General features: G+C 42.8%; 1 protein-coding gene and 3 long non-coding RNA genes across 4 annotated transcripts; 2 read left to right on the forward strand and 2 right to left on the reverse strand.

Moving 5' to 3' along the window:
* Positions 1 to 26,205: 26,205 nt before the first annotated feature.
* STMN2 (stathmin 2) lies at positions 26,206 to 85,096 on the reverse strand. The gene is made up of 5 exons (XM_073550613.1): positions 84,888 to 85,096; positions 45,671 to 45,766; positions 35,027 to 35,199; positions 33,670 to 33,861; positions 26,206 to 27,459 (listed from the first exon to the last, which is right to left on the reverse strand). The coding sequence occupies exons 1-5, from the start codon at positions 84,904 to 84,906 to the stop codon at positions 27,400 to 27,402; spliced, it is 540 nt and encodes a 179-aa protein (XP_073406714.1). The 5' UTR covers positions 84,907 to 85,096; the 3' UTR covers positions 26,206 to 27,399.
* A 26,816-nt stretch (positions 85,097 to 111,912) lies between these two features.
* On the reverse strand, positions 111,913 to 115,096 carry LOC141053071 (uncharacterized). Its single transcript, XR_012220957.1, has 3 exons — positions 114,449 to 115,096; positions 114,196 to 114,261; positions 111,913 to 112,005 (listed from the first exon to the last, which is right to left on the reverse strand). It is a non-coding gene; the product is annotated as an uncharacterized lncRNA (long non-coding RNA).
* A 2,196-nt stretch (positions 115,097 to 117,292) lies between these two features.
* Positions 117,293 to 120,016, forward strand: LOC141053072 (uncharacterized). The gene is made up of 3 exons (XR_012220958.1): positions 117,293 to 117,480; positions 117,668 to 117,733; positions 119,924 to 120,016. It is a non-coding gene; the product is annotated as an uncharacterized lncRNA (long non-coding RNA).
* Positions 120,017 to 121,410: 1,394 nt separating this feature from the next.
* LOC141053074 (uncharacterized) lies at positions 121,411 to 124,461 on the forward strand. Its single transcript, XR_012220959.1, has 3 exons — positions 121,411 to 121,925; positions 122,113 to 122,178; positions 124,369 to 124,461. It is a non-coding gene; the product is annotated as an uncharacterized lncRNA (long non-coding RNA).
* Positions 124,462 to 144,179: the final 19,718 nt, after the last annotated feature.

Here is a 144,179-nt window from a genome sequence, read left to right on the forward strand (position 1 = left end):
TAAACAAATTTATTTTGTGAACTGTACCAGGCCAAGCAGTTTTTAAAACATTTAAACCACTGTAATATTTCACAAAGCACGTTACACTGTATGGATGACAAATTGAATCCAGTAAATATTTTGGAACTTTTTTTGGTGTTTCATATTCCATCGTAATGTAACAATAACCACGTTAAACTGTATGGATGACTAATTAAATCCAGAAAAAACTTTGGAACTTTTTTGGAGTGTTATATACCACCGAAATGTAATACTCTATGGATGACAGATTCAATCCAGTACTTGATGGATGACTAATTGAATCCCCCCAAAAATGTTAACTCTTTTTTTTTTGTACCACTGAAATGTAACAGAAAGCACGTAATACTTTACGGGTGAGTAGTTGAATCGAAAAATATTTTTCAATGCTTTTTTGAGGTGTTATATGCCACTAAAATGTAACAAAAAGCACTTAACATTCTATGGATGAGTAATTAAATCCAGAACAATTTTTCAACTCTTTTTAGGAGTGCTATAAAACACCTCACCACAAAGCACATAATAACCTAGGAATGACAATATAGTCAATTTTTTCACACCCCAAAAAAGAATGCAGTTAACTGCCATAGACATATATTTTGCCATGAACTGCAAAGCCCTACCTAGACACTGCATTTAGCCACTCACCCTGCTCCTGCACCTGTCCCTATTTAGGCTAAATGCAGAATGTATCTGATACAAACAGCAAAGCACAAGATTAGCCCTTAGAAGTACTGTTAATATGATGCTTCAGCACCAGCACCAGAATCAACACTAGAGGACTCTGATTTATTGAACTGTGCACACACAGGCCTGGACAAGCACTCTCTCCCTCCAATAAGAACTGTCCCTGATCTGTGCAATGGCATCAGTGAGTGAGCTGAGCATGGCATCGCCGGTTCCTTTGTCCCGGCGGTGTCATGTCACTACCAAAATGGCTACAGCATTAGAGTGACTCACAGGCAATCCCTGCATGCTTATTGGCTGTGTAACAGGCCCCAAACACGTGGGAAGGGGATTCGAGATTCAAATTCGAGCACCGGCTAATGTTCGCAGAGTGCCGAGCACATCCGAGTACACAGAAACTCGAGTGATATTCGAGAAGAATCACAGAGCAGGTTCGCTCATCCCTAGGTACTACCACTTTTCCAGGAGCATAGAGAGAATTCATGGGCTTCCGTAGCAAAATCAGGAATGGGTTCCTCAATTTGTTAAATGAAATGTAGTAAACAGTAGCGGACTCAGACAGGAGGCCCCTGGGCAAGCACAACATATTGGCCCCTTGCAGTCTAATAGCTAATCATACTGCACAGTTCCACCTACACATGTTGCACCAATGAGATGTCCACCCCTAATAGTAATGGTGTCAGTAATGTAACTCCTTGTATTCGAACAGCAAGTATAAAATGATAGTATTATTACCAGATCTTTTGCGTTTCTATATTTCTTGGTGTCTTTAAAATGCAAGATTCTATGGACCATGATATCATTCTTTCTTTAAGTGTTCGCTTACATCTGCGTTTTAAAAATCACTCCACTGTTGACCCAAAAAGTTGGACGAGTGTCATGCATATCTGCGATTATTTTCTTGCCTAGCAGCAGTATGATATGTATATGCAATCCGTAAATTTTCCCAAATTTGAAGAGCCTGTTAGTGAAGGACCTTTTTGATTGCTAACCCTATAAAAAGACCCTACTAAAGGTCAGACACTGAACTCATCCCCCACCTCATTTTAGATTGTAAGCTCTCACAAGCAGGGTCATCTTATTTTGCTTTAATTATTGTATTGTTAACGTTGTTACCTATGACTTGTGTTTTAGAACTGTTAAACTGTAAAGCACTGCAGAATATCTTGACGCTACATAAATAAAGATTATTATCATTATTATCACTGTTTGGGATATCCACATATCATAATTTTTTCTTCAACATCACCAAACTGGTCCTGTATAACTGGGTGCTACCCTGGGAGTTTGGGACAAGGTATCCATCCCTTGCAGTTCCTAGGATCCGGTGTAGATTCTGAGTCCATCCTCTACTCAGCCAATGTGGTACAAAAGGCTATTTTTCCCATTTGTTCATGCAGCTATGCAGACACCAGGAGAAATTTTATGTTTACTGCTGAATGTCTATCACCACCAACTTTGGAAAGAGCTTCGCTCAGCCATCACTTTCCTGAACAGTCATTTAAGGCAACGACGGCTCCTGGTTTTTCTGGGTCTTGTGGCACCACACACAGTAGTCCTCCATACAGTACAATAGGCACCATAGTTATCCATACAGTATTATGGGCAGGCCCGGATTGGTAATATAACCAACAGGGCATTTTCCCATTAGGCCGCTGTCATGTGGGCCGCGGGAGGTAGCGCGCGATCATCTGGCCGCTTGGCCAGCTGATGCGGCCACTGGCCTGGCTGTTGCTCCTGCCGCCGGCCCTCTGCGGGCATGGCGGTTATAATTTCCAGCCCCTCCGCGCTGCAGGGAGATAAGCTGCCACGCCCCTCCCATGCACCCCATCCTCGCCATAGCATGAGACCTCCCCCCCGCAGCCACTCACAGCGTCGCTTGCCTGCTCTCTTCTCTGTTCAAAGGACCTGTGATGAGGTCACAGGAGGGGAGGAGTCAGGGGTCACATGATCAGGAGCCTTTGTCGAGACCCCTGATCATGTGACCCCTGACTCCGCCCCTCCTGTGACCTCATCACAGGTCCTGTGCGCTCAGCCTTGCCTCTTGGTGTCTGCAAGACTCTGCTGTGCTGTTGTCATGGTGCTGGATGAGGTAAGTATGTGTAGGGTCAGGAGGGGTTTACAGGGTAGATGTAGCAGAGCTGTGTGTGTATGAGGTGTACGGAGTGGAGCCGTGTGTGTATGAGGTGTACGGAGCGGAGCCGTGTGTACGAGGTGTACGGAGCGGAGCCGCGTGTGTACGAGGTGTATGGAGCAGAGCCGTGTGTGTATGGAGCGGAGCTGCGTGTGTACGATGTGTACGGAGCGGAGCCGTGTGTGTACGAGGTGTACGGAGCAGAGCCGTGTGTGTACGGAGCGGAGCCGTGTGTGTACGAGGTGTGCGGAACGGAGCCGTGTGTGTACGAGGTGTACGGAGCGGAGCCGTGTGTATGAGGTGTGCGGAGACGCGTGAGAACGAGGTGTACGGAGCGGAGCCGCGTGAGTACGAGGTGTTCGGAGCGGTGCCACGTGTGTGCGAGGTGTACGGAGAGGAGCCGCACGTGTACGAGGTGTACAGAGAGGAGCCGCATGTGTACGACGTGTACGGAGTGGAGCCGTGTGTGTACTCGGTGTACGGAGCGGAGCCGCATGTGTATGGGGTATACGGAGCAGAGCCGTGTGTGTACGGAGTGAAGCCATATGTGTACTGGATGTACGAAGCGGAGCCAAGTGTGTACGAAGCATACAAAGCGGGCTTTTCCCACGGATACAGGAGTACATGGCGGAGCCCCGAGGAGCATTTTAAAACACACACATGACGTTCCACCTGAAGTGATGTGCTGGAAGCTGACCGGAAATGAGGTAATTTCATGAGGAGATTGTGATGGAACCAGGAATGCTTCAGATCCATCACCATGTCCTCCGACAGCGCAGACAGCAGGATCGCCTTGGAATCGGGGTTGCCGGCCATTTGAGCGGATCATGATATGTCCTGCACCGGGAGGCTCAGGTGGGCATTACAATGAAGCCGGGCTGCTGTAGTATCTTTATAGAATCTTTCTTTATTTCTTTCTCTCTTTTTCTTTCTTTCTCTGTTCTTTCTTTCTCATTCTCTGTTCTGTCTTTCCCTCATTTTCTTTCTCTCTCTCTGTTCTTTCTTTCTCTCTCTAATCTTTCTTTCTCTCTCTCTCTCTGTTCTTTCTTTCCTCTCTTTCTTTCACTCTGTTCTTTCTTTTCTTTACTTCTTTCTTTCTTTCTCTGTTCTTTCTATGTCTCTCTCTGTTCTTTCTTTCTTTCCCCTCTTTCTTTCTCTCTCTGTTCTTTCTTCTTTCTCTCTCTGTTCTTTCTTTCTCTCTCGCTCTCCTTTCTTTCTCTCTCTTTTTTCTTTTTTCTCTCTGTTTTGTCTCTTCCTTAGTGCCAGTCAGTGTGCCCATAATGCCAACCACTGTGCCCTCAGTACCAGTCAGTGTGATCAGCAGTGCTAAATGGGTGCGATTAGGCGTGGACATGGGTGTGACTAGTTGTGAAATGGGTGTGGCTGTGCGTGGCCTAAAATTTACAGGTTTGTCCCTCTTTCCCTTTTCAAAAGTTGGGAGGTATGATAGGGGCAGCTATGACCAGGGAGTCTGGTTGCCCAATGGATAGCAGTTCTGCCAGGAATTCTGTCACCGTGCGTACAAAAGGGGACAGAGCTTTGGGAGGAGTACTGTACCTAAAAGCAATAAATAGGGCTGAGCTGAAATACTGGGCACAGTTCTGACTACATGTTATATAGTCGTGTTAATCTCCTCTCACTTCTTGTAACCTACAAGTGTACAAAGATATTATATAGTCACCATGTGACTAGTGGGCCTGTGTAACTTCAAATGCCAGGGCTGAATTTTAGTCCCAGTCTGGCCCTGATTATGGGCACCACATAGTCCTCCATATTTTATTATGGGCACAACATAGTCCTCCATACAGTATGATGGGCCCCATATATTGCTCCATACAGTATTATGGGAACCATATATTGCTTCATTCAATATTATGGACACCATATATTGCTCCATACAGTACTATGGGAACCATATATTGCTCCATTCACTATTATGGCCACCATATATTGCTCCATACAGTATTATGAACCTTATATATTGCTCCATACAGTACAAATGGCCATGTCTATTGCTCTATACAGTATAATGGATCCCATATATTGTTCCATACAGTATTATAGGACCTATATATTGCTCCATATAGTATTATAGGTACCATATATTGCTCCATACAGAATAATGGGCCCCATCTATTGCTCCACATGGTATAATAGGTCCCTTATAATGCTCCATATAGTATAATGGCCCGATATATTGCTCCATGCAGAAAAAAGGACCCCATATATTGCTCCATACAGTATAATGGGTCCCATATAGTCCACCATAAAGTATTATGGGCACCACTTAGTCCTCCATATAATATTATGGGCACCACATAGTGCTCCATACATTATTATGGGCACCACATAGTTCTGCATGGAGGACTATGTATTATGGGCCCCACATATTGCTCCATATAGTAAAATGGCCCAATATATTTCTCTGTACAGTATATCATGGCTCCATATATTGCTCCATACAGTATATAATGGCCCAAAATATAGCTCCATTCAGTATACATATAACAGTATATATTGGCCCCATATTATACTCCATACATAAAAAAATCATCAAGTACCTCTCCCCATTCCTGCTGCTCCGGTCTCTTCAGCTTCTTCTGACTCTCTGCACTGCTCAGCACAGAGGGTGCATTGTAGTGACATAATCGCGCCCTGTGCCCTGAGACGTCACAAAGAGTCACAAGATGCTGAACAGACCGAAGTAGCGGGGAAGGGGAGAGGTGAGTATTTTAGGGGGTGGGGGTGATGTCAGCGATGGAACCAAGCTCCCCCCGGCTCACGAGCCCCATAGTGTGTCGGGGTCCCCAATGGCAAGTGCCCCACCCTTTTCGTCCAGGGCCACGGCACTTGGACGAGACTTAATGATGAGCCATCAATATAAAAGTTCCAGGCACCCACTTTAAGCAAATCCAGTAATAAATGTGAGCCTATTGACTCAAACTAGCAACATCACAGATCCTTCTCATACTGTTAGTTCTTCTAACACTGTAAGTTCAGGTCAAAAAGCCTACGATCTGGTGGGGTTTTTTGGATGTAATACCAAACTAAAATGAACCTGCATTAATGTGGACTCCGACAGTTCTGTAAATAAGAGCATACAGTATGTATACTTTATGTCATAAAACTTCTCAGAATATGACAAAATTTGGGACATTTTGCTAACAAAGTCTAAATTTTGGAAGTGATGTCTAATTAAATGTAGCTCTCCGTGTGTGCATTGTCTAAATAATAAAAAAGGTAAATGGTTTGTTATTTTCTAGTGTTATAAATTGCACAGCAGAGCCCCACTGTGGGTCAGGGAGAGCTGGTTCACAGTTTCCTTTTTTCCGAGATGGAAAGAAGCTGCCTGATCATCCAAATAATAACCAGCTGACTGTTATTTAACTGCCAGTGTGACTCAAAATAACACACTTTACTGCCTGCTTTGTATCCAGACAAAACTGAAGCAGAAAATCTCCATGTGAAGTCAACTGGGCAAAAAAGGTCATTTCAAAAGAAAAGCTGTTGGGAAAAGTACAGTAAATGTAAGGATCGATCTTTTCATTCCAGTTAATGTTAGGCTGTGTGCACATGTCCAGAATTCCCGCATATTTTATGCATTTTTGCCACGTTTTTTCACTGCGAAAATGCGGCGTAAACGCATAAAATAAGCAACCCATTGTATTCAATGGCATTCTGCACATGCTGTGCTAATGCTGCGTATTTTTCCGCGGCAAAATCGCATAGCGGAAAAATACGCAGCATGCCCATTCTTTGTGCGGAATCGCGGGAATTACACACACATAGGAATGCATTGTTCCGCTTACTTTCCGCATCTGGCTATGGCCACCATGCGCAAAGTAAGCGGAAAATGTGCGGATGGTACCCAGGGCCTGGAGGAGAGGAGACTATCCTCCAGGCCCTGGGTACCATATCCCTGTGAAAAAAGAATTAAAATAAAAAATCGTAATATTCTCAACTTCCGGTGTCCCCCGCAGCGTTCCCTGCCTCAGCGATGCTCCCGGCGAGTCCCATTCCCAGCGATGCCTTGTGACAATGACCTTTGATGTCGTAGCGGTCTCGCGAGACGGTATCGCAAGACCGCTACTTCATCAAAGGCTATTGTCGCAAGGCATCGCTGGGAACGGGACTTGCCGGGAGCATCGCGAGGATCGGGAACGCAGCATGGGACGCCAGAAGGTGAGAAAAACACAATTTTTAATTTTTTTAACTATTTTAAACTTTATATCTTTTTACTACTGATGCTGCATAGGCGGCCTCAATAGTAAAACGTTGGTCACACTCGTCAAACACTATGTTTGACGAGTGTGACCAACCTGTCAATCAGTTTTACAAGCGATGCTACAGAACGCTTGCAAAACGCTAGTTTATTGCGGGAAATACACGGGAATTACGCATACGGAATTCTATCGTATTTCGCGCAGCAGGGAGTTGCGGAATTCCCGCGGAAATTTCCGCGGCAACTCCGCAACGTGGGCACATAGCCTTAGGCTAAATTCACATGACCAGTGATCATCCTTTAGACCTGATCCAGCAGTAATAATAATAATAATATAATAATAATAAATTTTATTTCTATAGCGCCGACATATTCCGCAGCACTTTACATTTCAGAGGGGACTTGTACAGACAATACACATTACAGCATAACAATAATCACATAGATTATAACAAATACCAAGAGGAATGAGGGCCCTGCTAGCAAGCTTACAATCTATGAGGAAAAAAGGGGAGACACGAAAGGTGGGTGGTAACAGTTGCCCTGATTGTATGGACCAGCCATAATGTTAAGTGTGTAACAGTACAGACACAGAGGGCTAATGGATGCATAAAGCATGTGGGAACATGATGCGGGGAACCTGGTTATGGTAAAACTTTTGGCTGTGCCACACAGGGATAGATTAGGTTAATGTGTTGAGGTGATAGGCCAGTCTGAATAAATGCATTTTCAGGGCACGCTTAAAATTGTGGGGATTGGGGACTACTTGTATTGACCTGGGAAGTGCATTCCAAAGAATTGGCGCAGCACGTGTATAGTCTTGGAGACGGGAGTGGGAGGTTCTGATTATTGAGGATGCTATCCTCTCGTCACCAGCAGAATGGAGGGCATGGGTAGGATGGTATACTGAAGCAAGAGAGGAGATGTAGGGTGGTGCTGAGCCATGAAGAGCTTTGTGGGTGAGGGTAATAAGTTTGTACTGGATTCTGGAGTGGATGGGTAGCCAGTGTAATGACTGGCACAAGGTAGAGGCATCGGTGTAACAATTGGCGAGGAATATGATCCTGGCAGCAGCATTCAAGACAGACTGGAGGGGGGAGAGTTTGGTAAGAGGGAGACCGATTAGAAGGGAGTTACAATAGTTGAGACGAGAATGAATAAGAGAAACAGTCAGAGTTTTTGCGGAGTCAAAAGTAAGAAAAGGTCGAATTCTAGAAATGTTTTTGAGGTGCAGATAACAAGAGCGAGCCAGTGATCGTATGTGGGGGACAAAGTAAAGCTCGGAGTCAAGTATGACCCCCAAGACAGCGGGCATGTTGCTGGGGAGTAATATTGGAACCACACACGGAAATGGCAATATCTGGTATGGGTACATTAGTAGCGGGAGGAAACACAAGGAGTTCAGTCTTTGACAGGTTCAGTTTCAGATATAGTGAGGACATGATGTTAGACACAGCGTTTAGACAATCGCTGGTGTTTTCTAGAAAGGCTGGCATGATGTCAGGAGAAGAAGCCTATAATTGGGTGTCGTCAGCATAGAGATGGTACTGCAAACCAAATCTACTGATTGTTTGACCAATAGGGGCAGTATACAAAGAGAAGAGGAGGGGGCCTAGGACTGATCCTTGAGGAACCCCAACAGTAAGGGGAAGGTGAGAGGAGGAGGAGCCAGCAAAAGATACACTAAAGGAGCAGTCAGAGAGATAGGAGGAGAACCAGGAGAGAACGGTGTCCTTGAGGCCAATGGAATGGAGCATAGTGAGGAGGAGCTGATGATCCACAGTGTCGAATGCTACAGAGAGATCCAAGAGAATTAGCATGGAATAATGACCATTTGATTTAGCTGTTAGTAGATCATTAGAGACTTTAGTGAGGGCAGTGTCAGTAGAGTGTAAAGAGCGGAAAACGGATTGGAGAGGGTCGAGAAGAGAGTTATCAAAGAGATAGCGGATAAGACGGGAGTGGACCAGGCGTTCCAGGAGTTTAGAGATGAAGGGAAGATTAGAGACAGGTCTATAGTTAGTGGCACAGTTTTGGTCGAGGGATGTTTTTTTTAAGTAGTGGATGTATGATGGCATGCTTAAATGAGGAGGGAAAGATACCAGAAGAGAGAGAGAGGTTAAATATTTTAGTTAGGTGAGGGGTGACAGCAGGGGAAAGGGGCTGGAGTAGATGTGACGGAAATGGGTAACTGGTGCAAGTGGTTGGGCGAGAAGATGCAAAGAGCCTGCTTACTTCTTCTTCTGTGACTGGTTCAAAATCAGAGAGTGAGCTAGATGCAGTGGGGAGGGAGGACAGTGCAGGGTATGAGGGGATTGGGAGATAATTTCCTGTCGGATCTGGTCAATTTTTTCTTTGAAGTAATTGGCCAGATCTTCAGCTCGAAGCTCCGTGGTTGGGGCCTGTACTCTTGGGTTGAGTAGAGAATGAAAAGTGTCAAAGAGACGTTTAGGGTTATTGCACAGTGAAGTGATGAGGGTGTTGAAATAGGTTTGTTTTGAGAGGTGAAGGGCAGTGTTGTATGTTCGAAGCATAAACTTATAATGGATGAAATCTTCGGGTAGGTTGGAATTTCTCCACAGACATTCGGCGCACCTGGAGGAAATGTGTTTGCAGGGTGTGCCAGGGTTGTCGCCGTCTGTGTTGTGGTGTTCTATGTATAGGAGGAGCAAATTCATCCAGGACACTTTGAAGTGTTTCATTGTAATGCTTCAATGCAGAATCAGGACATGAGAGGGAGGAGATAGGGGCCAATGAAGACTGCAAGTTCTTCATAAGTTTCTGGGTGTTAATGGCCTGTATGTTTCTATAAATATGGACAGTGGGGGTGACCTGAGCAGCCTGGCAGTTCTTGATAGAGAATGAAAGAAGGTTGTGGTCTGAGAGCGGGAGAGGGGAGTTTGCAAAATCATCCACTGCACAAAGCCGAGAGAAGACCAAGTCGAGGGAGTTTCCGTCTTCATGCGTTGGAGAATTAGTAAGCTGCAAAAGGCCAAATGAGGAGGTTAGAGATAAAAGGTGAGTAGCAGATGGGGAGAGGGGAAGAGCAATGGGGATGTTGAAATCACCCATGATGAGGGTAGGGATGTCACAGGAGAGAAAATGTGGAAGCCAAGTGGCAAAATGATCCAGGAACTGATGGGAGGGGACGGGAGGACAATACACCACCGCCACTTGCATGGAGAAGGGGGTGTAGAGTCTGACGGCATGGACCTCAAAAGAAGGGAAGACAAGTGAGAGGGTACTTGTGGGATAACCTGAAAGGTACATTTTGATGATAGGAGCAGACCAACGCCTCTACCTGCTCTATTGTCTAATCTTGGGGTATGAGAGTAGTGTAGTCCACCAAATGAAAGAGCAGCAGCAGCGGTAGTGTCTGACTGCTGGATCCAGGTTTCAGTAAGAGCCAGAAGGTTAAGAGAATTAGAAAGGAAAAAGTCATGAATGAAGGAGAGTTTGTCACACACTGAGCGAGAATTCCAAAGGGCACAATTAAGAGAGACAGATGGCAGGCAGGGAATATTGATAAGATTAGAGGGGTTTCTGAGTGTAGCAGTCGGGGGGTTTGACTTTCTATAACATGGGGGACCAGGGTTGAGAGCAATGTCTCCTGCGACTAGGAGAAGGAGGATAGAAAGAGTGAGCAGATGGTTAAGTGATTTGTGAGAGCGTCTCTGATGTTGAATGGTGGGACTGAATGGATCTGTGCTGTGTAGCAATGTGAAAAGAGCATGAGTGCTATACATGGGAGAGGAAAGGAGTGAGGGGCCAATATGGACGGAGTGTAGAGAGTTAATACCAGGGCGGTGGGTGTGTGTAAATGCAGCGGCCAGGATATAAATTAGACAAATGCTTATGGTAAATATTTGGGGTTGCCCAAATGTACAGGGAATAGATTTATTTATTTGTCTTACCTGTCTCCTGCCCTGTCTAACTGCCATGTTATAACTGCCAGCATACTTTGATACATGTACTTAGATTACATGTACATAAATGCCCCCCTGCATAAATGCCTTCCCCAGGCTAGCTCTGAATTTATAGAAGGCCACTTCTAAGATCTTCCTTTTTTTTTCTCTCCTTACTTGTTAGCAATCAATCAAACTAAGTTAGGACAGCAGGACACAATAAATGTATTTAGCAGATAAACAAGTGTCCAGGCCTACATGGATCATAAACCACTTTGAAAAGTTACTTGACCTCAATAGCATAAGGGGACAAGCAGAGTGAGTTGAAATAGCTATATACCATTATATATGCTGGAAAGATGAATGATAGAGGTTGTACACATGCAGGATTCAGTGAAGTTGCTGGAAATAGTTAAATGCCATTAAATATGCTGCAAAGATGAATGATAGAGGTTGGACACATGCAGGATTCAGTGAAGTTGCTAGAAATAGTTAAATACCTGTATAAAGAGAATAGAGATGCGTGTTAGATTCAGCCATGTTATAACTGCCAGCGTACTTTGATACATGTACTTAGATTACATGTACATAAATGCCCCCCCTTTGTCTAAAAAGTTGTGCCAACAAAACATTTTTGTCCGCCTGAACAGAAACTGATTTCAACTGGATCCATTTTTGTAAAATTGAAGCTTATGGAAAAAGGATCAGTTATATAGCGATCCGTTTTGGTCCCATTTGAAATGTAAATATTTAATATATACCACTGGACATGTGCACTTTCAAGTAATTATCTAGGTAACACAGTAGAGAAGAGAAAAGCCAGGGTTCGTCCGCGCTAGACCACAAGGAACCAACCGAAGATGCAAGCAAACCTTTATTCACATTCAAACCAACGCGTTTCATGTCCTCCTGGCCACTTCATCAGGGCAGCAACCGGCTTTTTTCTTCTCTACTGTGGTATCTGCATCCCGGGATCTGCAGCGGCCAAAACTTCCTTAGGTGGTTGTGACCCTTCACAATCACATCAGGTGAGTGGATTACCTTTGTTAAACACGCTGGTGTCCCTCATTTACCGCCTTAGTGCGCTCCCCCTCTTATTTTTTGAAGTAATTACCTACAGTGACATGTAAAAGTTTGGGCAATTGCTGATAGAATCAGCTGATATATGATGGAAAAGTTGTGGGATCATTGCCGGAGCCCGCTTAAAACTGGAGAGTTGGGGGAGGGGCAACCTTGGATGTCCAAGGTCGCAAAGGGATTGATGACCTTGGCTGTAAGTTTTAGGTCCTTGCCCTACTGAAGAATAAATTTGGATGCAATCAGACCCCTCTCTGATGGTATTGCATTATGGATTATAGGACACCATTAATTCAAACCTAATCCCAAACACCATTTGCTGAAATGGAGCCCCAACCTTTCAAGTAACCTCCACCATGCTTCACTGTCGCCTGAAGGCACTCATTATCATACCTTTCTCCTGCTCTTCGCAAACAAACTGTCTTCTGTTACATCCATATATTTCACATTTTGACTCATTAGTCCAGAGCACCTTCCTTCATTTTTCTGCACCCAGCTCTTATGTTATCTTGCATAGTTGAGTCACTTGGCCTTGTTTCCATGTTGAAGTTATTACTTTTTAGTCATAATTATTACATAAAAAACACTTATGGTGAGGGCTTTCTGAGCACTCAATAGAAGTCCTAATGGTAGTTGTCAATTCTGAGCTGATGTCACTGCTGGACATCTTCCAATTTCGAAGAGATGCATTTTGAGTCTTTCATTTGCCATTTCCTTGTTTGATGACTGCGTCGACAGTATTTAGTGTTGCCCATTACTTAGTTTTTCTTACTCTTCAAGGCAGTATGAGTCTCTAAATCCTTAGCCATCAATCCCTTAGATAACTGTATGATGGTTGTACTCGCATGCGATGCATCCCCAGATAGAGTTCCAACTCAGCCACACTGACATGTAATAAGAGTCCAGGAGAAACAGAGTTGATTTTCTCTGAAATCTTGTATTTAAGTACAATGCAGCAGGTGGAAAGAGAAATCCCAAACAGAGAGGTACACATGTACATCCAAAATGACTACAGCAAACTGATAATGAGAAAGAAGGGAGGAGCAAGGGCTAACATCATCAACTACAGGAGAGAAGAAGGGACAAACTTCAAAGGGCAGGGCTTTTGCCTAGCAAAACAGAATGCAATGCATAACATAGAGAATACATAACAAGCTGTTCCCATTCATGGGACACAACATTGGTGCTTCTTCAAAACTTGAACAGCACATATTGAAAACCCAGTCTGCTTTGAAATCTTTTCCTGGATGACACATTGCTGATGCAGTATAACAACCTGACATGAAACTGTCTTTCACAACCTCATGTTTGCAGTAGAGTTTTACTGGTCTTCACCAAGTTTTAACCCTCCTACGCAGCTGTTTCTGATTAATTAATGACTGTGTTTCAATTTGCATATGAAAATGATGATCATTATCACTAGTTTGAAATAATTGATTACTCATACACCTGACTATAATTCTACAAAATCCCTTTGTGCAAGGGTACCCAGAAGAAGTGAAGGCCAAGGGTGATCGCACTAAATATTGATGCTGATTTAGATTTCTCTTTTGTTCATTTATTTTGCATTGTTTACTAAAAACCTATACAAAGTATATACAGTTAGGTCCAGAAATATTTGGACAATGACTGATTCTTTGTGATTTGTGCTCTGCTTGTCACTATTTTTTATTTAAACTGAGAAAAATTGAGATGCAATTGAAGTGCAGACTTTCAGGTTTAATCAAGAGAGACGTCTGTTTCCACTCAGGATCCTGACTCATGGGATCACTTATGGACCTGTCTCCCTTTGGGTAATATGCGCATATTTTATGCCACTATTAGGACTCCTATCGGAGGTTTCCCAATTCTGTGGGCTCCTCTTGAGGTTTTTCCATGATTACCTGTCATTGGACTGGGTTTTAGGCTATTATCGGGGGCTCCCTTTTTTGGGGGGTCTCGTTACTTACTTTCTTCCTATCAAATATCCCTGTTCATTGATTGAGGAGAGGAGATATATATATACATATATATATATATATATATATATATATATATATATATATATATATAAAACATCTTTTTTTGACTCATGAGCCATTAGGAGAGGGTATTTTGGACAATTACGGATGTATTACTGTTATGTATTGGGGTTACTATTGTGTTATCTCCTCTGAGTGGACACAGTTTCATGGTTTTTATAATTGTGCTTTAATTGTTTTTGTGTATCAATAAAATTGTTGTTATTTTTTGTATATTGTTGTAGTGTGCATAATTCCAGTAGTGCTTTTTCTCTTTGGCTGTCTGTACCTATCACTTGGGGCACATACAGCCCTGGGGGGATATACAGCTCTTGGGGAGGGGGATAAACAGCAATGAGGGCACAGGCATCTCAAAGGAAGCACATAGATCACAAGATGGGGCTCATAGATCACCGAGGGGACACAGAGATCACCGGGGGGGGTGGCACAAAGATCACAGGGAGGCACAAAGATCACAGGGAGGACAAAGATCACAGTGGGGGCACAAAGATCACAGGGGGGCACAAAGATCACAGGGAGGACAAAGATCACAGTGGGGGCACAAAGATCACAGGGGGCACAGAGATCACAGGGGGGCACAAAGATCACAGGGGGGCACATAGCTGGGGGGCACAGAGATCACCAGGGGGTGGCACGAAGATCACAGGGGGGCACAAATCACAGGAGGGCACATAGCAGGGGGACACTTAGCTGGAGGGGTCAGAGATCACATGGGAGCACAAATATCACAGGGAGGTACATAGAAGGGTGGCACAGAAATCACAGGGATGCACATAGATCACAGGGGGCACAAAGCTGGGAGCCACAGATCACAGGGGTGCACATTGCTGGGGGGCACAGAGATCACAGGGGGGCATATATCTGGGGGGCAGAGAGATCACAGGGGAAACAGAGATCACAGGGGGCACAGAAACAGCAGGGGGAACATAGTTGGGGCACAGAGATTACAGGGAGGCACATAGCTGGGGCAACAAAGACCACATGGGGCACATAACTGGGAGGCACAGAGATCACAGGGGGCATATAGTTGGGGGGCATATAGTTGGGGGGGCACATAGATCACAGGGGGGTCACATAGCTGAGGGGCTCAGATCACCAGCAGAAAGGCACAGAACTGCTGGCACAGAAATCACCAGCAGACAGGCACAGAGCTGCTGGTGCGCAGAGAGATCGCTCTGCACTCTATGGTAGCAGCTCCTCTTCCAGGACAGGAGGATGGGAGCGCATTGGGCGCTAACCCCGCCCACCCAGCCGCTAACCCAGCCCACTCTGATGACATCATCATTCATGTGCAGGCAGGCAGCGTTCTGTAATGAACGCTGCGTACCATGCACTTGGGAGTTAAAGGGCCGGCAGCTGACAGAATACGGCTGCCGCCCGAGGATTGCGGACTCCTGGGACCTGCTCACGGGCCGCATGCATTCCGTAGGCTGGAGGTTCCCCAGCCCTGTTTTAGATCATTGTCCATCTGTACTGTAAATGGCCTTCCAATCCACCATGTTGCTCTTAGCTTCATATGTATCCAAAGAATTCTTTTTCCAAAACTGGGTGGCTTCTTTAGATGTTTTTTGGCAAAGTAAAATCCGGCCTGTGATTAATGGCTTGCACCTTGTGGTGAACCCTCTGTATTTGCTCTCATAAAGTCTTCTCTTTATGGTAGACTTAGATACTGACACAATTACTTCATGAAGAGTGTTCTTCATTTGGGTGCATGTTACAAAAAGGTTTTTTCTTTAGGCCAGGTTCACATAGCGTTATGGCAGTCTGTTTAACAGATGTGTTAAACGGACTGCGTTAACGCTAGTCTTCTTTTGATCGCGTTTATGTGATCCCGCTAGAGCAGTTGCTCCATCTGCGCTAGCAGTGACGGAGCCTCAAACGCTGCAGACCGCGTCCGAGGTTCCGTCACAGCATGACGGCACATCGTTAAAGCATGCCGATTATGATATGCGTTAGTGATGCGCTCGGTTATGGCAGTCTATGGGTGCGTTAACGGCTGCGTTACATCGCGTTAATGCCACTTTGTAACGCAATTCGTTAAACGGACTGCCATAACGCTATATGAACCTAGCCTTAAAATGGAAAGGATTTTGCAACCATCCACCACAGTTGTCTTCCATGGGCATCCAGGCCTTTTTGAGTTCCCAAATTCACCAGTGTGCTCTTTTTTTGCAGAATGTGTCAAACTCCTGATTTGGTCACTCCTAACATTTATGCTATCTCTCTTATGGGTTTCTTTTTTTTTTTTTTTAGCATCAAAAAGAGAGAATGTTCTCCAGCAGTAGCCAAAAATATAAAAAATATATAGTTTATTAATCACATTAAAAACTGTAGTAGCAGGTCACCAAAAGAGACCCATAGACATAGGAGAAGCAGACCAACTAAAGTAGTTTCAGCTTGACGCCTTAATCATGGTATAGTTGCTAGGAAAAGAAATTCACATATAAAGGTGCTGACTCGAAAGCCAGCAAGCAGAGCATGTTAATTAGAGGTATTAACCCTGTGATGGAAAAGCAAGGTTAAACAGCAAAAGCCCCATAGAGTAAATGGAAAACAGTAGCATCTGATATTATAAAAAAGAAAACAAAGCAATGCAAAAAACAAACAAAAAGAATATTACATTATGTGAACAACATTAACAATATTGGAGGATCAAGTCCTGCTATTCCATTTAATTGGGCTAAACCTCTATGCCTTTAATGTCTCCTCCACCTCCCCCAATACATTCTACATTATAATTAGTTGTTTTCCTTCATGTAGAATTAACCTACAAGGAAAGTAAGGGTTTATTTTCATTCCGATATTTCTGTCCCATTGACTTGCATTGGTTTCCGGTATCGGAATCGGCGATATTCGATATTTTTGGGGTATCGGTCCGATCCAATCCAATCTGATATTTCCCGATATCGGAAGGTATCGCTCATTACTAATAGCTACCTATCTCTATATCTATTTATCCATTATCTATCTATCTATCTATCTATCTATCTATCTATCTATCTATCTATCTACAGTTGTGGCCAAAAGTATTGACACCCCTGCAATTCTGTCAGATAATACTCAGTTTCTTCCTGAAAATGATTGCAAACACAAATTCTTTGGTATTATTATCTTCATTTAATTTGTCTTAAATGAAAAAACACAAAAAGAATTGTCCTAAAGCCAAATTGGATATAATTCCACACCAAACATAAAAAGAGGGTGGACAAAAGTATTGGCACTGTTCAAAAAATCATGTGATGCTTCTCTAATTTGTGTAATTAACAGCACCTGTAACTTACCTGTGGCACCTAACAGGTGTCGGCAATAACTAAATCACACTTGCAGCCAGTTGACATGGATTAAAGTTGACTCAACCTCTGTCCTGTGTCCTTGTGTGTACCACATTGAGCATGGAGAAAAGAAAGAAGACCAAAGAACTGTCTGAGAACTTGAGAAACCAAATTGTGAGGAAGCATGAGCAATCTCAAGGCTACAAGTCCATCTCCAAAGACCTGAATGTTCCTGTGTCTACCGTGCGCAGTGTCATCAAGAAGTTTAAAGCCCATGGCACTGTGGCTAACCTCCCTAGATGTGGACAGAAAAGAAAAATTGACAAGAGATTTCAACGCAAGATTGTGCGGATGTTGGATAAACAACCTCGACTAACATCCAAACAAGTTCAAGCTGCCCTGCAGTCCGAGGGTTCAACAGTGTCAACCCGTACTATCAGTCGGCGTCTGAATGAAAAAGGACTGTATGGTAGGAGACCCAGGAAGACCCCACTTCTTACCCCGAAACATAAAAAAGCCAGGCTGGAGTTTGCCAAAACTTATCTGAAAAAGCCTAAAACGTTTTGGAAGAATGTTCTCTGGTCAGATGAGACAAAAGTAGAGCTTTTTGGGCAAAGGCATCAACATAGAGTTTACAGGAGAAAAAAAGAGGCATTCAAAGAAAAAAACACGGTCCCTACAGTCAAACATGGCGGAGGTTCCCTGATGTTTTGGGGTTGCTTTGCTGCCTCTGGCACTGGACTGCTTGACCGTGTGCATGGCATTATGAAGTCTGCAGACTACCAACAAATTTTGTAGCATAATGTAGGGCCCAGTGTGAGAAAGCTGGGTCTCCCTCAGAGGTCATGGGTCTTCCAGCAGGACAATGACCCAAAACACACTTCAAAAAGCACTAGAAAATGGTTTGAGAGTAAGCACTGGAGACTTCTAAGGTGGCCAGCAATGAGTCCAGACCTGAATCCCATAGAACACCTGTGGAGAGATCTAAAAATGGCAGTTTGGAGAAGGCACCCTTCAAATATCAGGGACCTGAAGCAGTTTGCCAAAGAAGAATGGTTTAAAATTCCAGCAGAGCATTGTAAGAAACTGGTTACCGGAAGCGGTTGGTCGCAGTTATTTTGGTTAAAGGTTGTGCAACCAAGTATTAGGCTGAGGGTGCCAATACTCTTGTCTGGCCCATTTTTGGAGCTTTGTGTGAAATGATCAATGTTTTGCTTCATTCTCTTTTGTGTTTTTTCATTTAAGACAAATTAAATGAAGATAATAATACCAAAGAATTTGTGTTTGCAATCATTTTCAGGAAGAAGCTGAGTATTATCTGACAGAATTGCAGGGGTGTCAATACTTTTGGCCACAACTGTATCTATCTATCTATCCATAGATCTATTTATCCCATATCTATCTATCTCAATATAAAAGCATTACACCCTTTGAGGGGGGCAGCATTATACCCTATGAGGGGGGGCAGCATTATACCTTATGGGGGGGCAGCATTATACCCTATGAGTGGGGGCAGAATTATACCCTATGAGGAGGCAGCATTATACCCTATGAGGGGTGGCAGCATTATACCCTATGAGTGGGGGCAGCATTATACCCTATGAGGGGGTGCATTATACCCTGTGATGAGGGCAGCATTATATTCTATGAGGAGGCAGCATTATACCTTATGAGGGGGGGCAGCATTATACCCTATGAGGGGGTGCATTATACCCTGTGATGAGGGCAGCATTATATTCTATGAGGAGGCAGCATTATACCTTATGAGGGGGGGCAGCATTATACCCTATGAGGAGGCAGCATTATACCCTATGAGAGGGGGCAGCATTATACCCTATGAGGGGGGTGCATTATACCCTATGAGGGGGGCAGCATTATACCCTATGAGGGGGGCAGCATTATACCCTGAGGGGGCAGCATTATACCCTATGAAGGGGGGCAGCATTATATTCTATGAGATGGCTGCATTCTATCTCTCTCTCTCTCTCTCTATCTATCTATCTATCTATCTATCTATCTATCTATCTATCTATATATCTCTATCTATCTATCTATCTATCTATTTCTATATCTATATATCTCTATCTATCTATGTATCCATTATCTATCTATCTATCTATCTATCTATCTATCTATCTATCTATTTCTATATCTATATATCTCTATCTATCTATCTATCTATCCATAGATCTATTTATCCCATATCTATCTATCTCAATATAAAAGCATTACACCCTTTGAGGGGGGCAGCATTATACCCTATGAGGGGGGGCAGCATTATACCTTATGGGGGGGCAGCATTATACCCTATGAGGAGGCAGCATTATACCCTATGAGTGGGGGCAGAATTATACCCTATGAGGAGGCAGCATTATACCCTATGAGGGGTGGCAGCATTATACCCTATGAGTGGGGGCAGCATTATACCCTATGAGGGGGTGCATTATACCCTGTGATGAGGGCAGCATTATATTCTATGAGGAGGCAGCATTATACCCTATGAGTGGGGGCAGCATTATACCCTATGAGGGGGTGCATTATACCCTGTGATGAGGGCAGCATTATATTCTATGAGGAGGCAGCATTATACCTTATGAGGGGGGGCAGCATTATACCCTATGAGGAGGCAGCATTATACCCTATGAGGGGGGTGCATTATACCCTATGAGGGGGGTGCATTATACCCTATGAAGGGGGGCAGCATTATATTCTATGAGATGGCTGCATTCTATCTCTCTCTCTCTCTCTTTCTCTCTATCTATCTCTATCTATCCCTATCTATCTATCTATCTATCTATCTATCTATTTCTATATCTCTCTATCTATCTATCTATCTATCTATCTATCCATAGATCTATCTATTTAGCCCATATCTATCTATCTCTATATCTCTCTATCTAACTCTATGTAAAAGCATTACACCCTATGAGGGGGGCAGCATTATACCCTATGAGGGGGGGAAGCATTATACATTTTGAGGGGGGCAGCATTATACCCTATGAGGGGGGGCAGCATTATACCCTATGAGGGGGGGCATTATACCCTATGAGTGGGGGCAGCATTATACCATATGAGGAGGCAGCATTATACCCTATGAGGGGGGCAGCATTATACCCTATGGGGGGGGCAGCATTATACCCTATGAGGGGGGCATTATACCCTATGAGTGGGGGCAACATTATACCCTATGAGGAGGCAGCATTATACCCTATGAGGGGGGCAGCATTATACCCTATGAGGGGTGGAAGCATTATACATTTTGAGGGGGGCAGCATTATACCCTATGAGGGGGGGAAGCATTATACCCTATGAGGGGGGGCATTATACCCTATGAGTGGGGGCAGCATTATACCCTATGAGGATGCAGCATTATACCCTATGAGGGGGCAGCATTATACCCTATGAGGGGGGGAAGCATGATACCCTATGACTGGGGGCAGCATTATACCCTATGAGGGGGTGCATTATACCCTATGAGGAGGGAAGCATTATATTCTATGAGGGGGTGCATTATACCCTATGATGGGGGCAGCATTATACCCTATGAGGGGGGGCAGCATTATACCCTATGAGGGGGGGAGCATTATACCCTCTGACTGGAGGCAGCATTATACCCTATGAGGGGGTGCATTATACCCTATGAGGGGGTGCATTATACCCTGTGAGGAGGGCAGCATTATATTCTATGAGGGGGGTGCATTATACCCTATGAGGGGGGCAGCATTATACCCTATGAGGAGGCAGCATTATACCCTATGAGGGGGGGCAGCATTATACCCTATGAGGGGGGCAGCATTATACCCTATGAGGGGGGCCACATTATACCCTATGAGGGGGTGCATTATACCCTGTGAGGAGGGCAGCATTATATTCTATGAGGGGGTGAATTATACCCTATGAAGGGGGCAGCATTATACCCTATGAGGGGGTTCATTATACCCTTTGAGGGGGCAGCATTATACCCTATGGGGGGCAGCATTATGCCCTATGGGGGGGCAACATTATATTCTATGATGGGGCAACATTATACCCTATGAGGGAGCAGCATTATACCCTATGAGGGGGCAGCGTTATACTCTATGAGGGGGCAGCGTTATACCCTATGAGGAGGTGCATTATACCCTATGAGGGGGTGCATTATACCCTCTGAGGGGTGCAGCATTATACCCTATGAGGGGGCAGCATTATACCCTGAGGGGGCAGCATTATGCCCTATGAGGTGGGCAGCATTATATTCTATGAGATGGCTGCATTATACTCTATGAGGAGGCTGCATTATACTATTTGAGGGGGCTGCTTTATATTTTATGAGGGAGGCTACCCCAACTCCTGCTACATAATTAAGATTTGTACTACCTTATATTATACCCAGATATTAGCGCGTTTTACCGCACAATTGGTGGTCTTGTATTTATCTCTATGTTACTACATAGTGGGCCCCAAGAATGATTTTCTCTGGTGGGCCCAAGGTGTTCCAGTCCGACGCTGAGTCCTGATGAGTATTTAAGCTATTGGGACCGTGTGTATGTAGTTTGAATATCCATAATGTTTCACGGTTCCACACCTTGCGGGTCTGTAGGCCTTCTCAATAGCTGAAAATTTTAGCGAACTAATTAATATTCCCCGTATGAACTTGTTGAAAATGCCTACACATGGCAGAGATATAAACAGGTGTAAAATTAACTGTATCTGAGAGGTGGCGAAGAATGTGCTTTTTGAGTGATCCCACTGTGCATCTGACATAATGTACCATGTAAGGAGGTGGCGAGGACCCTAAAACACTCTCTCCTAAATCACTGTTCACCTCTGTCACATTCAGTACCCTGACACTTTATTAATGTTTTGCTATTGTGTGCACTGTAATGCATTTGTCATATACTGTAATTTTATGTATTGTGCTTTAACTTAGGGATTGAATAGTAAGTAGTGCAGGACCATAGAAGGATTAAGGGCCTGTCACACTAAGCGATATCGCTAGCAATATCGCTATAACGTCACTGGTTTTTGTGATGTTATAGCGATATTGCTAGTGATATCGCTGTGTGTGATACTTACCTCCGACCGCTCCCCCGCTGCTTATCGCTGATCGCACGAGAACGTCCTGGACCGTTTCTCGTCGGGCGCTTCCTGCTGGGCTTCCTGTGGAGAGACGAGCGACGAGCGTGGACGCGGTCGGGAGGACGTCAGGATCGCCTAGTGTGACAGGTAAGTAGCGACCCCTGACCCCTGCGATGTCGCTGGTGAGATCTGCCTGTGTGGCAGCTCACTAGTGACCACTTAGCGATGTACCAGCGATCCTGACCGCGTCATATCGCTGGTCGTGAGCGCTGGTGCATCACTAAGTGTGACAGTACCCTTAGAATAGAGGGGGCACAGTATAGATAGAGCATAGAATAGATAGAAGTGTTAGATAGATACAGGCAGCATAGGGGTTAAGCAGATAGGAGTCACAGAGCAGAGCAGCACAGAGCAGAGGCATATAGGAAAAGCACTTCCTGTATAGGGAGCAGAGCCCGGGCAGCCCTGCTTAGGGTGAGATGTGAGGAGCAGTGAAGCAGACAGCTGTGGGGATAGAGCTGCTATGGCAGGAAGGGGCCTCAGGCTGGGAGTCGTGCAGTCGGTCACCAGCAAGAATAGAAGCATATCCCAAGTGGATGTGGGGTCTAAGACTGGGGCAAGATAAGCTGAGACGGCGATCCTGGCACCTTTCCCAATTGGAACCGGACCTGGGACTGGTAGGAAGCTGGTGGGCCTGGAGCATGAGTGGGACAGAGATTGTCCAGAAGTGGGTCAGAGATTGACCAAGAGTGAGACAGAGGCTGCAAGGATATAGACAGAGTTGACAGGAAGAGTCGAGTCTGCACGGAATGCAGGGAAAGATAAGAAGATGTCTCTGTATTTAACTTGTGCAGCCTGTGAGAAGAATATGCTGCTGTTTAGTAAAGCTCAACTGTTGGAAAAAGATCCCGTATCTGAAGTGATTTGCGGAGCTCATGCATGCGGAGCCAACATAATAGTAGCCAAGAGGCCTCTGACAATAACCATGAGTGTGTTGCTGCATATGCAGCACGGAGAACTTTATCTTTTAATGTTCAAATTGCTGGGGTGCTTACTGACTGTTGCTTAGTGAACTCGCCCATGAATATCACCCTGTGCCACCTTGTTACATGCCATACAACTGGTGCTCTCCACAAGGTAGATAATGCCAATAATATTACAATTAATAAAACTTTTGAAAGGAAAATGTTCCTGTGTGACCAAAGAGGTAAATTGTGTTTTTTTTATTATCAGCACAAAGACATGCCTTACATGGGACATGACCACTTCTGTAGAATCCCTTGACAGAGAGCCAGGCAGATTTACTAGTCATTTTATATGAGTGAAAATTTAGGACTAAACTGGGTAATAAAATTCTCATATTACCCAGTTTGGTCGCAATTTTCTGATATCACTAATATTATTAAGAAATACTTACCAATTGTTAATGAAGATTCCATGCTGAAATTTCCATCTCCAAAAAGCTTGTCTGCTGAGGGAAGCATGAAGTGCTGTAAAATTTCTTGGTAGATGGCTGCGCTGACTTTGGTCTTGATAAAACACAGTGGACTTACACCAGCAGATGACATGGCTCCCCAAACCATCACTGATTGTAGATTGTAAGCTCTCACGAGCAGGGTCATGTCATCTGCTGGTGTAGGTCCACTGTGTTTCATCAAGGCCAAAATCAACGCACCCATCTACCAGGAAATTTTAGAGAACTTCATGCTTCCCTCTGCTGAAAAGCTTCTTGGAGATGGAAATTTCATTCTCCAGCAGGACTTGGCACCTGTCCACACTGCCAAAAGTACCAATACCTGGTTTCAAAACAGCAGTATCACTGAGCTTGATTGGCCAGCAAACTCGCCTGACCTTAACCCCATAGAGAATCTATGGGGTATTGTCAAGAAGAAGATAAGAGACACCAGATCCAACAATGCAGACAAGCTGAAGGCTGCTATCAAAGCAACCTGGGCTTCCATAATAAATCAGCAGTGCCACAGGCTGGTCGCCTCCCTGCCACGCCGCATTGATGCAGTAATTGATGCCAAAGGAGCCCCGACCAAGTATTGAGTGCATTTACTGAATACACTTTTCAGTAAGCCAACATATCGGATTTTAAAATCATTTTTTTCAAGCTGGTGTTATAAAGTATTCTAATTTACTGAGATAATGACTTTTGGGTTTTCATTGGCTGTAAGCCATAATCATCAACATTAACAGAAATAATCACTTGAAGTACATCACTCTGTGTGTAATGACTATCTAATATATAAGTTTCACGTTTTGTATTGAAGAGCTGAAATAAATTAACTTTTTGATGATATTCTAATTTTGTGAGATGCACCTGTATGTCTATTGATCCCTTTTGGCAACCTGCTACTACAGTTTTTAATGTGATTAATAAACTATATATTTTTTATATTTTTGGCTACCACTGGATGATATTCTCTCTTTTTTTCTGCCATTTATCTCCACGTCCGAGACTGGGATGGCTCCGTGAGCTGAAGATGAGCTTATCAAAGTTTGGTGAGCTGTCTATTCTTGTACCCAATTTTTCCTTCTGTTTTCAAAGTATCTTTTTTTTCAGCCTTATAATTTCTGTTTCTCCTCCATTGAGAGCTCCGTTGACAGCATGTTGTGGGTTCACAGCAACAGCCCTCAAATGGAAATGCTAGACCTGAAATCAGCTCCAGACCTTTTACTCGCTTAATCAATGATGGATTAATCTAGGAATAGCCCATGAAGACCTTTTAAGATCCAATTGTCTTTGGTCCCTTTAAAAAGAGGCAACTACATATTAAATAGCTTAATCTTCTTAAAATCTTACTCCAATTAGGATGTGAATACCATCAAATTAAAGCTTAGAGTCTGCACTTTAAGCCCCATATTGATTATATAAATGTATCTTGAATATGTTTTGGTAAAACAGCTAAAATACCAAAACCTGTGTCACAAGTCTAAATATTTCTGGATCTATCTGTGAAACGCACACACAGCTAATGCTATGGTAACCTTGAAAGAGCACACAGCACCGGATTCATTAAGGAGTGCACAACACTTAATTAATTCAATGCCTGTAATGAGTGGTGTGTGCCTCCCTGTGCTCACCAGAAATGCTACTCCAGTCAGATATTGAGTCACAGATAAATAGTTATTCTCTGTACAGATGTCAAGAAATATAATAATTCACCATAAAAATTGCTGTATTTCCTAAATATAATCTTTATTTAAAGTCTTAACCTAACGGGAACATAATAATAAAAGAGACCACTATCACCATTAAAAGAGTAAGGAAAGATAGGACCCAGATGGTGCCTGAACAGGGATAGAAGGGAAAGCCGTCAAGGAGCAGAGGCGCCAGTGTGCAGGTTTTAGGGTGTCATCCTCCGCTGGTAGGTAGGAGCAGTCCAGCAATCTGATAGGTTCACATTCACATATAATAAAGATTATATTTAGTAAGTACAGCATTTTTTCCAGTCAGATAATGGTGTTGCATTTTTGATGTAGAAAGTATATTCAGGCTTGATTAATTCAATGGCTGGGGGGGAGGGGGCGTAACCACTCTCTGTCCTGGCTCCCCTTTAGTTCCGCCAATTTCGGTTGAGCGGATCCAAACTGGCGTGAAAATGCCAAAAGTTACAAAATTCTTGCGCAACGCTGTGTTGCGAACAATTTTTGCAACTTTTCAAAACCTTTAAAATCTGCAATGAATCGGCCCCAGAGTACTCAGAAATGTTGTTCCACCATTGTTATTATATGAGCCGTATGAGCATACATTAAAACAGATATTTCCAAAGTTTTTTTTCCCGTAAATGAAGACAGCCATATATAAGTTCTCAGAACCCCAGTTCTTTATTAACCACAGCTTGCTCACAATAACATACAGGAAATAGCACTAATGAAGAGTAGAATATGCAGGCAGCAACTTCCATGGGGCAGGAACAATTTCAAAATCGCAAGTATATTCGACACTTGGCGGCTGTTAGGCAACTCCACACTTGGCACGTGCACCCTGTCTAATGGTCCCTGTAGATTTGCTGATAGCATTCAAGAATTTGCTAATGAAGGAACCTCTCCTAATGCTGAACAAAGGGAAAGTTCTCCAAATTCAACAAAAATAATAACCTTACAGGGTTAATACAGAATTATGTTGTATAAAATAGTCCACGTTGACCATTGCGGTATAACAGAGAGAGTACAGGGAGCTATTGCTGGGGGAACTAGGGCCAGATTTGCTCATTATAGGTCTTCGTGCAAATCGGTTGCTAAATTGTGTTACACTATCGCTACAAGTGTTTGTTATCAGATTCTATGTGCCTGTTATATGTAGTGTAATTCACCAAAAAACAGTGACATCTATTCCCCAGGTGTTATGAACTATCAAACTAATGGAATAGCAGTTTAGCCTACACCGGAAATCACTGTAAACGTCTTACCATGACACACAAGGAGGGAGCATTTCCATTTTCTGACAATAAGAATCTCTCTGGACACTGACATGTAATAACATCATTCTACTTGGGTTATAAAGACTGAATAAACAAAGTGGAAAGCTTTCAAAATATCCAATATGGCTGAATGATGGCGATCCTCACCACCACCACCGGCCTAGTGATTATTGTATGTAGTGCACCAAAAGAAAGTCGGCAAAGAATGAAGTTAGACATGGGTATTTTGGAAAGATTCTGCAAATTCATTTTTAGAAGAAACAGACGACACCTAAAGCCTGTTACAGGACATGTAAGATTATGAAATAACTTGCATAATGCAATACTTGTAATTTTTTAACAAAAATGTAAGTATTTACAAAATAAGACCCACATTTTTTTTTTTTTAACATGAAGCAAATCATTCTGCAAAGAGACATTTTTTTTTTAGTTTTTCTTTGATTTTTTTTTTGTTCATCATGAGTTCTTGTCATTTTTCTTGTTTTGCTTTGATTTCGTGATGTCATACATTTTTCCATATTGTTATCGCATGATCCGTAAATATAGGCAATTAAGTGACTAATGGTGGTATATTTTCAGCCTGACAGTTCTTCCTGGAGTTCCTTGTTCCTACGGACCTCAGCAGCATGCCTCTCCTGTGAAAAAACCCAAAAGAACCTTTATTACGTGTTTGGTCATGAAAGGCAACTTTTTACACTCCTTTACAAGTAGGAACTTCTGAAAATAACTTTTAGGTAGTCATGACCCAAGTAGGTTAGCTAACTCTAAATAACATAATAAGAGTATGTGCACACGCTGCGGATTCTGCTGCGGATCCGCAGCGGTTTTGGCTCTGCGGGTCCGCAGCAGATTTTGCTGCGTTGTACAGTACCTTTATTTCCTATGTAAAAAAAAAACGCAGTGCACATGCTGCTGATTTTTCCGCGTGGTTTTGCTGCGGTTTACATTCCGCAGCATGTCAATTCTTTAGTGCAGAACCGCTGCGGTTTCACACCTCATCCATAATGAGGTGTAAAACCGCAGGGCAAAACCGCAGGCTAATCCGCAGATAGACCACAGGACTTTAGTCCTGCGGATTTATCTGTGGATTTTACCTCAAAATCCGCAGATCCTAAAAACTCCATGTGCACATACCCTTAGCGTTTATGGAGAGACTTATAGATATAGATAACATAGCAAATTCCCACACGGCTGGTCAAGGCCCCTTGGAGAGAGGCAGCCTACAGACTGCCATATATACTACATTAAAGTCATCCAAATCTCCACAATTTTGGTAAAATGGGCAAATTATCTGATGTGTGTTGGAGCACCCCCCAACAGAAGGGCTGACATTTCCACTGAAAACAAGAGTTTGGGTCACTGAAATTGCAAATAAGCCACTGCCAGGAATGTCTGTCGACAATTTTGTCTGCTCTCCACGTTGAAAGCACATGAACACTTGCCCAAAAGTTCATGTGCATGGGTGGGTCGGGAGAGAAAGCTGTCCACGTTGAAAGCACATGAACACTTGCCCAAAAGTTCATGTGCATGGATGGATCGGGAGAGATAGCTGTCCACTTAGCAGAAGATATCTTATGTGTATGGCCAGCTGATATCAGGTTGGTTGTGATCCTTTTTTACAGAGATTTATTGATGACTTGTTCGAATGTTTCTTGGGCAAACAGCTCTTTTTTATGACTCCAGTATACACATGAACTCTCAATGATGTTTGTGGCTTATCCCCCTGGAGAACAAAACGATTGGTCAATGAACTTCAACAAGCAGCCATCATTGGGAAAGTGCCAAGACCCCGAATAAACATTAGATGGTCAGGCATTTAATCTCTTAATGACTGCCGATACGCCTTTTCACTGCTGCTAAGGGGCCCTATTCATCAGCAACGGTACTGGAGAATAAATGTATAACGTCCCTCAACTGGCAAAAATCCTGCAGGTGACTGCTGTATATGACAACTGACAACCTCAGGCATTGACCCTGACTGGTTTTGGAACAGATTGGAGTCGATTAACCCTTAAATGCCGCTGTGAAATGTGAAAGCAGCATTTAAGTAGTTGAAATGTAGTTAAAACTCCCACTATAACACTATTGTCCCACCGTGATCATCATCTTAGATGTCAATAATTGCCATCGCACCCCAAAATCATCTGATAACCTCTGGTTATGGTGGCCTGTTAGACCCAGCTGTAAGCAGGGTCTCACAGGCTGTGTCATTGAATAACTGACATGTCTTAGGCACTGCAGTACACAAGTGGGACTAAGTGAAAAAGTAAAAAAAAGTTAAGATATGTTAAAAAAATACACAAGAAGCACAAAAAAAATGTCTTGACACTAAAAATGCAGTTTTTGCGTTAAAACAAAAGTAAAATGAATGCATTTTTTCATAATGACACAGAAATGTTATAAAGTTCTGTTGATCACAACTGGGATATTGCCATGTTCAGGAGAAATTGTGTAATACATTTTAGGGTCAATTTTCTCCTATTACCCCTTAAACTTTGCAGCTAAAGCAATATTTTAGTTGAATAAAAAGGTAATTTTTCATGTTTTCAATACACTTTGCCTTCATTTCTGTGTAGTACCTGAAGGATTAAAGAATTTCCTAACAGCAGTTCTGAATAATTTTAGGGATGCAGTCTTTAAAATGGTATCACTTCTGGGGAAATTCTGATACATAGACCTCTCAAAGTCCCTTCAAGACTGAATAAGTTCGTAAAAAATTGGATTTGTATATTTCCTTGAAGAAAATGGAAAATTGCTGCTTAATTTTAAACCCTTCTAATATTGTAACAAAATTAAAGTACGGCATATTTGAAAAATAATGCTGACATAAAGTAGACATGTAGGGAAGGTGACCTGAGGGACGGACAGACTTGACAGAATAGAGAAAGGAAGGTTTGCACAGTTTAGATAGGTGTCAGTTACTACAGTGGGGAAACAGCTGAGAAAGTGTAGTGGACATGCAGTACCTTGGATTGACCATTAGAGGGCAGGGAGGAGTGTGAGCAAAGGACTTGACATCAGCTTAGGGCTTAGGAAACCGTTGGTCATGGGGGGCAGAGTTACAGGGAACCGGGAATGATTTAAATACTGAGGGAGGGTTCCAGAAAGTTCCAGTCCCCAGGGGGAGCTCAAGTGACAGGACTACGACAGTCTGTGCACTCTGAGGAAAACCAAACCAGGGGGACTGAGGAGAGAGAACGTCAGGGGGGTGGTCCTGACAGGAAAATACCGCAGTATAGACGAGGCACCGAGGTAAAGCCTACTGTATTGAGAGAGAGACGACTGTTCAGTAAAAGTACTGTTGGTTTACGGGCCTAAGGAGGCCACAGTGATGGATCTGACAGGAGCGTCAACAAGTGAAGAGGGGACGGTACGTATATGTACGTCCCCGGTGTAAAGTACGGTGTGCGGGAAACGGCCCTGGAAATGGAGGGCCGATAAGTGAAGTGAAGTAAAGTGAAGTGAATTGAAGTGCGGTGTACTGCAGAGGCCGTCAGGTGGACGGCAAGAGAATAAAACTTGGACCTGTTGTACCCGACATTTGCCTCCATCGTGTCTCTGTTACATCTCTGCGTGGCAAGAGAGGGACCACCCCCCAGCTCGGCCCACGAACCCTACAGACATATGGGAAATGTTGTTTATTAACTGTTTTATGTTGTATGACTATCTGGTTTAGGCTCGTCCGTGTTTCCAGTACATGTGGCGTCTGTTTTCACAGGTACTGGAGACATGTACGCCCGTCGAATCACGCAGAGCGCAGCTTGACCTGGAATGTCTCAAGAGTGGTAATTTTACTGACGTCATCACTCAACAGAATCGCCGCCTCTCGCACAGAGCAGAGGGATCCAAAAATGGTTATAGGCATGGAGCGTCAGAATAAGGCTCCATAGCCTTTGTTTGTCGGAATCACTGGAGTATGTAAGACCTATGTGGGTTTTTAAATTTTTTAATAAAGTAGGGAAAGTTATATGTCATCTCTGGGGCGGCTGCAGACTGGTATTTTTAGGTTGGGAAGGGCTCAATATCCATGGACCTTCCCAACCTGATAATATCAGCTCTCAAATGTCTGCTTTACCTTTGCTGGTTTAAAAAAATAGGGGGGAACACCATGCAATTTTCTTCATTTGATTATTTATTCATTTGGCTTAACAGCTGGACAAGCTATACACTGTAACTATCTATATTTTATCTATCTAGTATCTATTATCTTTGCACATCTTTAATACTTAAAAATCAGTAATTTATTGAATGCCTTGTATTGCGGTATGTGTCACGTGGATGGCACAGGGATGCCACACAAATCCTGCACATGCACCACAAATGACACACGGACTGAAAAAATTTACACACGGATACTGATAAAAAACGCATGGATGTTCAAAACGAAATGTCCCACACAAATGTGTTTTTTTATGCGCTCATGTGAAAGGGTCTTAAAACCTTAACCCCCCCGGAGGTATTTTCATTTTCGCGTTTTTGTTTTTTGCTCCCCTTCTTCCCAGAGCCATAACATTTTTTGTCAATACGGCCATGTGAGGGCTTGTTTTCTGTGGCGCGAGTTGTACTTTTGAACGACACCATTGGTTTTATCGTGTACTGGAAAATGGGAAAATAATTCCAAGTGCGGTGAAATTACAAAAAAGTGTAATCCCACAGTTGTTTTTTTCCATGTTCACTAAATGCTAACACTGACCTGCTATTATGATTCTCGAGGTCATTACGAGTGCATAGACACCAAACATGTCTAGGTTCTTTTTTATCTAAGTGATGAAAAAAATTCCAAAGTTTGTTAAAGAAAAAAAAAATTGAACCTTTTTCCGATACCTGTAGCGTCTCCATTTTTTGTGATCTTGGGGTGGGTGAGTGCTTATTTTTTACGTGCCGAGTAAACATTTTTAATGATACCATTTTAGTGTAGATACGATCTTTTGATCACCTGTTACTGCATTTTAATGCAATGTTGCGGCGACCAAAAAAACATAATTCTGGCGTTTTTACTTTTTCTCTTGTTATGCCGTTTACGTCTTTTTTTTATACTGAGCGATCTGGCGATTCTGAATGCGGCGATACCAAATATGTGTATGTTTGATTTATTTTTTATTGTTTTATTTTGAATGGGGCGAATGGAAGGTAATTTGAACTTTCCCATTTTTAATTTTTTTAATATTTTTAGAACACATTTTTTTTTACTCTTAGCATGCTTCAATAGTCTCCATGGGAAACTAGAAGCCGCCATAATCCGATCGGCTCTGCTACATGCAGGCGATGAAAAGCTGACGTGCCGGATAACATAAAAAACCTACAAAAGACAAAATGAAAAAAACCTTGCTATAATTAAATAAGTAAAAAGCAAAAGTGCATTTAAATCATACAGAGTTCTTAGAAATACTGTATTTGATCAAACATAGCATAAAAGCCGTCCCACCATCGACAAGGTGACACTGTGATCGGGGCGGTCCTACACTGTCTAGTATTTATAACCTTATCATGTGTCAAAGTTGACGTCTGTGTGAATAAGGGCAGACAAGGACCGGGTCCCAACCACTGGACACCAGTCAGGGGAAGCCTTTAAATACAATTTCCAGCTCAGGAGAGGGAGGCCACACCCCAGCTTGCACAGAATGCAAAAATACAAAGAAAAAACACAAAAATTGAGCTTGGTTTGAGTTGGTACACATGCAGCATATAAATGCATGGCCAAAAAGCATACAAAACCTACAAAAGACAAAATGAACAAAACCCTGCTATAATTAAATAAGTAAAAATAAGTGCATTTAAATCATACAGAGTTCTTAGTAATTCTGTATTTGATCAAACATGTTGGCTCAACGCAGGAGAACACATCAAAGGGAGGGAGTCCTACATCAGCATACTGTTACGCCATATGTCGGAAAGGGGTTAAAGACATAAGCATTTAAAGTTTGAAAATCACTAATCTTTTGAAATAGTCAACAAATTTCAGATATTTTCGCAAAAAAACCTAAAAACTTAACAGCCTAAATTTACTGCTGACATAAAGTACAATGTCTCACGAACAAACAGTCTCAGAATTACCTGGATATATAGAAGTATTCCAGAGTTATTACCACATAAGATGACACTGGTCAGATTTGAAAAATGGGACTTGGTCATCAAGCTCAAACGAGGAGGTGGGATCAATTTTCTCAAAATACTGATTTAATTCGTTTATGATTTAATTTTTTAGCCACTGTTTAGTAGTTTTAATTGGCAAGCATCGGGGTCCCGAGCCCACAACAAGTGTTTAAAGGAAGAGGAACATGCGCTCAGCTTATTCGTGACCATGAGCAGAAAGTCTATGAATCCATGGGTAAGACACGTAGGAGAGCTCTCTGCTGAATGCTTGTTCAGCACTCAGCTCTCTCCCGACAGCATCATACACATGAGTACTGGCACAAATGGAGTGACTTATCTCCCCTAAAACTAGGAGAGAGAAGGATTGGGCATTTGGAATTTCAATGCCCGATCCTTCTCTCTCCTAGAATAATCTGAGTGGAAAAAATTTGAAGGCCTCCATACACATCAGATGGTCGGCCAATCCATAAGAAATCAGCAGATTTAGCAGAGTTTAATTTAATATGTATGGGAGCCTTTGCACTCCCATGATTAGCTGAGTGTCTAACTGATCCTTTGAGTGTTTCACTAACCGAACTTCCACCGATCAAAACTACTGAACAATGGCTACAATGTTTAGTTCCTCTTTCAAAAGTATATAGTAGATGAGTAAGTTTTACTGTTTTAGCAAAAGGGTCCAGGAACTTCAAGCTACACCTCTGCTTTCCTAGTATACCTTCCTTCAACAAGCTTTACAACCATGTGTAGCTTACCTTCTCCTGAAGGCGCTCCAAAAGGGAAGCTAAATATGCTTCACGGTTTTCTTTAATCTGTTCCATTTTAAATATCAGCTTTTCCTCTGCCATTCGGCTGAAGTTATTGTTTTCCTCCAGAGCCTTTTGGAGTACTTCCCTTTCATGCTCTCGTTTCTCTGCCAATTGCATCAGGATTTGGGCTTCCTGAGTCTGTAGAACAAAGTAGGATTTGGCACAGAATAAACAAGACCCTTCCGCCATATATGTGGCCATCAAAAATAATGATATTTTTCAGTGTTGTCTCTTTACAAAACATTCTATAATTCTCACTTAAAAGATTTTGTTTGTGAACTCAACAGTAAAATTCCATTAATCCAGACACCATCCTCATGCATTATTTTGGATCGTCTATACCGCTATATCATTAACATCTAAACATAGTGCAGGCAAATATTTCTTGTGGCTTAACTGGAGATGAGCCAATTTGTTCGGATTTAGTCTCCGAATCTGATTTTGACATATTTCGCCATATTCGAACAATATTCATGCCAAATGTTTGTCTTATGATCAGTTCCGAACATATTCGGTAACTTCTGCTCCCATTGACTCTAATGACGTTCGGCTGTGTTAGATGAATACTGCAAAAACAAAATTTGATTCCGATTGTGTTTGGAACCGAATCCAAACAAATTCGCTCATCTCTAGGCTTAACCCAGTCAATGGCTGAATAAAAGGCAGTTAAAAAGGGCTGTCTAGGGTTAGAAAATCATGGCTGCCTTTTTTTAATAACGGCAATTGTCCCTGTTCCCTACATAAAAATGCATGCTCAGTTTAGCCAAGCATGCTTGTGTTTTCAAAGGGGAGAGCGAAGCAGGCTAATGCTGGGCATCTCTGATGGAGGCTTATCTTCTAGGTCAGTGTTCCCCAACTCCAGTCCTCAAGAGCCGCTAACAGGTCATGTTTTCAGGATTTCATTAGTATTGCCCAGGTGATGGAATTATTGACTGTGCAGGTACTGCAATTATCACCTGGGCCATACTAAGGGAATCCTGAAAACATGAACCATTGGTGGCTCTTGAGGACTAGCGTTGGGGAACACTGTTCTAGGTGTACAAAAGAATTGGGTGATGAAAGTCATCATGCTCATTCATTCTCTTCCCCAACATTATCTGTCAGGACTTGAGCCCTCCATATGCAATAAATAATTGTTCATTTCATTTCACTTTTTATGATGTTGGGGCCATTCCTGACTTTGCAATGGGGTCCTATACAATCTAATACCAACCATGCACAAGGACTGTTTGTAGTGTAGGCAGATCTGTTTCCCCAATTGTACATTCAGCGTTTTAAAGCCCATTTACATTTCCAGACTCACCTTTCTTCTCTCTTCCGCAGCTTCCAGTTTTGCCTGTATTTCTTCTAGAGACAGATCCTTTTTCTTTGGAGAGGCCAATGTTCGTGGAGCCTCGGAAACAGGAGATGGAGGCTTTAGTATCAGCTCGAAGGCCTGGCCAGACTTGCGCTTATTAATCTGTTTCACTTCCATATCTATTTAGCAAAAAGAATTTTGCACCAAGTTAAACACTAAAAGCCGTAGATGTCTGATACTTTAAAAACGGCAAATGCTTTACAGAACTGTTTGTCAGAAGACGATGCTTTGTCAGACCGGTTTACAAAATTATCTCACAGCGATATTAAAAATGTAATATATCATAGAAATAATATTTAAGTGAGGAACAACACGTATGACATCGTTTTTGAGTTGTTTCTTTCCTGAAATTTCTAAATTTCCACTACAGTTAGTGATGAGCGAACGTTCTCGGATAAGGTGTTATCAGAGCATGCTCGAGTGTTATCCGAGGGTCTTCAGCATGCTCGAATAATGTGTTCTAGTCCCTGCAGCTGTATGACTCATGGCTGCTAGACAGCTGCAACACAGGTGAGGATTGTCTAACAAACAGGTAAACCCTGCATGTGGTGCCGCTGTCTAACAGCCGTGAGACATGCAGCCGCGGGGACTCGAACATATTAATCGAGCACGCCCAAGACACTCAGATAACACTCGAGCATGGTCACATAACACGATATTCGAGCACGCTCGCTCATCACTAACTACAATGTGAACCATGATTTCGCAATACTGCTATAATACTGCAGGGACGGTCACAGGCAGAAGCGGCCCCTGAGCAAGAACTGTACGTGGGACAGTTACAGTCCAATCACCATTGCACTCCTTTATCGGCCTGTGACAGAAGCTGTTTGTAGCTTTGTAGGTGGAAGTGGCCCTCTTACTACCTGGGCCCCTGTGAAGTTGCACCAATGTTATGTCCATCCATGTAAAACTGGGATACGAGCTATAATAAATAAGACAATAGAAGTGTGATGAGCAGAGGACTATGTGCATGGCCTGTACATTAGCTGGCAGAATGGTCTGTCTCACAGATCAGCATGCAGCATTTAGGACCAATGAGAAGTTACACCATAAGCATATAGTCTTACAATAAAGCATATGTCATCTAGGTTTTACACTTTGCATCCCTTCACTTAAAAACAAATGCTATCTTGAAAGTGAATAGGTTAGCAGGTTTTTGGTACTTTATCCGAGAGCAGCACAATGTAGAGGTTGAGAGCCTGATTCCAGTGATGTGTCACTTACTGGGCTGTGTTTTGCTGTTTCAATAAAATCAGTGTTTTATTAGAAGATTATCACTACAGGACTAGGTTTCCCATGCCTCCTAGTCAGCTGCTAAGTGTAACCCGGCCCCAACCACTGACTTTCTGCCTATATATACAGTACAGTATACACAGAAAGCTTCCAATCAGTGGTGTGGGCAGGGTTATACAGATCTCAGCATTCAGAGCACTGCTAAATCCGCAGCAGAGAAAATAGTGATCAAAACTACACAAGGCAACCAAGTAAGTGACACATCGCTGGAATCAGGTGTTCTGCCCCTACATCGTACTGCTCTCATATTAAATAATAAAACCAGTTGACATACTCCCTTTAATGTGTACTGGTCATTTGAGGTAACTTTTTAGAACTAGTTTCATATGTTTGTACATGAGAAGTAACAGTATTTCTGTTCATTACATGAACATTTCTGTTCATTACATTAGATTGCGTATCTTTCACCAGTGCAGGTTCTATCTCTTATGTTCAGTTGTCTCTGACCTAGACTGGCTGCTATGATATCTCCCATACTCAACAGACATTGATAGATGGATTTCTGTTTTTATTTTCACAGATCACAGACAGCAGCACGGTCAATAAATAGCAGAAGTGTGAAGGGACTTATGCTGCAGCACTGAGCAGTGTGGCTGTAAATCCAGCACTGAAGTGAAATACATGTGCTCTAACCCAGTGGTCCCCAACCTTTTTTGCACCAGGGACCGGTTTCAAGCAAGACCATTCTTCCATGGCCCGGCAGGGCGGGGATGGAGGTGTGGCAGGGGCGGGGCTTTGGTCATAAGGGGGCGGGGCTATGGACGCGGTTGTAGTGTAGCAGTGCATACTTATAATTAAATAACATTTATAATGTGACTCAACTCACCATAGGTTTTGAATGAGTGCTCCATCACCCCCATCCTTGCCTGCTCCATCACCCCATCACTCCCTTCTCCCCATCACTGCCGTCTCTCCATCATTGCCTTCACCCCATCATTGCCGTCTCTCCATCATTGCCTTCACCCCATCACTCCCTTCTCCCCATCATTGCCTTCACCCCATCACTGACGTCTCTCCATCACTCCCATCAATGCCTTCTCTCCATCACCCCCATCATGGCCTTCTCCCATTACCCCCTCATGGCCTTCTCCCATCACCCCAGGCATCATGGCCTTCTCTCCCCATCACGGTCTTCTCCTCATGTCCCCATCTCCTCCAGGGCCAGGCTCCACCTACACAAACACACACACACAGACATACATGTACACACACAGACAGACATACATACACACACCACCTCTCTCCTCTCACCTGTCCGCAGCATCGCCCGCGCTTCCTCGCTCTGACACAGCAGCGGCGCGCTCCTCTCTGTCAGTCAGAGACAGGAAGCGCGGGCGGCGGGCAGGAAACTGGATGGGTCCTTGCAGCTCCGCTCATCCTATTCCCTCTTGCAGGCAGCGGAGCTGCTTGGATCGCTCCCTGGCCGCCGCTACACATGAGGGCAGTTTAAGAATTGCTGCGCACTGCCCCAGCCCCCACTACGCCACTGACCGCCCCTGGCTCCCCTTGTGTCCGCGGACCAGCAAGGGCACTGCAGCGGCCCGGTGCTGGGCCGTGGACGGGCGGTTGGGGACCCCTGCTCTAACCTAACAGCTTACTATGATGTTACTCCATCTTGGTTTCAGCAAGATGGATTTGAGCAGTTGTTTTTCAGATTGGATGGTGGATTCAGAACGTAGAGGGCAGATGAAAAAGTAACTTATAAGTGGAGAAAGAGTCAAATTTCTCTGATAAGACATACTGTAAAAATTTGTTATATTCATCTGTATAATTGATTAATGCAAAGTTTGTTGAAATAACAGGAAACCATTTAATTATAAATATGACATATTTAAAAATCTATATACCCCTGTCACCTGCTCTAATAAATGCACTGTACCAAAGATTGATGAAGTATTAGGGCAATTATAGGTTGATGAGACTTACAGTCATTTAATCATTTAGAGATTGGCTAAAAGGAAACCTGCCTGAATCTTTACTCCACTAAATCACCATTGCTTCATAGTGCATGGGGATATGATTCTAAACTTCTCACTATACCAACCCCTGCAATATCTAAAAATAAGGTAAACGTGGCACACAGTTAAACTTTTTCATTTTAGATAATGCAGGAATACAAAATTGGTAAAGTGACACGTTCAGAGATTGTCAGAAGGAGGTTTTTGCAAATATCACCAACTGTCATGGTGATGTAAGAGGGTCAAGGGTCTAGCCCTTTAAATGTTGATACTTCTGTTTACTTGCACATAATTGCCATATTTGAATGTGTCGTATTCACGTATCTAGGCATTATGTGTAAGCTGTATATATGTGTTTATTGCCATATTGCTATATGTAGGTTAGGGACAGTGCAGTTAGGGAAAAGGCCACTAGATGGGGGCACTGAGTACACTGCATAGGAAAGCATAGTTGTAGGACACTTTAGAGGTTAATTGTAGGAGTGGTAGCTGGGGAATAAGGTAGAGAGATTTTCTGGTTATAGTCAGAAGGGGCTAGAACCCTGGGGTGGTCAGGTGGCCCTGGGGCCTGAGCTGCTTGGCTATCACACAATGTTCCCAAGTAGAGAAACCCAGCCATCCATAGAAAGGAGTGGAAGTACTCAGGAAGAAGCAAAGTGCACATTGCATGGTTTCCGGAGCAGTGCAGTGAAGGAGCCAGAGAAGAAGTCACTGATGAAGTTACTGACGAAGTTTGGGTGCTGAAGTAGAAGAGTGGGCCACCAGTGAGTGCGGGGGCAGGATAGCCAAAAGGGGGTGGACGACCTAGTAAATGATTATTTCCGTGTCTGGGATGAAGTCGGTTCCAGGAGATAGGTTGAGTGCCATTTTCACCAGGCTCCTCATTCCCATTATATCTTTGTGGCCTATTCCTGTGTAGTAGAAGACATCAGGGAAAGATGAAGAATAATGCATTGCTGGCACTGTGACAAGTGTGCTGAAAATGTTATGGATGTGCTGTGTCCTGAAGAGAATAAAACCGTTATGTTTAAAGTTGCTTTGGACTCTGCCTCCGGTCCTTTAAGTGAATGGAAGAGCGGGGAACACAGCAGGAAAGAAGCAGCAGACAGCACAGTGAGTATGGATTGTGCTGACTGGTCGACCACTCGGCCGTGGTTTTACAGTGGCATCAGGATCTGTGCAATCCACGGATTCTTGCACTCTTCCTTCTAACTCCATTGATCGCTGAGATCAACGCATGGCTACTCGGGTGTCGACTCTTAGAGCTCCTATGCAGGATAGCAAGAGTTAAATCTTTGCTGAGCTAAGCTTCTTAATCCCTTTAGTCAAATGCTGTGGTACAACCAGTCATGTCTGCTCTCCTTCCTATACATACTGGCTTTACTATGCAGGTAATGCCAGACATAGTTAGTCTATCCTGGTCTGGAGAGGGGGACACTTTCTGAATAAATGGTGGTTATCCAAAGATGTTGCGAGGATTCTTTGGTGAGACCTTTCCTTTTCCCTTCGTGTATCTTGTTGCTTTGTCGCCTCACAGGCTTTACACTTTTATACCTTAGTGTTTTTCCCTGTGATAAGTGTTGTGTGACTGCGCATCTGTTTTGCCCTGTCTGTCTTGTTTATGCTCTCCCTATACACTTAATTGACAAGTGCTACTCAGGAGCATAGTGAGGAATGAGACCCAGGCATCCCAACCATCCGGGGAAATCCTGGGACAGAGATAATTAGGAACTCCTAGACTGAGGGACAATATAGGAGCACATTTGATATCCAACGGTCACACTGTGACAGTTATTTTCCTCAATAAAGAAGTGAATGTGCGTAATAGGGTAAAAAGTCTTAACAGAGTCCCTTTAAAGTTTTAGATTGTTCTTACAAAATAAAAAAAAAATATATACATATGTATATATATATATTGCTTGGCCCCCTTTCTGCTCTTGATCTGATTGTTATGATGATTTTAATGCCTGCAGTCCAAGATCAGTCTCAATCAATCCTTGCACTTTACAGAACTGCATTTGTTATCAAGCTATTGGGGATCAATGTAGAATATACTCACACTTTAGTGTCATGGCCAAAAATGTTGGCACCCTTGAAATTGTTCCAGAAAATGAAGTATTGCTCCCAAAATATTATTGCAATTATCCATGTTTTGTTACACACATCTTCATTTTCTTTGTGTGTATCAAACATCACTTCATGCACCACCCCAAAAATGGGCTTTGCAATATTGTTGGCACATTTTCAAAATTGTGGATGAACAACTTTGTTTCAAGTATGTGATACTCATTCAAACTCACATGTGGTAAGTAATAGGTGTGGGCAATATGAAAATCCCACCTGAAAGCAGATAAAAAGGGGAGAAGTTGACTCAATCTTTGCATTGTGTGTGTGCCACACTAAGCACGGAGAACAGAACGAGAAAAAGAGAACTGTCTGAGGACGTGAGAGACAAAATTGATGAACAATATCAAGAGTAATCTCAAGTCCATCTCCAGAGATCTCGATGTTCCTTTGTTCATGGTGCGCAACATAATGAAGTTTACAACTCATGGCACTATAGCTAATCTCCCTGGATGTGAATGTAAAAAATTAAATTGATGAAAGGTTGCAACCAAGGATAGTCATGATGGTGGATAGGCAGCCCAAATCAAGTTCCAAAGAACTTCCAGCTGTCTTGCAGGCTCAAGGTGCATCAGTGTCAACTCAAACTATCAGTCGACATTTGAAAGAAATAAAAGACTATGGCAAAAGACCGAAGGACCCCAATGCTGACACATAAAAGCTAGACTACAGTTTATAAAAATGTATGTGTAACCCTCCTGGGAAAGCTTCATGTGGACAGATGAGACCAAGAGAGCTTTTTGGCAAAGCACATAATTTTACTGTTTGCCGAAAATCGAATGAGGCCTACAAAGAAAGAACACAGTATCTACAGTCAAATATGGTGGAGATTCACAGATCTTTTGGGGGTGTCGTGCTGCCTCTCGCACTGGGAGTCTTGACTGTGTGCAAGGCACCTAGAAATGTGAAGATTACCAAAGGATTTTAAATCACAATGTAGTGCCCAGTGTCAGAAGGTTGGGTTTGGGTCCTAGGTTATGGGTTTCCAGCAGGATAATAACCTCAAGAAGCTCCCAGAAATGGATGGAAACCAAGCTTTGGAGAGTTCTAAAGAGTCCAGCAATGATTCCGAATGTATATCACATTGAACACTATGGAGAGATCTTAAAATTGCTGTTAAGAGAAGGCACCTTCAAATATGAGAGACCTGAATTAGTTTGCAAAAGAAGAGTGGTCCAAAATTCCAGTTGAGAGTTGTAAGAAGCTTGTTGCTGGTTATAAGATGCAATTGATTGCAGTTATTAATTCCAAAATGTGTGAAGCTAAAATATATTAATATATACAGTGCCTTGCGAAAGTATTCGGCCCCCTGGAACTTTTCAACCTTTTCCCACATATCATGCTTCAAACATAAAGATACCAAAAGTAAATCTTTGGTGAAGAATCAACAACAAGTGGAACACAATTGTGAAGTTGAACGAAATTTATTGGTTATTTTAAATTTTTGTGGAAAATCAAAAACGGAAAAGTGTGGCGTGCAATATTATTCAGCCCCTTTAACTTAATACTTTGTTGCGCCACCTTTTGCTGCGATTACAGCTGCAAGTCGCTTGGGGTATGTCTCTATCAGTTTTGTACAGTGAGAGACTGAAATTCTTGCCCATTCTTCCTTGGCAAACAGCTCGAGCTCAGTGAGGTTTGATGGAGATTGTTTGTGAACAGCAGTTTTCAGCTCTTTCCACAGATTCTCTATTGGATTCAGATCTGGACTTTGACTTGGCCATTCTAACACCTGGATATGTTTATTTGTGAACCATTCCACTGTAGATTTTGTTTTATGTTTGGGATCATTGTCTTGTTGGAAGACAAATCTCCGTCCCAGTCTCAGGTCTTTTGAGACTCCAACAGGTTTTCTTCAAGAATGGTCCTGTATTTGGCTCCATCCATCTTCCCATCAATTTTAACCATCTTCCCTGTCCCGGCTGAAGAAAAGCAGGCCCAAACCATGATGCTGCCACCACCATGTTTGACAGTGGGGATGGTGTGTTCAGGGTGATGAGCTGTGTTGCCTTTACGCTAAACATATAATTTGGAATTGTTGCCAAAAAGTTCGATTTTGGTTTCATCTGACCAGAGCACCTTCTTCCACATGTTTGGTGTGTCTCCCAGGTGGCTTGTTGCAAACTTTAAACAACACTTTTTATGGATATCTTTGAGAAATGGCTTTCTTGCCACTCTTCCATAAAGACCAGATTTGTGCAGTGTACGACTGATTGTTATCCTGTGGACAGACTGTCCTACCTCTGCTGTAGATCTCTGCAGTTCATCCAGAGTGATGATGGGCCTCTTGGCTGCATTTCTGATCAGTCTTCTCCTTGCTTGAGATGAAAGTTTAGAGGGACGGCCGGGTTTTGGTAGATTTGCAGTGGTATGATACTCCTTCCATTTCAATATGATCGCTTGCACAGTGCTCCTTGGGATGTTTAAAGTTTTGGAAATCATTTTGTATCCAAATCCAGCTTTAAATTTCTCCACAACAGTATCACGGACCTGCCTGTTGTGTTCCTTGGTCTTCATGATGCTCCCTGTGCTTCAAACAGAACCCTGAGACTATCACAGAGCAGGGGCATTTATACGGAGACTTGATTACACACAGGTGGATTATATTTATCATCATTAGTCATTTAGGACAACATTGGATCATTCAGAGATCCACAATGAACTTCTGGAGTGAGTTTGCTGCACTGAAAGTATAGGGGCCGAATAATATTGCACGCCCTACTTTTCAGTTTTTGACTTTCCACAAAAATTTAAAATAACCAATAAATTTCGTTCAACTTCACAATTGTCTTCCACTTGTTGTTGATTCTTCACCAAAAATTTACATTTGGTATCTTTATGTTTGAAACATGATATGTGGGAAAAGATTGAAAAGTTCCAGGGGGCCGAATACTTTCGCAAGGCACTGTATCTTATATTTTAATATATTAATATCTTGTCCATGTCCATTTTGGGGGTTTGTGTAAAATGATGTCCAATTTGCCTTTTTTCTCTGTTTTTTTGTTGTTAATGACAAACACCCATTGTTCAGGGGGGCCGAACTTGAACAGTAACACAGACTTCCTGGTGAACTATACTGTTCGGGTGTGCCCGTCACTACTCACAACAGACTATACCCATAATAGGGCTGGCTACATACCTACTGAGTGATGACCACTTAAAAGCTCTTTAAAGGGGTTGTATCCTTTAAGAAAATTCCTGGATACAATTTCTTGTAAAAAAAGAAACAAGCATATTAAGCCTTACTCACCCTTCACAGGTCCTTCACTGCTTCCGGGGTTTGATATTAGCTGCCATGCTGATATCACATCAATAGCATGGCAGCCAATGTGTGAGCTCAGCAGCTCTGTCAGTGTAGACAGAATACCCTGCTAAGCTTGATGTGACGTCAGTCACGGGTTACTCATATGTGAAGGGTTAGTCCATATGTGACACTGTCCAATTAGTGCTACTGTGTATGGACACACACCCCTTTTACAAGAGGAACGAGTAGTCAATCTATCGATAAATGTTCAGAAGGAATAACAGAGGAACGGCACAACAGACAGCCCTGAAAACGTGTTCCAGGAATGTTATTTCCTGGGGAATACAATTATTTAGTAAAGCAGATGAGAAAAATCTTCTTTAAGGTGAACCTCTCATGTCCCCAAATGTCATTAACCTGTAGATATGGGGTAAACTGAAAGTTAATAGATTTCTAAAGCTGTGCAGCTGCTGGGAGAAAATTAACTTTCTTCCTTCTGACAGCCTCTGGCTTTCAGTCAGAGAGACGCATCCGGAATCAGTGCTCAGCACACAGAGAGCAGCGGGTGTATCTGCACCCTGCCACTGACTAACAGCCGGCTCTGTACTGATGCACTGTGGAGCCAGCTGTCAGAGAGGGCTGGGGCGCTTGTTACAGCCATTGCTCAAAATGTATTGAAGGTTGGCTGAAACCGTGCCGGCCACACCTCTATGACTGAAAGCTGGAGGCTTCTGGAAAGAATAAAGTTAAATTCCTCTCAGTAGTTGTACATCTTTAGAATGCTAGTAAACTACAGATTAACCCCATATCTGCAGACTAATAGCATTTCGAGACATGAAAAGTTTCCTTTAAACATAAAACTAGAGTTTCCCTAAATATTATCTCTTTCGACTTCCTAATGAATAAATCTCTGCTATCATTGTTTTCTAATCATCTCCAGTACATAACATAGTAACATAGTTAGGCTAGTTTCACATTTGCGCTTTTGAGCGCAGCGACGGCCTGCGCACGGCCACCGCTAAGCCCCGCCCCCTGCCGCGCCTACCGGCGCATGACGCTGCATGCGTCCTGCGTCCCCTATCTTTATCACTGGGGGCGCAGGCCGTGCGCAGTATGCGTTTGGCGGCGCATGCGTCCTTTTCACAGTGCGCCGACCAGCGCCAAACGCAACCTGCTGCAGTTTGGTTGCGCTCGGCGCACCGTGAAAAGGACGCATGCGCCGCCAAACGCATACTGCGCACGGCCTGCGCCCCCAGTGATAAAGATAGGGGACGCAGGACGCATGCAGCGTCATGTGCCGGTAGGCGGAGCTACCGGCGGAGGCGCGGCAGGGGCGGGGCTTAGCGGCGGCCGTGCGCAGGACGTCGCTGCGCTCAAAAGCGCAAATGTGAAACTAGCCTTAGTAAGACCGAAAAAAGACATTAGTCCATCCAGTTCAGCCTATAAAATTCTGTCAGAATAAATCCCCAGATCTACGTCCTTCTAAAGAACCTAACAATAACTGTAAGATACAATATTGTTACGCTCCAGGAAGACATCCAGGCCCCTCTTGAACCCTTCGACTGAGTTCGCCATCACCACCTCCTCAGGCAGGGAATTCCAGATTCTCACTGTCCTAACATGTGCGATGCAGACAAGTTTCCTTTTAAAGGTGACATATGAAGATCTCCGAGATATGAATGTGTAACCGATAGTATTAGACATTCAATGTGCTGAAGACTTGTATCATTTCCACAACATTTCCACATAGTATATACTTAATGGAGAGATCAGAGATGGAAAATGATTGCCAGAATCCTATAACTAAAAGTGCTCAAGAACATTGTGTGCACCAAATGGAGGTGTCAGAATAAATGTTCTCTATCACACTGCAATATAAACTAAAGCAATACATTTATGGATGTGTTATTATAGAGACATACAGTATATACAAGCATACACATGGAATACCGGCCAGTTACTACTCACCATCAAATGTGTATGCGTTAATATTTCGGGGCTCAGAATGGAAACATGAGCAGATTAGAGAGAGCATAGACAGCTCCTTCATTTTTTCCTTGTAGGCTGTAAAAAATAAAAGAAAAAATATATTACATCACACAACACTAGACATGATGCGTACATACATAACACATTTCTTTTGTTTAACCCTTAATGACCATGCCAAGTTTTCAGATCTGACATGTGTCACTTTATATGTGGTTACAACTCTGGAACATTTTAACATAACCCAGCAATTCTGAGAATGTTTATTTTTGACACATTGTACTTTATGCTTTATGTTAGTGGGACATTTAGGCGGGTAGATATTTGTGTTTATTTATGAAAATATCACAAACACAAGCACAAAGGTCTTCTATACACCTCCTGTTCTCATAGCAAACCATCAGCCACCATCAATGACGTCATGGGCGCGCCGATGGGCACATGGAACGATTCGCTCGCATGCCAACGCATGCTAAATGCCACTGTCAGAGATTGACAGTGGCATATACCAAGTTGACAATTGCCAGTGGAGCTCAACTCCTCCCGTGATTGATAGAGGAGAGTCCTGGCTGTAATACACCGCCATCAACTGTGGAGTAAGGGGCAACCTTACCCCATGAGCCTGCTCCATACACCCGCTTCTGACTTGCTCTGTACATGTACGGTGGATGTCTTGATTGAGGTAAATACATGTATCACAAAAACCTGAGTCAAACAATAGGTCATTTTTTAATGAAAACTTTCCTTTTAATATAGTGTATTTTCGCTTGTGATTAACACTGTATCTTACAGTACCAAAGTTGTAAATTAGATTTAACTAAATCTCATTTCCACACTGCAAAAAATAAAATAAAATTTGGCACCATCCCCTTGAGAAAACAGTATTTCACATGCAAAACGTGCGTCGGGGTCCTGCCATCCAATACTTGTGGTCAGCCTGAGTTTTTCCATCTGATGTGTCTCCCCCAACCCTGTATTTATGCCCACTTGGTTTGACTTGTACTTGCATCTCTGGGCTGGCGGTGTGCTGCTCTAACTCACACTATACTCTACACACGTCACTAGATTTGGTGTGTTGCTTTATATACTCAAGGCTTGCTATTGTTTGTCTGCCTTTTTATAAATTTCTTCTATGTCAGCTCTGAAGTTTATATAAATTTGTTTAATAAAAAAATCATCTTTTTAACTTTCATACTTCGTATCCTCCTGTGCTTATGTATTGTTTGGAGTTGGTTCTTTCGTTTGGGAGTCACTGCACTAATTTTGTGCAATTGTTTAGCATCGTAATATGCAACTGGGTTTTCTGTTTCTCAGAAATTGATTTGTGTTGCAAAAAAATTAAATCAGCATCATCTCAATGTAACCTGCAGATATGAATACGATATCACCTTCTGCAATGCATTGCGTAAAATGTGCTTAGAATCTCCTGTCTTTTCTATTTTCCCTTTTCCCAACATTTATTGCTGCAGATATCTCTGCAGGTTTTCCTATACAGAAATTCCAGACAGGATATGTCATACCGGACCACCTGGACACATAGAAGGGTTAGAACAACGCAAAATGGCTGTTGTCCACATCCTTTTGCTTACACCCCTCTGAACACCCTGCATACCCTGTCCATGTCATGAAATGTGGAATAAAAGAACTTTTCATTGACTTGGTGAGTGCCGCTTTCCTTAGCAGCGCTATGTCATGTGGGAACATACCCGTAATGGTATATTCATTGTGTGGAATACAATTTTAGTCCATGGAGCCTTATGTGGCACCACTGAGGGTCCAGTCGCCACAGAGGTACTGCACCTCACCCAGAGGTGTGGTACCCCATTCTCAGGTAAGGAGGGAACACCACCCTGGACTCAAACACCTGCACCCAACACACACTATATCAGCAGGGCACCCTGGACGCACCCTAAGGGAGGATGGTCTCATCCCTAGCTGGGTAGTAAAGGGTGTTGGGAGGTGGGTGGAGTTGGTAGGAAGAGAGCGGGAGAAAACAGTTCAGTCCAGTGAGTGGAATGAAAGTGAGCAGATGTGTGGTGAAGCAGCTCCCCGTCAGGAGGAGCTGCAGAAGGAGGGAAAGAGACAGAAGGAGGCTCCTGGAGAGCAGAAGGGGTGTTAGGGGCACGAGAAGTGCGGATGCCACCCGTGGGGCCCGATCCAGTATTGGAGAGACCAGGTTCATGGGGGTACCGGCCCCCGAGCCTAGTGAAGAAATCTCCAGACTCAACTAGCAAGCGGGAAGTAGTGGCACCTGTAGGTGCTTCAGCCACAAGCCATAGTTATCTTTGCCGGAAAGGCAGCCATAAGGGAGCAAGGGGACACAGAGATTAAACCTTTGGAACTGCACCCAGCTGTGTCCTCTAATTATTCCTGCATCACCGGCCCTGCACCACATCCGGCAGCATCACCTTTTTCATCTACATTCAAACTGCCCCGGGATACAGTTCTACCTGTGGAGAGCTAAACCATCTCTGCTGTCCTGTCATCATCCCAGAGGTTCTGCATAGCAGCGTCGGTCCCCTGACCGAGTGACACAGTTGGCATCATGAACACTTTATTGCAAACTTTATAAACTTTATCCCTTGTAAATATCCCTTTAATTGGACGCTTAGGGCCACAAATCGGGTCAACTGCTGCCGTGATACACCCCCTGTAAGAACCGGCCCGGTACCGAGTAACCCCACTGCCCTGGTGGGCGATCCACTTACAACCTGCATATTCCACAATCAGTCACAAACCAGTCACTGAAAGAAGAGTCGACATTTTAAAGTTGATGAACATCAAAACTCGTACAAGTCGCTTTCATTATTACGTAGAAAATGGAAATAATGAAAGTCTGTAAAAAGATCAGAACGTTATAATTTGTGCATTAGAAATGTGGTTCTACACTTGGTCCAATAACAGGCAGAAGTTCTAATTAAATGTATACATGATAACGTTGTTTCCAGAATATTTCACCACCCTTTACACATCCACTTTTGGATTTCTCACCCTTGGGTGAGTGCTGATTTCTAAAGTGGGAGGTTAAGAAATGAAATGCAGACGCTTCTATAAAATGATGAATATGTAACAGTTGGGATTCCTTTAATCAGTGGAAAACAACAGAAATATATCTTGCCCTAAATATAATCCTAATGTTGGCTAGGAAAGACGACAGAAAAAGGCAGCCTATAACTGAGACCCTGGACGACTTGTTATGATGGGGGAAGCTGCGAGCAGTAGACAGATGGAGCCTGTATCGGTGTAGTATTTGGCAGATTGCCTTTTCTCCCGTAATTACCAGTCTGCTCTGCGCTCCATCTGTATGGCTACATTATATGTGTTACCTACTGACAGATTGTTTCATTACTAATTAGTCATTTCTCACGAGTCTACACCTCATCCTATGTACAACTTAAGTTAAATGGCCTTAAAAAAAACAAAAATGGCTAGTGGGTAAATGGACCAATCAACTGGATGATCAGACTTATTTTTCATTAAGGGCTAAGTCACAATTTTACTTGCCAACATGAAAATAAATAGAAAAAATTGTGTAGGACTTGGGACACAAATAAGCTTCATAACTATGGTGGTTGGTGAGTGGCTCATTACTATTATTGCCCGTAAACCAAGAACACTGTTAGTTTACCCTAGATGCTAGACGAGGTTCACACTTACATTTGCTAATTACATTGTTCTGCTCCTTCATAGGGATAGAACAATATATTTAAGAGCAGATTTGTGACATGGTGAAAAGTAGCAGTGCCTAATGGACCTCATTGACTATAATGGGTGCTGTTGGAGCTCCATCATGGTGTTGGACTATGTTATTTTGTCTAGTACATATTTTTCTATGGAATCTGTAATGGAAGCAATGAAGTACCTTGTTTAATGTGAAGTTTAAAATCTTGGTGATTATAGTTATTACTTTCATAATGAGCATTATTGCCTTGTAACATTGAGGGCTTAAGGACAAATCCAACCAAGGGCAACATCTGCTTCTAATTTGCATGTTCTTCCTGTGATTGAGTGGGTATTTCCTGTTTTTATTTTTCCATATTTAAAAAAAGCAAACAAACCATGAAGTTCTAAAAAAAAAAAATCTGTTTTAGGCCGGTTTCACATTAGCGCCTGCGCATGGCCGCCGCTAAGCCCCGCCCCCTGCCACACCTCCGCCGGTAGCTCTGCCTCCCTATCTTTATCACTGAGGACGCAGGCCGTGCGCAGTATGCGTTTGGCGGCGCCTTCGTCCTTTTGACGTTGAGCCGACCAGCGCCAAACGCAACCTGTTGCAATTTGGTTGCGCTCGGCGCACCGTCAAAAGGACGCAGGTGCCGCCAAACGCATACTGCGCACGGCCTGCATCCTCAGTGATAAAGATAGGGGATGCATGACACATGACGCATGCAGCGTCATGCGCCGGGAGACGGAGCTACCGGCGGAGGCGCGGCAGGGGGCGGGGCTTAGCGGTGGCCGTGCGCAGGCCATCGATGCGCCCTGAAGCGCAAATGTGAAACCGGCCTTAGTGTGTTTGAGGTAGGAAAATTATAGTGGGAACCTCAATGGGAACAGATAACTGATAAGAACATGATGTGAGCTGCGCAGTGGAATTTTTTTTTCCAGCTGAATAACATCAAGAACAGTTATTATTGGCACATTACACATGCGATTATGCTGCAGCACAGGTGCCACGGCCGGCACCTGCCTGCAGAAGGTTTTTTTTTTTTTTTAAGTATGTACAGATATTCATTATGCAAACTAGGGGGCAGGTCCGTGAGGGATCAGTGATCTGTCATAAGCCATGCTGATGAATACCTAATCAGAGCACCACATTAAGATCGGCCGCCCCGGCACACGAGCATACCATTAACTAAAAAATGAAAATAAGGATTAAACAACAACCACAATGCAGATTTCATCAACCAAGGTATCATTGTAATCAGTATAATGGCGCCGACCTGACACTGTCTTACTGAGCACAATCCTGCTGACAGGTTCCCTTTAAAAATAACCTTTCTTTTAATTTTTATTCTATAAATCAATAGTACACGTGAAAATAAGCACCTTTATAATATATCTTAACAAATAAAACTGCTTCTTTCTCCTACTGGACTTATCATTCATTCTCATAGCTCTCAGTTTATAGGTAATATCTGTATTCACTGAAGACAGATTTTCCCATTACTGAGAGAGGAGATGGCAGATGCTACTGATAAGATTCTATGTAGAAGAGGGGAATGAGAGGAAAAGAGCTTTGCACCTTTTTAGAGCAAAAAGTCGTGTGATCTAGACAGATTTTGTGCCTCAGTAGAATACTGGAGTCCAACTGCACAAATATTTATCACCTTTTCCGAAAGTTGCAAAATAAAAATTGGGCTAAATCATATGGATAAGCACATAAGGAAGAAACTACGATCAAAAAAGCCCACTTTTTTTATATAAAAGTCAAAGTTTTTATTATTTCATCAAAAGAGAACATGAACATGGGAAAGACATAAAGTGCAAATGTGCATAGACAAACAATATACCAAAAGGGTACGGATTTATACAGGGCATCAAAGAGTACTTAGCATATCAATTTCATATAGATAGTTAGGGATCCATTCAATATACATATCAATGTACAAACTAAGCTTATGCAGTGTGCTGGCCCACGTAAAGGTCGGTATATGTATATAATAATCATAGGCCCACCACCGCACAGCTGATCTTATCTATATAATAATGGCGATGCCCTGAGACCTGTACCCACCCCAACGCGCGTTTCGGCCTACATAAGGAATATGGAAAATATAATAATCACACTTTACTGTTTGTACCCTTTTCTAGGTCTCATACAGAATGTAGCTTTCCTCTTCTTTTGTTAGACCCTGAGTGGATGCAAGACTTGGTGCCTATTGACCCTAAAAGCTTCTGCCCGAACCCTTCCTCACAAGCGTTGATTGTACTAAGCTCTTTTGTTGCAGTGCTGGATTCATTCTCTACAGATGAACTGTCAATGTAACCTCCAACTAATGGAGCCCATCACCGATGACAGGTAACTGATAATGAAGGTCATCTGTCAAGCTCCAAACATTGCTAAGGATACACCGGTGCCATGGAGCATGATGAGACCGCACTTCCCTCTAAGGAGCGCTCATCTTAGTTTTATATTTTTTTTATTTCAGTCCATTTATTCCAGGGCCATACTCCTTAAACTCATTGGGAAACAATGAAGATAATGGATGGAAAATGTAATTACTGGGACAGTTGCATTGAACAGCAGACACATCCAACACAAGTTATAACAAGAGGCATTACCCTTTAGTAAAAAACATTGACATGGCATTTGCTGAAATGAATAACTCTGAAAAAGTCAATGAAAATCATATTAACAAATGTCATGCCATTTATTTGTATTACTGTTCAATGGCGAAAAAAAACCCTGAATTCTTATTGTCCAGTGAGGATAAACCCTACATCATTGTCATGGCCTGGAGCTTTAGTCCACATATTTCATAATTGTGGTGATTGGTGAAAAAAAGGGCATTTTATTTCACAGGCCTTAGGGAATAGGGGGAAGGCACAAGAAGTATCCCCTATGGATGGAAATTTAAGGCAGGGACTTTGGCAATGATAGATGTTGGGCTGCCAAAAATGCAGTAGAGCGATGATACACCACAGCATAATGAATGTGGTGAACTAGACCTGCTGAACTACTTGTGATTTGCGAGTCACCACCACTATCGCACCAAGAACTCTCATCCTCTGTGATACTGATTAGTTAAAAGAGTATTCCAAAGTTTGGAAGATCATTAATTTAAACCAAAACATTGTGCTAGGTGGGGGTCCAACCTCTAGGACTCTTGACAAACATGAGAAAGCAGATTCCCTTGGTTTGTTTGCAGCGCAACGGAGCTACTGATCGTCTACAGGAAACGGTAACCACTGAATGTGGCCATATTACAGTTCACTGTGCAGGAAATTTCAGTAATGGGGAAGATGATCTTAAGGAGGACCTGTCGCTGTGTCAAAGGTGTCCAATTTTTGCTCATATTTTATTTCCGCTGCTCTACTGAGTATGCGGTTTTTTTTAAAAACCTGTCTAAGGGCTTGTGCAGATGACCATAGTTTTGGGTATAGTGCGATCCATCAAAACATCGGATCGCACTCAGACCAATGTTATTTAATGAGGCAGTGCAGGTCTGAGTTTTTTCTTCGGACAGAGTAGTTTGAGGAAAAAAATTGCAGCATGTACGATTTGAATCTAATAATCAGATTGTACTCACCCATTCATTTCTATGGGTCTAGGATGACATTCAAGTGCAGTTTGATATGCATGGAGAGACTTATTTGAGAAGAAAGAGAAACTTTTTAAAAAATTTTATTCTACACATCCAAGAAAATCAGATCATACTCTTTGATTGAACTTTCATCAGAGTGTGATTAGCATAATACATAGTAACATAGTAACATAGTAATTAAGGTTGAAGGGAGACTTTAAGTCCATCTAGTTCAACCCATATCCTATCCTAACTTGCCCTAACATGTTGATCCAGAGGAAGGCAAAAAAACCCCATGTGGCAAACAGTAAGCTTCACATTGGGGAAAAAAATTCCTTCCCGACTCCACATACGGCAATCAGACTAGCTCCCTGGATCAACGCAACACTAAGGAAACTAGTGTATATACCCTGTAATATTATACTTTTCAAGAAAGGCATCCAGTCCCTTCTTAAATTTTAGTAGGGAATCACTCATTACAACATCATATGGCAGAGAGTTCCATAGTCTCACTGCTCGTACAGTAAAGAATCCGCATCTGTTATTATGCTTAAACCTTCTTTCCTCCAGATGTAGAGGATGCCCCCTTGTCCCTGTCACAGGTCTAAGAGTAAAAAGATCATTAGATAGGGGTGATCTTATTACAATGTATAAATATATGAGGGGACAATACCAAGACCTAAGCCTTCGATTCTCCAAGCTAAATAACCCAAAGTGTAATAACCTGTCTTGGTATTGCAGACCCCCCAGTTCCCTAATAACCTTGGTCGCTCTTCTCTGCACCCGCTCCAGTTCAGCTATATCTTTCTTATACACCGGAGACCAGAACTGTACACAGTATTCTAAGTGTGGTCGCACTAGTGACTTATATAGAGGTAAAATTATGTTCTCCTCCTGAGCATCTATGCCTCTTTTAATGCATCCCATTATTTTATTTACCTTTGCAGCAGCTGCCTGACACTGGCCACTAAATGTGAGTTTGTCGTCCACCCATACACCCAGGTCTTTTTCAGTGACAGTTTTGCCCAGTGTTTTACAATTAAGCACATAATTATACATCTTGTTTGTTCTACCCAAGTGCATGACCTTACATTTATCCCCATTAAAGCTCATTTGCCATTTATCAGCCCAAGCTTCTAGTTTACATAAATCCTCCTGTAATATAAAATTGTCCTCCTTTGTATTGATTACCCTGCAGAGTTTAGTGTCATCTGCAAATATTGGTATTCTACTCTCTATGCCCCTTACAAGGTCATTAATAAATATGTTAAAAAGAAGCAGGCCCAAAACTGACCCCTGTGGTACCCCACTGCTAACCGTGACCCAGTCCGAGTGTGCTCCATTATTAACCACCCTTTGTTTCCTATCCCTGAGCCAGCTCTTAACCCACTTACACATATTTTCCCCTATCCCCATTGTTCTGATTTTATGTATCAACTTTTTGTGTGGCACCGTATCAAAAGCTTTTGAAAGGTCCATGTACACCATGTCCACTGCATTCCCTTGGTCCAGCCCGGAACTTACCTTACGTCTTCATTAAAGCTTATCAGATTAGTCTGACAGGAACGGTCCCTTGTAAACCCATGTTGATATTGGGTCATGAGGTTATTCTTCTCCAGATACTCCAGTATAGTATCTCTTAGAAAACCCTCCAGGATTTTACCCACAGTTGAAGTTAAACTCACTGGCCTAAATTTCCAAGTTCAGTTTTTGTCCCCTTTTTGACTATTGGCATCACATTTGCTATACGCCAGTCCTGTGGTACAGACCCTGTTATTATGGAATCTTTAAAGATTAAAAATAATGGTCTATCTATGACTGTGCTTAATTCCTGCAGTACTCGGGGGTGTATCCCATCCGGGCCCGGGGATTTGTCAATTTTAGTGATTTTTAGACGCCGCCGTACTTCCTGCTGGGTTAAGCAGGTGACATTTAATGGACAATTGTTATCCCTGATCATGTTATCCGTCATGGGGTTTTCTTGTGTAAACACTGTCGAAAAAAAGTCATTTAGCATATTGGCTTTTTTCTCATCCTCCTCCACCATTTCACCCAGACTATTTTTAAGCGGGCCAACATTATCATTTTTTAGCTTCTTACTATTTATGTAGTTAAAGAATATTTTGGGATTATTTTTACTTTCTCTGGCAAGGAGTCTCTCTGTCTCAATCTTTGCTGTTTTGATTTGCTTTTTACAGAATTTATTTAATCTTCTGTATTTAGTTAATGCCTCATCACTACCTACTTGCTTTAATTCTTTAAATGCTTTATTTTTATCTCTTATTGCACCCCTTACAGCTCTATTTAGCCATAATAATCGGACTGTTTTTCTCGGATGGAGAACATAGTTGTCTGCACCTGCCCTAACATTTCCAGAGATCTTGACTTATTTTTAGTAAGTGCTAATTTTTCTGGTCTATCCCAGGGGTCTCAAACTCGGCTGGGTATATGGGCCGCATATAGAAAAAAGTAGAATTTGGAGGGTCGCATTCTTTGAAGGATAAACTGACATTTTTAGTAATACAATTTTTTTCCCAATACACCTTTTGAACATTTTTGCTGTTTTTTATTTTTTTTTATTTTTTAGCGCTTGGGTCATTATGGATGTGGTGATAACAAATGGTCACTCATATTGTAGTTATGTCCCCATATTGTAGCTATGTCCCCATGCAGATCCCCATATTGTAGTTATGTCCCCATCCAGGTTCTCATATTGTAGTTATGTCCCCACATTGTAGTTATGGCCACATCCAGGTCCTCATATTGTAGTCTCATGCCCATATTGGAGCTATGTCACTAGATTTTAGAGGAGGAAAATAGAAAAAAAAGCAAAAAATGTCGTCAACACTGTTCTAACATCCCCCATCGTGATATAAATATATATATATATATATATATATACTATATATATACAGTGGGGAAAAAAAGTATTTAGTCAGTCAGCAATAGTGCAAGTTCCACCACTTAAAAAGATGAGAGGCGTCTGTAATTTACATCATAGGTAGACCTCAACTATGGGAGACACACTGAGAAAAAAAAATCCAGAAAATCACATTGTCTGTTTTTTTTTTTCATTTTATTTGCATATTATGGTGGAAAATAAGTATTTGGTCAGAAACAAAATTTCATCTCAATACTTTGTGATATATCCTTTGTTGGCAATGACAGAGGTCAAACGTTTTCTGTAAGTCTTCACAAGGTTGCCACACACTGTTGTTGGTATGTTGGCCCATTCCTCCATGCAGATCTCCTCTAGAGCAGTGATGTTTTTGGCTTTTCGCTTGGCAACACGGACTTTCAACTCCCTCCAAAGGTTTTCTATAGTGTTGAGATCTGGAGACTGGCTAGGCCACTCCAGGACCTTGAAATGCTTCTTACGAAGCCACTCCTTCGTTGCCCTGGCGGTGTGCTTTGGATCATTGTCATGTTGAAAGACCCAGCCATGTTTCATCTTCAATGCCCTTGCTGATGGAAGGAGGTTTGCACTCAAAATCTCACGATACATGGCCCCATTCATTCTTTCATGTACCCGGATCAGTCGTCCTGGCCCCTTTGCAGAGAAACAGCCCCAAAGCATGATGTTTCCACCACCATGCTTTACAGTAGGTATGGTGTTTGATGGATGCAACTCAGTATTCTTTTTCCTCCAAACACGACAAGTTGTGTTTCTACCAAACAGTTCCAGTTTGGTTTCATCAGACCATAGGACATTCTCCCAAAACTCCTCTGGATCATCCAAATGCTCTCTAGCAAACTTCAGATGGGCCCGGACATGTACAGGCTTAAGCAGTGGGACACGTCTGGCACTGCAGGATCTGAGTCCATGGTGGCGTAGTGTGTTACTTATGGTAGGCCTTGTTACATTGGTCCCAGCTCTCTGCAGTTCATTCACTAGGTCCCCCCGCGTGGTTCTGGGATTTTTGCTCACCGTTCTTGTGATCATTCTGACCCCATGGGGTGGGATTTTGCGTGGAGCACCAGATCGAGGGAGATTATCAGTGGTCTTGTATGTCTTCCATTTTCTAATTATTGCTCCCACAGTTGATTTCTTCACTCCAAGCTGGTTGGCTATTGCAGATTCGGTCTTCCCAGCCTGGTGCAGGGCTACAATTTTGTTTCTGGTGTCCTTTGACAGCTCTTTGGTCTTCACCATAGTGGAGTTTGGAGTCAGACTGTTTGAGGGTGTGCACAGGTGTCTTTTTATACTGATAACAAGTTTAAACAGGTGCCATTACTACAGGTAATGAGTGGAGGAAAGAGGAGACTCTTAAAGAAGAAGTTACAGGTCTGTGAGAGCCAGAAATCTTGATTGCTTGTTTCTGACCAAATACTTATTTTCCACCATAATATGCAAATAAAATGAAAAAAAAACAGACAATGTGATTTTCTGGATTTTTTTTCTCAGTTTGTCTCCCATAGTTGAGGTCTACCTATGATGTAAATTACAGACGCCTCTCATCTTTTTAAGTGGTGGAACTTGCTCTATTGCTGACTAACTAAATACTTTTTTTCCCCACTGTATATTGTATATATATTATAAACTTCATCCCTATCTTCGTATGCCTGGCCTCCATTAGTAAACATTAAAAAATAAGCCATCCTACCTACCCTGTGCTCCCTCACAGCATCCTGTTCAGATGCCAGCAGCTTTATCCTTGTAAGCAGCGCATGACAGTGACGTTATGCGCTGGTTACAAGCATAGGACAGCTGCCGGAATACTTACTTCTCCCCACACCGGGACTATGTGCATGGAGGGCAGTTAATATTCATTGCTCTTTAATAGCAGGCACAGTAGCCGGCTTCCTGCGGCTGGGCGATCACGTGTGCCCGCTACTTAAGGGAATGAATATTCACTGCGTGCCACTCCCATAGACATGGAGAGCAGTGAATATTCATTTTCTTTAGTAGCGGGCACATATGATTGCCTGGCCACTGCAGGAAGCCTGTGGCTGCCTTTACTGTGCCCGCTATTAAAGAGAAATGAATATTCACTGCTCACCATTTCCATTGGCGTGGAGAGTATTGAATATTCATTTCTCTTTAGCAGCGGGGACAGGTGTTAGCGGAGACAGCCGGCTCCTGCCTCCTGTGACCCGCAGCCCGGCTGCTGATGCTCCCCCACCTCCCCATCACATCAGGTACGTCATTTCAATTTTATGTGCATCTAAGGACACACATTCAGCTGAAATAAAACACCACCATCAGCGGCCCCCTGAACCGGGCAGGGATGTCAAAGGGTCTACAGTGCCTGCAGGCAGCATTAAGCAGCCTCAGGGAACGCATGCGGCCCTCGGACATTGTGTTGAGACCCCTGGTCTATCCAATGGATCAGTGCCTACAGGAGTCTTAGGGGATGTGTCTTAAGGCTCCTCTACACTATTACCATGTGAGTCGTGCCTCCTTGGTAAAGACAACTAAAATTAGCACCAAATGAAAAGACCCATATCTCTGGAACTGTATGGTGGATTTAAATAAAAAAAACAACAACAACAGAATACTCAAGAGAGTAGTAGAAATAAAAGAATATCCAAAACTTGTCACTAATGACTTGGTGATAGGTCTTCTTTAAATATACAGTAGGTTTTCTATTCTGGTATTCTGGGGATTATAATAGTCCTGGCAGTTGGACCTTCCATCAGAAATTATCATCACTGATTTGGGAATACCTTCCTTTGAAAGTGGTTCTCTGGTTAACTAAAACATGTTCAAATACCCTATAGGGATATTAAGGGTTAATAGAAAATAAGTGTTCAGGACTCTTTGTACTGGCCAGAGCACAAAACTGCTGCTAATAAGGTTTCTCACCCTGAAGGACCCAGGACATCTGCGTATTATGTAGACAGCTCATTGATTTCAATAGGAACTGTGTAATACCACGTTTCTCCTGTAGAGGAGCTGTTGGGAAATTGAACACTGATAACTGCAACTATTGATGGGGAATTCAAAATGCTAATTCTCTATGATCAGCTTAACTTTACAGGACCATTGTTCAGTGCCTTTAATAGGAAAAATACCAAAAACTCCCTCCGGATGACCTGGCACATCTGTGTATTATGTAGACAGCTCATTAATTTCAATTGGAACTGTGTAATACTACATTTTTCCTGTAGAGGCGCTGTAGAGGGGGATTAAACATTGATAATTGCAACTACCGTGGGGGATTCAGGTTGATTATTCTTTATGATTAGCTTATCTGCTTAGTTTTATAGGAACATTCTTCAGCGTCTGACCAAAGACTAACACGAGTAACAAGAATGTTAAAAACAAAGTACAGGCAAATAAAGACAAAGAATATTTTTTTATGGCTGAAAAAATTACCACCAAAACTGTCCTAATAAGCAAGTTAGCGGAAAAGACTCCCTGACGCTGATCACCCACAGAATGATGGCTGTGAGTGACAGAAGGCTTGAACTAATCTGATGAAGTACTTATCACAGTATGGGTGGACACCTAGAGACATCCATATGTTCCCTTCCGCCTACAAGGTGGATCATCATCTGGTAAAATCTTCCATCATAACTTTTTACTGAATGTAGTTGAAAATGATAATTTAAGAAATTGGGTTTTCCTTTCCTGTGGTACATTGAAAGGATGGTTTAGAGACAATTTTAAGGGTGGATATTTTCGGACCAATATCTGTGGTATAAATTATTTTAAATAAAAAGTGAAAATCTTCAAAGCAAATTAGATAAAAATTTCCTTTTTTGGTGTTCGCACAGTAAGAGATGATGCTTATTTATTAAGAGGCTAGTGCCAGTTAATAAACCACCTTATGTCTTGCTGGGCTCCACTTAATAAATTAGGACCATTTTACTCCAGCGAGCTTTTCATTAAGACCTGCATAATAAACATTGGTTTTAATAGACTCTGACATTATTTATAGTAACAATCAGATGATTATAAGAAGTTAGATTTTAGGCGGAATTAAAGACTTAGGCCGGGGTCACACTAGCGATTAAATCGGACGAATGCAATGCGATAAAAAATCGCATTGCATTCGTCCCAATGTTATTCTATGGGGCAGCTCACATCATGCGTTTTTTTATCGGATCCGTTCCTCGGACCGAGACAATCGCAGCATGCTGCGATTGTCAACGATTTTCGGATCGGATTCGACAATGCAAGTCTATGGGGGCGAGAAAAAATTGGATTGCAAACGGACCCGATGTGAGAGTTGCGGTAAAATCGCACCAAAAGCCGGCAATTTTTTTTTTCTAATACAGTAAAATCACAGTGACCGGTTAAATAAAGAAACGAATGAATAGATCTAGACACACACATGTATATATATATATATTTTATACATGTCATAGAGACACATTTATATATATTTCTAATTCATACAGTTCTTCATTGCAGATTAGCAGCTGAAACATTTGCCAGCTTTTGTATAATTATTCTCCTGCCCGACATGAAATGACACATGGTTTACATATAGTTAACCATTTCATTTCATGTTTTTTTTAATGTCTGTCACTATTAATTATATGAGGGTTTGTGGGTAAAATTTTGGAGTTGTAGGGGTTCATTTAAGGGGTTAATTCATTGTATTAAATTGCGGGGACTCCCGCTGACGTCACTGAGGCTGCAGGGAGTCCCCACAATTTAATACAACAAAATAACCCCTTAAATAAACTCCTACAACTCCAAAATTTTACCCACAAACCCTCATATAATTAATATTGATAGACATAAAAAAAAACATGTAATGAAATGGTTAACTATATGTAAACCATGTGTCATTTCATGTCGGGCAGGAGAATAATTATACAAAAGCCGGCAAATGTTTCAGCGGCTAATCTGCAATGAAGAACTGTATGAATTAGAAATATATATATAAATGTGTCTCTATGACATGTATGAAATAGATATATATGTATTTAATGTGTCTAGATCTATTCATTCTTTGTGTGGGGAAACCTGTCATTGGGCTCCATTATATGTCCATTTAGCTATCCTGCGAGAAAATCTCGCCAGACGGATGTCAAAAGGATCCTTACATGCGATTAAAATCGCATCGATGAAGAAAAATCGCATCAAAAACGGAGCAATGGTTAAGATACCTTTGTGCGATTTCGGACCATTAAAATCGGACCGTTTTTTTAATCGTTGTGTGTGACTCCAGCCTTAAAGGGTTTATATGCCTAGTCATTTTTTTTTTAAACTGTGGTCTATAAAAAAAAAGAATCAATACTCACCTTCCTAAGTGCCCCACCAATCCTGTCACTGCTGATCACTACTTTTTGATACTATAAATACACAGGAAACACCTCCTCAGCCAATCACTGGCTGCAGATGGTCACTACTGAGGTCAGTGATTGGCTGAGCTGGCACTTCCTGTTTTTTTCTCTCTTGTGCCAAGAAAGGGCCATGAAGTATAGACCAGCAAGGACTCAGGAGTGGCAGTGGATTGGTTCAGGAGAGTTTTGCGTCTTCTCTTTCTTTTTTTTTTTATATCAGTGACGTTAAAAAGAAATATTGGTTGAACAGTCAATTTAAATTATGTTATGTTCTATAGAGGGGTATAACTTAGGCCCCAATGCAAAATTTCTAGACAATCTCCCCTTGATTTCTCATTTAGGCAGAGACACCAATGAGCTGCCTCTAAATCCAGGGCCCAGTTTTACTGTAACCTCTGCAGCCCCCTGTAGGTAGTTACACCCAATGGTTTCATAGAGCATGGTGTCTGTATGACATCTCTGGTGTAACCTACTCCAATTAGCGCTGCTCCACTAATTTTGGAAAAAGTTCTTCCATTTTTTATGTGCCCCTCCATCCCAAAGTTATGTCCCCAGTAACATATAGTTACATATAGTTATATATAGTGTGAGGTAGTGAGGGGAATCATATAGGATTTATGTGTACCCCAGGATGCACATAGAAGCATACTAAACCTGCTGGAGAGCGCCTTTCCAGCAGTGTCGGTGCTCATTTTCCGGGGGATTGTGCGACATTATTTCGTCATGTGATTCCTGCATCCAATCAGTGGCCGTTTCAGACTCCCCGCCTTAGAATCATAGAATCATAGAATCATAGAATCATTTGCCTTCAGACAAATCACATCCATCCAGATGAATTGAGAGCTGCATCTCTCTCGCTTCCTCTAGAGGTATGTGATACGTACGAAGGCGAGGAGAGTGAAACCAGTGCACATTGGCCACAGGGATTGTGTGACGTAACAATGTCCGTGAGAGCCAATGCCAACACCGCTGGAATGGTGCCGGCTTCGGAGGTGAGTATAAGTATTATTATTTTACTGGGGGCAAACATGTTTATTAAGAAGGGGTTGTCCGAGTAGTGGACAACCTCAAAATTCTTTACGAGTTAAAAAAATCATACAAGGCCTTCATCCCATTGACATTGCTAATCGGTGGAGAATTCAATTAGTAAAAAGATCCTTGGCTCCTTTGGACGAGTTCTCTAATTAGCTCATTCATTCAGATAGTCAGTAGTAGCATAATTTCACAAACTCTATTGATGTAGACTCACGCCTTATATCAATGAGACAGAGTATGATTTTTACCTGGATTTCTGGATTTTTAATATTTCTTTAGCTCCATAGTGATGCTAGTTGGGTGACCTTGTTATTACTGTAATTTCTCACTTTCTCAGTTTATGGACGGAACTTCTGAAAAGAAAGGTAAACCACTACTGTTCTCAAATAGATGTATGAATATTTCCAGAGGGTCCCACTACCATATATCATATATGATGCATCAGTATTAATCTCAGCAGTTCTTGGCAGTAAGAACAATGCCGTCAGCCTTTTCCTTGCCTAAAACTGCTGCCTAGAGGAAAATCTAAAAATGTTGTTAGTGCAGCAGACGGAAGTTTTAGTGCAGCTTGCTCCTTTTCTATAATGATATATCAGTAGTTTTCACTGCTCTGCAGATAAATCTCTCAGATTCAGGTGATTGGTTGAGTCTACACGACGTATGTGCACGACCACATTGTTATATTTCCACCAATTGTTGTCGATGAGAGTCTTCCAAGAGTTGTATGTCATCACCACCACCACCACCATATTCTGACCTACAGGTTACTCATTTTTAGAATTAAAATATTTTTATTATAAAATCTTTATAAACATAAACCAATTGTTTTTACATAGATAAGTAGAACATTCTCCAAATTGCAATCAAAATGGATTTCTATTGGCGAATATTTTCTACTGGGGATGATGTGGTTTTGGCTTTATTCAACTTTTGACTTTTTTCTTCGAAGCAGCATCAAATGATATGCAATAATGAAAGAAGCTATACTCACCTGGTGATCTGACTCTGATGCTTTGGTGTTCCTCCGGGGCTTTCTTTCTACATGCTCAGCATGTGGCAGCCAATCAGGGCCCTACTAATTGTATTACGGCTCTGATTGCTGATTGGTGATGCCAGGAGTACTACTGGACTATTTCTGCTGGGGCAATGGATGAACTGTTTTCTAGGGCTAGTGGCTGCACAATGTCTACAGCCTCATTCACACGTCAGTGTTGTATCTGTTTTTACATTGCTACACGCATACCCATTATAATCTAGAGTGCTATTCACATGTGCATTCTTTTCCAGCAGCACTGATGACAAGCGCCAATTTAAGTCTATTGGTCCATGAAAACACATCCAGCACACAGATGGCATCCGTGTCTCCTGTCCTTGTTTATCAAGGCAAAGTATAAGAGAAGCCTTGCAATTTATTTTTGTATTTTTTTCATCCGCGAAAAACACTGATGGTAAAAATGGATTCACAAAGTTTCTCATGTACATGTTTAAACACGAACGTGTGACTGAGGCCTATAGGAAAAAAGGAAAAAAGTGCTATACAATATATATATGAAATATTCATCTGCAAAATTGCTATGAAAAATTCGGTAAAAAAGAAGGTACTTAGCGCCTAGATTGGCTAATAAAAGTTGGGTCCTTGTCCTGATATGTCACCTCTCCTGGTCAAAAAAGCCTACAATTTATGGGCCACAGGTGATTTTAAGAAGTTGGCTGGTGCAATCCCGCCCCATAAATTGTAGGTTTTTTGCCCAGGAGAGGTGACATATCAGGACAGAGACCTAACTTTTGAAAGACACCTTGACATGGCAGTTGAGCTAACATTTATTGGCCAATCTATGCGCTAAGTACCTTCTTTTTTACTGTATTTTTCATAGCAATTTTGCAGATGACTATTTTATATATACATTATATAGCACTTTTTTTTTCCCATTTTCTATGACAGTATTGCAGTTTCAATGTTCTGGAGTAATCATTCTTGATAAATTGTGGTACAGCCTTTATCACTTTTCAAGTTATACGCTTTTTTTTGGTTGCCACTTGTTCACACTAGCTTGGATGTGCTGGTCTTTTTGTCTATTTGATGCCTAAGGGAGGCATGGAGATTTGCTGCTTGGATTTTATCTGTTCTGTTTTCCCACAGGTATGGAAAGAATGGGATTTCTGGCACTTACAAGAACCCAAGAAAACTTGCTGAATGTGAATAGTTGTGTAATTTTCTTATCATCTTATATATAAAAATGAGTCGATTTAAAAAAAAAAAAAAATATATATATATATATATATATATATTTCTGTATGTATAGATAATATAAAGAATACAATTGTGTTTGTCTAAAGTTTATATAATAATAAAACAAGGAAATAAGATTGCTGAATCTATTGCAAATTGTTCCTGCTAACAGATCTGAAGATGCCTTGTGAATTATAGAACATTTGTCTTTTCCTGTTACCGGGAAAAGCAAAGATCTTACTGCGGCTCTCAGCTCATAATTACCCAGGGAATCAGTTTTTAGGGTAGAACTGTGAGAAGAAGCTGCACCACAATCCCCCAGGTTAACCTAGATATGTCATTTACCAGGCTTTGTGTTTTATAAGATCTTAAGAAAGGAGTTTAAATAGAATTGCGGAATCTCATTATTTTCACAAAGTGCTCTTGGTGATACAACATGAATCTGATTAGATGGCGGCGAGAGGCAGATATCATTTCGATGTGAGCTCTGTGCTCTCAGCCTCGCTAATATAATACACTTACTACCGGGAAAATGGATGAAGTTCAAATCAACCTATTGCTAAATCTAATGAGACCTGGGACTGAGTCATAGAGCTAGAAGGTCGATGCGCTGGTGGTCGACACAACACGCGAGGCAATATGATGAGCGGTAATTTATCCCTAGAACAAAGTGCTTCATAATATCTAGGGTGGCAGAGTAGCCAAATAAACCAGATCCAATTTTACTATTACCCAATAAACACTTCACAATATAAGCACTCATGCATCAAAATCAATCTCCTCGCATGTATGATTTGATGAGCCTATAATTCCACTAATGCAATGTTACCAATGTGTCTTTAGGCAGGAAATAGTAGATAAAAGGTGAAAGAAATATCAGCCTTTCTTTCATAAAGTGTATCGGCCACCAGTATTTTCCTTCTCAATCTAAGGGCTCGTGCGGAGGACTGATGCGGACGAGCGCTCTCCATGGTTTTTACATAAAGCACTTGTACCAATGTTTTTTTCTGTGGGGCTCTGCACATGTCCGATTTTTTTTCCTCTGATCTAGTGACCTATCCGATTTTGATCCGAGTGTCGTATGAAAATTGGCGATGGGAGCCTATTAGTCCATGGAAAATATTGGCGCACAGTCAGATGATATCCGAGGTCAGTCAGATTTTCATGGACTCACATAGTGGAGAAACTTTTTTTTTCAGTCCACTTCCGAGAAAAACTGATCCCACTCTGGTCAAACTCTGATCAAAATTGGACCATTTTTCTTGGGTATAGAGAAAACGGTGCACCTACCCTTAGGGAAGTATAAAATGGGGAAAAAGACCCAGATTCCAGATCTGTGTCACTTACTGGGCTTCTTCCTGTAGTTTTTAATATATAACTTTGCTAATTTTCTGAATGTTGATATAGCCCCACCTGCACTATTAATTGACAGACTTTGACCTACAATGTGCACAGGAGGAAAGCTGTTAGGCTAGTTTCACATTAGCGTTTACGGACGCAGCGTCGGGCTGCGCACGGCCGCCGCTAAGCTCCGCCCCCTGCCGCGCCTCCGCCGGTAGCTCCGCCTACAGGCACCTGACGCTGCATGCGTCCTGCGTCCCCTATCTTTAGCACTGGGGATGCAGGCCGTGCATAGTATGCGTTTGGCGGCGCATTCGTCCTTTTGACGGTGCGCCGACAGCGCCAAACGCAACCTGTTGCAATTTGGTTGCGCTCGGCGCACCGTCAAAAGGACCCATGCGCCGCCAAACGCATACTGCGCACGGCCTGCGTCCCCAGAGCTAAAGATAGGGGACGCAGGACGCATGCAGCGTCATGCGCCCGTAGGCGGAGCTACCGGCGGAGGCGCGGCAGGGGGTGGGGCTTAGCGGCGGCCGTGCGCAGCCCAACGCTGCGGCCGTAAACGCTAATGTGAAACTAGCCTTAAAGGGAATCTGTTATTCATTTTTAGTGATATCATGTAAAGATATCACTCAATTGTGCATCCCATAAGGATTCTATTAGGACTTTTGATTCCCCCAGACCCCGCACCTTTGATGCATAAATACCTTTTTTATCTTGGTGGAGTAAGGAAATCGCCATGGTCCAGTCCGATGGGCGTGGCTTATTTGCCTTCTTCCCCCCACCTCGGCTGGCTGAACGTAATCTTCATCTACGAATATCACAGATGCCGTAGTTTTCCGTGCTTGCACATTGAAAAGGCCTCCGGCGCTTGCGTAGTGTGCTTTACCCAACTGTGGGCAAAGCATATAATCAGTACTGCACATGTGCCGGTATTTTTCAGTGTGGTCTATGCCCGGAAGTGTGTCCTGCATGTGAAGACTTCCGGGGCATAGACCACGCTGAAAAATACTGGCGCATGCGCAGTAACGATTATATGCTTTGCCCACAGTTAGGCAAAGCATATTGCGCAAGCGCCGGAGGCCTTTTCAATGCGCAAGCGTGGAAAACTACGGCATCTGTGATATTCACAGATGAAGATTACGTTCAGCAAGCCATGGAGGGGGGAGAAGGCGAATAAGCCTCGCCCATCGGACCGGACCATGGCGATTTCCATGCATCTCCACCAAGATAATAAAGGTATTTATGCATCAAAGGTGCAGGGTTGGGGGGAATCAAAAGTACTACTAGAATCCTTATGGGACGCACAATAGGGTGATATCTTTACATGAAATCACTAAAAATGGGTGACAGAGGCCCTTTAATGAGAGGTGGGGGGTGGCAGCGAGGATAACTGGACCTGATAAATATTGAGGACTATAAAACAAGAGCTGATCTCGAGAGCTAGCAGAACTATAGCAGATAAAACAGTGTTTTATCAAAACTACAGCAAGAAACCCCATAAATGACACAGTGTAGGAATCCGAGTCTCTTCCCATACTTTTTGCTGCTCTCAGATGATGAAGCAAAAACCTGATGGCAGAACCTCTTTAAAGTAATACTCAAGCAGTTTTATTTTTCTTATACTGGGGCAAACAAATATCTCTCATTAATATGAACTTCAAGAGCAACGTAGGTACATAAATTGCAAAGCTATCAGATACAATGCTTATTAACTTACCAAACCCTACATAAATAGCTTGACATCTAAGAAAGTGAAAAATATTATAAAAATGAAATACGGTATTGCAAGGGTGATTCCCATAATAAAGAGAACCTCTCAGAGGAGGGACTACCTGGACCGGAGTCCTGTGTGTATTTTCAGTAGCACCAGCGTCTTAGGATAATATAGGAGCCCCAGTAATAGGTGAAGTCAGTGGAAACATTCGTCACAGGCAGAGGCCAAAATGTGCTGATGAGGTCAGTTTAATAGAGGCAGCTTTAACGTCACTGCCTATAACCTGTATAAACCAGTATGTATCTGGCCACATGTATACGGTCAGTATTTTACCTCAGTATTTGTAAGCCAATACCAGTAGTTGGTGATAAATCCAGAAGTGGTGACGTGTCTCCATTATACTTTTCCTCTGATTGTTCTACCCCTGGTTTTACCTTACAAATATTGAGGTAAAACACTGACCAAATACTGAACGTGTGCACGTGGTCTTATATTGAGCATTGTGCATGCTGAAAAGTAGAAACTGTCTCACTTGGGTTGATGTTAAACAGTTTACAATTATTCCCTTCTTCTTAAAAGGACAGGTTTGGTTACTAAATATTACAACAAGCAACTTTGTAAATTACTTGGCAGTAAAATTTGCTGCCCACCCCCCCAGCTCTACTCTACTACTGTTTGCTGCTTTTTACCAAGAGGCCAAGCCATAGCTGCAGTCTTGGACGTCGAAGATGCACAGTGCTTACAAGCTCTTTCCTATTGAGCAATGCTCTGAGACCAGCAGGGATAGTTGGGATGCATAGCTCCTAATCCTGAGCACCTCTCTCCAGGACCACTGCATGGGCAAGGCTAATTTATATAGCATGACAATGCCACTAGTCTGACCTGTCACTCATGTGGGAGGGCCCCATCACCCAGCAAACAGGAAGTTGACTGTCTGTGGAGCTCACTGTTTATGACATGAAATGAGCAGGGGACACAGCACTGAAAGCAGAGAAGGGGCACCAGTCTGGGGGTAAGTATACTTTATTTTATTATGCAGTACCCAGGGAAATAAATAAGGTGTTGACAAGTAGGGGGTTGTTGCTTTAAGATCAGCTTCAATATTCTATAATATGGTTGCATTTCTGTGTCCATATTTTTGACAAAAAAGCAAATCAAGATTTGACTTTAATAAACAGCACTTACAGGGAAATCCTCGTGTTATGAAATTGCTATAGGTAAACAGCACGAAAATAAGCAAGTTTGCAGTTGACTTGCTTTTCCTGTATGCTGTCATTCTCCTGCTGTTACGGCTTTTCTCTTACATAATATACAGCTACTTGAAAAGAAGACCGACCACCAGAACCTGGCTGAGTATATGCAGTAGCTACATTCCAGGCTGAGGAGTTAACTCCTGAGATACCAGCCACCTCTCTCTAGCCCAGTGATTGCTATACAGCAGTTAGATGCCGATCTTCCTTCACTGTTGTCTTTTGACCTGTTATCAATCTTGCAAAAACACAATCCCATGGCCCACACCATTGGCAGTTTCCAGAGCAGTTGGCTTGTTCAAAGACTCTGTTATCTCCATATGTATATATAATGTTAACAATATATATGTGGTGCCCCCAGGAGTATGGCCACCACAGTGGCTTTGCCTTCCTCCAGGGGAGGGTAATGCCAGGCTTGGATGCAATGATGGGTCTCTCTCGCAGTCAATCCATACATGCAACACAGTTCCACTCCAGGCCAGCAGGGGGAACTCTGAACCAGGATTTAGGGGAGGGGTGCTCCCTGAGGGCCGAGAGGAAGGAGTGGTCAGTTAGTCTGCAGAGGGTGAAGTGTGCAGACGTGTGGAAAGAAGCTGGAGGTTGAGCTAGGAAGGAGAGCTCCCTCAGCTGAGAGCGCACGAACTGGAGCCTGGTCTCCACGGCTGTATGGATACTAAAGGTCCTACAGCAGATACCAGAGGAGTAGGAGGCTGTAAATGCCCTACTCCCATCTAAGACTTGAGGCACAACAGCAGCTTGGATAGAGAGCAAGGACTCAGAGAAGGGAGTCCCCAAGAGAGGCTACAGCTGTCTGCCGTGCAAGTAAGGTTCTTGGGAACATCTGACAGGAGGAACTTCAGAGTAACTTAGTACTGGAGTGCTTCATTCAAACAAGCATTAGGAAGGAGACTGCACAGCCCGTCTGTGAGAGAGAATCCCTGAGTTGCTTCCAGGCTAGCCTGCTTCGTTACCATCTGTAATCAGGACCCTGGACTGCAGTTATCAAGTAAAGGTCCAGAAATTGCACCCCGCTGTGTCTTGTCTGCTTCCTACCTTTCCGGCACTGCTACATCCCCGTGCCAACCACATCTACACTGCCCTGGGACTATAGCTTCACCTGTGGGGAGCTACTACATCCTTGCTGCACCATACCATCAGTCCCAGCGGATCTGTCTGCAGCGTCGGCTTAACATCTCTCTTGCCAAACACCACAGGTGGCGTCACAAACTATTCCATTACACCATTACATTTCCCCATTACTTGGGTGCCCAGGGCCACGGACCGGGTCACTGCTGCTGTGACACATCCCACTGACACCGGCCCGGTACCGAGTACCCCACAGCCCTGGGAGGGCGACCCATATACTTCAGAAAAACACTGGAAGACCGTTAATGTGTTACTGTAGCAGGAAAAGCTCATAAGAAGCTATGGAACAAAACAGTCACTCAAGGACAAGTGCCTAGCAACACGGAAGAGAAAAAGGCTGGACGCACAAGTTGAGATTAACGCTTTAAATCACCAAAGGATTCAATAGTGATCTAACTTTGGTTTAGTAGAATCACATGGGGGCTGGTGCTGATTTTACTGTGTATTTGCTGTGGATTTCACCCTCCTCAGTACAAAGTGTAATACTGGCGAAGAGGACAGAATTCATAGAAAAACAATAACAATTCAATAGAAAAAAATGAATAAAACTAAGACATTTTTCAGACTCATGCTGCACTGCTACTGTAATCTTCACCAATCCAGATCTAGAGTCATAGATCTACCTGCCTGCATAGTGCAGCATTTACTCCTTCGCTACGTAGTACACTATTACCTACTGAACAGAATATACAGATGTCGTGAAGTTTAACTTGATGAATACATATTATGATGCAGGACACCATAATTTATGTAGTTATGATAAACATTTTTTATAAAAACAAATGATTTTGGGAAGCCTGATGAATCCCATTAATTAATTTGACCTTAAATAGTCACTTCTTGACTTCTTGTAAGTATGAAGTCCTAAAAAAGGAGTCACTGTTGTAATCGGTAGGATTTCTCTATCTCTAAAATTGGCACATTTATGAACTTTAAAATTATTACAATAAGCAGGCGGGTAATACGATTTTCTGTATTTATTTTGTAATACCTCATTATTTGAGTAATAGAGTATTTGTTTCCCACCATTATATATTCCAAGAACATCTTACATGATATTTAGAGAACATTCAGTATTTCTCTCATATCCTTTGCTGGCAATGTAGGCCTTTGATTGCCTTGCAGTGTATTTCTTGCACCTTTTACTGTGATTTATGTTTTTTTCAATATCCTTTGAAAGGTCAGAAAATATCGATTTTTAGCAGTTTGGCTTGAGAATCAGTAATGGTTTTCTGCAGTTATTATAATCTCCACTTTCCCCTTATAAATTGAATGATCGCTTTAACATAATGTTAATTAAATGTTTGGAATCTGCATCCATGCGACTTGTTTTTAGTATCAATAAAAAGTATTTAAAAAAATTCTTAATTTGTCTTATAACCTAAATCAATTGTCTCAACCACTTTAGAGGGTTATTAACCACCCAGGGTCGGACAATAACAATGCTCTTGTGCCCCCTTGGTATTTTTGGTAGCGCAGAAATTAAACCCCTTTTCTTCCTTGCTATTATAATTACCATAGTAAAGGTTATTTTTTAATAAACCCTTAATAATTAATCAGGGATTTTATTTAAATTTGTTTTGGGAACTGCTTGATCTAGTTTCAGTGAATTGCTACTGATCTGCGATGTTTATTTTTAAAAGTGTATTAAAGATGTGTTTATTGCTTTTGTTTTTCAATTTTTATGTGTAGATATACTCTTTAGAGAGGAAGAGAGCACAGGAACTCTAGCGCCGCCAAATGGAAGTAGCAATCCTAAAAGTCAATATTAATCGTTTAAAGCACCTTGCCACATGACTTAGGATAAAAGCCAAACCAGAAACTCCATTTTCAGGAACATGTTTCAGTGTGTTTGCTCCTCACCAGTGCAAAGCAGGATATCTGATTTGGCTAGGTGAGAGGAATCAATATTGACTTTTAGCATTGCAACTTCCAAAAGCACAGTCTCTGTTCTTTTCCTTTCTAAAGAGACTATTGGGCATGGCTTATAAGTCTCCTTACTCTGACTTGTCACACTACACAAGGAGAAACTTTACTCACTACATTTCAGCAATTTTCTGTAAATATTACTATATTACAGGTACATCGAAAATAATAAAAAGAATACTATTTAGCTCATTAGACAGAAAGAAATCCTTGATACTTAGCAGTCTGTGGTGGACAGCTAAAGCTTCTGCCTTCTATGCTACAAGTTGAGAGTTTGAATACTCAGGACAGATGGCAAAATGAATTAACTAACTATTTATTAAAGAAAACATCCAAAGAGGTCTAGGAAGCGTGATGCCATAAAATGACATAGCTTTGTTTGAATTAATACACAAAAACACATAGACAATAGTTAAAATGAGATACATGTCCAATATGATAATGCAAAGTACATATGTTAGTGAATCATGAAATATAAAAATAATGTACTCAGTGCTACAAACTGGGAACATCGCTATTGATTAGCATATTTGATGCAGCAACACAGTCCAAAAAAGCATTGCCAAAAATTAGGCACAATACTATGTACCAAGGATTATAAACAGCACCAGAAAAAGTGCCATAATGCCACCATTCCCAAAAGGTATAAACATATTGTTCCATAGGTTGGAGAAAATCTAACAGCTAATAATGCCTAAAACATGGCAATAATAAAATATATGAAAGGAGCAATGTTAATGAAGGCTGACACTGCTTATAACATGGCAATAAAGTCCAAAAAATCTTTGCAAAAATTATGCACAATAGTATGTTCCAAAGATTATAAATAACGCCAGAAAAAATGCCATAATGCCACCATTCCCAAAAGGTATAAACATATTAATCCATAAGTTGGAGATAATCATACAGCTATTAGTGCCTACAGCATGGCAAATAGTAAAACATGTGAAAGGAGCAATGTTCATATAAGGCTAACACTGCTTACAACATGGCAATAATAGCACGTACACTTCCAGGAGTGGTCAGCTTACTGATATCGGCATGATGCCTGAGTAAATAGTCCATAAGACCCATATAATATACCGATACCGCTCCTAATGCATATGAAACAAGTCCCAGTAGCAAAAGAACATATGACCTTGCAGTATCCCGGTCCCTGACGCGCGTTTCGCGTTAGCTTTGTCTCAGGGTGTAAGTGGCTGTAGCTGTGTATCTAAGATTTTCTCCAACCTATGGAATAATATGTTTATACCTTTTGGGAATGGCGGCATTATAGCACTTTTTCTGGCGCTGTTTATAATCCTTGGTACATACTATTGTGCCTAATTTTTGGCAATGCTTTTTTGGACTGTGTTGCCGCATCAAATATGCTAATCAATAGCGATGTTCCCAGTTTGTAGCACTGAGTACATTATTTTTATATTTCATGATTCACTAACATATGTACTTTGCATTATCATATTGGACATGTATCTCATTTTAACTATTGTCTATGTGTTTTTGTGTATTAATTCAAACAAAGCTATGTCATTTTTTGGCATCACGCTTCCTAGACCTCTTTGGATGTTATGTTAGTTGGGAAGTGCCACTTTTCTAGGCCATATATCTAGGATCTATTTATTAAAGAATCTACTGAGCAGAGAGCAACATATGGGGTTCTTATCCTAATAACCTTAGTCAAAGGAAAATCTACATTTCTCAGTAGCATCTGGGAAACTGTGAGTGGGCCCCTGTGCAGCTGAACCGACTGCAGATGTGATATGTATGCCCCTTTCCTTATGCCCTATGAAGGTGTGGGTGTATATGAATATAGATGTTGCAGGCGAAGTCTCTAATTTAGGACCTACCAATTTGAGTGAAGTAGTCTATGGGTAATCCTGATACTCTACCATCATAGAAACTCCACAGAGATGAGTGGCCTAGTGGACTTATCCCTGTGTTATATAGTTTGACACCTGTGATGCTAATTAGTGGACACACCGTGATTTAACATGTCGCTTTTGTCACATTATTTTCAGGGGAACAATCATTTCTGTCCAGGCCTATTTCATGAGTTTCATTTTTTTTTAAATTCTGTGAAAGAATGTTTGAAAAGCAATGTCTGACTTTTCATTTGTTCATTTTCATAGATTTTTGATTTATTATTACTTTTGCCAGATTCATGTTATTTCTGTCACCATTGTGGGCTTTTCTGTCATTAAACGAGGGGTACCAACAATTTTGACCACGTGTATATGTACCGAAATGAATGGGAATTCAACTTTAAAGGGAATCTGACACCTCATTTTTGCCCTATGAGATGTGGCCACCGCCATCAGGGGCTTATCTACAGCATTCTGTAATGCTGTAGATAAGGCCCCAATGTAACCTGAAGATGAGAAAAACAAGTTAGATTATACTCACTCGGGGGTCCGGTCTGATGGGTGTCACGGTCCGGCGCCTCCCATCTTCTAGTGATGACATCCTCCTTGTTACTTCTGCTGCGGCTCCTTCGCAGACGCACTTTATCTGCCCTGTTGAGGACAGAGTAAAGTACTGCAGTACGCAGGCGCCGGACCTCTCTGATCTTACCTGGCGCCTGTGCACTGCAGTACTCTGCTCTGCCCTCAATTAGGCAGATATAGTGTGCCTGCGCAGGAGCCGCGGCAGAAGTAAGGAGGACGTCATCGCTAGAAGATGGGAGGGGCTGGACCTGGACCGCGACACCCATCGGACCGGACTGGACGCCCGGTTGAGTATAATCTAACTCGTTTTTCTTATCTTTCAGGTTACATCGGGGGCTTATCTACAGCATTACAGAATGCTGTAGATTATCTCCTGATAGCGGTGGCCGCATCTCATAGGCCAAAAATGAGGTGAGCGATTCCCTTTAAGAGAACTTGATTCCATAATGAACACATTAGAATAATAATGTCATTGTGATATGCTAGAAGAGATGTACTAATTACAGTTACACCTGTAGCCCCGCGAATGCCAAGCAGGAGCTATCACTTTCATCTTCACCAGTTGGATTAATGTTGTCATTCTGCATTTCTTTTGTGTTACATAAACTTGTTTCTCTGAAATTGTTTTCCATCTATCTAGAAATTTTAATTAATTTTTTGGCCTTCTCTATAGAAGTCACTTAGGAAGATAAAGGAACTGCTAATTAATCTGTCCGTAAGATTTTTGATGATGTAGAAGGCAGAACTGTCACAGAGGGCATGAAAATATTGATCCTCTGGTGGTGATTTACAAGAAAGGTGCACGTAAGCGGTAACCCAGAGCAGCGCCTACAACATTAGCTTTCATTAGTTTAATTGGCAAGGGCTCAGTCTTACAAATTACTGGCTGAGCTTTATGGGTTGCTGCACATATGAACTTTGGCAACTGTATTAATAACAGACCCATATAAGAGCGGAAGAATGAGATGATGGATCAACATGGCTCTGTCATTAAAGGAACACTACTCCCATCAAAGATTTTACTATCTTAATATATTACAATCACAATATAATATATCACTATGTACTTACAATTGCTCATTTTGCCTTTCTATACAGCTAATTCTTCTCTTTTCCATTAGGTCTATGACATCACGTGATTAAAAACAGACTAGCTGAATCCTTCTAACCTCTATGTAGAAATAGAAGGTCAATATTCCCTGCATGAATCATCACTGCAAAGTCCCTGGCATCCCAGCTCCACCTCCTCTTCAACTTCTAACTCAGTTGCTCTGCTCCCCCCCCTGCTACGGACAATGCAGTCATGTAGAATTGTAGTTCTAATGATGACTCATGCAGGGAAAAGAGACTTCCTGTTTCTACCCAGAGCTTAGAAAGATTCAGCTAGTCTGTTTTGAATCACGTGATGTGATAGATCTAATGGAAAAGAGAATAATTAGCTGGGTAGAAGAATAACATGAGCCAGTTGAATATATATATATATAAAATATACTTTTGGATTTATACAATTAAATTGATGTCTCATGCTTTTTGTTCACCTGCCCTAATAAATAATAGAAGCTGTCATCATTATTTTTTCAGTGCTATTACCTGGGGCTGAAGCTGTAAGAGCAGGATGGGTTTTCATAAGTGGACATTAAGAAAGTTACATTACACACTGCAGGAGTAATCGCTTGTAATTACTACGAGTAATTGTCTGTCAGCGTTAGCCCTTGACTTAGCAGAAACTGGACGACATTTCGGCCATAAAAGCTCTGAGTAGGACAAGTATAGCGTGTCCTGCAGACTGACATCTGATTGCAGAGTACAGATTAGTAGGAATGATGACTATGTTTCTGACAGCGGGATAAAATACAATAAATTTCCTCTATTCTTTCGTATTTCATGGCTGATTCAGCCCACCAGAAACAACTAGGGATTTTGAACAACAGGGCAGTGTTCATGTAATGCGTTTGTCTACATCCTTAAAAAAAAGGATCGTCTTATGATGACCTTGTCTATACACCCTATAAAAACATATAGACTTCATAGAGAAGAGTTCCCCTCTGTATAAGAGCTGCTCCTGATTTGGTGTCCATGCACTATACAAGCATCCATTTATTTGAAACGATACATACATGTGCTGCGTTGTAATTTCTTTAGACAAAGTCTTTATTTTCTCGTTATTGAAACCTAGTGCTAAAATGTGGGCCTTTTTGTTGCTAGGTTCTCTAACCAATAGGCTGATTACAAGGAGCCACTTTCCAGGGACAGTCAACAATCTATAAGGAAACTCATTGCCACAGTGTAAACGTGCTCTTACACATTCCTCTTATACCAACTTATGTTCTGGCTCATTTCTTTGGTTTTGTTGTAGTTTCTTTTGCTTTGTATAAACAAGGTCATGGCTCCTCCTTTTCCAGCTAGGTATTCCGTCTACATAGCTTCCCATGGGCAGGTGTCTGAACAGTTGGGCTTGGGTCCTGCTCCGCCCTTATCTAAGGTTGGCTGGCACAAGATAAGGTGTTAATACTAGAGATAGGTCCATCTTGATTGGGTGCACCTTGTCGCAGTGGGATGGCTTTTAGAGTTTTTTTTAATGAAAATAGTGTTAACTAAGTATCCTATGTTATTAGCATGTACTGTTTCTTTTTACTTATTTACTTACTAAAGGGTATACGCTCATTTTGATTTTAGCTTGGGCTTTACAAGGAATCTCAGCAGCAAGCATTCATTGTTACTGCAGTGCCCCCACAGGGGAAATAAAGCATTACAGAGTTCTAATTGAATTCAATGGGCAGATCATATAATGCATGGACATGTTGATTCTTCCAGAGAAAGAGACACTCTTTGTAGCCACTTTTCACTCTGGCTAATTAAGGCTGTGTTCACACACGGCGTTTTTTTAGCATCTTTTTTAGCGGATTTGCCAATAAATCCGCTATAAAAACGCTAAAAATAAGCTTCCCATTCATTTCTATGCATTTTGCACTTTTTGTGCATATTGATGCGTTTTTTACCGAGAAAGAACCGCTTCGCGGTATAAAACGCAGCATGCTCATTAATTTTGCGGATTTTTCTGCATTTCTAGCCAATTCTATGGGTCTGGAACCACGCGCAAAAACCGCGCAAAAAAAACCGTGCGGTTTCTGGGAAGGGAGTCCGTTTTTTTAGCAGAAATTTTCTGCCACATGTGCACATAGCCTAATTATGGTCCTTGGTAAGGGACTTCGATCTATTAATATTTACAACAATCTTATTTATTTCTGAGAAGTGTTTTCAAAAGGCAACAACCAATATGGCTGCATTTTGGATTGTAACTTGTAAAAATATGGGTGTCATAACAAAACTGAAAAATATCAATATCGCTATAAGTAAAAAGAAAAATATATATTAATCTTTGATTGCCCTAGCATTTTATCTGTCATTATATGGACTTTTTATGGTTTGGGAGAGAAACCTCTTCAGATTTGAACATGTGACTCAGAGTGCCATAATAATATGAATTCAGACAGTGGATCTCTGGCTTCCAATCTTGCTATTCCCTTATCTGTACCATAATCACCTCGGATCCCTTGAGGAAGTTACTGCAGGAACCTGGATATTAATTTGACTTGTAGACAACTTGAAGTTACTCTATTGTTCCTGAATCCTTCAAATAATATCTTTTCTTCAGCACGGGATGGATTCGTCAATATGATTTTTTTCTATTGAACTTGATTTTTCAGAATCTATGCAGAATCCAATAATGTAAAAATCAGATTTGCAATCTCTCCAGGATTCAGAGTCATCATCAGGAATGCCAAGAAGACCATGTGAGGACTCAACCGATGCTGACATCTGTAAATCAGGTTTCGTAAGGATACTCCTAGGGGCAGTGGGATTGTATTATAAGGGATGACTGAAAAATATCCGATCATCTCAAGAATGAACTATGTGATCCACACTTCTCATGTCACTTGTTTGACAAGGCTCATGGTTTCTGAATGCAGATGATCAAGTAAATATTGTGTCTGACAATCAGCAAACCTTCATAGGATAAGTGTATATAGCGTTTGTGGATACCGTCAGGCCGATGCATAGTAGTCAATCCAGGTCCAAAACAGTTATATGGAATTGTTAAATTATATGCTGTGTCTGCATAGACTAAATGCACAGGCGTAATGTAAACTTGGCCTTATTTATCTGGAGTAGATGTGATATCAAACAATCGCCTTGTAAGCATGGTGAGTATGACGCTCCACTCCTCTGACATCCCCAGGTGATTAAATGTATGAAAATGTATTTTGCATGTATTTTATGATATTGTATTGTATTTAGGAGTTATTCTTCTTAGGCTGCAGTTTCCTGTTTGTAATGTACACAGGGTTAACTGTAAGGCCGGCCCAGGTTTGGGAAGATGATTGGGCATTGTGGGTTAGTGGCAGGAATAGGAAGTTAGTAAGTGAGCTGAGACAAAGAAAGAAGTAAGGACACCCCTCTAGTCAAGGTGATCTTCGCCGGAGTGTGTATGAGGAAGAGGAGAATGGAGAAGCAGACAGACAGAGAAGGAAAAGATCTAAGAATGAAAAGCTTGAGTTGTGGTGGCAGAGTACTCCTAGCAGGCGAGTTGGGGAAGGGAGTGTTTGATCAGCAACTTTGTGATAGTCCCTAAGCGCCTCTGGGAATGGGAAGTGCCAACTGCACAACTGGAAATGTTTTTTGAAGACATGCCACTGTACTATAACCCAAAGGAAGACGTCTCCATCCCCTGCTGTGCTTTGTTGGTAAATGAAATGGACAGTAAAGTTGAACTTGTATTTATATACTATTGTGGTTTCCCGTTCGTGGGGTCGCGGGGAGTCACAGCCACACTAAGTGTGGTGTTCCAGAGGAGGCGGGAAGTGTCCATGGTAGAAACAGTAAGACGCACACACGCACTGGAAACAGAACTTGTTTTTCTGCAACACGCCGGGGTGTCGGACACATGACATTCCCCTATGGCTGCGTTTACAGCCTGACCATGACTGCCACGAACATGAATGGATGTGTCACATCTTGAAAACTGTGCGCTATAGTAATTCAGCCTGATGCATGATATTCTGGTGTCTATCTTCTCTGTAAACATCTTTTGCATTATTATGGTGCTATTTTGGCAGTAACTATCAACTCTCGTTCATTTTTACAATATAATCTGCTGTTTCATCATGGCAGACTTTTTTTTAGAAAAAAATATTCTGCAACTGTAATGTAATAATAACTTTATAAAGCCTCATACTGGAAAAAAATTGTAATTGAAACCCAGAAAATATTTTGTGACTGAAGGATTAAATTAAATATTCTTTGCCTCTACATTTATTTACCTTGTATGAAAACTCTTCATCACTTTTTCTGCTCCACACTAATTCTCTCATGGGCCAGATAGTTCCCCTGATCTTGTGGTATTACTACAGTCATTGCTCACTGCCCCTCATTTATCAAAGTCCTATAATAGAGGCAATGGTCTGCCAAGCCCCATAAGAACTGCTATATGGTTACACCCCCGAATAGTCAGATGAACAGTCAGATGAGATTAGAAGAATTATCTTCTTTTTCAACCATATTCTAAAACAAATAGTCCAATTATAACTACTGTATATATAATTTTACTTCACGGTATAGAGGAAAATAGATGAACACTATGTAACAGTACTCTGCAATTAAAAAATACATAAATTAAGCTCTATTTTACTGAATCTCTTCCCCAGATGATTCGAGGTCTGGATGGGCACATCAACAGTTGAGTCAATAACGTTGGGGTCCATCCAAGGAGGTTGTCCTGTCACTGTAGGATGGCTCATGCAATTTGAACAAAGCTATAAACTAAGTACTTCACATTTTTTTCTCCATGTGTAACAATAGAGGAACTATTTATTAATTGCAGGGTGCTGACGTATTGTTTTTGTTCACATGTCTGTATATTGGCCATGGCGTACGTGCACCTGCACATTCATTTAAAATAGTATCGCCAGGATCCTATCCCAATATGCAGTAGGTGTAATAATAAATGTAATAATAATATTAGTAAACACCTCCAATTACAAATGTAGTATAGTTCTCCTGATAACCTAGGTCGCTTACCCCATGAGCAGGGCATTGCACTAGCTTAAGTATCCATGGTTAAGACCACTAACATCTAACTAGCTAACTACCACTATATGAGTGATGAGTGGTCGTAACCTTGGCTACTGCAATGCCCTGCTCATGGGGTAAGTGACCTAGGTTATACTACATTTATAATTGGAGGTATTTGCTAATATTAATATTGTTACTATAAGATTGCAGACTTTATTCTATATTTTCTGCATTATAAATAAATATATATATATATATATAAATAAAAGTAGTTTTAGTATTATCCCTTATGGTATGTTTCCACAGTCCGGATTGCCGGCGTCTTGGACGCAGCGGAAAGCCCGCTCTGCCCAAAGCACCGCCCCCTTTCTACGCGCCGTGATTCCGCAAGTGTTCATTGAACACATGAGGAATCACCGCATCATATCCATAGACTGTACTATTTATCTTGCAGAGACGGAGCGTCTCTGTGTTCTATAAAGACGTGCCGCATGTTCGGATTCGTGGGTGTGTCACCCGCGTTTTAGTATGCATAGTGGAGACGGGATTTCATAAAATCCCCTCCACTATGCTGAAACATCTGGACGCTGCAGATTTAATGCTGCGGCTGTATGCCGGGTTCAATCTGCAGCTTATCCTGATGTAATCCGGACCGTGGAAACATACCCTAACAGTCTAAAAACATAAACTTAATTTCTATACTCAGCATGCAGAATAATAGAAAAAAAAACACCTGCAGGTATTATGGGGTCCCCTATGCCCACAGGCATAGTTTCTTTTAAAAATAACAAACTATGCTTTACTCCCCCTCCCTGGGTCCACTGCTGAGTCTCTGCTGCTGCTCCCAATGTTTGTTACTTTCTGCAGCGCTGATGTCACATGTTAACTAACCAATCAGAGAGCTGAGTGGCTCATGACATATACTCAGGCACAGCTGCCAAGCTCACTGATTGGCTGCAGTGCTATTGACATGATGTCAGCGCTGCAGACAATAGCACACCGCGAACAGCGTCAAGGATTCAACAGTGGACCTGGGAACGGTGAGTTAGGGACAGTTTTTTTTTTTTTTTTTTTTTTTTTAAATAAACTGCAGCCAAAAGAAAGGGTACAGGAAACAGGAAGACCTGTTATCGAGACAGTGGCTTAGTAAAAATATAACCCTGCCTCCTTCCCCAGGTGGAGTGCTGGCTGCCCTTACTCAAAGGACCACTAACAACCAGCACATATTTTGATTTTTGTCTTTGGCCCACCCAGATTAACTGATATCTAATCAGCAAAATTATTTTTTATGACAAGTTTCTTGACAAAAAAAAATCCCGAGTCTAAGGACTAGAAGCTGTCACCAGAACAATACAGTATTCCCGGACTGTGCAGGTGATGAGGTGGACAGCAGATACGCCTCCATAACCACCATTCATTTCACCTCCTGCTTCATCTGTCCTTGAAAATCAGTGACACGTGGCTCAGATTCCCTGCAGCACGCGCCCACCCTTGTGCTAGCTGATGATTAATCGTCTGAATATGCTGCTAATTATGGGAAACCCTCCCTGCTGCTCTGTCCATGTGCAGCCTTCATTATCCTGCCTAATAAATCAGGGAGTCTATGGGATCAGATCGGTGCCATTGTAACCTGACCACTCCCCCAGGGATCCGTCTGCCGCCAGTCATTAGGGATTGCTTTATTTTCAGCTCTGAGTCATTGGGGACACTGTTGGCTCCATGTGATGTCGCCTTTACCAGTCCCAGCGGTGTCACACAACATTGCCGAATCGTTCCCAGGAAGATGTGATCGTAGAGAACAACTGGAAGAAAAAAGATGTCTTCCTGCAGTTTATTCTAGGAGCTATGCCTATGGAGACTGCTATTGGTACTCAGAACACTTTATAACATGTGGTTTCTGATAAAACGGAGGCGTAACTAGAAGCTCCTAGGCCCCAATGTAAAATCCATAACATCCTCCTTATTTGTCATTCATCATGTATAGTACTGGGCCCTGCCTATGGGAAAGAGGAAAATTTGGGGCCCTTCCGGCTCCACGACCTGAGTGTAATGGCAAACACTGACAATAGCTACCTGTGCATACATTTATTAATCATTAAAATACCAGTACAATAAAATATATTGATAATATTTATGTTATCCCTAAATCCTGGACACATAGGAATTTTCACTATCATTTTAATTAATTTAATTACCTATAATAGAATTTTGCAAAACGCATCAACCTTTGTATTGCAAATGATGGAAATCATATTAATATTCCAATGAAATAACATGTTGTTAATAAATTTCATTTCTTGAAAATGCGTATTTTTACCTTTAAGGGAAACTCTGTATAATAATATATAATAAAATTATAATATTTAAATAGCCTGTATAGTCTTGGCCTCACCCTTTGTTAGTGTCTTTCATGCATAATGATTCTACCCTACAAGTTATATATGCAAAAAAAAGGACTACAGAAATCTAATATGTTCAATGAACCTAGATAGGAGGATGAGCTGTAAATGTGGTAGATATGACTATTTTCTACTTATTCTAAGGTACCATGATTTTCATGTTTTGAAAAAAAAAGTCAAAAGGTTTAAAAAAAGCATAAAATCAGGCAAAACTTTCTTATTCATGTAAAAAAGATATAATACAGATAAAAAAAATAAAATAAAAAACATAATGGCATTTTGCATTTTTTCTCCCACACAGCAGGGGGCAGCAGTTCCTTCCTTGTCACGCTGATAATGATCGCACGGGATCACTCCCAAGAGGAAGAGGGAGAAGCCTATTGTTTCTTCTTAGTTTTTGGAAAATCAATGAAACAGCATTTTGTTAGATCTGCTGTTTTCCGTAGCATTACAGTGATAATGGAAGGGACGAGCAGCGAGATCGTATTTTCTATATATGGCCTTAAGACACTTTGGAACGTATTGGCTAATTAAACATTTCTAAGTAAATGATTGAATAATATCAGTTTTGTCAGTGATAGACAGCATTGATCTTAGTTATAATTTACGGGATCCAATCACACGACATACTTATGGAACCCAACCATTAAGTCTGACGGATAATTGTAATGATGTTAGACGTCTTCTTGATGCCCAGAGACACATTTATGATTGACGAGATGTGAACCCGTATATCACCCAATGGCAGCCCGACACACCCACAGAATCCATAAACCAGTGTCCCCCGCAAGTGACCAAAAAAATCATCAATACTGAATACTGTATTGCTGCAATAGGGAGGGGTGGCATGTATAGTACCGCAGGGCTGGCCGAACTCCCATACATCCAGGTTGAACACATTTACATAGAAAGCTGTCATTATGGCCTCACCCCTCCCTTGGAAATCTCTATAGGGGTACTAGAGAGTCAAAATGACTCGCTAATTGCCACAAATGGCCATTCTTGACCATCCACTAGAATTACAGTAGACGATTCTTGCCAGTGACCTTTAGGAACGTAATGGGAAAATGAAATATAGTAACTTTATCAACCCTATTCGAGTTCGGATTGTTAGAATTTCTAACATGAATTATATATTAGAAAATAACATTTTTTTGCATTAATATCTGCAGCATAAAATGGATTTGGCATAAAAAGAATGAAGAATAAAAATCTGTATTCTTTTGGCAGTTGCCAAACTGATGGAGCGATGTCAGCTATGAATCTGGACATGGTAATGAAAAGCAAAATGAATGACGGCGACGCGAAAATGGACACGGAATAGGTGACGTAGAATTGGAACAGGATGATTTTACTTTGGTAACACATGAATTGTCTGCTACATATATTCCATTTCTTTTACAATAGCAAGAGGGCAGCAGAAGCACATTCAGCTAGAGGGCTTTCACATCGAGCAAGAAAGGAGAGAGATGGGTGGGGTCCGCCTGCATTGTGCCATATAGAAGTGCAGGCGCCTTATATCCTTTGTATCTCACTGTTCTCACCCTACTGACTAATGCCAGGACCAATGCCATAGCAAGGGGCACATATCAGGGTGCCAGCAGTACAGCTGAGGAAACCAGAGCCCAAAATAAGAAATCTTGGTCATCACATCTCATCTATATAGGAGCTGAAGTACTGGGCGTGTCTGGATGCAAGAGATGAAAAATATTCTTTTATTGTAGAAGCACGGTCCTTATGCCAGAGATATACGGCTTGTAATGCTGCAGAGTAGACTTTCAGTACAATTGCATTTGTAAAAAGACATTCAATTATTATTATTTTACAATTATGGCACAACACGGCAACAACAATATCTTACTGTCTATCTATCTATTGCACACACATATGTGTATATATATATATATATATCCGCATATATCCATATATATATATATAAGGTATATATTATGTGTCGGACCTTAAATTACATACACCTTGTAATATTCACTATAATAAAATAAACCTATACGATGGCCAATACGAAACTCAGTGAGAATACAATGGGCTGACCTATTGCATATATATATATATATATAGTGTGTCGTACAACAAATTGCATACATCTTGCATTTCTCTCCCTAGCACAGGGCAGATACAATGGGCGGATGTCCTTACCTATTGCTGTTTTGGCCATGATGATGTATAGAGATAGTCAGAGGATGTGATTGCCAGAGATCCAGCTACAGCAGCGGAGAGAGAGAAAAGACTGAATAAGGCACTGAGTCAGCACTGTGGGGCTGTGCAGAAGAAGAAAGAGCAAGAGGCAGGAGCCCATGAATAATTAGCAGTGCTGGGCTGCAGCAGATTGGCTCCACCGCTCCCCTCATATGACTCATTGGAAGCTTCAATCTCCGAGCATTAAATATTGATCCGCCAATGGGACGGAGAGACAAAATACAATGATGCAGCTTGACTTGAGGATTTTAGAATCACCCCCCTATTATTTTTAATAGTACATTCCATATAAATGAATTTCATCAAAATTGAAATGAAAAAAAAAACAGTCTATATTATGTGCAGATCATCATAATATTGGGGCTGATATGACTGCACCTGTAAAAAAAAGTATATATATATATATATATATATATATATATACCGTATATATATATATATATTTAAAGAAAATTTGGCAGCACTACCAAAAGAAGTCGGGTGCAATAAAACCTGTTAAGGTGATGTCCAAACCTCCAAAACAGAAAATCAGAAAAAAACAGGCAGCACTCCAAAAATTAAAGTGAAAAACTGTGGCTTTACTGATCCATTAGCAGCAACGTTTCGGCAAATTTCTCTGCTTTTCTTGAGAAAGCAAAAGAAATCTGCCGAAATGTTGCTGCTAATGGATCAGTAAAGCCACAGTTTTTCACTTTAATTTTTAGAGTGCCGCCTGTTTTTTTCTGATTATATATATATATATATATATATATTGATATATATATATATATATATATATTGATATACACTCACTGGCCACTTTATTAGGTACACCTGTCCAACTGTGTGTTAAGACTTAATTTCTAATCAGCCAATCACATGGCGGCAACTCAGTGCATTTAGGCATGTAGACATGGTCAAGACAATCTCCTGCAGTTCAAACCGAGCATCAGTATGGGGAAGAAAGGTGATTTGAGTGCCTTTGAACGTGGCATGATTGTTGGTGCCAGAAGGGCTGGTCTGAGTATTTCAGAAACTGCTGATCTACTGGGATTTTCACGCACAACCATCTCTAGGGTTTACAGAGAATGGTCCGAAAAAGAAAAAAAATCCAGTGAGCGGCAGTTCTGTGGCCGGAAATGCCTTGTTGATGCCAGAGGTCAGAGGAGAATGGGCATACTGGTTCGAGCTGATAGAAAGGCAACAGTGACTCAAATTGCCACCCGTTACAACCAAGGTAGGCAGAAGAGCATCTCTGAACGCACAGTGCGTCGAACTTTGAGGCAGATGGGCTACAGCAGCAGAAGACCACACTGGGTACCACTCCTCTCAGCTAAGAACAGGAAACTGAGGCTACAATTTGCACAAGCTCATCGAAATTGGACAGTAGAAGATTGGAAAAACGTTGCCTGGTCTGATGAGTCTCGATTTCTGCTGCGACATTCGGATGGTAGGGTCAGAATTTGGCGTAAACAACATGAAAGCATGGATCCATCCAGCCTTGTATCAACGGTTCAGGCTGGTGGTGGTGGTGTCATGGTGTGGGGAATTTTTTCTTGGCACTCTTTGGGCCCCTTGGTACCAATTGAGCATCGTTGCAACGCCACAGCCTACCTGAGTATTGTTGCTGACCATGTCCATCCCTTTATGACCACAATGTACCCAACATCTGATGGCTACTTTCAGCAGGATAATGCGCCATGTCATAAAGCTCAAATCATCTCAGATTGGTTTCTTGAACATGACAATGAGTTCACTGTACTCAAATGGCCTCCTCAGTCACCAGATCTCAATCCAATAGAGCATCTTTGGGATGTGGTGGAATGGGAGATTCGCATCAGGGATGTGCAGCCGACAAATCTGCGCCAACTGTGTGATGCCATCATGTCAATATGGTCCAAAATCTCTGAGGAATGCTTCCAGCACCTTGTTGAATCTCTGCCACGAAGAATTGAGGCAGTTCTGAAGGCAAAAGGGGGTCCAACCCGTTACTAGCATGGTGTACCTAATAAAGTGGCCAGTGAGTGTATATATTGATATATATGTATATATATATATATATATATATATATATATATATATACATACATTAGTGATACGCTGTATATATACAGTGGGGAACTTAACCTTGTATAATTTTTATATTAATTACTTAATTAATTTGCATTTTATTGCATGAAATTAGTATTTGATACAATAGAAAAACAGAACTTAATATTTGGTACAGAAACCTTTGTTTGCAATTACAGAGGCCAGACGTTTCCTGTAATTCTTCACCAAGGTTGCACACACTGCAGCAGGGATTTTGGGCCACTCCCCCATACAGATCTTCTCCAGATCTTTCAGGTTTCGGGGCTGTCACTGGACAATGTTGAGTTTCAGCTCCCTCCAAAGAGTTTCTATTGGTTCAGATCTGGAGACTGGCTTGGCCACTCCTGGACCTTGAAATGCTTCTCACGAAGCCTTTCCTTAGTTGCTCTGGCAGTGTGTTTTGGGTCATTGTCATTCTGGAAGACCCAGCCACGACCCATCTTCAGTACTGAGGAAAGGAGGTTGTTGGCCAAAATCTTGCGATCCATGACCCCATCCATCATCCCTTCAATACGGTGCAGTCGTCCTGTCGCCTTTATAGAAAAGTACCCCAAAGTATGACATTTTCTCAATCATACTTCACGGTTGGGACGCAGTTCTTGGGGTTGTACTCATCCTTGTTCTTCCTCCAAACATGGCAAGTGGAGTTGATACCAAAAATTTCTATTTTGGTCTCATCTGACCACATGATCTAATCCCATGACTTCTCTGGATCATTGGCAAACTTCAGATGGGCCTGGACATGTGCTGGCTTGAGCAGGGGGATCTTGCGTGCCTTGCAGGATTTTAATCCATGACGGCGTGGTGTGTTACTAATGGTAATGTTTGAGACTGAGGTCCCAGCTCTCTTCAGGTAATTGACCAGGTCCTTCCCTGTAGTTCTGGGCTGATTCCTGACCTTTCTCACAATCATCCTTACCCCACAAGGTAAGATCTTGGGTGGAACTCTAGATTGAGGAAGATTGACAGTCATTTAGTGTTTCTTCCATTTTCTAGTTGTTGCCCTCTCTTCAAGCTGCTTGCATATTGTACTGTAGCTTATCCCAGCCTTGTGCAGGTCTACAATTTTGTCCCTAGTATCTTTAGACAGCTCTTTTGTCTTGGCCATGGTGGAGAGGTTGGAGTGTGATTGAGTGTGTGGACAAGTGTCTTGTATACAGGTAACGACTTCCAACAGGTACAATTGATACAGGTAATGAGTGCAGAGTAGGAGGGCTTCTTAAAGAAAAACTAGCAGGTCTGTGAGAGTCAGAATTCTTGCTGATTGGTAGGGGATCAAATACTTATTTCATGCAATAAAATGCAATTTAATTATATAAAAAATCATACATTTTGATTTTCTGTTTTTTTATTTTTAGATTCTGTCTCGCACACTTGAAGTGTACATGCAATACAAATTACAGACCTCTCCATTCTTTGTAGGTGGGAAAACTTGCAAAATCTGCTGTGTATCAAATACTTATTTTCCCCACTGTGTATATCATATCTCTATACTGTATATAAAAGTCAATGTATGTATGTATGTGTGTACGTGTGTATCACCAACCAGTCACGAAGCATCTTTCATTTCACCAGAGCTGTTTAAAAGAAGCTGAGCTGTGATTGGTTGCTATGAGCAACAGTTTTCCTTGCAACCAATCACTAAGCATCTCTCATTTCACCAGAGCTGGTTAAAAGTAGCTGAGCTGTGATTGGTTGCTATGAGCAAGTTTTCCCACTTGACAACACCTCAGCAGACACTGACATGGTGGAAGAAATCTAGCATCCCCAGGAACATAAGCACCCAGCCATTGTCTTCCCCCCTGAAAGGAGCAGAGAGCACATAATAATAATAATCTTTATTTTTATATAGCGCTATCATATTCCGCAGCGCTTTACAGTTTGCACACATTATCATCACTGTCCCCGATGGGGCTCACAATCCAAATTCCCTATCAGTATGTCTTTGGAACAAGACAGAAATGAATCCCCCCCTCCCTGCCCATATCCCCATCACACATCCTCCATCTCATAGGCACATCTTCCCTCTTAAAGAGATCATTGGTATGGAAGTCAGAGCAAATCCATCCAGGGCTTTGGTTTTGACCCCAGGCCTCTTAAGGGATCCCTGGTATGGAAGTTAGGACCGTTCCACTCAGCTCTGTGGTTCTGACCCCAGGGTTTTTTAAACGGATCCCTGGTATGGAAGTTAGGGCAAATACACTCTATGCTTTGGTACTGACCCCAGGCCTTTCTTAAAGGGATCTCCGGTATGGAAGTCAGGGCAAATTCATCCAGCGCTTTGGTTCTGACCCCAGGCCTCTCTTAAAGAGATCTCCTGTATTGAAGTTAGGGCAAATCCCGCAACGCTCTGGTTCTGACCCCAGGGTTCTATTAAAGGGATCATTGGTATGCAAGTCACAGCAAATCCACTCAGATCTCTGGTTCTGATCCCAGTTTCTCTTAAAGGGATCCTCGGTATGGAAGTGAGGGCAAATCCACTCAGCGCTCTGGTTCTGACCCAAGGCCCCTCTTAAAGAGATCCCCGGTATGGAAGTGAGGGCAAATCCACTCTGTGCTTTGATACTGACCCCAGGCCTCTCTTAAAGGGATCTTTGGTATGGAAGTTAGGGTAAATCCTTCAGCGCTCTGATTCTCACCCCAGGTTTCTATTAAAGGGATCCCTGGTATGGAAGTTAGGACTGTTCCACTCAGCGCTCTGGTTCTGACCCCAGGCTGATGGGATGATGTGGGATATTAGGGCTAGTAGTCCGGTGGCTCTGGCTGACGGAATGATGTGGGATATTAGTGGTAGTAGTCTGGTAGCTCTGGTTGACGGGATGATGTGGGATATTAGTGGTAGTAGTCCGGTGGCTCTGGCTGATGGGATGATGGGGGATATTAGGGGTAGTAGTCCAGTGGCTCTGGCTGACGGAATGATGTGGGATATTAGGGGTAGTAGTCTGGTAACTCTGGTTGACGGGATGATGTGGGATATTAGGGGTTGTTGTCCGGTAGCTCTGGCTGACGGGATGATGTGTGATTTTATAGTGAATGTGGCTATGCGGAGTGGGCGGGGCTCTACACTCAGCTTTATATATATAGATATAAGCATTATAATTTGTTATAACTAACCGTAGTTAGTTACTATGCACGGGGGATGGGCTCTTCAGCTAGTATATATATAGAAAATAGTATGGTTTCTTCCAGGACACATTCAGTGTCGAAACATGTCATCCAAAAGGGATTGACTATATGCAAAATTGTTACTGAAGAAACATGGAACTTTTTTAATGGAAAAATAAAACTTATATTTTACCCCACCCTTGGACTGCTCGCTGGAGAAACCATACTATTTTCTTTACATGCAAGGATTTATCCCAATCCGTCTTCCGTGCGAACTGCTACCACAGGCTAGACTTATTCCTGGTTTTCTTCAAAGCGGTGAGCTGGCTGTGCCAAAATTTTTTTTTTCATATATATATATATATATATATATATATATATATATATATATATATATATGTACATCTAGTTCAGAGTGATACAGTTTATCCTTGATCTGTGTCATGTTGTTCCACTATTTCCAATCCTCCCAGCAGTGCTGATGTCTTCTCCATCCTCCATGTGAGAAGTGACCTTAGGAATCACGATCAGTGCTGATCTGTCCTTGGTGCTGAAAGGCTCTTCTCCCATCTCACAGATCTGAGCTCCCTTCCAAGGCCATGAGTGAATGTGCATCCTCAATTTAAGATGCACAAAGCCGCTCTGTAACACTGAGATTTGAAAGATATCAATATAGAACTTTATTGCCCAGCTTTCCTATACTTTGATGCTTCTATATCCTATTAATGCAGACACACTAATGAGAGCCCGAACACTGCTCCTACCAGGCAGGAGAGGAACCTGATATTTCCACATTCCGCATTTCCAGCAGGAGGCCAATTTACAGTGCATTTGGCAATGCCCAGTAGCTGGTGTGGAAAGACGTGAGTAGTAACCCTTCCGGCACTTTGTGGAACGTCTCAGGAGGGAAGGCAGTAATTAAACTGAAAAAGCCAAACCTTGTAAAGATAATAGGCGCAGGCTTTGGAAAGACAAAAGACGCCGTCATTTCCCTGGAACGTGTAGCATTGTGTGGCTGTCATCCCTCTGATGGCTGCCAGCTTTGGGCTGCTGACCACACCCGTGCACATGCTCAGTTTTCAGGCAGTAAATTATATTGTTGGTTTGCACATTGATAATAGCATATACTGAGTGTATTGGGAATAATGGATGCTTTGTGCCTATGTGTATGGACGTTTACTCCTAAACAGCCAACAAGCCTAATCGGAATATGATTGAGGACCGTCAATGGCAGCGTAAAACAGGTGTAATTCTGGAGATTCAATGGGAAATTGAAAATGCATTTGCTCTTTTGATTTGTTTAAATTAAAACTGTTGATCTCAATCTTTCCTTATACTCAAAACACTGCACCCCCAAAATAAGAAGTTTACTACTACATTTTCCCAATAATGCTTTGTAACGCTGTAATCTATGATCTATCGCTGTACTGACCAGCTGCGGTATAATGGAGATTATTGGATACAGACTTTTATTTCAGGATGTATGGTTTCTATAATGGATTTTACAGCTAATTGCATTATCAGTTTTCTTCCTCTGCTCCTAGAAGATTATGGGTAGGAAGTAATTTGTCACTAGCCCTTATGGCCTCTTACAACACCCCCACCCCACACTACTGCATTCACTTTTGTATATTGATTTATGGAGATTATAGGGGATGTTGTTGCCTCAAATTACATGTTTCCCTGTCTAAGTGGCTTCTGCTTAAAACAAAGCGAACTAGGAAACAGAGAAAAAAAGGGATTCTCAATGCAGGGCTTTAGGTACCTAAATGAATCAGGTAGGGGGCATCTAAATAGAGAAATTACTGGTTCATCGCTAATGAGTAGAACCATTAAAAGCTATAATAAACCCATATACTGTGCATGAGATCAACACAAGCTAATCTTGTCAGTTTGAATTAAGAAAACTGTGTGTGTGTGTGTGTATATATATATATATATATATATATATATATATACTGTATATACACACACACATACAGGTGTGTCTCACAAAATTAGAATATCATCAAAAAGTTAATTTATTTTAGTTCTTCAATACAAAAAGTGAAACTCATATATTATATAGAGTCAATACAGACAGAGTGATCTATTGCAAGTGTTTATTTCTGTTAATGTTGATGATTATGGCTTACAGACAATGAACACCCAAAGTCATTATCTCAGAAATTGGAATAATTAACCAAAAACACCTGCAAAGGCTCCCTAAGTGTTTAAAAGGGTCCCTTAGTCTGTGTCAGTAGGCTCCATAATCATGGGGAAGACTGCTGACTTGACAGATGTCCAGAAGGCAGTCACTGACACACTCCACAAGGAGGGTAAGCCACAAAAGGTCATTGCTGAAGGAGCTGGCTGTTCACAGAGTGCTGTATCCAATTATATTAATGGAAAGTTGAGTGTAAAGAAATAGTGTGGTAGAAAAAGGTGCACAAGCAAGCGGGATAACCGCAGCCTTGAAAGGATTGTTAAGGAAAGGCCATTCAAAAATTTGGGGGATATTCACTAGGAGTGGACTGCTGCTGGAGTCATTGCTTCAAGAGCCACCACACACAGATGTATCCAGGTGTTAGCACCATGTCGGATCCCTGCTCTGACAGGCAGGGTCTCTGGCGTGTCACTTCACTCACCCGCGCTGTGGTCGGTTCTTCCCTTCCCCATGCTCTGCATGCTTCCAGCAGAGCTTCCAGCCTCCAGCCATGTCCTTAGAGCACGCGCACTAGCACTCCTGCCCTCTTAAAGGGCCAGCGTGTGCACTTGCTATTTCCTCCCCAGGCAATGGTTGTGGGGCATTATGTATATATTGCTTCCTCCTCACTTGGGAGATGCCTGAGCAACCTTCCTGTTCTGCAGTCTAAGTTGTGTAAGGTTGTGTACCAGTCTTTGCTGCATTCTGGTGCAGATCTTGCCTGCTGCACTCTGAAACGAACTCTGCATGCTGCACTCTGGTGCAGATCCTGCCTGCTGCAATCTGGTGCAAATCTTGCCTGCTGCACTCTGATACAAACCCTGCCTGCTGTACTCTGATATGAACTCTCCCTGCTGCACCGTGATACAAACTCTCCCTGCTGCAGTCTGATTCAAACTCTGCCTGCTGCACCATCCAGTCTGTCCTTCTGGGTCCAGCTGCTGAGCATCTGTTGGTCTGTCCTGGAGTGGCACCAGGCGTTCATAGGGAGCCTAGTCTAACCTCACCATCAGAGGCTCTAGTGAACAGTCCAGTACCCGCTTAGTCACGCCCCTTAAGGCTCTCCACGGTCAGAGGCACAGTGGTTCCACAAACCACGTCCTTGACATCGGGACATGGGCTACAAGTGTCGCATTCCTTTTGTCAAGCCACTCATGACCAATAGACATGCCAGATGTGTCTTACCTGGGCCAAGGAGAAAAAGAACTGGACTGTTGCTCAGTGGTCCAAGGTGTTGTTTTCAGATGAAAGGAAATTTTGTATTTCAGTTGGAAATCAAGGTCCCAGAGTCCGGAGGAAGAGTGGAGAGACAGACAATCCAAGCTGCTTGAGGTCTAGTGTGAAGTATCCACAATCAGTGATGGTTTGGGGAGCCATGTCATCTGCTGGTGTAGGTCCACTGTGTTTTATCAAGACCAAAGTCAGCGCAGCCGTCTACCAGGAAATTTTAGAGCACTTCATGCTTCCCTCTGCTGACAAGCTTTTTGGAGAAGGAAATTTCATTCTCCAGCAGGACTTGGCACATGTCCACACTGCCAAAAGTACCAATACCTGGTTTACAAACAACAGTATCACTGTGCTTGATTGGCCAGCAAACGTGCCTGATCTTAACCCCATAGAGAAACTATGGGATGTTGTCAAGAGGAAGATGAGAGACACCAGACCCAACAATGCAGACGAGCTGAAGGCTGCTATCACAGCAACTTGGGCTTCCATAACCCCTCAGCAGTGCCACAGGCTGATTGCCTCCCTGCCATGCCGCACTGATGCAGTAATTGATGCCAAAGGAGCCCGGACCAAGCAGTGGCGGATTAAGTGGACTATGGGCCCTGGGCTGTTCATAAAACCTGGGCCCCTGTACCCCCCTTCCCACCTGAGCGCTGCGGTCCCCGTGCGGGAATTGACAGCCGTACGGACCGCAGCACTTGGTTTGCTGCGGGTCCATACGGAAAACCCGCCACCATTCCACCACGTGTGGACATGGCCCAAAAAGACGTTGCACATAAGCTGTAGGCCTACGGCCAATACGCACAAAATCGCCCAACGTGATCCTGGCCATAGGGGATCCACTTTAATGTCCCCACTTTAATTTGAAGTCCCCTTACTTCATCCATTGCAGTCCCCTATCACCCACTCACTTCATCTGCAGTGCCGCTTCATCATTTGCAGCCCCTTATCCCCCCTTCCATTTTATCATGTGCAGTCCCCTTCCCCCCAACTTCATGTGCAGCCCCACTCCCCCATCATCATGTGCAGTTAATTTTACCCCCACATCATGTGCAGTCCCCCTTACCCCCACTTCATGTGCAGTGCCCCTTACCCCCACTTCATGTGCAGTGCCCCTTACCCCCAGTTCATCATGTGCAGTCCCCCTTACCCCCAATTCATCATGTGCAGTCCCCTTTACCCCCAATTCATCATGTGCAGTCCCCCTTACCCCCAATTCATCATGTGCAGTCCCTCTTACCCCCAATTCATCATGTTCAGTCCCACTTACCCCTTAATTCATCATGTGCAGTCCCCCTTATCCCCCACTTCATCAGGTGCAGCCCCACTTATCCCCCACTTCATCATGTGCAGCCCCACTCACCCCCCCTTCATCATATGCAGCCCCACTCACCCCCCCTTCATCATGTGCAGCCCCACTCACCCCCTTCATCATGTGAAGCCCCCACTCATCCCCCCTTCATCCTGTGAAGCCACCACTCACCCCCTTCATCCTGTACAACCCCAGTCACCCCCCTTCATCATATACAGCCCCCAGTCACCCCCCGTCATCATATACAGCCCCCAGTCACCCCCCTTCATCATATACAGCCCCCAGTCACCCCCCTTCATCATATATAGGCCCCAGTCACCCCCCCTTCATCATATACAGGCCCCAGTCACCCCCCTTCATCATATACAGGCCCCAGTCACCCCCCCTTCATTGTGTACAGCCCCCACTCACCCCCTCCCCCATTTAATTCATTTTATAAATTAAAAAAATAAAAAAAGTTCCCCATACTTACCTCACAGCCGGCTCGCTCCCCAGCAGCGCCTCTGCTTTCAGCATCCTCCGGGACATGTCGGCACGTGCACGATGACGTCATCGCGCACGCCCGACATCTGACCCGGAAGTACAGCCGGAGGGAGCCGGAGCTGAGCAGCCGTCAAGGTGACGGCCGTGCACAGCTCCCGGCCCCTCATAGAATGTGACGCGGGCGGCTGTCTGCTGCTGGCAGCGTCACAGCACAGGGCACGGCCGGCCCTGTACAGGTGCTGGGGGAGCGGTCCGGGGGGCATTTGCCTCTCTGCCACCCGGCCCAGCCCGCCCCTGCCCCTGGGCCCCCGGGCCCCCAAAAAACCTTGGGCCCGGGGCGACCGCCCCATCCGCCCCTATTAAGATCCGCCATTGGGACCAAGTATTGAGTGCAGTTACTGAACATACATTTCAGTAGGACAACATTTCGGATTTTATAATTATTTTTAATGCTGGTGTTATAAAGTATTCTAATATACTGAGATAATGACTTTTGGGTTTTCATTGGCTGTAAGCCATAATCATCAACATTAACAGAAATAAACACTTGAAATAGATCACTCTGTAATGACTATATATAATATATGAGTTTAACTTTTTGTATTGATGAACTGAAATAAATTAACTTTTTGATGATATTCTAATTTTGTGAGAAGCACCTGTATATATTCATACATATACAGTGCTGTGAAAAAGTGTTTGCCCCTTCCTGATTTCCTATTCTTTTGCATGTTTGTCACACTTAAATGTTTCAGATCACCAAACAAAATGAAATATTGTACAAAGATAACACAAGTAAACACAGAATGCAGTTTTTAAATGAAGGTCTTTATTATTAAAAGAAAAAGAAATCCAAACCTTCAGGGCTCTTTGTGAAAAAGTGATTGCTCCCTAAGTCTAATAACTGGTTGGGCCACTCTTAGTAGCAACAACTGCAATCAAGACTTTGCGATAGCCGGCAATGAGTCTTTTTCAGCGCTCTGGAGGAATTTTGGCCCACTCATCTTTACAGAATTGTAATTCAGACGTGGACTTGCTGATTTGATTTGGTTCATTGTCCTGCTGCATAACCCAAGTGTGCTTCAGCTTGAGATCAAACATAGATGGCCAGACTTTCTCCTTCAGGATTTTTTGGTAGACAGCAAAATTCATAGTTCCATTTACTACAGCAAGTCTTCCAGGTCCTGAAGCAGCAAAACAGCCCCAGACCATCACACTACCATCGCCATATTATACTGTTACATAGTAACAGTTAGCAATGCCGAAAAAAGACATTTGTCCATCCAGTTCAGCCTATATTCCGTCAGAATAAATCCCCAGATCTACGTCCTTCTAAAGAACCTAATAAGACTAGTTTCACACAAGCGTTTTTTACCAGCAGCGCACGCCGCCACTAAGCCCCGCCCCCTGCCCGCCCCCTCCGGTCATCTCCGCCTAGTATCGCACACGGCTGCATGCGATCTGCACACCCTATCCTAGCATAGGGTGCGCAGACCGTGCGCCAGTAGAATTTAGCATGCGCTGTGCCCTTTTGACGGTGCTCCGAGCGCGCCAAAATGCAACATGATGCGTTCAGCACGCACTGGCACACCATCAAAAGGGCGCAGCGCACGCTAAATTCTACTAGCGCACGGTCAGCGCACGGTCTGCGCACCCTATGCTAAAGATAGGGTGTGCAGATCGCATGCATCCGTGTGCGATACTAGGCGGAGATGACCGGAGGGGGCGGGGCTTAGTGGCGGCGTGTGCTGCTGGCAAAAAATGCTAGTGTGAAACTAGCCTAACTGTAAGATACAATATTGTTAAGCTCCAGGAAGACATCCAGGCCTCTCTTGAACCCCTCAAATGAGTTCGCCATCACCACCTCCTCAGGCAAGGAATTCCAGATTCTCACTGCCCTAACAGTAAAGAATCCTCTTTTATGTTGGTGGAAAAAGCTTCTCTCCTCCAGACGAGGAGAATGCCCCCTTGTGAACGTCACCTTCCTTGGTATAGTTAGTTTGATGTTTCTTTTCTGAAATGCTGAGTTACTTCTACGCCAGATGTAATGGGACATACACCTTCCAAAAATTTCAACTTTTGTCTCATCAGTGCACATAATATTCTTCCAAAAGTCTTAGGGAGCATCAAGATGTTTTCTGGCAAAACTGAGATGAGCCTTTATGCTCTTATTGCTTAGCAGTGGTTTTCATTTTGGAACTCTGCTATGAAGGTGATTTTTGACCAGTCTCTTTCTTATGGTGAAGTCATGAACACTGACCTTAACTAAGGCAAGTGAGGTTTGCAGTTCTTTGGTTGTTGTTGTGGGGTCTTTTGTCACATCTTGGATGCGTTGTCGCTGCGCTCTTCGGGTCATTTTGATCAGCCGGGCACTCGTGGGAATGTTCACCAATGTTCCATACAGAATTTTCACCATTTATGGATAATGGCTGTCACTGTGGTTTGATGGTTTCCCAAATCTTTAAAAATGGCTTTATAACCTTTTCCAGACTGATAGATCTCAAATACTTTGTTTCTCATTTGTTTCAGAATTTCTTTGGATTGCTGCATGATGTCTAGCTTCTGAGACTCTTTTGGTCTTCTTCACTTTGTCGGGCAAGTTTTTTTAAGTGATTCCTTGCTTTAGAACAGGTGTGGCAGTAAGCAGGCCTAGGTGTTGCTAGGGAATTTGAGCTCAGCTTTCCAAATAAAGCACAATTACAGTGGGGAAAGAAGTATTTAGTCAGCCACCAATTGTGCAAGTTCTCCCACTTAAAAAGATGAGAGAGGCCTGTCATTGACATCATAGGTAGACCACATCTATGAGAGTCAAAATGAGAAACCAAATCCAGAAAATCACCTTGTCCGATTTGGCAAGATTTATTTAGCAAACTATGGTGAAAAATAAGTATTTGATCATTAACAAAAGTTCATCTCAATATTTTGTTATATATCCTTTGTTGGCAATGACAGAGGTCAAACGTTTTCTGTAAGTCTTCACAAGGTTGGCACACACTGTTGGTGGTATGTTGGCCATTCCTCCATGCAGATCTCCTCTAGAGCAGTTATGTATTGGGCCTATTGCTGGGCAACACGGATTTTCAAAACCCTCAAAAGGTTTTCTGTGGGGATGAGATCTGGAAACTGGCTATGCTTTTAACAAAGCCACTCCTTCATTGCCCTGGCAGTGTGCTTGGGATCATTATCATGCTGAAAGACCCATCCACATTTCATCTTCAATGGCCTTGCTGATGGAAGAAGGTTTGCACTCAAACTCTCACGATACATGGCCCCATTCATTCTTTCATGTACACGGATCAGTCATACTGGTCCCTTTGCAAAGAAACAGCCTCAAAACATGATGTTGCCACCCCCATGCTTCACAGTAGGTATGATGTTCTTTGGATGCAACTCAGCATTCTGTCTCCTCCAAACACGACGAGCTTTGTTTCTACTAAACAGTTCTACTTTGGTTTCATCAGACCATATGACATTCTCCCAATACTCTTCTGGATAATACAAATGCTCTCTAGCAAATTTCAGATGGGCCTGGACATGTACTAGCTTAAGCAAGGGGGACACGTCTGGCACTGCAGGATCTAAGTCCCTGTCGGCGTAGTGTGTTACTGATGGTAGTCTTTGTTACAGTGGTCCCAGCTTTATGCAGGTCATTCACTAGGTCCCCCAGTGTAGTTATGGGATTTTTGCTCACCGTTCTTGTGATCATTTGGACATCACGGAGTGAGATCTTGCATGGAGCCCCAGATTGAGTGAGATTATCAGTGATCTTGTATGTGTTCCATTTTCTTACTATTGCTCCCACAGTTGATTTCATCACACCAGGCTGCTTGCCTATTGCAGATTCAGCCTTCCCAGCCTGGTGCAGGGCTACAATTTTGTTTCTGGTGTCCTTTGACAGCTCTTTGGTCTTCACCATAGTGGAGTTTGGAGTATGACTGAGGTTGTGGACAGGTGTCTTTTATACTGATAACAAGTTCAAACAGGTGCCATTACTACAGGTAATGAGTGGAGCCTCTTAAAGAAGAAGTTACAGGCCTGTGAGAGCCAGATATCTTGCATGTTTTTAGATGACCAAATACTTATTTTCCACCATAATTTGCAAAATAAATCTTGCCAAATCAAACATGGTGATTTACTGGATTTGTTTTCTCATTTTGACTCTCATAGTTGTGGTCTACCTATGATGTCAATTACAGGCTTCTCTCATCTTTTTAAGTGGGAGAACTGGCACAATTGGTGGCTGACTAAACACTTTTTTCCCCACTGGTTAATTTACGTTTTAAGACAGGGAGGGGATCACTTTTTCACACAGGGTTCTGTATGTTTGGATTTATTTTTCTCTTAATAATAAAATTTTTCATTTAAGAACTGAATTTTAGGTTTACTTGTGTTATCTTTGTCTATTTAGAGAAAAAATAGTTATTTAGATTCCTGCGCTGTGCAGGGATTAACACCAGTGGTGACCTGACCTCTGCTTCTTCCTATCTGCATTCAGTACATAAAGGAGGAAGGAGGGGATGATGCCGATGCAGCCAATCAGCTTAATCATCCTTAGTGACTCAGCCAGCCCAGCAAGAGCAGTTGAGGCATAGATCAAAGAGCAGCACAGTGACAGTCGTGCTCCAGCGAGTTCTGCATACTACATGCCCCTCGCATATTCAGGCCTGTGATTAGAGCTTCTCTGAGTGTGGAACAGTTGTATCTCTTGCAGCTCCTGTCTCTTTGATCTGCTGCACCCCTCTCACTCCTTTTATCACTATCATGGGTTTACAGAAGTTTTCTGCAGAAGACAGTGGATTTAACCACTTTGTTGCCACTCTGAAGTTGACTTAGATAACGGTGTTTTTTACTGTAGCTAGGTAGTGAAAGGGTTAAATCTTATGGCCTGTGTAAATGGCTTTTACAAACTGAAGATAGTGCTAAGATGTGAAAAGGTCAGTGCTGTTACTTCTGTCAAGCTGTGAAGCTGTGCCACAAAGTCCTGCTCACAAAAAAACACATACACATTAAAGGGAACCAGTGTCACCATTGACTCTTTGCAAATTTTTTGCATGCGGAAATTTTTCTACTTCTCTGGGAACATTCAATGAAGTCGAGTGTACATACGTCGACTGCCAGGGAGGCAGCAGTGTCGCCGGTGACTCTGACTCACCCAACCACAGAGTTTGCAATAATGTCGCATTTGAAAATCATGTCACCCACGCCAACAGGGTTGTCCTTACACAGCAATAGGGAAGATTAGTCCAGGATGACTGATTAGTCACCCACTGATTTACATAGCTTGAGAACAGGTGTAACCCCTTCTCAATCTCTTTGTTCCTCCTTGTAAATTAAAAACACCTATACTCACCTCCGAAGCAGGGGGCAGTTTCAGCAGTGTCAGCATTGGCTCTAGGAGTTGCGTAACATTGCTATGTCACAAGATCCCTGTTACCCATAATTGCCATCTTCACTTTGCTCACTTTTGGACAAAACCAGACACCTAGAAGAGCTGAGAACTGCGGCTGCTTTCTCACCTACTTTGGACCTCAGTTGCATCCAGAGGAGGGGAGAGTGAAGCAGCCGCTGAATTGCCACAGGGATCACCTGAAATGGAGCCAGAAGTGAGTATAAGTGTTATTGTTTTACTGGGCGTAATAAAATAATAATGATTGAGAAGGGGTTATCTGAGTAGTGGACAACCCCTTTAATTTTACATTTATCAACAATTACTAAGCAACAAAAAGGTGCTAATGAAATAGGGTGCATTACAGTCATGCTTTAGTTATTTTTTTTTACCTATTTCCTTCTTGATGTTCCGTTTCAGAATCCCTATTGCATGCTGTGATACTTAAACTAGTCGTAAATAGGAGGCAGAGGCTGTGGTCGGTGCCGCAGCCTCTGTCCTCACCCTGAAACAAAGTGTCGTCATCATCATCAGTGATGTCCATTTCAAGGCCTGAGCTAGTCCCTGCTCTACTGAGCATGCTTCAGTTGTCAATTCTGCCATATGCTCAGTAGGGTGTTGTCTGCATGATGACCCTATAAAGATTTTAAGTGAGGGCCGTCTATTGACCCTATAAAGATTTTGATTGAGAGCTGCCTGATGATCCTACATTTGAATTGGCTTTATGCTCTGCTGCAGTCATCTGATGGGCTTGAGATGTCTGGGCCAATCAAGACTGTGTTGATTTTGAGTACAGGCCACATAATGACCCTATAAAGATTTTGAGTGTGAGCCGCCTGTTTACCTCATAAAGATTTTGAATAAAATTAATTAAAACATTACACCTATTTGTAGATTAAAGCATGAAAAAGTAAAGTTTAAAAAATATATTACTGCAAAGGTTTACACATTTCGAGCTACACTAGAATGAAATGGCAGGTCGGATTTGTGGCGCCCCTGAGGGTTCAGTCGCCACAGAAGTACTGCACCTCCTCCTGAGGTGTGGTACCCCACCATTCAGGTAAGGTGGAGACACCTGACCACGCGCCAACACCTGCATCCCACACAACACAGTAGTGTAGCAAAGCACCCTTTGGTGGCTCCCTGCTTGGAACACGAAGCGTGCTGGGAGGTGGGTGGAATTTAGTTGGCACCAAAAGAGCGGGAAGAGTTTAGGATTTAGTCAGTCTGACAGAGTCAGTGGAAGAGTGAAGATCCCTTGAGTGGGATGGACGAAGGAAGTGCTGCAGCCGACCTCAGTGACCTAGGTCCGCTGGCACAGGAAAGAGACATTGATGGAAAGCCTAACTCTCTCCATAAGAAGGAAGGATTAGTACGGAACGTAAGGAGAGGAGGACTAAGGATTAGGGTTAGAGCAGAACCCTTCCCAAGTTCACAGCACAAGGCCGGGGTCCGGTCCCCGAGGTTGTATGGATACTAATGGTCCTGCAGCAGACACCGGATGAATAGAAGTTGTCACCACCTTATTCCCACACAAGACTTGGGGGCACAACAGCAACGAGAGTGAGCTGGGACTTAGTAGCAAGGAGTCCCCGAAGCAGGCTACAGCTGTCTGCCGTACAAGTAGAGTTCATAGGAACATCTGACAGGAGGAACTCCAGTGTAACTCAGTACTGAGAGTACTTCACTATAGGCGCAAAAGGGAGACGTTTAGAAAAGGCACATATGTTGACGGAGTGTTGGAACGGAGTACTTCATCTTGCCTGGAGGTTGGCTGAGCCCCTGACCTGGAGGACACGGCAGCAAGGCGGGCACCTGTATGCTCAACAGACTGTGAGTAAAGCTTTGGAACTACATGCCCTGGTGTCCTCCGCTTATTACTGCACCAACCCACTTAGCACTGCTACATCTCTGTGCTGGACACTACACCCTCTCCCTTAACACCTATCTTCTTCATCTACTCTGCCCTGGGACTACAGCCCTTCCTGTGGAGGGCTACACCATCATTGCTGCACCACACCATCTGTCCCAGAGGATCTGTCTGCAGCGTCGGCTTAACATCTTCATTGCCGAACACCACAGGTGGCGTCACGAATCATTCACTCATAAACTTTATTCCATCACTTCATCCCTTTTTTATATGGGCGCCCAGGGCCACGGACCGGGTAACCGCTGCTGTGACATTCCCCTCTGAGAGACCGGCCTGGTGCCGAGTACCCCACGGCCCTGGGAGGGTGACCCAGATTTCTGAAAGCCAAGCCATTCATTCTGTATAGGGCTGCTGGAAAATGCCGATGTTGCGCACCTACCCCGTTAGATTTTCTTGCGCTCTACGATGAGCTTTGCAAAACTCATCGTGCCCCCATGTGTTGTATTTCCTAGGCTTATATAAGGCTTCCCAAAGCACACACCTGTGTCTTGGTATTGTATTAAGATTTTCTAGTGACTCTTTCAGTTTGACTCTACGTGTCCGCCTGCAGTTTTCAGGACATCCCATGTCTTCCTGTGGCTTTCAGGACATCTCATGTCTGCTTGCAGATTTCAGGACCCATTTAAGACTTTTAGATTTCCTCAATTTGCCCGCTTATGGCTTCCAGTAACTCCACTAGCTTAACCCACCTATACTCGCCTGCTGCACTGATGCCCATAACCGTGTGCCCACCAAGACCTTGGTTTAGAGGATCCACTTCACCGTATGAGCCCACTTGTATAACAGCTGGACTCGGCAGCCACAAAGGGAATGAATGGAGCAGTGATTGAGCATGGGCACTGTTGCTCCATTCTGACGAGGATAAAAGTCAACCGGTGCAGATTCCAGTGGTCAGACTTCCAATGATCAGACCCCCAAGTATCAAAAACTCGAATTCACTGGACAACCCCTTTAATTAAATCTATCTGGCTCAATACTAATATTATCTGCAATTAAATGGGGTGTAACTATAATAAGTGTGTGACTATAATAAGTGCAGAGGTTGCAATCGCACTCGGGCCCTGGAGCCTAAGGGACCCCAAAGTTCCCTTTAGCCCATATGAAAATACCATTATGATTAAAGAGCTGTGATAATTCGGGGCCCCGGTGGAGCTTTTCCATTGGTGTCCTTGAGATTGAAGTTACGCCACTGTTCATTTATTTTGCATATGATTAACATTGTAAAAATAACAACGTTGCTTTGAAAGAAGGCATTATTTAAAAGCAACATTAATAGACAACATTACTTATGAAAACGTTCCTTAAAATATTCTAATGAGCGGAGAGATAATGTGCTGGTAATACAAGAAAGAGACAAGCACCAGGCACAATCCAGACACTGGGGAAATGACATGACATTCTTCTAATAGGGCACATATGGCAAAGTCAATACATGGAAGCTAGTGCACATCTTGCATTAATCCACAGTGATCAGACTGTCCAAACCTTATAACACTTTTCCTTCCCATTCTTACCAGCGCAAAGAAACACTCTTTTAAACCAGATTAGAGAAAAACACCTTCTTTTATTGGAGAGTAACTATTTAGCAACCACTCTCTTCTTTTAAATAGCACCCATTGTTGGAGGGGTATGGTCGCAGCTCTCATATTAACCATCGGAAGATTGTGGGGTTATGTCACCGGACTCCCGGCACATGTTACCCAGTCTTGCTCTTCCGTCGATGCTGCGACTTTCAACTTTTTCAACACATAACCATTCAAACCAATCCCTCAAGTACCAAACAAAGGGAGGGAGGGTGGGCCGCTCTTGGAAACCTGGGTCAAAGAGACTGAAAGACCTCCGACCCCACAATTTATAACCGCTCTGGGCCCGCCCACAGTACCGGAAGGAGTTGCCAGCCAATGAAAACACCCGACTCTTTCATGTAAGAACCTGTTAACCCTTTTTTGTTTGCCCCAGGAAAAATTAGAAGGAAAAGACCCCAAGCTTCACCTAGTTGCCCAGTCAATGGCCCCCAAGCATATAATGCCGGGTTCCTTCATTTCGCTGAGCCGCGATTCCTTGCATGTCATTATCAGCACCGAAAATGTAAAACATGAATTCTTTTCTGATGTAACATAACAATAATGATTGAAGTAGTAACATGTCTACATCAGGCTGTGATGGTCATGATTCAGAATATGAATGATAAGTTAGTGTAACATGGAAATGTCATTTGTAATTATAAATAGGAATCTTCAAACCTTTCGTAAATAAGATGTCGATTCCATAAGTTGTCAGTGGAGATATTATATGCAAGCTGTGCACTGTGTGTAGAAAATAATTTGCATATGTGAATGTAAAAATAAGCATAGATTATCTTCTGCCATACTCGGAGTTATTTTAAGTGTGGTGCTTGAACCTAAACCGGCTGCGATATTTACAGAATATCAGGAAGATAAATGACTCATCTATATTGACTTTTCTTCAAAATAAATTCCTCAATTTTATGATGGTATTCTGTTCTATTCTATCATATTCTATACACAAACCACGAAAAGGTGGGTCCTAGCACCCGGCAACCCTCATTAGAAAGAAAAATAAAATAATATATGCATGTATACATTTCTGCATTAAAGGGGTTATCTGGCCTTCAGGTACAAACCTGTGGTCACTCTATACGACAGCAGACTTGTGAATCCTCACATTGCATGCACTGCACGTTCTGAAGGTTTTCCAGTGCCAGTGCTGGGAGTGAGCAGTCATGTGAACACAAGAATTAGATTTGCATACTTCCGGCCACATTCCGACTAGACTGTGTCCAGCCTCGTTCAATGGAAGTCTATTTATCGAGGCCGGACACAGTCTAGTGTGCACGTGACTGCATGTATGCAAGTCACATACTCGGGGTCATGGACACGCTGCCCTTGGTGGAAATTAATTTTCACAACATGCAGTTTAACACAATGTGAGGATTCACAAGTCTGCAGCCACATAAAGTGTCTGCAGACTTGTAGTCTAACGTCGGACAACCGATTTAATTAAGCAACATGCTACACACAGATTTTTAAGTGTGTTCAATGTGGGCAGTATAAATTTGCACTGTGCCCTCTAGGCAAAAAAAACATTTAGGCCCTGATTCGTCAATGTTTTATTGCCAGTATTCTGGTGTAAAAAGCTTTGAAAAGTTAAACAGTTTTGGAGCAACTGGACGCTGCACTAAAATTACACAAGTTTTGGCATTCTCACACCATTTTCGGCCAGCTCCAACAAAGTAAAAGGAGGTGGGGCTGGATGGGGGCGTGGTGGCTGTCAAATGGCGAGCGGCGGCGATCACTAGGCCACAAATCTTACTTCAGCAGGAGCGAAACACACACAGAGGTGAACGCCACTCATCCGACGCTTCTGATTCATGATGAGATGTACGCATCTTCATGAATCAGGAGAGTCTGAATCCAGCACATCTCCTAATCAAGACTGGCATGAACAACGTCAGTCTTGATGAATCGGGCCCTTTAACGGGGTAATTGGAAATGTGGAGCTATGTTTGATTAAAGCTCCAACCATTGTAGAAATTGTGCACCTCTTTAGATTGCATGCAATTAAATTACACGTGCACCTTTCTGCCCTAGGCCACTTCCATTCCACTTCTATAGGTCATTAATTGTCCAGCGCAGAAAAAAATTCACCGAGAGAAAACAGCGAATTAAACAGAAAATAAGTGACGTTTGCTTTACTGATGGATCACTGCTACCGTTCTGATTCTTCCAGCTCTCTGGACAATCTCCACCTCCTGATCCTGTTAACCAATCACTGACTGTCAGCGGTACCTAGTCATTGGCTGAGGGGGCATTTCCTAGAATTATCTATGTGTCGAGATGACATCAGGATGTAGAGGCTGACGGGGACACTATAAGGGTTGGAGTGGGAACTTTGCAGGGATCATGAGGTTCCGGGCCACTTTTATTCTATTATTTTGGTAAACCACTCCGAGCCCTTTAACAAAAAAAAATTAAGCTGGACAGCCTTTACCATCCTACATCAAATAATATTTTATTACAAGGCTGAGTTCACACGTGGCAATTTTTTTTTTATGGTTGTCACCAAAAAGTTCAATTTTGGTCTCATCACTCCAAATTACCTTGTTCCAGTAGTTTTGAGGCTTATATCTGTGCTGTTTTGCGTATTGTAGGTGAGATACGTTGTGGTATTTGCACAGTAATGGCTTTCGACCATGCAGCCCATTTTTCTTCAAGTGCCTCCTTATTGTGCATCTTGAAACAGCCACACTGCTAATTTTCAGAGCACTCAGTATTTCAGCTGATGTTATTTGTGGGTTTTTTTTTGCATCCCAAACAATTTTCCTGGCAGTTGTGGATGACATTTTTGTTGGTCTATGTGGCCGTGGTTTTGTTTTTACAGAGCCCCTGATTTTCCTTTTGTTAATCATAGTTTGAATGCTGATGACTGGCATTGTCAATTCCTTGGATATCTTTTTGTATCCCTTTACTGTTTTATACAGTTCAACTACCTTTCTTTTGCTTTCCCCATGATTCACAATCCAGAAACGTCAGTGGCTGGATGAAAGATGCAAGAGTCTGTCTGGATTCCAGAAACTAACAGCTTTTATGCACACAGTGATTACAAGCAAACAGGTGACAGGTGAGGATGTTACCTTTAGTAGCCATTCAAACCCATTTGTGTCAACTTCTGTGCATGTTATCAGGCCAAAATCACCAGGGTATGTAAACTTTTGATCAGGGTCATTTGGATGTTTTGGGTAGTCCTTATGATTTAAAAAGAGAAACCACAGTAGTTTGACAATAAATGGCTTCACCCAACCATTAACCATGAGTGGAGAGAAAGTTTTAGTGTTATCATTCATATTCTCTGAAAAAAGACCAAGAAAGCAAAAATTCTGCCAAAGTAGGTAAACTTTTGAGCACAACTGTACATATACAGTATAAAAACCTATAAGGTGAAAAATAATACTAAATATACAGTGCAAAAACTAATAAGGTGAAAATAATACTACATACAGTATACAGTATAAAAAATGGCATAATATTTTATTATTTAACATAATGTAAATTAATTTCTCTGATCAACGCAAAAGTCTGTTCTTCTGTATCAAAGTGAATGAGACATTACTGATTGCAAGTACAAGTATGGAAAATGGAAGAGAAGTTCATGAATTAAATATAAAGCCGGTGGCCTGCTGTGAGCGCATGTAGAGCTCATACATTAGAATTCATACACAGCTGATATTATAATACCAAGAAAGGCTACAGAGAAGCAGCTTGAGGAAGGAAGCCATTGGCTGTACGAGAGATGGTGCTTACACTGGTGTCCATGCACCGCCGTCACATTTTCTCTCCGATTACGCTAATGAGCCTCGCATCAGAGCGTAATCACATATACACGGAGGTAGAAAAAGAAAAAAAGTTTCTCCTCCTTCTTCATTATGTCAATATGTCAGTCCGTGAAAATAGGACCAATAGATATGAATGGGTGAGTGCCATCCGATTCTCAGAGGCAAATCATGCATGCTGCGATTTTGTTCCTTGGACCATTCATTTCTAGGAAATAATTGACAATGACATGAGTACGAGTGCGTTCCGTCAAAACCACGGATATCACTCGTCCAATTAAAATGGTCATCTGCACAAACCCATACAGTTCCTAATGGTCCCTAGGTCTGCTCCCTCATCATTCTCACTCTACTGTGAGCACTCTTTAGCTTTTTACTAACAAGCCCTAATGTCACTGAAAACCCTTTAATTGGCAATAAAATAGGATTGTCCTAAAATCAGAATTTAAATTTCCCCAAATGCCTAAATAGTGACTTTAATAACTGACATACTTACTTTTGTCAATTTATGCTGTTGCAGGCAAGTGTGTATTAAAGAGAATCTTTCACAAGGTTTTTGCTGCCACATCGGAGATCAGCATAATATAGGGGCAGAGACCCTGATTCCAGCGATGTATCACATATTGGTCTGCATGTATCACAGTTTTATATGCAGCAGATCTAGCAGGTCTGTGAATGTTGAGCTATGTTTAACCCCACAAACACCACTGATTGGCAGTTTTCTGTGTACACTGTACAGAGGCAGAAAGCTTCATGGATATGGAGGACTAGTGATTATGTCCTGCTGATAAAACTGTGATTTTATACAAATTATGCTACATAGCCAAGTAAGTGACAAACGGATGGAATCAGGGTCTCTGTCACTACATTATGGTTTGCTCAGATTAGGTGGCAAAAACCTGGTGACAAATTCACTTTAAAAATTGAGCCAGGGGAGCTTTGCTACTAATATACAATTATATGGTTATTGATTAGGACAAGCACATGGCTCATTGTCTTATTTGATTTGCTGGTATTTTCCCTCACTAATAAATAACCCTAAATTCTATCAGCCAATATAATGTAACAGATGGTCTCAGTTTATAGATAACGACAGGCGGCAGTGGGGTGGGGCTCGCTTTTATCCTTGTACATATATCCATTCACCATAAACACATATGTGCTACTAGAATGTAACACGATGTACAACGACATATTACTGATACATAGAGCAGTGTATCCAAGGACTTAGACATTCATTTGGGTCCTCCTTGTTGGGTAAATATACCCCTAATTTTAAGAACATGGGATTGTTGTCTGTATGCTACAACACAAAAACATTGGTGAGATTGGTCAATAACTATCAATCATTCTCTACTTAATGCGGAACTACGTTATCTAGCACAAAGCATTAAAAAAAAAGCAGCAAAGGCCATTTTTATGCTTTTCAAAAATTTGGCTGGGTTGTACAGGTGCTTCTCACAAAATTAGAATATCATCAAACAGTTAATTTATTTCAGTTCTTCAATACAAAAAGTGAAACTCATATTTTATATAGAGTCATTACAGAGTGATCTATTTCACATGTTTATTTCTGTTGATGTTGATGATTATGGCTTACAGCCAATGAAAACCCAAAAGTCATTATCTCAGTAATTTAGAATACTTTATAACACCAGATTGAAAAATGATCAGCCCGTGGCACTGCTGAGGGGTTATGGAGGCCCAGGTTGCTTTGATAGCAGCCTTCATCTTGTCTGCATTGTTGGGCCTGGTGTCTCTTATCTTCTTCTTGGAAATACCCCATAGGGTTAAGGTCAGACGAGTTTGCTGGCCAATCAAGCACAGTGATGCTGTTGTTTATAAACCAGGAATTGGTACTTTTGGCAGTGTGGACAGGTGCCAAGTCCTGCTGGAGTCCTGTTGACCTTGGAAATCAAGGTCCTCCCAGAGTCTGGAGGAAGAGTGGAGAAGCCACAATCCAAGCTGCTTGAGGTCTAGTGTAAAGTATCCACAATCAGTGATGATTTGGGGAGACATGTCATCTGCTGGTGTAGGTCCACTGTGTTTTATCAAGCCCAAAGTCAGCGCAGCTTTGCTGCTCTACTTTTTCCAGCTTTTTGGTGCTGTCAGTGACAGGTTACATTGCTATTCTGTGAACTGCATGAAAAAATGGCTGGTGGCATTGGGATACTCGCATTTATGATGTAACAGATACTGACCAGTGTATATTCAAGGCTGGAGATCGTTAGGCTGAACAGATGACTTGCCAAAAAGCATTTTTATTGAAGACTTCATTCCCAGAATTATTGATTCTAATGCATTGTGCGAGTACGAAGAAAGCCATGCTACGTAATCCAGTAAAAACGCTAATTCACATAAGAGTTCCAACAGGGGTGTTCTCACCAGGCCAAGTGAATAGCATATCCGGGAATGATCAGACAAGAAAGAAAGAAATGTGTATGGAGCAGTAAGACACCAAATTATAATGCAATTAAGTTACAGAAAAAACATGTATGAAACCAAGTATAAATGTGCAGTATTGGAAATAACCAGGAAATGTGCCTAGAGAATAGCCCAAAACAAGAAGTAACCAAAAGAAGCAGATCACTAGGTCGTGGAGAGATCAAAACAAGCATAAAACATAAAGCATTAGAGAAAATACAGGAGTTTTATATCCCTTAAATTGATTATGCACATGTGTGAGAAAAATTCAATCACCAAAAAATGAAAGGCATCTTCTTTATGCAAAAATATCACAAATTTTATTCAAGAAGATACTAACAAATACATGACAGTGGTGCATCACACATATAACAGAGAATGAATAATAAAAGACCAGTGAACAATAATGAAACCATGGTGCAACAATGCAGGTACAGAAAAGTTAGGCTATGTGCACACGTTGAAAAACATGAGCGAAGCTCCAAAAAAACGATAGAAGGTCCACACATAATATCATAAAATATGAATTTATTAATATACTTCATTACATAACAACAAGTAAATAATAAGGACAGATAGGGATACAGGGCCGTGTAGTGTCACAACCATACCAAATGGGCACAGCAGCAAAGGGGCTGGAAAATGGAAAGCCGAGCAAGGGTGATAAGCTAATGGTATCTCAGTATATACAAATCACCAAGGCCCTCAATTAAATATCATTGGCAAATATGGCACACATTCCCATAATAGTGCAAATGTACCATGAATGGCACCACAACTATAATAAAAATCCAATTTCAATATACCTGGGGGCAACTCCCAGCGGCTTCCAGAGTCCAAGCACCCACCCCGACGCGCGTTTCGGATGGTTAATCCTTCATCAGGGGGTATAGTTAATGGAATACACATGCCAGTTTAAATATCGGAGAAACCGGAAGTAGCGGCGCCGTCTGACCGGAAGTGACGCGTCCGCGTTCGCAACAGCCGCGGTCACGAGCGGCGTCGGCGTCAAGTCGCAGGGGAGCACCATGGCAACCACTGAGGCTGTAAGACGCCGAAAGCCGCGCGGGAGCAGGGGAGCCGAACGCGCACGCGCCACATCAGCGGCGCAGCCTGTGAAATTCATAGGGAGATGCTGAGAAATGGTAACGCTGTGAAGGATAAAGGCTGTAGGTCGATAATAATAGCAAAAGGGAATTACATAAGTATATATATGAAAGTATATGGTGTCAAAATACAATACACAATATAATGTCCAATGAACAGTGACATCAAGAAAAAACCACTTCACATACATTTCAATGAACTGAATAGTAAATGTATAATATATACAATTATACATAATTCAAAATTGCATATTTAAAATTAAACAAAATTGGATCAAAAACAATGTAAATCCAATATTGATGAAAAGGAAAAAGGAAAGGGAGGGGGAGGGGAAAGGGGAAGGGGGGGGGGGAAGGGGGGGGAGAGGGGAAGGGGAAGAGGAAGGAGGAAACACAAGGAAACACACAATCAGCATCTCAACCGGGTGGTAGGATCATCAGGCAACCGACATGGAGTAAATAACATCAAAATGTGCAAAACTAGAAAAAAGGGATAAGAAAAAAGAAATTAGTAAAACATTAAAAACATATAATAAAAACACACCACTGGTAATGGAAGCGGCACAAATATGCAGCAAACCAGGCAGTCACAGAAAGGGAGCAAAGCTGAGACTCTCATTCAGCCCATTGGGATGGACAGTATTGAGCCTCCAAATCCAATGTGTCTCCATTTGGGCCAGGCGTCGTGAGACTCTACCTCCACGTATGCCCACCTCCAAAGTATCAATACCCTTAATCCTCAAACCACTAGCATCACAATGATGATGCAATTTAAAGTGACGGGGTAGAGTCTTCAGGGTAGAGGCGTCCTCGTGCTCCACAGCAGCCTGAATACCTAGTACATGCTCCCTGATACGAACCTTAAGCTGTCTGGTGGTCAAACCTATATATATCAGGGAGCATGGACAGGTAGCAAAATAAATCACGTTCTTAGTAGTGCAAGTTATAAATTTATGTATATCAAATTCACGTGATCCAGAAGAATCAGTAAATACAGAACTACGTTCAACGTTAACACAGGCTACACAGTGGCCACAAGGAACGCAACCCCGTCTAGGAGTTAAATGGCTAAAAAAATGAGGCGGAGGAGTAGGGGCATAGTGGCTATGTACCAGCCGATCACGAAGATTTCTGGCACGACGATAGGCAATAAGTGGACGATCAGGCAGAATTTTAGATAACACAGGGTCAGCCATTAAAATAGGCCAAGATCTCGAGAGGGCCTTATGTAGTCCATCAAACTGACTATAAAAGTTAGTTACAAACCTAATTGGTTGCAAAGCATTGTCCTGTTCAAAATGTCTATACAAAAGTGAATTTCTGGAGTTGTATTTGGCCTTATGGTAAGCTTTTTTGATTAACCGATGACTATAGCCACGTTCGCTCAAACGTTTTTTAAGTTCCAGTGACTGCAACTCGAAGTCATCATCTGTAGAGCATATGCGCCTCAGACGGAGGAACTGGCCAGTTGCTACTGCTCGTATCATATGGGCAGGATGCGATGAATCCGCATGAAGTAACATGTTAGTCGAGGTAGGTTTTCTATAAATGTCCGTCTGGACCCTTCCCGAAGAATCTCGTCTCAAATTGACGTCCAAAAATTCAATATGATCCGGATCCGATTTAACAGTGAGATATATATTCAGGTCATTGCTATTAAGCTTCAAAATAAATTGTGCAAGGGAAGCCGGTGTATCCTGCCAGATCAAGAGCACATCATCGATGTAGCGCGTCCACAGGAGGACACGCTCCATCGACATCTCATGATCTGACAGGAAGAGGTCCCTCTCCCACAGCCCCAGGAACAGATTAGCATAGGCCGGTGCATAGGCCGCGCCCATGGCTGTCCCCTGGAGCTGCAGGAAGAAGGACCCCTTAAAAGTGAAAAAATTATGAGTCAATGTAAATTCAAGCAACTCGAGTATGAGAGCCCTCATACCCCTGCTGAATTTAGACATTTCCAGAAAATAACTGGTAGCATGTAATCCATCCCTATGTCTTATATTAGTGTACAGTGACTCTACATCAGCCGTGACAAATAGAGTCCCCGCATCAAGTGATAGACCGTCCATCCTACGAAGTAACTGATTAGTATCCTTCAAATATGAAGGGAGGTCCTCAACCAATGGCTGTAACATTGAGTCAATCCATCGATTAACACACTCAAGATAGTTACCCCCACCGGATACAATGGGGCGACCGGGAGGGTTGGTGGAATCCTTGTGAAGTTTAGGAAGTAAATAAAATGTTGGTATCGTTGGCTCAACAACAATTAATGCAGCTGCCAACTCTTTAGTGATGATGTTGTTATCCCTAGCCCTAATAATAATCTCCCTGAGTTGGACCTCAAAGGCGGACAAGGGGTTAAAAGTAAGTTTTTTATATAGCAGATAGAGTTGTTTAACTGCCTATAGGCCTCTTTTTCATACATAGTCGTTGGCCATACTACTATATTTCCCCCCTTGTCCGCCGGTTTAATGACCACATCAGGGAGACTTTGTAGATGTTTAAGGCATTGACGTTCATCACTAGTCAAATTGTCATGCATGATATTCTTATTGAGCCGTAACACCTCCTGGGAAACTACCTTAACAAATAAATCAATGTTACTACAAGTAGAAAGTGGAGGAAATTTTCTAGACCGTGGCCGAATGGATAAAGGTATCTTACCTCCCTCCACCAAATTATGTTCGCAGGATAGATCCTCAAGAATCCTTAGAGCTACTTGCTCCTCATCTGTAGGGAACAATTGGTAAGAATTGTCATCAAAATAAAAACGCTTAAATAGCAATGACCGCGCAAAAAGATGCAAGTCTTTAATCACTGTGAAAGTATCCAGACCAGTGGCAGGAGAGAAGGAGAGACCTCGTGACAATAAAGACATATCAGTAGTGGATAATTCGTGGCTGCTTAAATTGATTACCTTATTGTCATCAATAGTAGCAGCATCAACAGAACTTTTATTATGTCGTTTGTACGGATGGTATCCATAGTTTCTCTTTTTCTTATTGCCTGCCCTAGTATTCATGGACGATATCGAAGCCTCAGATTGTGTACTTAATGAAGAAACCGAGGTAACTGATGTAGCTCGATGTAATGAGTTGATACCCCTCTCAGACTTCTTGCGCCATTGATATACTTTTTTGAGAAGGAAATCCTTATTATCTCTACTAATTTTGGAGGATTGTGATTCCTGAATCCTTCTGACAGTCTCATCAAGAACTTTTTCCAATCGTAGTTCAAATTTATTTAATGTATCAGGAGGGCAACCAGTCTTTAACTCAGCCTGTGCTGCATCAATGGTTTTATCCAACTCCCCTATCGACTTCGAGTTCAGGTCAATCAATAGCTGCATGAGAGTCAATGAACAATTAGTACAAGCTTCTTCCCAGTTAGTCCTGAAATCTTCGTCATCAATTGGAAAAGCAGGAATCACACGAATCCTAAGCCCTCTAGGTATAATTTTTCGGGTCACATATTTTTCTAAAAAGGCCCGGTTCCACCAAATTTTAGTGTGTTTAGTCAATAAGGCCTGAATTGACTCACACAAAGCCTCCCATCTATGACTACCTGGCTGCTGCACAACAGCCCCACCATCCCCAAACACTTGATCAACCTGTCCAAGCCAGGATTGATCCCTGGCTCTGAAATCCATGTTGTCACGAGCGACACCTGTGCATAACACAGAAAAAACATAAATTAATAGCATGCTAATGACAAATTGTCATCCCATCAAACATAGTGAAGCAATATACAGGGAAGACAAATAGGGATAATACGACCTATCGCATACTGAGACGAAGAAAAACATGAGCGAAGCTCCAAAAAAACGATAGAAGGTCCACACATAATATCATAAAATATGAATTTATTAATATACTTCATTACATAACAACAAGTAAATAATAAGGACAGATAGGGATACAGGGCCGTGTAGTGTCACAACCATACCAAATGGGCACAGCAGCAAAGGGGCTGGAAAATTCACTTTTGTATAGACATTTTGAACAGGACAATGCTTTGCAACCAATTAGGTTTGTAACTAACTTTTATAGTCAGTTTGATGGACTACATAAGGCCCTCTCGAGATCTTGGCCTATTTTAATGGCTGACCCTGTGTTATCTAAAATTCTGCCTGATCGTCCACTTATTGCCTATCGTCGTGCCAGAAATCTTCGTGATCGGCTGGTACATAGCCACTATGCCCCTACTCCTCCGCCTCATTTTTTTAGCCATTTAACTCCTAGACGGGGTTGCGTTCCTTGTGGCCACTGTGTAGCCTGTGTTAACGTTGAACGTAGTTCTGTATTTACTGATTCTTCTGGATCACATGAATTTGATATACGTAAATTTATAACTTGCACTACTAAGAACGTGATTTATTTTGCTACCTGTCCATGCTCCCTGATATATATAGGTTTGACCACCAGACAGCTTAAGGTTCGTATCAGGGAGCATGTACTAGGTATTCAGGCTGCTGTGGAGCACGAGGACGCCTCTACCCTGAAGACTCTACCCCGTCACTTTAAATTGCATCATCATTGTGATGCTAGTGGTTTGAGGATTAAGGGTATTGATACTTTGGAGGTGGGCATACGTGGAGGTAGAGTCTCACGACGCCTGGCCCAAATGGAGACACATTGGATTTGGAGGCTCAATACTGTCCATCCCAATGGGCTGAATGAGAGTCTCAGCTTTGCTCCCTTTCTGTGACTGCCTGGTTTGCTGCATATTTGTGCCGCTTCCATTACCAGTGGTGTGTTTTTATTATATGTTTTTAATGTTTTACTAATTTCTTTTTTCTTATCCCTTTTTTCTAGTTTTGCACATTTTGATGTTATTTACTCCATGTCGGTTGCCTGATGATCCTACCACCCGGTTGAGATGCTGATTGTGTGTTTCCTTGTGTTTCCTCCTTCCTCTTCCCCTTCCCCTCTCCCCCCCCCCTTCCCCCCCCCCTTCCCCTTTCCCCTCCCCCTCCCTTTCCTTTTTCCTTTTCATCAATATTGGATTTACATTGTTTTTGATCCAATTTTGTTTAATTTTAAATATGCAATTTTGAATTATGTATAATTGTATATATTATACATTTACTATTCAGTTCATTGAAATGTATGTGAAGTGGTTTTTTCTTGATGTCACTGTTCATTGGACATTATATTGTGTATTGTATTTTGACACCATATACTTTCATATATATACTTATGTAATTCCCTTTTGCTATTATTATCGACCTACAGCCTTTATCCTTCACAGCGTTACCATTTCTCAGCATCTCCCTATGAATTTCACAGGCTGCGCCGCTGATGTGGCGCGTGCGCGTTCGGCTCCCCTGCTCCCGCGCGGCTTTCGGCGTCTTACAGCCTCAGTGGTTGCCATGGTGCTCCCCTGCGACTTGACGCCGACGCCGCTCGTGACCGTGGCTGTTGCGAACGCGGACGCGTCACTTCCGGTCAGACGGCGCCGCTACTTCCGGTTTCTCCGATATTTAAACTGGCATGTGTATTCCATTAACTATACCCCCTGATGAAGGATTAACCATCCGAAACGCGCGTCGGGGTGGGTGCTTGGACTCTGGAAGCCGCTGGGAGTTGCCCCCAGGTATATTGAAATTGGATTTTTATTATAGTTGTGGTGCCATTCATGGTACATTTGCACTATTATGGGAATGTGTGCCATATTTGCCAATTATATTTAATTGAGGGCCTTGGTGATTTGTATATACTGAGATACCATTAGCTTATCACCCTTGCTCGGCTTTCTGAGAGGGGTATCAACTCATTACATCGAGCTACATCAGTTACCTCGGTTTCTTCATTAAGTACACAATCTGAGGCTTCGATATCGTCCATGAATACTAGGGCAGGCAATAAGAAAAAGAGAAACTATGGATACCATCCGTACAAACGACATAATAAAAGTTCTGTTGATGCTGCTACTATTGATGACAATAAGGTAATCAATTTAAGCAGCCACGAATTATCCACTACTGATATGTCTTTATTGTCACGAGGTCTCTCCTTCTCTCCTGCCACTGGTCTGGATACTTTCACAGTGATTAAAGACTTGCATCTTTTTGCGCGGTCATTGCTATTTAAGCGTTTTTATTTTGATGACAATTCTTACCAATTGTTCCCTACAGATGAGGAGCAAGTAGCTCTAAGGATTCTTGAGGATCTATCCTGCGAACATAATTTGGTGGAGGGAGGTAAGATACCTTTATCTATTCGGCCACGGTCTAGAAAATTTCCTCCACTTTCTACTTGTAGTAACATTGATTTATTTGTTAAGGTAGTTTCCCAGGAGGTGTTACGGCTCAATAAGAATATCATGCATGACAATTTGACTAGTGATGAACATCAATGCCTTAAACATCTACAAAGTCTCCCTGATGTGGTCATTAAACCGGCGGACAAGGGGGGAAATATAGTAGTATGGCCAACGACTATGTATGAAAAAGAGGCCTATAGGCAGTTAAACAACTCTATCTGCTATATAAAAAACTTACTTTTAACCCCTTGTCCGCCTTTGAGGTCCAACTCAGGGAGATTATTATTAGGGCTAGGGATAACAACATCATCACTAAAGAGTTGGCAGCTGCATTAATTGTTGTTGAGCCAACGATACCAACATTTTATTTACTTCCTAAACTTCACAAGGATTCCACCAACCCTCCCGGTCGCCCCATTGTATCCGGTGGGGGTAACTATCTTGAGTGTGTTAATCGATGGATTGACTCAATGTTACAGCCATTGGTTGAGGACCTCCCTTCATATTTGAAGGATACTAATCAGTTACTTCGTAGGATGGACGGTCTATCACTTGATGCGGGGACTCTATTTGTCACGGCTGATGTAGAGTCACTGTACACTAATATAAGACATAGGGATGGATTACATGCTACCAGTTATTTTCTGGAAATGTCTAAATTCAGCAGGGGTATGAGGGCTCTCATACTCGAGTTGCTTGAATTTACATTGACTCATAATTTTTTCACTTTTAAGGGGTCCTTCTTCCTGCAGCTCCAGGGGACAGCCATGGGCGCGGCCTATGCACCGGCCTATGCTAATGTGTTCCTGGGGCTGTGGGAGAGGGACCTCTTCCTGTCAGATCATGAGATGTCGATGGAGCGTGTCCTCCTGTGGACGCGCTACATCGATGATGTGCTCTTGATCTGGCAGGATACACCGGCTTCCCTTGCACAATTTATTTTGAAGCTTAATAGCAATGACCTGAATATATATCTCACTGTTAAATCGGATCCGGATCATATTGAATTTTTGGACGTCAATTTGAGACGAGATTCTTCGGGAAGGGTCCAGACGGACATTTATAGAAAACCTACCTCGACTAACATGTTACTTCATGCGGATTCATCGCATCCTGCCCATATGATACGAGCAGTAGCAACTGGCCAGTTCCTCCGTCTGAGGCGCATATGCTCTACAGATGATGACTTCGAGTTGCAGTCACTGGAACTTAAAAAACGCTTGAGCGAACGTGGCTATAGTCATCGGTTAATCAAAAAAGCTTACCATAAGGCCAAATACAACTCCAGAAATTCACTTTTGTATAGACATTTTGAACAGGACAATGCTTTGCAACCAATTAGGTTTGTAACTAACTTTTATAGTCAGTTTGATGGACTACATAAGGCCCTCTCGAGATCTTGGCCTATTTTAATGGCTGACCCTGTGTTATCTAAAATTCTGCCTGATCGTCCACTTATTGCCTATCGTCGTGCCAGAAATCTTCGTGATCGGCTGGTACATAGCCACTATGCCCCTACTCCTTCGCCTCATTTTTTTAGCCATTTAACTCCTAGACGGGGTTGCGTTCCTTGTGGCCACTGTGTAGCCTGTGTTAACGTTGAACGTAGTTCTGTATTTACTGATTCTTCTGGATCACGTGAATTTGATATACGTAAATTTATAACTTGCACTACTAAGAACGTGATTTATTTTGCTACCTGTCCATGCTCCCTGATATATATAGGTTTGACCACCAGACAGCTTAAGGTTCGTATCAGGGAGCATGTACTAGGTATTCAGGCTGCTGTGGAGCACGAGGACGCCTCTACCCTGAAGACTCTACCCCGTCACTTTAAATTGCATCATCATTGTGATGCTAGTGGTTTGAGGATTAAGGGTATTGATACTTTGGAGGTGGGCATACGTGGAGGTAGAGTCTCACGACGCCTGGCCCAAATGGAGACACATTGGATTTGGAGGCTCAATACTGTCCATCCCAATGGGCTGAATGAGAGTCTCAGCTTTGCTCCCTTTCTGTGACTGCCTGGTTTGCTGCATATTTGTGCCGCTTCCATTACCAGTGGTGTGTTTTTATTATATGTTTTTAATGTTTTACTAATTTCTTTTTTCTTATCCCTTTTTTCTAGTTTTGCACATTTTGATGTTATTTACTCCATGTCGGTTGCCTGATGATCCTACCACCCGGTTGAGATGCTGATTGTGTGTTTCCTTGTGTTTCCTCCTTCCTCTTCCCCTTCCCCTCTCCCCCCCCCTTCCCCCCCCCTTCCCCTTTCCCCTCCCCCTCCCTTTCCTTTTTCCTTTTCATCAATATTGGATTTACATTGTTTTTGATCCAATTTTGTTTAATTTTAAATATGCAATTTTGAATTATGTATAATTGTATATATTATACATTTACTATTCAGTTCATTGAAATGTATGTGAAGTGGTTTTTTCTTGATGTCACTGTTCATTGGACATTATATTGTGTATTGTATTTTGACACCATATACTTTCATATATATACTTATGTAATTCCCTTTTGCTATTATTATCGACCTACAGCCTTTATCCTTCACAGCGTTACCATTTCTCAGCATCTCCCTATGAATTTCACAGGCTGCGCCGCTGATGTGGCGCGTGCGCGTTCGGCTCCCCTGCTCCCGCGCGGCTTTCGGCGTCTTACAGCCTCAGTGGTTGCCATGGTGCTATCCTGCGACTTGACGCCGACGCCGCTCGTGACCGCGGCTGTTGCGAACGCGGACGCGTCACTTCCGGTCAGACGGCGCCGCTACTTCCGGTTTCTCCGATATTTAAACTGGCATGTGTATTCCATTAACTATACCCCCTGATGAAGGATTAACCATCCGAAACGCGCGTCGGGGTGGGTGCTTGGACTCTGGAAGCCGCTGGGAGTTGCCCCCAGGTATATTGAAATTGGATTTTTATTATAGTTGTGGTGCCATTCATGGTACATTTGCACTATTATGGGAATGTGTGCCATATTTGCCAATTATATTTAATTGAGGGCCTTGGTGATTTGTATATACTGAGATACCATTAGCTTATCACCCTTGCTCGGCTTTCCATTTTCCAGCCCCTTTGCTGCTGTGCCCATTTGGTATGGTTGTGACACTACACGGCCCTGTATCCCTATCTGTCCTTATTATTTACTTGTTGTTATGTAATGAAGTATATTAATAAATTCATATTTTATGATATTATGTGTGGACCTTCTATCGTTTTTTTGGAGCTTCGCTCATGTTTTTCTTCATCTCAGTATGCGATAGGTCGTATTATCCCTATTTGTCTTCCCTGTATATTGCTTCACTATGTTTGATGGGATGACAATTTGTCATTAGCATGCTATTAATTTATGTTTTTTCTGTGTTATGCACAGGTGTCGCTCGTGACAACATGGATTTCAGAGCCAGGGATCAATCCTGGCTTGGACAGGTTGATCAAGTGTTTGGGGATGGTGGGGCTGTTGTGCAGCAGCCAGGTAGTCATAGATGGGAGGCTTTGTGTGAGTCAATTCAGGCCTTATTGACTAAACGCACTAAAATTTGGTGGAACCGGGCCTTTTTAGAAAAATATGTGACCCGAAAAATTATACCTAGAGGGCTTAGGATTCGTGTGATTCCTGCTTTTCCAATTGATGACGAAGATTTCAGGACTAACTGGGAAGAAGCTTGTACTAATTGTTCATTGACTCTCATGCAGCTATTGATTGACCTGAACTCGAAGTCGATAGGGGAGTTGGATAAAACCATTGATGCAGCACAGGCTGAGTTAAAGACTGGTTGCCCTCCTGATACATTAAATAAATTTGAACTACGATTGGAAAAAGTTCTTGATGAGACTGTCAGAAGGATTCAGGAATCACAATCCTCCAAAATTAGTAGAGATAATAAGGATTTCCTTCTCAAAAAAGTATATCAATGGCGCAAGAAGTCTGAGAGGGGTATCAACTCATTACATCGAGCTACATCAGTTACCTCGGTTTCTTCATTAAGTACACAATCTGAGGCTTCGATATCGTCCATGAATACTAGGGCAGGCAATAAGAAAAAGAGAAACTATGGATACCATCCGTACAAACGACATAATAAAAGTTCTGTTGATGCTGCTACTATTGATGACAATAAGGTAATCAATTTAAGCAGCCACGAATTATCCACTACTGATATGTCTTTATTGTCACGAGGTCTCTCCTTCTCTCCTGCCACTGGTCTGGATACTTTCACAGTGATTAAAGACTTGCATCTTTTTGCGCGGTCATTGCTATTTAAGCGTTTTTATTTTGATGACAATTCTTACCAATTGTTCCCTACAGATGAGGAGCAAGTAGCTCTAAGGATTCTTGAGGATCTATCCTGCGAACATAATTTGGTGGAGGGAGGTAAGATACCTTTATCCATTCGGCCACGGTCTAGAAAATTTCCTCCACTTTCTACTTGTAGTAACATTGATTTATTTGTTAAGGTAGTTTCCCAGGAGGTGTTACGGCTCAATAAGAATATCATGCATGACAATTTGACTAGTGATGAACGTCAATGCCTTAAACATCTACAAAGTCTCCCTGATGTGGTCATTAAACCGGCGGACAAGGGGGGAAATATAGTAGTATGGCCAACGACTATGTATGAAAAAGAGGCCTATAGGCAGTTAAACAACTCTATCTGCTATATAAAAAAATTACTTTTAACCCCTTGTCCGCCTTTGAGGTCCAACTCAGGGAGATTATTATTAGGGCTAGGGATAACAACATCATCACTAAAGAGTTGGCAGCTGCATTAATTGTTGTTGAGCCAACGATACCAACATTTTATTTACTTCCTAAACTTCACAAGGATTCCACCAACCCTCCCGGTCGCCCCATTGTATCCGGTGGGGGTAACTATCTTGAGTGTGTTAATCGATGGATTGACTCAATGTTACAGCCATTGGTTGAGGACCTCCCTTCATATTTGAAGGATACTAATCAGTTACTTCGTAGGATGGACGGTCTATCACTTGATGCGGGGACTCTATTTGTCACGGCTGATGTAGAGTCACTGTACACTAATATAAGACATAGGGATGGATTACATGCTACCAGTTATTTTCTGGAAATGTCTAAATTCAGCAGGGGTATGAGGGCTCTCATACTCGAGTTGCTTGAATTTACATTGACTCATAATTTTTTCACTTTTAAGGGGTCCTTCTTCCTGCAGCTCCAGGGGACAGCCATGGGCGCGGCCTATGCACCGGCCTATGCTAATCTGTTCCTGGGGCTGTGGGAGAGGGACCTCTTCCTGTCAGATCATGAGATGTCGATGGAGCGTGTCCTCCTGTGGACGCGCTACATCGATGATGTGCTCTTGATCTGGCAGGATACACCGGCTTCCCTTGCACAATTTATTTTGAAGCTTAATAGCAATGACCTGAATATATATCTCACTGTTAAATCGGATCCGGATCATATTGAATTTTTGGACGTCAATTTGAGACGAGATTCTTCGGGAAGGGTCCAGACGGACATTTATAGAAAACCTACCTCGACTAACATGTTACTTCATGCGGATTCATCGCATCCTGCCCATATGATACGAGCAGTAGCAACTGGCCAGTTCCTCCGTCTGAGGCGCATATGCTCTACAGATGATGACTTCGAGTTGCAGTCACTGGAACTTAAAAAACGTTTGAGCGAACGTGGCTATAGTCATCGGTTAATCAAAAAAGCTTACCATAAGGCCAAATACAACTCCAGAAATTCACTTTTGTATAGACATTTTGAACAGGACAATGCTTTGCAACCAATTAGGTTTGTAACTAACTTTTATAGTCAGTTTGATGGACTACATAAGGCCCTCTCGAGATCTTGGCCTATTTTAATGGCTGACCCTGTGTTATCTAAAATTCTGCCTGATCGTCCACTTATTGCCTATCGTCGTGCCAGAAATCTTCGTGATCGGCTGGTACATAGCCACTATGCCCCTACTCCTCCGCCTCATTTTTTTAGCCATTTAACTCCTAGACGGGGTTGCGTTCCTTGTGGCCACTGTGTAGCCTGTGTTAACGTTGAACGTAGTTCTGTATTTACTGATTCTTCTGGATCACGTGAATTTGATATACGTAAATTTATAACTTGCACTACTAAGAACGTGATTTATTTTGCTACCTGTCCATGCTCCCTGATATATATAGGTTTGACCACCAGACAGCTTAAGGTTCGTATCAGGGAGCATGTACTAGGTATTCAGGCTGCTGTGGAGCACGAGGACGCCTCTACCCTGAAGACTCTACCCCGTCACTTTAAATTGCATCATCATTGTGATGCTAGTGGTTTGAGGATTAAGGGTATTGATACTTTGGAGGTGGGCATACGTGGAGGTAGAGTCTCACGACGCCTGGCCCAAATGGAGACACATTGGATTTGGAGGCTCAATACTGTCCATCCCAATGGGCTGAATGAGAGTCTCAGCTTTGCTCCCTTTCTGTGACTGCCTGGTTTGCTGCATATTTGTGCCGCTTCCATTACCAGTGGTGTGTTTTTATTATATGTTTTTAATGTTTTACTAATTTCTTTTTTCTTATCCCTTTTTTCTAGTTTTGCACATTTTGATGTTATTTACTCCATGTCGGTTGCCTGATGATCCTACCACCCGGTTGAGATGCTGATTGTGTGTTTCCTTGTGTTTCCTCCTTCCTCTTCCCCTTCCCCTCTCCCCCCCCTTCCCCCCCCTTCCCCTTTCCCCTCCCCCTCCCTTTCCTTTTTCCTTTTCATCAATATTGGATTTACATTGTTTTTGATCCAATTTTGTTTAATTTTAAATATGCAATTTTGAATTATGTATAATTGTATATATTATACATTTACTATTCAGTTCATTGAAATGTATGTGAAGTGGTTTTTTCTTGATGTCACTGTTCATTGGACATTATATTGTGTATTGTATTTTGACACCATATACTTTCATATATATACTTATGTAATTCCCTTTTGCTATTATTATCGACCTACAGCCTTTATCCTTCACAGCGTTACCATTTCTCAGCATCTCCCTATGAATTTCACAGGCTGCGCCGCTGATGTGGCGCGTGCGCGTTCGGCTCCACTGCTCCCGCGCGGCTTTCGGCGTCTTACAGCCTCAGTGGTTGCCATGGTGCTCCCCTGCGACTTGACGCCAACGCCGCTCGTGACCGCGGCTGTTGCGAACGCGGACGCGTCACTTCCGGTCAGACGGCGCCGCTACTTCCGGTTTCTCCGATATTTAAACTGGCATGTGTATTCCATTAACTATACCCCCTGATGAAGGATTAACCATCCGAAACGCGCGTCGGGGTGGGTGCTTGGACTCTGGAAGCCGCTGGGAGTTGCCCCCAGGTATATTGAAATTGGATTTTTATTATAGTTGTGGTGCCATTCATGGTACATTTGCACTATTATGGGAATGTGTGCCATATTTGCCAATTATATTTAATTGAGGGCCTTGGTGATTTGTATATACTGAGATACCATTAGCTTATCACCCTTGCTCGGCTTTCCATTTTCCAGCCCCTTTGCTGCTGTGCCCATTTGGTATGGTTGTGACACTACACGGCCCTGTATCCCTATCTGTCCTTATTATTTACTTGTTGTTATGTAATGAAGTATATTAATAAATTCATATTTTATGATATTATGTGTGGACCTTCTATCGTTTTTTTGGAGCTTCGCTCATGTTTTTCTTCGTCTCAGTATGCGATAGGTCGTATTATCCCTATTTGTCTTCCCTGTATATTGCTTCACTATGTTTGATGGGATGACAATTTGTCATTAGCATGCTATTAATTTATGTGCACACGTTGCGGATTCTGCTGCGTTTCCGCTGTGGTTTTGGCCCTGCAGAAATGCAGCAGTTCCGCTGACATGGTACAGTACAATGAAACCCTATGGGGTTTCAAAAATGCTGTGCTCATGCTGCGGTTTTTTCCGTGCGGTTTTGCTGCGGTTTACAAAACCGCAGCATGTTAATTGTTTGTGCGGTTTCCGCAGCGGTTTCACACCTTTAACAAAGTAGAGGTGTGAAACCGCAGGGCAAAACCGCAGACCAAACCGCAGGAAAACCGCAGGTCACTTTAGGAAAACCGCAGGTCACTTTACCTGCGGTTTTACCTGCGTTTCCGCGCGGAAAAATCCGCAGCGGAATCCGCAACGTGTGCACATAGCCTTAAGGGCAGTGATCAAACAACCTACCCAGGACACAACAGCTATTGGGTTAACAGCTGACCCCGTTATAAGGCGGTCAGTTAAAACATGATGAGTATAATAGGACAGAGCATCTTACCCATGTGTACAAAAAGTGCCTGCAAGTCACGCCAAGGGGCCTGGGTAGGTTGATCGGCAGTAAATGGTAGCTATTTTGACCTTATATGTTTTAGTATACTGGCCGATCTGGGATTAACCTATATTTATGGGAGATTCTTTCTCCCTATTACCCTGCCTTTTTACTGTTTAATGAGCATTTGGGACATCTAGTAATATTTTGGACATCACTGCCCTTAGCATTAACTTTTCTGTACCTACATTGTTGCACCATGGTTTCATTATTGTTCACTGGTCTTTTACTATTCATTCTCTATTATACCGTATGTGTGATGCACCATTGTCGTGTATTTGTTAGTGTCTTCTTGAATAAAATTTGTGATATTTTTGCATAAAGAAGATACCTTTCATTTTTTTTGATGATTGAATTTTTCTCACACATGTGCATAATCAATTTAAGGGATATAAAACTCCTATTTTTTCTCTAATGCTTTACAATTTGTGCAGCGTATCTCACTGCTTCTTTAAGCATGCTATACTTTTCCATTTTTAGTCCTTGGTATGCCTTCACATACATAAAACATGCCTGCAACCTAGAGTAGAAATAGGCTGTTGCAGAATAGGTAGGTCACAAAGTGGCTAAGTTGTATACAACCTGTTGGTTAACATGCAGGGGAAACCCAGTTACTGCATGGTAAAGGGAGGAGGATGAACCCCACAGGTATTGCCACAAAGTGTGGCTTCCTCAGGGGAAATAATATTATATTCTGCACTTACCCTACTGTACTGCGCTGTGCGGTAGGTAAAGCAATGGTTTGTGGGCATGACCAGGCTATGCCAGATGAGTATTGGGAGTTGGCTTCCATTTTGATACAGATGATAAACTGTCTCGATGTACAAGCTATTACTAGTTGGACCATTTTAGAAATGTACGTCTGGGATATTTTTGCCATTGTGTAGTACAGAAGGTAACAGGTAGTGCAGGTATTTCACCTACAGGGCACTTTATAACATGTATATCACAAGATCTGACTACCTAAGGCCAGGTTCATACTGCGCTAATGCAGTCTGTTCAACGCATAGCACAGATGAAGGACACTCGGATGCTGCAGCCCGCATCCGAGGGTCCGTCACAGAATGACGGCACATCGCTAGTGCAGGCCGATTATGGCACGCGTTAGCAATGCGCTCGGTAATGGGAGTGAATGGCAGCGTTAACAGATTGCGTTACATCGTGGTACATCGGTGTAATACAACCCGTTAAACGGACTGCATTAACGCAGTATGAACCCAGCCTGAGCCCTACTGGGGCGTTTTAGGTGGACGTTAAGGCATAGGAATGCATTTGAGATGGCTCCACCAGTAGGTCTCTGTCTCTTCTCTCACAAAATTACAAGTGAGAGGACAAGTGAAGCCATGAGAGAGCATAATTAAGTCTTTGTCATCTCACTTGCTTCCTTGGCAGAGCACAGGTCTACAGATGTGTATACCGCCATCTGGATGACTGAATGCGGATCTATATAGAGAGATAGATGAGTTGACGGTGTGTTTTGACCATAAGGATGTTACTGGAATTGTAAAATACAATGGTTACAGCCCCTGGGATATGTCATGCTCTGCTGTAGGGAACTTCTTTTAATACACATCCTTTCAATTGCTATCCAAGACTACTAGAGGAGAACCTCTGCTCGCCACTTGTAATTCTGTATCCATACATGATGTATGGATGAGAGACCGGAGAGAATTCCCATCAGCTTTCAGGAACGACCTTCCAGGCAGAAAAGAATTTCTTATGTCATTTTCTCAGTTACTAGAATCTACTCATTATGGGTAAACCCATCCTCTTGTCTGCAGCCGACGTGTGAGTCAGTGACGAGTTATAAGAATCGTGCATCACGTACAGCACCGGCATGTGATGGATCACACGTAGCAGGAGCCTCCACAACGGCATGTCGTGAGATCATTCCTGAGAGTGTGGATGTTCGAAATAGCAGCTCCTTACATTAAAGATAATGGCAGAGAAGTGCCAGCACCTAGCTTGTATGGATTTGACAAATGAAACATCCACTACTTTAAGGATTATAGTGGGAATATAAGTATCAGTGGTTCAAATAATATGACTGTTCATCCAATCAGATGGAACAAAAATCATGATCTTGCAAATGAGTAAAGTAATGAACCTCATGTTATATGAGCAAATGGAATGATATGAGCAGCATAACAGTGCAGAATGGATAGTTACATCCTGTAAAATAATACTTTATAATGCTATAAACCACAAATATATCATAATAAGGAACCAGAGATCCAGAATTTGCTTATCATGCTTGCTGTGTCCAAGATGGAAATATTTTTTTAAAGGCATGGTTTCCTTATAGATAACCACTTTCTTATTAAAGCTGCCACCTCTCTTTGTTGGCTCATCACTTGTGGAGTGCATAAAAGGAGGCAGGCTGTCAGGCTCAGTGTTGAGTGCCCCACAGGGCCTTAGGTTACTCGGTACCGGACCGGTCAGGTTCTTTAAAGGGGATGTCACGGTGGCAGTGACCCGATCCGTGGCCCTGGGCGTCCAGTTATAAGATGGATGTTTAATGAAAGATGATGGATGATAATGGGGGAAGATGATAGGATATGGTAGGGAAAATGGAATTGTGATGCCACCCGTGGTATTCAGCAAGGGAAGCCGACGCTGCAATGCAGATCCACTGGGATGGTGTTAGGGCAGCAGAGATGGTGAAGCTCTCCACGGGTAGAGCTGTGTCCCAGGGCAGGTAAGGTGGTATCAGTTGACCTGGTGACACATCGGGGTGCAGTTTCACAGCTTTTACTCACGATTCTTGTGCACACGGTGACCCGCTTAGCACTGTGTCCTCCGGGGAAGGGGTCCAGCAAACTCCCAGCTAGATTGGGAACACTTTTTCAGGACTCCCCTTTATGTTCACCTTTTAGGCCATCTCTCTGCACTGATCTATACTTTCTCTCCTGCCCTGCACCTTCTCAAGCAGTATCCCCGAGTCGGCAGCCGCGGACCCTGTCGGGTGACGTTCTCAAAGTCCCCTTGCTCCTATCTGGCTGCCTTTTTGGGGAATAATTGTGGTTGCGGCTGAGGCACTTGAAGTTACCTCAGCCTCCGGCTTGCTATCTGAGCCTCGTTTGTAATTCTCCACTAGATTTAGGGGCCGGCACCCCCACTGTGGCCTGGTCCTTCCACATCTAGATGCGGGCCCCACGGGTGGCTTTCCGCAATACCCGTGCCCCAAGGACCCCTTCTATTCTCCTAGGAGCTTCCTTCTTTCTGGATGTGTCTCTACGACCCTTAATCTCCCCTCGTCAGTCCTGCCCTTCCTCTGTCCCATCACCAACCGACTCTTTCTAGAATAATCTTCCTTTTACCTCAGCCTTAATTCTGCCCATCAACTGTCACTGATTGAATACCCTCTCTCACACCACTTCTTAAGCTCCCTTTTCTACCTTTTCCCACTAACTCCCAAACACCCTTTCCTAGCCAGCCTGACATGAGGCCATCCTCATGAAGGGTACACCCAGATGCCCTGACTGAACTAGCGTGTGTTGGGTGCAAGTGTTGGAGTCCTGGGTAGTGCTCCCTCCTTACCTGAGGGTGGGATACCACACCTCTGGATGAGGTGCAGTACCTCTGTGACGACTGGACCCGCAGGGGTGCCACAAGTGCACTAGCTAAGCCAGTCTCCTCTCCTTATAAAAAAGAAGGGGTATCGACTTGCTAGAGTGAGACTGCCAGCCCCCTATGAGCATTACTCTAGTTATGAAGGGAAGCTCTATCTCTGTGTCAGAACGATTCTGGAAGTGCTGCAGGACTGGTTGTGAAATTGGGACACTATTGCTGATACCATTATAAAAGTATATTATTACATGTTAACAAAATTTTGTCTGGCTGGGCAACCCCATTAAAAAGTACCTGTCTACAGGGTAAAGGTGGCCAGATTTTACTCTAATTTTATTCCCACTGCTCTCCTCAGTATTTTGCTTTTGATTTCTTTAAAAAAAATTCTTCACATGGTTCAGAGATAAGGGCCTTTTTATGTAGTGTTAATTTTTAGGGTGTTTACCAAGGGATGAGTGCTCACAGGATCCTCTGGGGCGTGTCTTTAGGCTGCTCTGCATAATTACCATGTGAGCCACACCCTCTTAGTAAAGACCATAAAAATGAGCTCTAAATGAAAGACCCATATTTCTGGAATTAATTCTGAATTAAAAAAAAAAAAAAAAAAGCATCTTACTCAGGGGTGCAGCAGCAATTAAAGAAGAGCAAAATCTAATAACTTTTGATCTGGTGACAAGTCCCCTTTAAGCTTAGATATTGAGTTGAACTTTGCTATAGCTTGAAAAAAGTCAAATGAGCTTTAACATTTGTAATAAGTAAATATATATACATAGCATATTATATATTTATATACATGGTCTTCCTTGCACCATTAAACATCATCATCATTTATATATTACTTATTGATTTGCTGATGGGAAGTATTGAATATTGTATCGCTGGTGATTTGAAAATGCTTGGCTTACTCTATTCTTTAAATATAATAAACTTTCTGTCTTACGTTTCTAAAGGATCAAGGTTGAAGTAGGACATCATTAAGTAGTGCTCAAAAATCAATGAAGGCAAAGATGGCATCTATACTACTCAAATGATGGCAGAACATGTTTGTGTTGGAAAATTTCAGCTTTCAGCAAAATTATTCAGCTTTCTGAAATTTGTCGTAGAGGGAACTCTTTTATTTGGGTCAAGGAACAACCATTATCTGCATCATCTCAACATGGAGAATTACAGGAAGAACAAGACGAGAACAAGACAAACCAAACCAGAGGGGTCATACAATATGGACTAGAACACAGCACCTAAAGATATAAACCTGCAGTTGTTGTATACTTCAACGCCCCTTCTTTATCCATGTATTGGCTTACCCTTCTGATATGTTATCATATGTGTGTTCATGTGACTGTGCTTGTTTTGGATGAGAGATATCACAAATAGTTTATGGGTCGCCCTCCCAGGGCTGTGGGGTACTCGGTACCGGGCCGGTCTCTCAGAGGGGATTGTCACAGCAGCGGTGACCCGGTCCGTGGCCCTGGGCGCCCATGTAAAAGGGGTTGAGTTGGGAGTAAAGTTTATAAGTGATTCGTGACGCCACCTGTGGTGTTCGGCAAGGGAGGTGTTAAGCCGACGCTGCAGACAGATCCTCTGGGACAGATGGTGTAGTGCAGCAATAATGTTATAACCCTCCACAGGTAGGGCTGTTGGTCCCAGGGCAGTGTAGCGGAATGTTTAGAAGAGGGTGTAGTTTTTGGCACAGAGATGTAGCAGTCTTGAGGATGTTGCAGGAAGGAGGCAAGGACACAACAGGGTGCAGTTTCTTTACCTTTACTTGACAAACGCAGTCCAGGGTCCTGGTTACAGATGGCACAGGAGCAGGCTAGCCTGGAAGCAACTCAGGGATCTCTCTATCAGATGGGTTGTGTATTCTCCTTCCTAGCGCTGGCTTGAGGTACATGCAGTACAGGGTTACACTGAAGTTCCTCCTTCTTATCTTCTCTTAGAACTATCTCATATGGCAGACAGCTGTAGCCCTCTATCTCTCTTGGCTCACCCGTCCCTGTTGTGCCTCCGAGTCTTAGTTGGGAATAGAGCATTTACAGCTTCCTATTCCTCTGGTTTCTGTTGCAGGACCTTCATTATCCATACAACTGTGGAGACCAGGCTCCAGATCATGCGCTATCACAGGGAGGGAGCTCTCTATCCTCAGCTCAACCTCTAGCTTCTCTCCACACGTCTACACTCTTTGCCCTCCTCACACTAACTAACTAATTTCCCTTCCTGGCCCTCAGAGAGCACCCCTCCCCCAATTCTGGTTCAGAGCTCCCTCTGCTGGCCTGGAGTGGGAACTGTGCTGCATGACATGGTTAACTGTCAGAGAGACCCTTCATTGCCTCCAAACCTGCCATCACCATCCCTGGAGGAAGGCAATGCCACTGTGTGACCATACTCCTGGGGGCGCCACATTTATCTTTGCTTTCTCTTAGTGTTATGGTTTGGACAGTGTTCTTGCCCTGCACTCACAGGGTTAAGTGTATGTGGCCTCTTTCTGGATCTGGGAGGCTATACTGTTGTTCTGATTGTGTGTCTGACGCCCCTGGTGTGCGTGTGCACTGCATTGCTTGTTTGCGTCCCGTGTATGACCCGGTCTGTCCCCTCACTCTGTACTCTGTCTCTCATTTTGGTATTATTGTCTTTTCCGGTTCTGACCTCCTGGCTTGGCTATCGTTACTCCGTTACAGTTTGTCCCTATTGTACTGTCTATTGTCCGTTCTGGTTATCGGATCTATTGCTACGTCTTTACTATCCATTCTGCCTAACCCTTTGGTACTGTCGTGCTATCTTGTGCTTTGACCCTGGCTTGATCTGGTTTCTGTCTGTCTATGCCCCTTGGTAACATTGTCCTGTAGTTACCTTTCTAGGAGTTTTCCTTATCTCCTAGCTCTCTGGAGTTTAGACCACGCCCTCAGCAGTCACATGCTTCAGGTCCTGTGAGCCTGGAGCATGCATCGTCACCACTGCTGCCCCATTCCACAGGTATCTTTGTGCACAGTTTTGTATTCAGGACACGCGTACTGGCTCAGTGAGCAGGTGCAGTGTGGTGTTCCTGACATTATAGCTGACCAAAACATTTACGAGGTTTGCACTTTTTTTTCTTGAATCATGGATCCGCTGCATGCTCTCTCTGAGCAAGTGAATAGCCTCACTCAAATAATGCAAAACCTGTCTGTGGAGCAGCGAACCCTGGCTCAGTTTCAGCAACAGGTTCAGAGGGAGGTTGCTGATGCCATGCAGGGTTCTTTTCCTTCTAGGGCCCGGGGTGAGGGTACCACAGATGTTTCCTTAACTTCCCCTGAATCACCTGTTAAATTGCCTGACTTTTTCTCTGGGGATAAAAAAACATTTAAGGTTTTTAAGGAGGGCTGCAAACTCTTCTTCTCACTAATACCACGCTCCTCTGGGGATGAGAGTCAGAGGGTTGGGGTCATTATGTCTTTGTTAAGGGGTTCCCCTCAGGCTTGGGCTTTTCCCCTTCCCCCTACCTCCCCTGAGAGAAGGTCAGTGAATGCATTCTTCGAGGCATTCAGGCACATCTACAGTTGTGGCCAAAAGTATTGACACCCCTGCAATTCTGTCAGATAATACTCAGTTTCTTCCTGAAAATGATTGCAAACACAAATTCTTTGGTATTATTATCTTCATTTAATTTGTCTTAAATGAAAAAGCACAAAAGAGAATGAAGCAAAAAGCAAAACATTGATCATTTCACACAAAACTCCAAAAATGGTCCAGACAAAAGTATTGGCACCCTCAGCCTAATACTTGGTTGCACAACCTTTAGCCAAAATAACTGCGACCAACTGCTTCTGGTAACCATCAATGAGTTTCTTACAATGCTCTGCTGGAATTTTAGACCATTCTTCTTTGGCAAACTGCTCCAGGTCCCTGATATTTGAAGGGTGCCTTCTCCAAACTGCCATTTTTAGATCTCTCCACAGGTGTTCTATGGGATTCAGGTCTGGACTCATTGCTGGCCACCTTAGATGTCTCCAGTGCTTTATCTCAAACCATTTTCTAGTGCTTTTTGAAGTGTGTTTTGGGTCATTGTCCTGCTGGAAGACCCATGACCTTTGAGGGAGACCCAGCTTTCTCACACTGGGCCCTACATTATGCTGCAAAATTTGTTGGTAGTCTTCTGACTTCATAATGCCATGCACACGGTCAAGCAGTCCAGTGACAGAGGTAGCAAAGTAACCCCAAAACATCAGGGAACCTCCGCCATGTTTGACTGTAAGGACCGTGTTTTTTTCTTTGAATGCCTCTTTTTATTTCTCCTGTAAACTCTATGTTGATGCCTTTGCCCAAAAAGCTCTACTTTTGACTCATCTGACCAGAGAACATTCTTCCAAAACGTTTTCGACTTTTTCAGGTAAGTTTTGGCAAACTCCAGCCTGGCTTTTTTATGTCTCGGGGTAAGAAGTGGGGCCTTCCTGGGTCTCCTACCATACAGTCCCATTTCATTCAGACGCCGATGGATAGTACGGGTTGACACTGTTGTACCCTCGGACTGCAGGGTAGCTTGAACTTGTTTGGATGTTAGTCGAGGTTCTTTATCCAACATCCGCACAATCTTGCATTGAAATCTTTTGTCAATGTTTCTTTTCCATCCACATCTAGGGAGGTTAGCCACAGTGCCATGGGCTTTAAACTTCTTGATGACACTGCGCACGGTAGACACAGGAACATTCAGGTCTTTGGAGATGGACTTGTAGCCTTGAGATTGCTCATGCTTCCTCACAATTTGGTTTCTCAAGTCCTCACACAGTTCTTTGGTCTTCTTTCTTTTCTCCATGCTCAATGTGGTACACACAAGGACTCAGGACAGAGGTTGAGTCAACTTTAATCCATGTCAACTGGCTGCAAATGTGATTTAGTTATTGCCAACACCTGTTAGGTGCCACAGGTAAGTTACAGGTGCTGTTAATTACACAAATTAGAGAAGCATCACATGATTTTTCGAACAGTGTCAATACTTTTGTCCACCCTCTTTTTTATGTTTGGTGTGGAATTATATCCAATTTGGCTTTAGGACAATTCTTTTTGTGTTTTTTCATTTAAGACAAATTAAATGAAGATAATAATACCAAAGAATTTGTGTTTGCAATCATTTTCAGGAAGAAACTGAGTATTATCTGACAGAATTGCAGGGGTGTCAATACTTTTGGCCACAACTGTACGATGAACCCGATTGTGTGAGACTAGCCGAGGATATGGTGATGAGTGTGTGCCAGGGGAAACACTCGGCAGAGTGGTTCTGCTCTGAGTTCAGACGCTGGGCAGCGGAGATCTCCTGGGATGATGCTGCCCTTCGGGTTTGTTCTGTAGAGGCCTGTCCGAACATTTGAAAGATGCCCTGGCCCTTCATCCTCCACCGGATTCTTTGGAGGACGCTATGATCCAGGCTGTCCGCATGGACCGTAGGCTGCAGGCGAGAGGGGTCATGCTGCAGGAGACCCCTTTATTCTCCAACCTGAGAGACTCTGCATCTAGTCCCGAGCCCGTGGAGGTTGGTGCCATGTCCTTGAAGGAAAAAGAGAGGAGACGCCGTAGAAACAGCCAACTGTGCTTTTACTGTGGATCCTCTGGACATTGGAGAAGGAACTGTCCTTCTTGCCCTTCTTCAGTGAAGCCGTCAGGAAAACGACTGAGTCTGGGTAACAATCGAGGAGGTTGCCCAGACTCCCAGGTACCTTTTTAGTCGCTTACTCAAATTCTGCTTCTGGTGGAACTAGAACTTGCAGGCGGTCCGGTTGTGACTACCGCCTTTGTTGACTGTGGTTCTTCTATTAATCTGATCGATGCCAAAGTTGTGACTTTTCATAAGATAGGGACAGTCAGGTTAAAAGATCCTGTTAAAATTGTGGCAATTGATTCTTCTCCTATCACCCGCGAGGGAATTTGTTTCATGACTGATACCTTTTCTCTGAAAGTGGGTTCCACTCAAGTGGAAAAATTAAGGTGTTTTGTTCTAAATAATCTGGACTGGTACTGGGTATGCCTTGGCTTCAACGCCACAATCCTACTATTGACTGGTCACGGGGGAGGTCATTCAGTGGGGTTGTATGGCTAATGGTCTATGTTGTAACGTGACAACTCTTGTCACCCCAGTAAAATCTGTGTCAGTGTCGTCTGTCGGTCTGGAAGGTATTCCGGAGTACCTGAAAGATTTTGAAGACGTATTTTCCAAAAGTAAGGCTGAGGCGCTACCACCACATAGACCCTTTGATTGTGTCATTAATCTAGTCCCTGGAGCCAAGTTACCCAAGGCTCGCCTGTTCAATTTGTCCGGGCCCGAACGTCTAGCCATGAAAGCGTACATTACCGAGAGTCTCCGCAAAGGGCATATTAGGCCTTCTGTTTCACCTGTGGCAGCAGGCTTCTTTTTTGTTAAGAAAAAAGATGGTGGTTTGCGGCCGTGCCTCGACTTTCGGGAATTAAACAAAATTACTGTGAAAAATGCATACCCTCTCCCCCTAATTCCTGATTTATGTAACCAACTCACCGGGGCCAAGTGGTTCTCTAAACTGGATTTACGTGGGGCATATAACCTTATAAGAGTCCGGGAAGGGGATGAATGTAAAACAGCATTCCTGACGACTGAAGGGCTGTTCGAAAACTTGGTTATGCCCTTTGCTCTCACCAATGCTCCTGCTGTTTTTCAGAATTTTATTAATGTAATTTTCTCTGATTTGATTGGCCGTTTTGTGGTTATCTATTTGGATGACATTTTGGTGTACTCGGTGGACAGTCAATCTCACTTGCACCATTTGCGGATGGTTCTCAAGAGACTGAGGGAGAATCATTTGTTTGCCAAGTTGGAAAAATGTTCATTTTTCATGCAAGAATTATCCTTTCTGGGTTTGATTGTGTCAGGGGAGGGGTTCCGCATGGATCCTAAGAAGGTCCAGGCTGTTACGGATTGGGTGCAGCCTCATGACTTGAAAGGGTTGCAGCAATTTTTGGGCTTTGCCAACTTCTATAGGAAATTTATTAAGGGCTTCTTGCAGGTGGTAAAGCCTCTAACGGACCTCACTCTCAAGGGAGCTGATGTAAAAAATTGGTCTGTAGCTGCAAAAAATTCTTTCATGACATTAAAAAAATGCTTTTCTTCAGCCCCTGCATTGGTACAACCCGACCCGTCAAGACCTTTTGTCGTGGAGGTTGACACCTCGGAAGTAGAGATGGGGGCAGTATTGTCTCAGGGCCCTCCTACTCTTACTAATCTGAGACCTTGCGCCTTCTTCTCTAAAAAATTTTCCTCTGCCGAGAGAAATCACGATGTTGGCAATAGAGAGTTATTGGCGGTAAAGTTGGCTTTTGAAGAATGGAGGCATGTCCTGGAGGGGGCCGTTCATCCCATTACAGTCATCACTGATCACAAAAATTTGGCTTTTATCGAGTCTGCCAAGAGATTGACCCCCAGACAGGCTCGGTGGGCGCTTTTTTTTTCTCGATTTCAGTTTACCATCACATTCCGCCCGGGATCTAAAAACATCAAGGCTGATGCCTTATCCCGAAGCTTTGATTCGGTGTCCCCTCCAGAACCTCCCTCCTCCATTCTTCAGCCAGGCGTAGTGGTGGCCGAAGTCTCATCTGAGTTACAGAGAGGGATTTTGGAAGCCCAGGCTTGGGCTCCGGGTGGTAAACCCCCTGGTAAATTGTTTGTACCGGAACGTTTTCGTCTCGGACTTATGCAGGAATTTCACGATTCTGTGTTGAGTGCTCACCCTGGATGGCAGCTACCCAGGGGGCAATTGTGAGGGGGTTCTGGTGGCCCTCTATAGTAACAGATATTAAAAAGTTTGTGACTGCATGTGGGGTGTGCGCTCGTTCTAAAAGTTCTCAGGTCCGGCCGGCCGGGGAGTTGGTGCCTTTGCCAATTCCGGTTAGACCATGGACACATTTGTCCATGGATTTTATCACAAATCTTCCTCCTTCCAGGGGCAACTCAGTGATATGGGTGGTGGTGGATAGGTTTTCAAAACAAGCCCACTTTGTTCCTCTCCCCGCGTTACCATCTACTGAAACCCTGGCCCGTTTATTTATTCAGCATATAATTTGGTTGCATGGAGTGCCTATGAATGTGGTGTCAGACAGAGGGGTACAGTTTCTGGCCAGGTTCTGGAGGGCTTTTTGCAAAAAGCTGGGGATTTTGTTGTCCTTCTCCTCTGCCTATCACCCAAAGTCTAATGGACAGACTGAGCTCACGAACCAATCATTGGAGCAGATTCTGAGATGCTTGGCCTCTTCCAGGCAGGAGGAATGGTGTGAGGTATTGCCCATGGCAGAGTTTGCGTTCAACGGTCGTGTGAGCCAATCCACTGGGAAATCTCCCTTTCAGATCAACTATGGGTTTAACCCACATTTTGGAGAGTTTTCCCGCATGGATTCAGGTTGTCCTGGTGCTGAGGATACGACAGAACATCTTAGAATTCTTTGGAGGGAGGTTCAGAGGAATATTTCGAAGGCCCAGGAAAACTATAAGCAGTTTGCTGACAGGAGGAGGGGGCCAGGTCCAGCATTTGCAGTAGGGGAGAAAGTGTGGCTATCCACCCGCAATATCAAGCTTAAGATACCATCTATAAAGCTGGGCCCCAAGTTTATTGGCCCATAAAAAGTCGTGGAGGTTGTTAACCCAGTAGCCTACCGACTGCAGCTGCCCACCTCCTTTAAAATTTCTGATGTCTTCCACAGGTCCCTGTTAAAGCCTGTGGGGACTGTGAGAGAGGATTCCTCATCCAATGCTCCGCCAGAGCTGGTAGAGGGGCAGCTGGAGTATGAAGTAGGGCTTGTTGTTGACTCCCGGTGGGTGCGCCGGACACTCCAGTATCTGATACACTGGAAGGGGTACTCTCTGGAGGATCGGTCATGGGTTCCAGCCACTTCGGTGCATGCTGATCGTCTGGTGCGGGCTTTCCACGCCAGATACCCAGACAAGCCTGGGGGTCCAGTGGCCCCCCGTTAAGAGGGGGTACTGTCATGGTTTGGACAGTGTTCTTGCCCTGCACTCACAGGGTTAACTGTACGTGGCCTCTTTCTGGATCTGGGAGGGGTATTTATACTCACTCTTTACCAGGGTTCTCTGTCAGCTATACTGTTGTTCTGATTGTGTGTCTGACCCCCCTGGTGTGCGTGTGCACTGCATTGCTTGTTTGCTTCCCGTGTATGACCCAGTCTGTTCTCTCACTCTGTACTCTGTCTCTCGTTTTGGTATTATTGTCTTTTCCGGTTCTGACCTCCTGGCTTGGCTATCGTTACTCCGTTACAGTTTGTCCCTATTGTACCGTCTATTGCCCGTTCTGGTTTTCGGATCTATTGCTACGTCCTGACTATCCATTCTGCCTAACCCTTTGGTACTGTCGTGCTATCTTGTGCTTTGACCCTGGCTTGATCTGGTTTCTGTCTCTGTCTATGCCCCTTCGTAACATTGTCCTGTAGTTACCTTTCTAGGAGTTTTCCTCAGCTCCTAGCTCTCTGGAGTTTAGACCACGCCCTCAGAAGTCACATGCTTCAGGTCCTGGGAGCCTGGAGCATGCATCGTCACCACTGCTGCCCCATTCCACCGGTATCTTTGTGCACAGTTTTGTACTCAGGACACGCGTACTGGCTCAGTGAGCAGGTGCAGTGCGGTGTTCCTGACACTTAGTTCTGCATCTTGGTTCGGATGCATCTGCCCACTTGTAATGTATGGGCTTGGCTGACTTTGGTCATTTGTTCAGAAGTAGTAAGACCACTTTTAGTTGATGTCATAGCATTAAATTTCAGATCCTTTGTCAGTTTTTGTTTTTGCAATTCCTTAATGCTTCATGCAAATTGCCTCTTCAGAGAGAGAAAGAGGACTTGAACTCTATAGTGCCACCTGCTGGTAGTAGCGATACTACAAGTCACAATCGACCCTTTAACTAGTCTTGCAATATGACCTAGTGTGGCGCCCCTGAGGCTCAGTCGCCACAGAGGTACTACACCTTCTCCTAAGGTGTAGTGCCCCACCATCTTGGTAAGTTGGAAGCTCCTTTCCACACTCCAACACCTACACCCACACACAGGATAGTTCAGCAAAGGAGCAGATTGCAGCTCCATGCTTAGAGGGTAGCAGAGCACCTTTCGTGGGTCCTTGCTTCGTTACACGAGATGTGCTGGGAGGTGGGTGGAGTTTAGATCCATATAAAAGGTTGGGAAGGATTAGAATTACAGGTCAGTCCCTTAGGGGGCCGTCTGACAGAAGGACAGTCAGTCAGGAGAGTCTGAGGACGGGTCCGAGGAGGAGAGAGACGTAGAACTGTAACCTAAGCATCCATACGAGGGAGAGACAAGTACAGAATGAAGGAGTAAAGAGAACAGAGAGGAGGAGTGGGTTGGATAGGAACCCTGCCTATAGGTTCTCAGCGCAAGGCCGAGGTTGTATGGACACTTATGGTTCTGCAGCAGACACCGGTGGAGTAGTTGGCTGTAAATGCACTACTCCCATCCAAGACTTGGGAAACAACAGCAACACGGATAGAGAGCCGGGGTCCAGGAGCATCCCTGAGCAGGCTACAGCTGTCTGTCATACAAGTAGAGTTCAAGGAACATCTAGACAGGAGGTATTCCAGGGTAACTAAGTACTGGAGTGCTTCACACCACGAGGCGCATTGGAGGAGTCGTTCAGGAAAGGTACATGTTGGCGGAGTGTTGGAGAGGAGAGCCCTGACTTGCCCTGGAGGTTGATTGAGTCTTTACCTCAGAGGACACGGGACGGAGGCAGGCACCAGTGTGTACCACGAACTGTGAGTAAAGCTTTGAAACTGCAAGCTCTGGTGGCCTCCATTCCTTCGTCGCTAACACCTTCTGCACCGCTACATCTGGGTACCAGCATCCACACCATCCTGCACTTCTACAGATCCATTGCACCTACACTGCCCTGGGACTACAGCTCCACCTGTGGGGAGCTACACCATCTTTGCTGAATCACACCATCAGTCCCAGCGGATCTGCACGCAGCGTTGGCTTAACATCTTACTTGCCAAACACCACAGGTGGCGTCACGAACTATTCCATTAACCACAAAAACCATCACATAGATATTGGGCGCCCAGGGCCACGGACCGGGTCACCGCCACCGCTGTGACACAACCCCACAGCACTGGGAGGGCGACCCATTAGGATAAAAGCCAAATCAGAATCTCAACTTGCAAACACGGTGTTTCGGGCTATTGGCCCTTGTCAGTGAAAAGTATGAGAAATGATTTGGCTAGGTGAGGGGCTCTGGACTGAGGTCTAAGGGGTAAGGTTTCTTCTTGTGGAGAGTGACATACCAGCTCAAAACACCATGTCTGCAAATTGAGATTCTGATTTGGCTTTTATCCTTAGTCATCTACCAGGAAATTTTAGAGCACTTCATGCTTCTCTCTGCCGACAAACTTTTTGGAGATGGAAATTTCATTCTCCAGCAGGACTTGGCACCTGTCCACTCTGCCAGAAGTACCAATACCTGGTTTACAAACAACAATATCACTGTGCTTGATTGGCCACCAAACTCGCCTGACCTTAACCACATAGAGAATCTATGGAATGTTGTCAAGAGGAAGATGAGAGACATCAGACCCAACAATGCAGATGAGCTGAAGGCTGCTATCAAAGCAATCTGGGCTTCCATAACACCTCAGCAGTGCCACAGGCTGATTGCCTCCCTTTCACGCCACATTCATGCAGTAATTGATGCAAAAGATGCCCCAACCAAGTACTCAGTGCATTTACTGAACATACATTTCAGTAGGCCAACATTTCGGATTTTAAAATCATTTTTTCAAGCTGGTGTTATAAAGTATTCTAATTTACTGAGATAATGACTTTTGGGTTTTCATTGTCTGTAAGCCATAATCATCAACATCAACATAAATAAACACTTGAACTAGACCACTTTGTTTGTAATGACTCTATATAATATATTAGCTTCACTTTTTTTAATGAAGAACTGAAATAAATTAACTTTTTGATGATCTTCTAATTTTATGAGATGCACCTGTAGTTTTTTATATGAAGTGTACTCATTTTTGCATCAACAAATTTAAGTAAAACTGAAGATTTTGTAGTGAAAGTTATAATATTATCCTTACTTTCATGTTATTATGGGTTAATAAAATGTTCTATGAAACTCAATCTAGTCAAAATTTTGGAAATTGTTCTTGTTTTCAGTGAGATATTGATTAAAATCTTACTTTTCAAAGAAGAGGGTGTACTCATTTATTCTAAGCATTATATATACGTGCAGTGTCTATCTATCTATACACACACAAATATATGTCATAAAATAATGTCATTTCCCTGAAAACTCCCTTTAGCTGTACAAGTATTAGGTGGAATAATTTTTATTATTTTAATGGCTTCTGAACTAAATACGGTAGATTGTGCAACTAATGATGAGATCATATTTATAATTAAAATGATTTTTGAAAATACATAAATCTCATCCAAAAAAAGTTTTTATGTTCTATTAAAAAAGTTGTAACACAAGAGATTAGTCGTGCTAATTCAAGATGTGTGCATTTTTTTTTGTAAAAAGAATGTATATATTATTAATGTATCATAAATATATTTATTCATTTTAAATATTAAACCGTGTAGATGAACAAGATGCCTTTTGTTTAACCAAAGATGTATAGCACAAGGTTCAGCCCCATAGAATGTGATCTAGTAATACATCTGTACACTTTACATTCACAATGCCGTTGTGCAGAAAGCTGAAGGATACAAAACATTATTGAGAGCTACATTATATTTTCTCCCTTAGGCTAGTTTCACACTAGCATATGGAGGATCTGTTGAGGGATGCGGACTTCCTCCATGAAGCTCGGCCCACTGCCGCACCTTCTCCGGTCAGCTCCGCCTACATTGGCATGCGGCCTGCGTACCCTATCTTTGACATTGGGTACGCAGGCCATGCCAATGTATGCGGATGCCGCCGCATTCGTCGTTTTGACAGTGCGGCGACCGCAACAAAATCCAACACATTGCGTTCGGCGCAGGTCGCTGCACAGTCAAAAAGACGCATGTGGAGGCATCTGCATTCATCGGCATGGCCTGCATACCCAATGTTAATGATAGGGTACGCATGCAGCATGCCGACGTAGGTGGAGCTGAATGGAGGAGGCGCGGCAGTGGGCAGAGCTTCACAGAGAAAGTCTGCATCCCTCCGCAGCTCCTCCATACGCTAGTGTGAAACTAGTCTTAGGCTTCAACCTCAAGGTACAAAATGACTAAATAGCTGTCAGTCACTGCCGTCCTCATGCTGCCTCTAGTGCACAGTTCAAGGCTACTCTTTCACTGAGAGTTTATGAAGACTGATTAAAAGCTCAGCTCTACACAATGATACAGAGGTCGAGTATGGATGTTTAAATGTTGTCACCATTAGTAATTTCAGTTCCTTAACCCCTTCACTCCACAAGCCTGTTTTCACCTTGATGACCAGGCCAAATTTCACAATTCTGACCAGTGTCATTTTATGTGGTAATAACTCTGGAATGCTTCATTAATTCTGAGAATGTTTTCTCATGACATACTGTACTTCATGAAAGTGTCAAAATTTGTTTGATAAGACTTGCATTTATTTAAAAAATAAATCGGAAATTTTATGTCAGGCAAAATCTAATATATAAAGCTGAATGTGGGTGTGTATGTATGTGTGTGTGTATGTCCGGGATTGGCATCCACACCGTCGCAGCTACAGCCACAAAATTTTGCACAGTCACATGTCTGGACCCCGAGAGCGGCATAGACTATGTTGTGAGGCGAAATTTTAACCCCGCGCGTTCAAATTCACCAAACAATTTTGCCCCTATCTTCCTAATGGGGAAAAAGTGAAAGTAAAAGTGTTGGAGGCAAATTGATAGCTGCCAGATGTGAACAAGGGGGACTTAAAGAATGAGAGCGATGGCGCCAAAGAGTATATACCGTACAGTTGCTAAGGTAGGGCCCTGACATGGGATACTCACCACACACGGGGATATGAACACACACACAAAATGCGCCACACACTACCACGTGCTTCAACACATATACCACCCTCAGCACACATTTCACCACACATACACCAACCTCGCCACATAAAAGTCGAAACACAAAAGTCGTCGCTCAAAACTCGCCACGCTGCCCCAGAGCTGTTTAAAAGATGAAAAATGAGCTGTGATTGGTTGCTATCAGCAACAGTTTTCCTTGTAGACAGTTGTGGTAACTGAGGCCTATTATTATTATCATTTCTATGGTGTTATCATCCTTCTGTAAAGCTGGAAATAACACAATTTATTACCGTGCCAACACAGACCACCCTCTGACACAGACTGCAGGGGGAGCCCAGTATCACACAGGATAGGATTAGACACATGGCTCAGCAGTCAGTATCACACAGAATAGGATTAGATACATGGCTCAGCAGTCAGTATCACACAGGATAGGATTAGATACCCAGCTCAGCAGTCAGTATCACACAGGATAGGATTAG

This window comes from Dendrobates tinctorius, unplaced genomic scaffold, assembly GCF_039654945.1.
Source record: "Dendrobates tinctorius isolate UK_male_01 unplaced genomic scaffold, ASM3965494v1 ptg000165l, whole genome shotgun sequence".
Lineage (NCBI taxonomy): Eukaryota > Metazoa > Chordata > Amphibia > Anura > Dendrobatidae > Dendrobates > Dendrobates tinctorius.

Excerpts from the sequence above, each read along its gene's own strand:
- STMN2 (XM_073550613.1), bottom strand. Across the intron at positions 35,200-45,670 it reads TAACGCATACACATTTGATG|ATATGGAAGTGAAACAGATT; the intron begins GTGAGTAGTAAC and ends TTTGCTAAATAG. Across the intron at positions 33,862-35,026 it reads CTGCGGAAGAGAGAAGAAAG|ACTCAGGAAGCCCAAATCCT; the intron begins GTGAGTCTGGAA and ends TTTGTTCTACAG.